We start from the raw sequence: 144,179 nt of genomic DNA, 5'->3' as shown, positions 1-144,179 counted from the left end.
TCCCGTTTCCTGTCAGCCTACTGTCTGTCCCTTCAAAAATCAATAAAAGGCGTAAGCCGCAAAAAATATCTTTAAAAAAAAAAAGAAGGCCCAGGCCGTAGCGTAACGGTCTGGGCACCGGACTGGTAATCCAGTCGCAGTGTGCCGCGGGTTCGACTCCCGGACCCGACACGGCCTTTACTGCATGTCATCCCCCCATCTCTCTCCCGTTTCCTGTCAGCCTACTGTCTGTCCCTTCAAAAAGTCAATAAAAGGCGTAAGCCGCAAAAAAAAAAAAAAAAAAACGTATTCAATAAAATAAAAAGTAGGCGAAGTATAGACGAACATTTCAGCTTTTAGAGCACTAGAATTATTGCATCCCTCTTCCCCATCTAGGAGTAATGCCAATCACGTGCTTTCTTCAAAATCCTACGTAAAAGAAACACTAACAGGAAATGATTTCAGGAAAAATAGGGTGGCAAACCATTAAGGGCGTGTTTCAGGTGAAGCACATAAAAAAACAAGGAACATTTAGCTGCCTTCCCCTGGTTACATTTAGAAAACAGGATCTCCATTAGAAAATTACCAAAGCCTGAACTTAAAAAAAAAAAAAAAAGGTTTCCATGTCCGAGTGTCCATTTAATCCCTGTTGTAGCAACATGCTGTACAATGTTTAACTGTTTTTATCTCCTAGAATGACATGCTCAAAATAGGGACGGCAGGTTTCACCCATTCTGACCTGAGATCAGATTCTAAAAATGTCTATTACATCCTGACAGTTTCATTATTAACCCATTCTGACCTGAGATCAGATTCTAAAAGTGTCTTCGATTTTTCAAAAATAGCAGACCTACAAGCTCGTATCGCGCCACTCGGTGGCGCGATATGAGCTTGTAGATCTGCTATTTTTCAATAGATAAAGCATAACATGATGCTAACACCAAAATGGGTGCCCGTTCAGAATGGGTTAAAGTGGTTCAGACGAGTACTGATGGTGGAGGGAGGGACGTGGAAGAGGATCTGATCTGCCATCATCTTCCACCCCAGCCTATAGATTAAATTAATGCAGGTGCAGAGGGGTTTCTTTCTTTGCAGTATAGTGAAATTATATAAAGAAATTCAAAATAAATGCCGGCACTGGCAGTCTATTCAATCTTCTTAGGTTTCACAGTCATGTATGGGCTATCTTGTTTGGTTGGGGTGTGTGTGTGTTAGGGGGGGGGGGGGGGGGGGGGTATTTCAATCACTTCTTAACGTCGTGGTCCATTGGGTCGCGGAGGGGGGCCACCTGATTAAAGGAAAACAAAGACAGAATAGAATAAGTACAACAGCGTTCAATGGTTGTAATTTCTTATCTCAGCATTCAAACTAGACAAAACTAGAAAAAGTGCCCTTCTGGGCACAGGTCTCCACCAGGAGGATAGGAGTGTGTGTGATGTTTGGCAAAATCTTTAGGAGTAATATAAACATGTTTTTTGCAACAAAAAGGAAAACAAATGCAATAAGAATAGACAACACAGCCATTTGACACAGTCCATTTGTATGTTTTTTGCAACAATGTTCATGTCATGAGGAAAACAAATGCAACTAGAGAGACTGTGTACCAATTTGCGCGATGTTTGGACAAAATCTGTAGGTGTACTGTGCAAAAACTTGTTTTGCACAAAGCGGCCTCCTGGTGGCGCTATAACAGACCGTTCTGGAAATTTTGGGGCAGAGGTTCATCGTTGGCATCCAGGGAGTGTGTGTGCAAAATTTGGCATCGACTGGGTTAACGGTGCCGGAGATTAGCTGCTCACGGACACACACACGGACGGACGGACGGACGGAGTGCAAAACATACTCTCCCCCCATGCCTTCGGCCTGGTGGAGACAACAATTTGGTGTCCAAAATGCGGAAGTGCAAACGAGCGCTCAATGTTAAAGCCCAGATGCACAGGGTTTCCTCGTGATAAATCCACGGGTCCGCCTGCAGTCCCCTCTCTTACCACTATAGGGCCGAGTGCTTCAACGCTGGAGAGCCTCCCTGGGGGCTTGGTGCGAATTCTCCATATTCAGACCACAGCCATCTTGGCCAGCAAGGTGATACTTCCCATGGAGAGCCCATTCATCCAAACAGAAAAGTCCTCTCTAATTATATTAAACAAGGTCAAAATCACCAACATTGCAGCTTGTAGGCTTGAATTATCCTCTTTCAATCTGTAAGGTTTTTGTTTAATAAAAATCCACCGTAGACATTTTATGAGCTACTTCAAGAAATTCCTTGCAGATGATTATTTTCCAAGTATCAAGAGTATGGAAGCGCTCGTTATCAGTAAAGCAACCTCCTGCTGCCTCCTGCATTATGTGCACATTCAAAACAGGTGGTACACATGGGCCGTTGAGTGATAGTCAACGAGCACTCCCAAACTCCAGCACTTCAAAAGAATCATCTGCAAGATATTTGACAGGAAGTAGCTCATAAAATGTCTACAGTGGATTCTTATGAAACAAACACTTTACAGATTGAAAGAGGACAATTCAAGCTTTCCCTACAGCTGCAATGTTGGTGATTTTGACGTTGTTTAATATAATTAGAGAGGACTTTTCTGTTTGGATGAATGGGCTGTCTATGGAAAGTGTCACCTTGCTGGCAAGATGGCTGTACTCTAAGCCTCTCTCCATGGGTCATGGACACTTTCCAGGTGGGCTCATTCGTTGCAATGTAAATATCATGGACTGTTAAATACTGGTTCATTTTTGGAAACAGACCTTCAAAATCTCTTCCAAATCCGTCAACAAGGCCTGCCGTATGCACTGGGAAAATATGTGCGTGACATTTCTTTCTTTAAACAATGGTTTATCATAATAGGAAAACTATTGGTGGAGGTTTGTCTAACCCATGTTATGCTTAGCTGTGATTGGACCGTAGCAGTTTGGGGAGGGGCTTAGCAAAGTTCTATTGCATAAGATGTAATCCTGGGCGCTACGCTCCCTCTGCCAACCTGGGGAGAGCCCCGAACTGAGCTCATGCTTCCTTCAATGCATGAAGAGTGAGCAGGCCGCTTCTTATCACCACAGGGTGAGTTTCTCCAGTAGGACGTAGCGCGTGGAAGGAACACGTTATTCCAACCAGTTCCCCTCCATCAGGCGCCCTGGCTGACCAGGGGGAGGCAGTATAGAGTATTAGAGACCAGGATTACTTCATGTTTTTTGCGAGGGTACCTACCCTTGGGGACACGGGGAGAGAACATGCAAACTCCACACAGAAGGTCACCAACCTCACCTAGGGTAAGTGCACTGCTGAGGCGGAGGAGAGAACACGCACCCCAGCGCCCACAGCGTCCCCGGTGGGAATCGAACACGAGACATTCTAGCTGTGGACACCGTGTCCCGGTGGCGCAGTTGGTAGCACCGTTGCCTCCACAGCCGTGTTGTGAAATTATCTCGGGGCCACACTCACCTGGATTAGCCAGCAGAGGAGCGTGGGGTCGAAGGCTCTTCAGAGAGGGCGGAGGGCCTCTGATGCCGTGAGGAGCCCGAGGGCCCGGGTGGTACGGCGGAACGTGGTGGGACGGGGGACCGCGTGGCCCCGGCGCCCCGTAGGGGTTGTGTGAAGGCGGAGGGCCACGGGGAGCAGAGGGGCCCCCCTGCTGGGCCGGGGGCCCGTGGGGGGGACCAGAGGCTCGGTGCAAGGACAGCAGTGGAGGTGGTTTTGTTTTAGGGTAGGAGCCTAGAGGGAGAGAGAGAGAGAAACAGACATCGCTTTTCAATAAACAACATTGCTGCGTGGATGATCTGTAGCTGCTAAACTGGTATCTGTTTGGGATGGGGCTATTGTAACCATTAAACACATTCCCTTCTGTTACACTAGGTGGGAGTGCCACTATAGGGAGCCAGTGCCAGTCAAATGCGCGAAATACCAAAGTAGAAGAAGAGATCCTGGGCAACAAAGGAAGCTTTCAGAAGGAATGGACATGGCCACGTGACTGGGCTGCGCCATGACACTTTCATGGATGTTTTCATAGGAGCCAAAACTCAGACCGGAAGTTCAATGAATATACATGGCAGTGAATGGAGCCGGCTGGACCAGCTCATAAACATTATTTCTGAATAATTGAGACCTGTCTTCATATAATCGATTCAGGAAAATAAAAGAAGACATATCACAGGTTGTTTTCTAATCACTTACTTTTCAACTTAGGTCAGTATTTAGAAGGAGTTTTCAGAATCGTCCCAGGCCAAAATGGGTTAATTGTTGACTGCATTTATTTTAAAGATAATTTTTTTATCAAAGGAAATGGGAAAGATTGTTGAACATTAATGCAGGGTGCAGGGTTTGTTTTCCAACCAAATTGTAACACGCTACACTCTATATTTTAAGTGTGATGTCTGTTAACCCATTCTGACCGGGCACCCATTTTGGTGTCGGCATCATGTTATGCTTTAGCTATTGAAAAATAGCAGATCTACAAGCTCATATCGCGCCACCGAGTGGCGCGATACGAGCTTGTAGGTCTGCTACTTTTGAAAGAAAATCGAAGAACGACTGACATTTATAGAATCTGATCTCAGGTCAGAATGGGTTAAGGTAAGTGGTTCCATTTATTCTAACTGACTGTCAATTTGTGAATTGTCATGCATGTGTGAATGCTGTATGGTGAAGCTCAACATGTCAGTCTTCTTTTATAAAGAAATTATTCCATAACATTTATCATAAACATGGAAGTGGGTTCCTCTATTTGAGGGGGGGAAAAAAAGAACAATGTATGATGTCTGACCTGACGAACCCAAGAGAGGAGTGGGCTGAGACGGGGAGTGATCCCCCAAAGCCTCGGCTAGCAAGCCCCCGGATCCACCTCCAGACTGGAGCTGACTCAGCTGAGGGGGCCCTGGCGGTGTGGGCAGGAGGGGAGGAGGCTTCCCCAGGCCTGGAGGTAACATGTTCCCCCTCGCCCCCTCAGCAGTGGAGGCTAAGGGGAAGGAGGGAGGAAGCAGAGCTGAGAGTCAGAAGGGGAGAGATTTAATCTGAAGTTTTTGATTGAATTTGATTGAATATTTTATTAGGCAACATGAATGCAAACGGCACAATGTACAGTCAGGCATTTTTGTCCAAAAAAGGATTTCACCGAACCAAGGCCTTGTTTCCATTCGGGTCCTATCCACTCACACATGACATGAATAATAAGTTAACACAGTAACAGTAAGTGATATAACAATAATAGTTTTAAGCAACATATACATTTCCTCTAAACATGAAATATACAGTATGCACAGGTTGGGGCCGAAGGTTAATCGGAAGGGGATTATTCGCACAAAGAGGCTGGGGCGATCACCTCCTCTTCCTTTGACCTGCTGACAGGTGAATTTTTAGGCCTGTCTTGAAGGAAGCCAGTGATTTGTTTGTTTTGAGCGATGGGGGGAGGGCATTCCACACCTGGGGAGCAGTGCTTTGGAAGGTGAATTTGCCCATATTTGTTTTATAAATGGGTGGCAGTGGCACCAGATCGTTGTTCACGCGAAAGCATCAGCAGAGGGATAAAAGAGGAAAACCTCAGTTAAGTGTTTATTTTGATTTATGCTCAGGCCCACGGTCAACTCAACATTTTAAATCACAAAATGCCAAATATCGTGTATGCAACATCCAATCATCCACAAATTGGAATTCTATGTTAGGGGAGGTTATGGAGCGCACCTCCATAAGCAGTGAAGAAGTGAATTCTATGTTAGGGGAGGTTATGGAGCGCACCTCCATAAGCAGTGAAGAAGTTAATTCTATGTTAGGGGAGGTTATGGAGCGCACCTCCATAAGCAGTGAAGAAGTGAATTCTATGTTAGGGGAGGTTATGGAGCGCACCTCCATAAGCAGTGAAGAAGTGAATTCTATGTTAGGGGAGGTTATGGAGCGCACCTCCATAAGCAGTGAAGAAGTTAATTCTATGTTAGGGGAGGTTATGGAGCGCACCTCCATAAGCAGTGAAGAAGTTAATTCTATGTTAGGGGAGGTTATGGAGCGCACCTCCATAAGCAGTGAAGAAGTGAATTCTATGTTAGGGGAGGTTATGGAGCGCACCTCCATAAGCAGTGAAGAAGTTAATTCTATGTTAGGGGAGGTTATAGAGCGCACCTCCATAAGCAGTGAAGAAGTTAATTCTATGTTAGGGGAGGTTATGGAGCGCACCTCCATAAGCAGTGAAGAAGTTCATTCTATGTTAGGGGAGGCTATACTGTAGTGTAGAGCAGTGTTTCCCAACCTGTGTGTCGCGGAGCTTTGGTGCTCCGTTTGATGTGTCCAAGTGCTCCGCGTAATTTGACCGAAATTAAGTTATAGTGTTACTTTCTGTCAAATCAGGCGGCACACTAACTCTCCCCCAAAAGCAATATTATAGCTACTGAGCTGCAGGATTCTTATTGTTGCGTCGTCGATAACAACAACACGGAACAATAGACTCTAACGACCCTCGGCCATTGAAATGTTAATGCTTAGATGCATGCAGAAGACGCTACATTTCGCTCCCTCTAGAAAGACTGGAGCGCGCAGAGCGCATATGCACGTAGACAGCAGACACATACAGTCCTAGGCTACATGTCCCGACCCAAACACGTAAAGTAAACGTGACGTTGTTGTGATTAAACATAATGTGCCACGAAAAATAGATGTCCAAAATAGCCGTCCATAGATGTCCAAACATGATCGCCTCATTCGGCCAACAAAATATATCTCCCTCCCTCCACAGTGACCACAGAAGCGCAGTGATGCCCGATTTATTCTTCGTCGTACACGTGTTATGCTTGCATGCTGAAAATGGCTGATCTACAAGCTCACAACGCGTTGCGGACTCAACGCGTTGTGAGCTTGTCGATCAGCTATTTTCAGCACGTGGAAATAAGCAGGCGGTGAGAACTGAGACCCTTCACAATAAAAGCATGCAGCTTTCACAAGTTGGCCCATAATAATGACAAGGAAAAGGATTAGGTGGAATTTCACATTGTATATGAGCAATTTTTTTTAAACTGAGGCACTGTCTCTGTCCTTTTCTTTCTCTTTTAAGTTATTTGATGAGTGCTGTCATGTGTGTTTTTAAAAGTATATTTACTTTGACTATATTTTTAATATATGTATATTTAATATATATATATGTATATGTATGTGTGTGTATATATATATATATATATACCCCCCCCCCCCCCCCCTAGGTGTTCCCCGAGACTTTTAGGCTATGAAAAGTGTTCCCTGGGACAAAAAAGGTTGGGAAACACTGGTGTAGAGCATGCATGTGAAAGCTACTTCTGACCGGCGGCATGGCATTGGTTCGACCTCCCGTTAGTTCGACCAGTACTAAGCCCATCTCCAACCCTAACCTAAAAATAACCGCAAGCACGTGAGCAGCGCATGTTCACCAACCTTAATGCACTGGGGCAGCCCCCCCCCCCCCCCCCTTCTGACCATAGGCTTGGAAAACCTTTAACTGTACACTGTAGAAACGATTTCCGCGGAGCACCCCTTCTGGGTGCAGTTAAAGTAGGTTTTCATCGGTTGGCCCTTAAAATGTGTGCATTTATGTATGCATGTATGCATTGCGCAAGACGAGAGAGAGAATGCTTGGGAGAAATAACGATGATCGTGGTGCCACCTTGTGCATGATCCTGTCGGGAACGCAGATAGTCGGCGATGGTTCCCAGCTCCTCTGGATACATGTGCACTCCTTCTGCCAGCAGCAGGAGGAGCTGGCGTGTTTCGGAGGGCACCACGTGGCGCTCGACCTTCTCGCGCTCCAGGAAGTCGTCCACCAGCTCCGAGGACCGCGCTGCAATGTCCGCGGGGTCACTGGGAGCGTTCTCCTTGACGCGGCCACGGCCGTACTCGGCCGTGACGAAATCCATGGCTTGGTCCTTGGGCATGTTGCGGTGGACTGGGAGCAGAGTGGTAATGTTAGGATGATGAATTGTTTGTGGTTCAAGGGGACAAATATAAAAGCGCACAAAATAACGTCACATTTGTGTCACATTGTATTATTTGGAGATGGCATTTCTTTTGCAGTGATGATGAACTGGTGTTTGCAAATTGATAATGGCATTGTAGAGTATTGCAATTGTAAAGTGTTTTCTTTCGTGACTGATGAACTGGTATTTGTAATAAAATATTTTGTGGGCATGGTATATGGTGTATTACTTTATTGTTATTTTTAAGTGGGATGTTGTGTGATGTAGTGCAAATTATTATTTTTCATGTTTTTGAGTGGTGCAACCACTCCAATAGACAGCTTTGTGTGTCCCTGGGTCCCTGGCTGGCTGTGTCAGAGCACGAAAATAGCATTTAGTTGGTTTTCACAACCAAGTGTCATTGTTGCGCAGCCTAACACACACACACACACACACACACACACTAACTGTATATATATGATGATTTTGGGTGTGACAGTATGGTCATTTCTCAACCATTTCGGACGTGGGGCAGCTCGCCGGAACCGGGCCAGCCCCCTGGGCGCGTTCCTGTGGGTCTGGAACTTACGGGGACCCCCACACAGAGTTTCACCACTCACGTCACACGGGTGTGATTTTTTTTTAAACTCATTTACTGCCAAGAATATTTCACCAAAAGCCGTCCATGTAATTTTACTCACCTTAGATAATGTCTTTGTACAGTAATGTCATGTCATGTTATGTCATGTAATGTTTATTTATATATGTACATTTGGATGAAAGTGTTGGTGAAAAACATTTTAAATGTATTGTTAAATTATTTAACGTTGACATTTATTAATTTATATTTTACGTTGTGTGTAACCACACCGAATTCAAGTGGTATATAAAGTGATGATAAACAAAGGATTATTCATATTAAAAACACCATGGGCATATTATTGAATCTTGGGCATAATTCATTGGGGAAATAATTTAGAGCGACTGATTAATTTCCACACGCAAAATAAATTGGTTTGGGAAATGAGCGCAATGCCATTAGAAAGCAGTTCATTAAGGCTATACAAGATTTTATCTGTTGAACGTAACTCCTCTTAAGTTAACAATATCTGATTTGACAGTGATACGCAAATGTGTGCATTTATTTTCTTTTTTTATTCAAAGGAAATGGGAAAGATTGTTGAACATTAATCATATATGTTGGTCCAGGTTTTGCGCCCACATCAGCGATTGTTCTCGTTTTCTTCTGATCCAAATCCACCCAAATTGTAGCACGCTACAATCTATTAAAAAGGCCAACTTTAGTTGTTTTTTTTCAACCAAGGTTCATGTTTTAGGTTGTTATTAGAGAAAGTAAAAGATGAGTAATTGTTTTTTCATTTGCTGCTTTCTTTCGTTTTAGCGATTTTAGCTATTTTTGACAGGGGGGTGGGGGCATTCGAACATGGTCCTAAATATGTATTTTGTTTTACAAATAAATATGGTGATTTATTTTTATATTATTTACTATAGTCCTACTAGACCCCAACAAATTATATCTGGCCACAAAAGATCACATGATCTATTGAATGTAACAAATTTGACATATTGAGTCGACGACACACAGTATGGCAACCCCCGCCTCTACCTTCACATTCAGTAGATCCTGTGATCTTTTGTGGCCAGATGCAATTTCCTGGAGTAGGACTATAGTAAATATTAATAAATTAATCGCCGTAAAACTTAGCAAAAAAGGACGTATTTAGCCCCATGTTCAAATGCCCCAGTCCGTCAAAAATATCTAAACTGTATGATTTGTAATCTGTGATTACTTCCTTCCAAATAGACCAAACTAAAATACATTAGTGTGAATAGAGAAAATGTGACCAGTATTTTTTTATTTGTAGTACGTCTGCTTTCAGTTTTTAAGAGCCAAGTCATAGAAGAATAGGGGTTTTTTGTTATTTGTGGGGGGGAGAGAGGGGACTTACTTTTGAGGGATTCTGAGAATATGATAACAGTGCAGGAGGACAGAGATACATTTGTCTGCTCGACCAGAATACAAAACGGGGAGCCGTCTGCTCGGACGTCCTGCAGGGCCCGCGTCAGGCCCGACTCCGCCTGAAGGTAGAGCATTTCCACAGACAGGCCGCGCTCCTGCAAACACAGCCCTAGCGATTTGGGGTAATCCCTTTGAGAGGAAGAAAAACACTTTGTTAAACTTACTTGGCATAGAACTTGGTGAGTAACTGGACCGTTTGTTGCATGTCTTTTGGTTTCGCCGTCGTCTTCGTGAACTCCCAAAGAACTCAAGAGATTTATATTGTGTGTGTGTGGTAGATTCTGTCATATATACAGTATGATGATGACACCAGCAGACCAGTCTGGTTTTCATATCAATTATGAGGGTTTAATGCTGCGAGATGTACTGTATTTAGACAGAACCTTTTCTGAAACAGGAATTCAATAGGTTTTGAAAATATTTTGTGTTGCCAGGAAAAATGACAAGCCTTAACACTTAGCCTGCTAGCATTTGTTGAAAAATTAGGATCTAGTTCACGCCAGCATTTTTGCCAGTTGAGCTCTTATTTTGAAAAGCCACATTTCCAGACTTCCGGAAGTGAGCTTAAGCTAGTAAGTTGAACAGGTCCAGGACGACTGTTGTTTACAAGATGGGTCGATGCCGGGGCTCCGGAGGAGGCCCCATCGTCGGCTCTTCAAAGAAACGTTGTTTTGACCAAAAATGCCATCTGGGACAAGGAATAGGAGACACAGGCGATTGAAAGAAAACAGATAGAATGGAGTATTATGGTGCCGATGATCCAAGACGGGCGACCCTGTGACAACAGCTAGCTACCCGATGCTAACGTAAGTAGCATTATGGCTTGATCGAATGCACTACGGCAATGGCGTTAAGCGTAGTATCGAGAAATAGGCTTCAATTGACCTAGATCTACGGCAATGGCACGGAATCTGTTCATTATCAGACAGGATATGCATTAATTTGTTCAACATTACGCTGTATGCATAATTTTGGAAGATTTGTGAAAACAATGGTTTACCTGGCTGAGGCATAAAGCACAGCATCTCTAGATATATAATTTAACATTATATTATACTGGCCATTACAGAGATGTGAAAATTCAGAGCAAGAACCTCATCCGAGGCCAACAAATCTTTGTGCAGTGTCTGTTTATTACATGATTCCCACTCTTTTTTTAATTAGCAATGTTCCAAAACTTCATGACAAGAGTTTAAACTTGTCTGGCCTGGGCCATGCAACTCAACTCAAAATGTTTTTCTCCACAACTTATCATTTTACACAACTTTTCAAGGCATCAAAGATGTTTCTTGTTTTTGTATTCAATTATCTAGTTTTCCAGCGGGTGGGAACTGGGAACCATGTTATTAGATCTAATTATCCTACATTACTGAAGAAAGGAGAAAAAAAGCATCACTGCTACAATTATTCATCCCAGTGTTGCTGTGGTGAAGTCATTGTCATTCCAATGTCATAACATAAGACTTTACTATGGCTCTCTCTTCCTTCTATGACAAATAATATTTGCATCTGAGTATGAACAGTAATGAAATGTAAGTTTAAAAATATTTCAATTATAGAATTTATTTATTTTTTTAAGATTTTTTGCGGCTTACGCCTTTTATTGATTTTTGAAGGGACAGACAGTAGGCTGACAGGAAACGGGAGAGAGATGGGGGGATGACATGCAGTAAAGGCCGTGTCGGGTCCGGGAGTCGAACCCGCGGCACACTGCGACTGGATTACCAGTCCGGTGCCCAGACCGTTACGCTACGGCCTGGGCCAATTATAGCACACTTGCAAGGAAAATTACATTTCCCTTTGTGTAACTAACTTGGCTTATATGAGTTTGTCATGACATTGGGAACCATTAGTCATCTTTGCAGTGCTTTATCATTGAGATAGTGAACCCTGGCCTAATAAAAATAAAGTTCAAATATTCTTACAGTAACAGTCAAGTTAAATAAAGGGGTCTTTAACTTGAGTAACCATACGTTTCTATTAAACAGTGACAACGTCAGTGAGGGAATGTTTTGATACAGTCCTGAACATTACCACACTAAAACATGAATAAACTAAACCGTACAGTTCCACATTCAACAATCTTATTCTTAACACATTTTTGAAGTCTTGTCGATTTTCACATCAGTCATAATGTGGAGGAAGGTTAGTGTAGAGGTAAGTGGGGGGAGTATGCATTTCCCCACTCCATAGTTAGATATACAAAATCTAGTTCACCCAGTCAATAACTTCATTGACAAAATGCTTATCAACTCTTAAATGTCACACACACACTGGGAGCTTTTATTTTGTATGATTAATTTGCATTTATTTTAACTGTCTTGAGTACAAACATACACACAGACAGAATGCAAATAATATGCCATTTTAAACCATTTTCGAAAACCTGTTAAATTTGATTTTCGGATAATTATTTATTACTCCTGGTGTGTTAGACCCTCTATTCTGACTGGACATAAGACACATTTTCTATCTATACAATAGGTATGTTGTAATGTTTATGAAAGGGTACACAATATTTATTGAATTGGGACGATAACGTTTATATGATTACTTTACTAGGGGTGCTCATATCAGGTTTGGGGTCCGATCCCAATCACTAATGTTTAGCCTCACAATCAGCAGTTACCGATCTTGGGCATTTATTTTCATTTTAAAACGGCACCTGTGTACTGTATGTGTGAAGGGGAGGGGCATGTTGCAAAACTGGGAAGCAATATTATACAACTACTATACGGTGCAATACTACTTAAACAGTGCAGCTCAGACGGATCCGATTTGGAGATCGGGCAAATTGCCACTCATGAACGAGTCATTTGAAGTGAAAATCAGCCCATTTAAATGTGTGGCCAATCAAGCAAACAGAACCTCTAAATTACAGCTTGTTTGTTAAATTATAGTTTGGTACAATGTCATTTCAGAGTTCAGGATTGTTTGATGTTTTCTTAAGTAACTGGGGCGACCGGATGAACTGTGAGGTTCCCAGTTCGTTCCCGGGCTACCCCGGAGTTAGTCGATACCTTGCATGGTTTCCTCCGCCATCGGTGTGTGAATGGAATGCACGCTTTGGATAAAAAGCACTATATGAATGCACCATGTACCATTTATTTACCATGATGTAACTGATATGGCAAGGTTGAGTTTCAGCCTTTCTCAAACTTAAGCTGCATTTGAAAGATCCTGCCTAACAAGTTGTCGTGACTGAAGATGCTGATTGCGTTACCATAGCTACCTCTTTGTATAATCTTGCGGCCAAGTGCAAAGAATGTGCTATGTTTCAGTTCGTATCAGTTCAGTGAGCCGTTATGGTAGGTTGTGTTCTGTATAGGTTTCTTAGTTGTTATGTTGGTTGTTCTTGATGTTGTGTTGTTGTTTGTTTTTAGAGGACCACAATGAAAATACAACTTAGAGCATTATTGTTTTTTTATCCTCTATGATATTGTGTGCTGATGTGCCCTTGCTTTTTATTAACTAGATAAATTAAATCAGTCAATCAGGTCATTGTGACAAAGAATGATATTCTTTGTCAAAGAAAAAAAACAAACATTTGCGGTCTTGGCAATTCATATTAAAAGTGATTGATGGAGAGATCCAACTACTGCATTAAATAAACATTACACTAGCAAGAAGAAAAACATGGAGGGAACATGAGTGTGCCATGTTATGCATTACGGTTGACTAGTACTAACTAGCATGTGGCAGACGTCAGTGGTGTGACCTATTGTTCATGTCAACAGGGAGGGCATATCATACCAGGACTATCTGAAAACAAAACTCGTTTGGAAACATAAAACCCTTGCCTAAAGTTCTGTATGTGAGCCGGTAATCTATGAGAACAATAGTTTCAAATTTCCCCAAGTTACCTAAAAAAAAAATGCCCCTGTTCATATAACCAATCTCTGATCCGTCCTAAGCCACAGTAAAAATACCAAACCAAACCAAGTACAAAATGTTCATGGCTGTTCCAAAGAAATGGAAAAATGTGGACCAAGCATCGCTCCATGTGGTGCAAAACTGGCAGCTGACAAACCAAAGTACTTACGTGCTCCCGCTGGAGACAGAAAGCACCACGCAGTCCGCTGGCTTCCTCTGCTCCTGCACCTGCCTGTAGAACTTCTGGTACAGGGACACGCGCTGTGATAACGACTTCATTTCAACCTCTGGAACAAAGCAGCACATTGGGGAGCACACATTAGTAAGTATACACTACACACAGCCCTGACATTTAAGCAACGTGCACATCGCCGCTGCCCAGACAGATTTTGGGTTTGCTTGAATAGCATAGCAAAACAGAAGCACCCCGGAGCTGTAGTGGAGATTTTAGATACATTGGCCCTCATTTATCAAAGTGGTGAAGCCCAAAAAAAACTGCCGTACGGCGAGATCACCACAAATATCGGCAAGATTATCTGTCCTAATGGTGGCATAAAGTGAGAACAGGCTAATGAATGTGAAATAACTGAACACTATCTTTGCCTAGAACTATTAGGGGAAATAAAACAGGTCAGTCTGTTCATAACCTCTCTTATACCAAGTGTAAGAGAAGGACCCTGTTGGTTCCTTCAATTTACCAGTGCTCCATAGAGAAGAACGGCAGTCAACTGAAATGATCAATAAAGCAGTCGACAGAAATGATCAATAAAGACACACAGCCTGGTGAGCGAAAGAAGCACTCTTACTCTGTTCCAAGACACAGAACAAAATTCACAGTACGTTAGATTTTTATTTTAAATGAGAGATCCGGGCTGATCAATTCCATGTGAGGTCAAAAGATGTTGGCATAATAAAGGCTGTGCCCTCTTTTTACACTTTGAGTGCAGCCCTGGATGTCCCATTTTTTACCTGTTGTGATTTGGTCTGATCCAGTAGCACCTTTTACAATTTTAACTTTACAGAGTTGTGCGTCTCCGGCAGTGTTGCATTGGTCATTGCACGCAGGCAGTACCGCGCCGTCCCTCCGAAGATTTTTCAGGAGCACGCACAAACACGCATCAATCACAAACCAGTCACTAATTTCACACTTCAAAAACGTTTACAAAGGCTGCAGTGTCACACCAGCATGCGGATCTATGGCATGTGACATATGTCTTTGAATAGCAATGAGCATAGATGCATATCAACAGCCCATTGTGTGACCCGTCACCTGTAATGTAGGTGTTAAGCGACGTGCGTGTGGCGTGTTTAAAATAGCGTGGTACCATAGATAAAAACAAACTGGTCTCCGGTGAGCACCTGGTTGTCTCATTCTCTATGCATTCGCAGTATGTTATTCTTGTTTTTGGACAGACCTGATATTGTGCTATTTATAGTACCCCCAAAAATTCCCAAACCAGATCTGGCACAGAGATTATGAAATACTATAAAGTTTGGCTGTTACTTGAACAAAGAAGTTTGTTGTGATAAAGTATAGCCCTAAGCCACAGTGAAATACCAAACAAAATGTTCATGGCTGTTCAAAAGTAATGGAAAAATGTGGATCTGTCACAGAGACATGCCAAGCCACAGAGATACTAAACAAGTGTTTGGCTGCCTGTTACTGATAAGTAACTGCCATGTACTCCCTGGCAACAGGTTCAATTGTACGTGGTGAACACCTTCATTCATTGTGTCCTTTAGAAATTAATGCCGAAACGACTGTTTGAACCACAGATTTTTTGTATGCTATTACAGTACAACTAATGCAAGATAATATCTTAGAAATACCAGAACAGGGCTGTCTTCATTCAAGGTCACTCTGTAGCTCGAATTCTAATACCCCTGAGAGGTTCTGCATTATTGACCATACCATCGCAGATTCGCATTGTCATTAGGGTTGGGTGACGATACGAATACATCGTCAATCGCGAATATACGAATCCAATCGCCGAATATTTTTATTAGGCGATTCTTCGGGACGATTTAGCCCAATTAACCTGTAAAGTGTGAGCAGCATGTGAATCAATTTGGGCCAGCAAGCGGCCGGGTGGAAATCCCCTCCTCCCGTTATAATGGTATGCTCCCACAGTCCGACTCCCCGCACTCAGCAGTCAGCAGCATCGGGGAACGGCACTAACGGCAGCCGTAAGAGCCGAGGGAGGCTGTAGCCTACATGTTGTTTAAGCTCCGGAGTCCAGACCCATGCAGTTTAATAATATACAGTCACAACAGAATGCACACTGCTGTCTCGTGTCTCATCACAATCCCAATGCGCCACCCGTGAAGTCGGGGGAAAAAAATAAAAAACAGGCTGGTAGTGTTAGTATAGATGAAGTTAGTTCAGTGTGTTGAAACAGTAGCTACACGCTAAGCTAAGCTAACGATCCCCGAGCCTATACTGTATAGGCTCGGGCAACGTTAGCTTAGCGCTTAGCTTAGAGTTAGCGCCCCTCTGAGCCTGTGCTCAAGACTTCTCCACTGTATAGGCTCGGGGATCATCAACGTGAACGAACCCCGACACCAGCGCTGCAAAAATGGACAGATCTACAAGCTCTCAACGCGTAGCGAACGGCACTGCAAAAACAGGCAGGACGCAATGCCTTGAGAGCCTGTGGATCAGCCCGGCCGCAGGAGCTTGTGGGCTCCGCTTCGAGCCTCCGACAGACCGGTGCGCGGAGGCAAGGGAGCAAGTTACCCTGGCTGCGCAGCAGAAACAGACTGATCTACAAGCTCTCAACGCCTAGCGAACGGAGCTGCAAAAACAGGCAGCTTAAGAGCTTGTAGATCTGAGCTGTTCTCACTTTACTTTTATGACACGAATACATCGTCAATCGCCGATTCTTGGTCAGACGATGGGCGGTTGAAAAAAATTGGCATATCGCCCAACCTTAATTGTCATGCATCCGATTTTGTACTGTACAATGAATGTACATGACGACACAGGTAGGCGACGGGCGTGTCCAAATGTATTGTTTGCTAATGTTTTTTGTAACAGACTCGATCTTGCCAGGATGTTTAACTGACATACAGCATTGTCTGAGGATTACGGTGCATTTAACAATGTACAGCCTGTAGCCCAACAACATGTTAAGGCATTACAGTATATTTTGGATTGAAAAGGATTCATTTCCCCAACCGTCCTTCCTCTTCGATGTCTCCCTTTTGACTGTCTAGACAGGCACGCCCCAAAGTTTATAGTGCAGCCACACCCGGCAACCTGCGAAAACTATAGAGTTCTCAACAGGCCCGAAACTTAAGGCCTACCGAGGCCCTCATCAAACCCTGCACACTCAAGACACTGCCCCCGCTGCCACCCTTAGATCTCCATATATGGAGCCGACCCGTTCTGACATTCCATATGTTGATCTGACCTTAGCCCTACAAATATAAAGTACTCACTTTTTATCCCACGGGTGTTAGTTAGCTGCTGCTCCAGCGATTAGAATTGCTGCATCCCGCGTTGTTTAATAAAAAGCATTTTTATCCGAGCGCCCCGGCTACTTTTTCCAAACGGGGTTCGTTTGGGAAATCCACAGTTGCACACCGGGAGCGCACTCGCCTATTAGTCTGTATTGGCAGGGCGGTCAGCGTACCTATATCGAACACACAGAGTGCCACCCTCCTCCCGACCGATAGGGGCGCGTAGTTGAAAGCCAATGGCAAAATAACAGCTCGGATAAAAATGCTTTTTATTAAACAACGCGGGATGCAGCAATTCTAATCGCTGGAGCAGCAACTAACTAACACCTGTGGGACAAATTGTGAGTACTTTATATTTGTAATCCGAATGTTTATATATACGGATTATTTGTAAATGTAGCGAGTGCAAAAAACAGGGTGCAGTTACGCCTTGACTCTCGTATGAATACGAGAGTCAAGAACCAGGGCTAATCTGACCTTAGCTCTGTTCCATAGCCTTAATCTGACCTCATCAAACCCTGTAGACTCAAGATATACTCCATATATGGCCAGTACAGAATTCATTCCATATGTTGATCTGACCCCCCATGCCAAAGCGCCAGCGCTTGCCCAGCAGTCTGCCGTCACCCAGGCGGATGCGTGCACGCGACCTCGGGGAGTCTTCCTGGTTAGTTTAACCTCAATTTCAATGAGGGTACTACTACTGTAAGCAAAATAAGCATAAGCATAATCCTTCAAAAGGCTGATTGGCTCAGTTGGACGGCAATAAATGAACCTAACCTTAATATGAAATTCAATCATCAGACTATCAATAGATTTTTTTTTTTTTTTTTAATAAACTCACCATTTTGTTGATGTTGGTAACCCTCATACTGCATGTTACCAGAATAGTCATGTTGTTGTGAGTCCACCTCTTCATAACTGAAATGGCAGAAAAATAACGGCATATTTAGATTTTCCATTGTGTTTCCTAGAAAGTGTGTTTGTGTGTGCGAGTCCAATCCCCATAATGATAAGGTTCCAGCTTCAAATAGCAGGTTTAAAGTGCTCATGCGGCCTGCATAGTCGCTTCTTTTGGGCTTGTTTTCCTAGACCTGCGTGAACTCTGAGCAGTGTCTCCCTCCTATTCTCTTTTGGGGAAGGATTTTAAAACGTTATTGTGTTGACACAAATGTGCCGTTACCCAAATCACAAGTAATACAATGTCACCTGTTATGAGCCATTTGATTGTGTGTAAACGCTTTGACCACATCCAAAAGCACATCCTTAAGCTAACTGGTCCTTGAGGAGGTTCCAGAATCCAGGTGGCCCCCCGCTAAATAGAGAGTTGGTAACCAAATGGACCCATCTTTAACTCTCGAGTGTAAATTGAGACCAAATGGGTCAAACCGTCAATGTTGTTTTATTTGACACTCTCAAGAGTTACATTATGGTTAGAAATCTGCATTGCTTAATTCACAAGGAGTCTACACAATTAGAGAATGTAGAATTGTTATTTTGATCAACGTTTGCCTGTAACATATGGTACCAAAATGGAATTGTGGACAAAATCTTATCCAACGACAACCAAAACTTATTCTCTAGTTTTGTGTCCGAGGGTATTGGTGGCCCGTGGCTTAAGAGCCGAATAAACAAGGGACCTTCACATGAAAAGGGTTGAAAACCACCATTGAATATGAAAAGGTACCTCTCTTGTGTGTTGTCTCGTTCCTCTGGTTTGGGGTAGGGAGCTGGTCTCCTGAACGCCCGGTGGGGCTGGGGGCCGCTGCACAAAAACAACACACATCACATCAGCGCTATTGTGTATAGCTTTTAGACCCTTTCCACACGATTCGTTGCCGAATGGTTAATACTTAATACACCACACCATGCAATTCAAAAATAAATATAGATATACACTGTGTTATTATATTCATCCACACGATGCTGCTGGACCGGTGGCTAACGTTAGCATTATGTCCACCATGCTAAAAACCCCCGGCCTTTCATTCAAGGAAAGCCCTCCGTTTTCTTTACCTTCCATTCGGGTTGGACGGAGGCCGCCTGCCGCCACCGGACGACTTTGCCCAAGACGCCATCAGACTTGTTGGTAAACCAACTTCAGAGGAAATCCACTCGTTCATTCAACAGAGAATTCCTGCTGGGGGTTTGCCTTCTGTGTTTTGAATCTCACTGTGTAGAAACTGTCTGCTTCAGTCAGTAACCAGCCCCTGCAGGCACTGTCCAAGCGGTGTTGCCAGATTCTGCGACAGGTCTACGAAAACAAGCTTAACAAAACATTGAAAAATCGTCTGAAGAAATGTAAAGCAGTGGTTCTCATGTCTGCTTCAGATCACCCCCGTACTCTTTTCATCCATGGCACCCCTGGGCTGAATTACATTGTCATTTACTGTAACCCTGATCCATGTCACGGACACACACACACACACACACACACACACACACACACACACACACACACACACACACACACACACACACACACACACACACACTTTGACTATGCAGCCACCTCTTTGTACCACAGCACCTCAAAGGCCCTTAAAACAAGGCTCCAGACCTCCCAAAACAAACTGGTCAGGCTCCTACTTGGCCTCACCCCCCGAACCCACCTCACCCCTGCCCACTTTGACAGGCTGGGATGGCTTAGGGTCGACGACAGAGTACAGCATCTTGCAATGGGTCTGGTCCACAAGATTCGATACACCACCAAGATACCCATGTACCTGTCTAAATACTTCCTTAATGTAAACGAAGTCCACACCCACAACACCAGAGGGAGTGCAACAAACCATGTACAACCCAGATTCGGCACAAACAAGGGACTAAATTCTTTTCGCTCCTATGCCACCAAAATGTGGAACGCCCTACCAACAGTCATTAAGACATGTGAATCCCTTGACTCCTTCAAAACCGCTCTCAAAGGGCACCTACGGATGGCTGCAATTCGAAACTGGCCTCTGTAAAATCTGAATCCCCCCCCCCCAATTTTACCTCACTGTATATTGTATCTTTTCCCTTTTTTGCTTGCCATATGATGAATTCCTGTTCTGTACTTTAGCTACATAGAAATGTCTATTTGTATGTCTCTAAATGTTTGTATGTCTTTAAATGTTTTGATGAATTGAACAATGTGGACCCTCTTGTAAACAAGTGTAATGCTTAATTGGGTCGTCCACTCACAGTTGACAGTCTTTGTATTGAGTTTGTGCTTAAAATGTACTGTAAATTCTACAAACTGTTAATAAATATTTCAATCAATCAATCAAAAACACACACACACACACACACACACACACACACACACACACACACACACACACACACACACACACACACACACACACACACACACACACACACACACACAAGGAGTGCAAAACATACTCTCTCCCCAAGCCTTCGGCCTGGTGGAGACAATGATTAATACAGCACCCAAATATACCCCTGAGTTATTTACACTGCCAGAATACAAAGGAGCATCTTTGAAGACCCGAGAATGGCCACATGAGGGCAGTATATCCACTGTTTGTCAGATGCCTGCATGTAGAAGTAAGATACAGAGGACTAGAATGTGTGGATGTTGGGATATGACCAGATAATGACTTTTACATTCGAGTGCTGCTGATATACTGGCATAAACCTTATTTACTTTCACCTTGGATAGTATCAAATACATATATATGAACATGTTAAATTGTCAATTGAGTTTCTAGTAGGCCTAGTATTTATAATATTTAGTATTACAAAATAACATGATAGTGGTAGCAATTATACAAAAAGAACAGCTTAATTTAAACAATGCAAAGACAATGAAACAATGATAATAAAATACAATTAAATAATAATTGTAAATGAATAGCCTATACAGCAGTGTCCTTTCTCTTCTTATCTCGGTACCCTCCTCGTAAAAATCGCAACTCGTATGGTTTTAGTGCCGATTCCAGAGCAGCGGATTGGTAACTGCTGGTATTATGATGAAATATATAGAGAGCATTATCATCACTTCTGCAGGCGTGGTTAAAGTACTGGCTAAACACATTTTGCAGGAACTCCCCTGAAGCACCTCAGGTTTCCTATGGTCAAGTTCAAGACAGAAGGCCTTGAACTTTAGTCTTCGACACAAAAGTCGAAAGGTTAACTACTCTATTCAATCTATCCAATACACAACAGGGGGTGTTACTGTGTATTGAACAGATTAGTTTACTAGTGTCAATATAGAGTGCTAGTGCTGTCATGTGGGCCACATTTACATAATGGTGTATCGGTTCATTATGTAAATCAGTAAGTAACAGTGGCCGACATGACAGTAGCTAAGTTAGAACTGTTGCTAAATGTCTTGAACGTGATCTGACACCGTGATGTCATGTAAACGATGAATTACAATACCCAAAATCTCGGCCGAGTCTCGTTCATTCCAGCATGGCGATGTTACCGTGAAATTGGTGACCTGCTGAAATAGGTCATATAACACATCATATAACGTCAGTGACAGTGTCCATTCCATACGCAAATCATTGCTGTTTGTTTATTAGCACTTGCCACTTATAGCAGTATAACCTAGCGGTATTTTTGTGTCAAAGACAAGAAGTCCACAAGATGATCACATATTTCGTCAGGTCACCAATTTCACCGTAGCACTAGCTGCCAGCCATGTCACACACACACACACACACACACACACACACACACACACACACACACACACACACACACACACACACACACACACACACACACACACACACACACACACACACACACACACACACACACACACACACACACACACACACGGCTAATGGAAATACATAATTTCATTGCGATCAAAAATAAACCAGCAATCGTACTTTCAAACTGACATTTAAACCAACCAATCAACGACCAGCGACAGCCCACAGCCGAACCAATTAGCGACCAGCGATAGGCCACGTCAGCCTGAGTCAGCCGAGCCGACAAATCAACAACGAGGGGTGGGCCACAGCTGAGCGTAGCACCGGCTTTCAGGCAGATGCACTGAGACTTTCACAGAACCAGTCGCATTTTCCACTTGCTTAACAGCAATCTGAAACTACCTGCTACCATCAGCTATACATCACCAACGGACCACCATTACACACACGACAACCACGAAAGGAACCAGTGTTTATTTTGCACCAGTGCTAATTTTCTTGCTTTCCTTCTTCAACAATCAACAGTGAGTTTTATTTTCGAATTACTACGTTGGGCTTGGGGTAAGGGCCGGCCGTTGCCGCCTGTCGGTATCGTTGCGTCGACTGTAGTTGTGTTTTTCAAATACATTTGTAAGCATTTGGGCTGTCGGTATCTCCTTGCATCGATAACGTCTGTAGTTGTGTCGGTATTGTCAACGTCTGTAGTTTTTTTTTTCAAATACGTTTGTAAGCATTTGGGTTTTGGTATCATCGTTGCCTCGATAACGTCTGAGATTTTCATAAACGTTTGAAAGGATTTAGGCTGTCGGTATCCGTTGTATCACAGAGGGCAATTGTTTTTTTGCACCGTCAGGTTCCCGTCTTAATTATTACCGTTGTACTGTGTTTAAAACTTAAGTTAGTTAGGCGGCCTACATTTAAAAGTTAACTCAAAATCTCAAATTGTGGCTCGGCCATTACATTTTGAATCAAACTAACATAGCTGCAGTCACAGACCTAAGCTAACCACTTGTAGCATAAATAATACTCATTGTTAGATCTGTTTTTTCTCTTTTTTTTACATTTCTCTTTCACTTTTTTTTTTACATTTCTCTTTCACAGGTATCAGCCTTATACAACTCTCAGCTCTCTCTCTCTCAGTACTCTCTGTCTCAGTACTCTCCCCCCACAGGCACAGCAGCACCCCTCTCTCTCTCTCCCTCCACAGGCAAAGCAGCACCTTTCTCTCCCTCTCTCTCCACAGGCAAAGCAGCACCCCTCTCTCTCTCTCCCTCCACAGGCAAAGCAGCACCCCCCTCTCTCTCTCCCTCCACAGGCAAAGCAGCACCCCCCTCTCTCTCTCTCTCTCTCCACAGAATGGAGCAGTATCGCATCAGGTTGATCAACGAGCCGGCTGTCTCTGGACGTGCAGGTAAGTTCAGGGCTCGTTTCAGAAGGCAGGTAGACGTCCGCGTGGACAACCTGGTGAATCGTGCCCTGACAGCTGACGACTTGGCCACCATCACAGAGTGTGTCCCTGAACTGTACCGCCAGTTCGACGAGGTAAGTGACGTTTCCTCACTAGTAGTAGTTGAGAAGCAGCTTCTCAGACCTCCGAAGGATGTCACACCCGTTGTTGAGGAGAGACCCTGTGCATGCTACTTTGACCAGCGTACTAATGAGTGGAGGCCGGTGCTTCCTTGGTATGACCGTCGTAGAAAGCAGTGGAGACCAGCTTTTATCCGTAAAGTCACCCGGTGTCTCTGTAAGCGCTATGTCCCCAGTACTAAGACGTGGGTGCTAGTCCGCCCTCCCACGCCACCAAAAGCCGTGGTGACTACCCAGAGCAACGTTCTCTTCCAGGAGTTCTCTGGTTCCCTGGTGACTCCGTCCCACCCTGACACCCTAACGCCCCCCTTCAGGTGTTGGAACGCCCGCTGTGGCAGCCGTTATGACCTCGTGGAGGTGAACGGTCAGCAGCTGGCCAGAGTCATCTCTGGCGTCTCCGCCACATGGGAGTTGGGTGGAAGGCCAGTCCAAAGGCAGTGGAGAGTGACTGTCTATAGGTCAGACGGACAGATGCAGCTGTCCGTGTTCTGTAGCTTCCCTGAAACGGTAAGGAGGCGTATAGTCTTTAGTGACGGGGTAGAAGTAACTGAAGAGGGGAAGACCGATGTCGATGGTATTGGTCGCATCGACAGAGGCCCTCCTCGAAGCAAGACGGGTCTAAGACTGTAACTCAGACAGACCTGGGGTGCGCTGGTCATTGTAGCAGCTGCATGCACAGGGTCTTTCCTTTCCTACGGGGGTGCATCAAGTTGATCAAGGAGCCGTCTATCTCTGGACATGCAGCTAAGTTGAGGGCCAGACATTTTTATTTCATACCTTACACTTATAGAATTGTGTGGATTAATACGGAATGCTTTTAGTAGTACTTCATGAGAGGATCGACCAGGTAAGTGACCTTTCCTAGACGACAAGCAGCTCTTAAGGACCTCTGGTACAGGTTGGTTTTGTGCCTTTTCAGCAGGAAGTGGATCTTGGAGGCATTCCATGTTCCTCCACGTGCTAGGCCTCAGAGAGAAACTTGACACTGTCTTAAAAAAACTAATAAATAAAACCCCCTCTCTCTCCACAGAGCAGCAGAATGGAGCAAAAAAAGTAATGTCTGTATGTTTGCTTGTCTGTTTTCTGCACTAACTATGTCTAGTTTGTCCACAGGTTTCTACTGACGGAGTCGTCACCAGTCAGTTGGCCTCGCGTCTGGTGGGCTGGCTTGAGGTGCCCTTCAACCCTGTGATGGTCACTGGCCTTTGGCGTCTTGCGGAGCCAGGCTCTAGGTTGCGTCTTGCGCCTGAGCGTTTAGAAACGTCTGTCTATGGGGCGTCTGGGTGTGGTAAGAGGTAAAGTACTCGCCCACCACTGCAGCATTAACTGCAGTGCCTCCAACTTGGCCTGGCGCTCCATCAAACACAATTGGCTGTGTTTACGGGTGGGAAATCTGGCGATGGATCAAGTGACCATCCCTTTTGCTGCACTGCAGAAGCTACTTGCAAGTGTGTATGGGAGGATGCACACAGTAGTTTATACCTCCCCAGCTGTGGGGGTGGTGGTGCCAGCCACAGGGACTCGAGGACACTTGGGGCAATTGGGAATTGGCGATGACTAAATTGGTCTCCTCCCATGGATTGACGCCTTGACGTGGCGGAGGAGCTTATGTATTTCTTACCCAGAGAGCATGTCATGGCAATTACATGCCGGACAGCTCAAACGGTAAGGGATCAACTAAGGACAATCCGTAGATAGAACAAACCTGTGTTACAGAAATCACCACAAGGGTATCCGAGACACCACCGTGGAGCATGCTAGGAGGTGTGGTGGCGTTGGGAGATCTCTACAACACACTGAGCAAGGACCCCAGGTAAATCACAACTGCGGCACTGTTAACCCATTCTGACGTGAGATCAGATTCTAACACACAGAAGAATGGTGGTTCTTTAACGCATTTTGACCTGAGATCAGATTCTAAAAATGTCTTAAATCCTGACTGTTTAAAAAAAATAGCAGACCTACAAGCTCGTAGCGCGCCACTGATCTGCTATTTTTCAATAGCTAAATCATAACATAATGCTAACACCAAAAGGGGTTCCCGCCCAAAATGGGTTGAAAGTGTAATTTTGGATATCAGCAGATGTACAAGCTCATATCTGCCATTTGTGAACATTTTTGACAAATCTTGAAGATTTGTGGTCTGCGGCCAAATGCATATCAATTTGAGAACTACTGATTTAGAAGAGATTTGTAGAATCGGGTGCTATTGGATTAATGAGAAGACGGTCACACTAAATTAGTAATGTCGAGATGGATTGGGAACTGATCAAAAAAGTTGTATAAAATGGGGGTCCGTGGCTGAATGCGCATCAAACTGGAAATTTAAAAGGTTGAGAATCACTGTTCTAAATTAAATGTCAGGACGAACTACTAGTATTGATTATGCACTGAATGATTTGACTTGAGGCATGACAATGTTGAAATGTATTGAGCCAGTATATGAACCACAACATCTGTGCAGGTGGATGAGGAGCAGTTCGCTACATCTGCAGTGGGAAGGAGGGAGCCAAGCTGATGTGTGGAGGAGGCGTGGCCATCCAGCCCACCGTGTTTGGAGATGTCCATGACGACATGACCATCGCTGGGGACGAGGATTCCACCATCTGGCGTGGAATCAGGACAGACATTTTTATTTCATACATTAGACATATAGAATAATACAGAATGCTTTTATTAGTACTTTCATGAGAGGATTACAGTTTGTGTAAAGTTTAAAGGACAACTTTTGTTTTTTTCAACCCAGGTTCATGTTTTAGGTTGTTATTAGAGAAACTAAAAGATGAGTTTTTTTTTCATTTGCTGCTTTCTTTCGTTTTAGGGATTTTAGCTGTTTTTGACAGGGGGGGCGGGGGCATTCGAGCATGGGGCTAAATATGTATTTTTTTACAACATTTTATAGCGATTTCTTTTTTAATTATTTACTATAGTCCTAATAAACCCCTGGAAATTTCATCTGGCCACAAAACATCACAAGATCTACTGAATGTGTCAAACTGACATTGAGCCTATGACACACAGTGTGGCTTCCCCCCAGTAGGCTACCTTCACATTCAGTAGATCCTGTGATTTATTTGTGGCCAGATGTAATTTCCTGGGGTTTATTAGGGCTATAGTAAATAATAAAAAAAATAAATCTCCATAATATTGTGTAAAGAAATACATATTTAGCACCATGCTCGAATGCCCCCGCCCCCCTGTACAAAACAGCTAAAATCCCTAAAACGAAAGAAAGCAGCAAATGGAAAAAAATAACACTCATCTTTTACTTTCTCTAACAACCTAAAACATGAACCTTGGTTGAAAAAAACTAAAGTTGTCCTTTAAGCACTTTAACTTCTATGAGAGAATTCGATTGTATTTCAACCCATTTTTTGTGGGAACCCCATTTGGTGTTTGTGCCACATTTTCACGATTTTTCAAAAATGGCAGATCTACAAGCTCATATTGCAGCAGATCTGCTATTTTTCAATAGCTAAAGTATAACCTAATTCTTAAAACACCAAAAGGGGTTCCCGTCCAAAATGGGTTCATGGGAAATCCTGTCAATTTCCTCAAGAGTGTGTACACACTACACTGAGGCACAGACACATAAGGGTCTATTCATTGGGTACCTAAACTAAATCATTTAAAAAAAAATCACACCTGTGTGAACTTGTGAAGTGAGGGTCGCTCTTATCATTATACATCAGCTCATGAACAACTGAATGTATGTGATTGGTTAGCTGATTTGCTAGTCTACAATACATATGATGTAAATTTTCCCTTCATTGGCAATGGCATTTAATGTTTGTTGCCACAAATTTGTTATATTTGAGGCACATGCGACTTAATTTATCCTTTCATTGAACTGAATATGTGATTGGTTAGCCGATTTGCTCGTCTACATATCGTTGCTGTTGGGAGGAAACCTCATAACGTTTTACACTATTAGGGTTTTGTTATTACATTCTATTGCGATCAATTCAGGTGCCAGTGGTGGAATGTAACTAGGCACATTTAATTTAATTTGTACTAACTGGGCACAATTTATTTCTACTTTACGGAGTATTTTACTTCTACTCCACAGCCACTACATCTCGGAGGCAAATTGTAACTGCTGTAATTTGTTTTGTATTTAATTTCAGTTATTGCTCATATATGCTTATTCAATGCATGTCAAAGTTGGGCCGGAAGTGCCATCGTTTTGGCTAATGTGGAACCCTTTATATGGCCGTCTGGTGTCGGGTAGACATGGGTGCACGCCTGTCACTTGACAAATGTTTTGTATGTATTTTCTTTAATTTATGTTTATGCCATGTTAGTCTAAGCATTTGTGTACCGTATTTTTGTGTTATCAGTTCAATGTTGGTTTCAATAAATCCAGCAGTATGCAGAACAACTGATTCATTTTTGGACTGAGGGAGTGATACAAATTATGATCTTAATTGTTTGAAAACTTTAGTTATAGCTACTTTGTAGATTTTGGTTATTAGCTCTGATCAGATCAGATCTTCAATCTCACTTGTAGCTCTAACATTTAAAAAAACTTAAATTTGAAAACCTGTGAAACGGGACCTTCTGCATAATGAGTACTTTTTACTTTCATGATAGAGAATGTGGGGGAGAAGTAATTGCTCACAGACACTTGGGGCCCATAGACCAGAGCCAAGGGGTGCACTGGAGACCTTCGGTTTCCCAGGCGGCCTCTTTACCCATTCACCATTTTGATCATTCCACATGTGGCAGTGTCAATTCTATTCACCCCTATACTGTAGTTAACTTGTTTCTCAAACCCATTAATGTTAAAAGTCCATAGACTTGGCTGCCACATGATGTAATGAAAGCCAAATGTCGGAGGGAATAGCACCCCTCAAAAACTAGGGTGCCAAAATAATTCTAATAGTGTGGATCAACATGGGAACAGTGTGGCCCCCAATGTGCATCTGAGACTTCATGTCGCCAGCCACTGATGGTGTCATCTATATGGACTATATCTCTGCTGTCAGGAAACTCCAATGTTCATTTTTCAGGAAATGTTAATTATACATTTTTCAGGAAATTAAGAACCTTCATTTTGAAAACAAAGCAATACTGCCTCATCAAAGTTGGTGTGACTTTATATATAGTCAATGAGGAGAGGTGGTGGAGTTAGTTGCTTTAGTAGACATTTTGAGGGTCCAATGGAGTTGTGGTTTTGTCCAAAGCACTTTTTACTACTTTCCAGTGGTTCAATATTGGTCCCCCATATTTTCAACATGTTTGGTGGAATAATGCAGAGAACGCAGAGACAAGGTAAGAATGTAGTTCATCAGTTTGGAGTCGCCCTGAAAGAGAATAGAACAATAGAATGGGAATGGGATCCAGAAAAATGTCATTTGTGAAGTGTGAAGGTTATGGTGGTTAAAAAAGGTTCACTGAAAAATTGCTCAAGTTGTAAAGGAGGTTTCCAGATCCAAGAACAACAGATCATACCAGGCATGATTCAGACCCTACATAGTGTTTGAAGTTAACATTGACAAAGGAATGAGTATTCTCCAGCTCTTTAGTAGGCCTAAACTAAAACAGAAATTATGTCCAACTCTGCTTGGGAGTGATATGCATGTATAGGCTAATAATACATTGTATGTATCTAAGACTAGGTGGCAACAATGTTCTATTTAAAGAGAAGGTATGGGGAATGGGGATTGTGTTGTTTTTAGTTGATGTAGCCTATACTTGGGGTCATGTTTCATGTCCATGTCCCTCAGCTGCAAACATATTCTATTTCTATGTTCTCACTAGAGCAGTGGTTTTCAACCAGTGGTCCAGGGACCACTTGAGGAGATAAAAAGTGTTTTCTCTTCATAGCCAAAATATTGCAATAGAATAATTAACTGTTCACTGTTGAAGTAATACTATAGGAATATAATATATCTAACTACATTGTTTCTATAAAATATGAATATGAAGTATGCAAAGGTACATTTTAGATTAATTGTAAGCAGTGTACACATTCAGCCCAGTTACTTCAAGTTCATGTCACAGTACCTGGATCGCTGTATGGCGTGCCATCCTGAGGATATGTGAGTAGTATATGTTAACTATTTTATGTCAGTCTTTGGACAAATAAATAACAGAGGTTGAATGATGAAGGTTAATATTGGGGGAAGAGGTCATACGTCATATTCTTGGCATCTGATGGCATCCGATATACAAGCTTGTGCATCAGATGTACATTCATATTGTTATATGGTTTGAGGTGTGTGTGTGCGGCCCCAGTGATAGGTGAGGTAGGAGTGGTCGGCCTGGTTGGAGGTGGGTGAGTGGTTGGCATGGGTGGCACAGGGTGGAGTTGACAGTGGTTGGTGAGTGGTGATTGGTTGTCTTCTGCTTGGTCAAACCTCAGTTGTTCCAACTCCATTTCTGATCGAGTTGATTAGCGGTATACTGTGGTTACTTTGCGCCAAAAACCGTCCCAGCCAACACGCCACTTTTGATGCGTATGAAAATAAAACAGCAAATTGTGCCTGATTTGCTGGGACCAGATTACATACATGACCATATTTCTTACGTCATCATTGAGAGCTAGTCATACATATACTATATATATAATCTGTAAAATAAAATAGCAAATTGTGCCTGATTTGCTGGGACCAGAGTACAGTTATTATAAGTAACATCCTGCAAATTGGTACACACTACAGTATCTCTAGTCATGTGATCTAGATGGATCTGTCCAATTTCATATTCCATTAATATTGCTGGCCCGCAAATAACCTACTGTACCTGACCAGAAAATTGGAGTATTATCCAGATTTTTTTTTAATGTTCTGAAACAAGCATCACAGAACAGAACAGTTTTTTAAAGCCAATTCCTACTGTCGATCGGATTATACTAAGATCTCCTAGTGCTCATTTAGTGTTCATTTTATTGTACCTGTATTTCCTTTATCTCAAAAACATTTTGTAACAAAAAGTTGCTACATAAATAAAGTTTATAAAAGTACTACTAACTACACAACAGGAGTGTTGGTTTAACTGTTGGTTGGTTTAAGAGAAAATAATTAGTTTTACATGCATGTTAACTGTCTGAGCATGGCAGAAAGCCATCTGGCTTCTTAGTTAGAGTGGGTGACAATATTATCACACGAAAAGTTGAAATTACCTACCTAGGAGGCAAATCTTTCCGGTGATAAAATGGCCATCATCAACGTAATCAAAAATGTCAACCAAAGAACAAGATTCCTGTGCGGGATCTCCTCACTGGTCAACAAAAACACCTTAAAGACCCTAGAGCCCTTGTAGGCTACAAGGTTTCTTCGACTATGCATGCACCTCTTGGTACCACAGCCAGGTTCTCACCACAGCACCTCAAAGGCCCTTAAAACAAGGCTACAGGGCCTGGTCCGTGGCTCAGCAGTCAAGGCACTTTGGCCGGTAGTCAGAGTCTGGCAGTGTGCCGTGGGTTCGACTCCCGATCCCGACGGCCTTTACTGCATGTCACCCCCCCATCTCTCTCCCCCATTTCCTGTCAGCCTACTGTCTGTCCCTCTATAAAAAATAAATAAATAAAGGCGAAAGCCGCAAAAAAACTGGCCAGGTTACTACTTGGCCTTACTCCCTGAACCCACCTCACCCCTGCCCATTTTGACAGGCTGGAATGGCTTAGGACGACAGAATACAGCATCTTGCAATGGGTCTGGATTACAAGATTCGCTACACCACGAAGATACCCAACCCATGTACCTGTCTAAATACTTCCTTAATGTCAACGAAGTCCACACTGACAACACCAGAGGGAGTTCAACAAATAGGAGCCACAGGCCCAAAATTGGACAGGATCTGTGATGTCATGCTGTACTTTTTATTTGTGTTTTTTCTATTCATTTGGTCATTAAGGTCCACAGAATGAGAGGCCCGCTGGAAACATTGCGAAAAAAGGTTATGGACATTTTTGTATACCACACCATAGACAACCAATATATGGCAACCCTTTTCATGTCAGGGTCCATTATTTATTTGGCATTTGAGTCATTAGATTTAGCCTCCCAGACCCAAAACATAGAATGTTTTGTTGTCATCAGATTTGATTTTGTCCACAATTACATGCTGAATTGATGTCGGTAGTGGTAGGCCTACCATAGGAGAGATAACAGTCGTTGATCAATATAACAATTATTCTTGTAAATTAAGTAGGCCTAATGCAGATCTAATAGTGGTCCGTTTGGTCAACTCTCCATAATTTAGCTCTGCAGGGACCACCTGGAACCCCCTCAAGGACCACTGGTTGAAAACCACTGGTATAGAAATATTAGTTTTACCATTGCTATACCTAGTTTGAGCCAATAGAGGTCTCTGCTAGACCATAGGTCTATCCATAGGTTAGACGTTTTGCATAATAACTTGACACTTTTGGTTTTGCTCAAGCCAGGACAACTAGACTGCACGGTCTGCACCAACACAATATCTCATTTTCTACCGACATGAAGTTTAGCTATTTAGTTTCTTATTTGATATTGGCCCCTTGTAATTAGAATCGCTGCAAGATACCCCATGGAGTGTTGGACACATTCAAGAGCATACGTTATTATTTGTATTTGCAATTAAGCAATTAACTAGTCTAGAGGAGGACTAAGTTTAGTAGTGAATCTAGTGATTCATTTGTGTGTGTGTGTCGCGAGCATGGACTCGTGCATTAGCACTGTGAGCGCGCCGTGGCGATGACGGTCGCCATTTTATTTTGAAAATCAAACAGAGCTGTGTAGGCAGAGCGACCCTTGTTTTTTCCTCAAGTTTAGTGAAGTGATCACGAAGGGATGAACATCTAAATCACCTTCTTGGAAGACATGGTGAGTCGTGTCCGCACACATCCAAGCAGAATGGACGATATAGTTCTTCCATTGTAATTCAGAAGCAGCTGTGCAGCAATGAGGCCGTTAGCCCACCGGGCAGTGGAGGGACACGTCTATGTGCTGGGAGGGAAATGTCATTTATTCCGTCGTATCGGCTAAGATGTTAGGATAATAAATATTTCTGCGAGTGTGTGGAGACTTGTTCTAGTTTTCTACGCACATGCCGAGCGATGAAACGCAGCTGTGCGTTGTGCGCAACCCGAAGGTCTCTCGACCTCTTAATGTTAGATGGTTGTAATATAGTTTTGACACACAGTCCCGTTAGCCGTTGTTGCATACAATAGTCGGGGCTCACGGAAGATGACTAACGTTAGCTGCTAAGTGCTAAGCTAGATGCTAAGCGCAATGCTCGCGGCCGTGGCCGAGGTTCATGGCCTCGTTTGTAACGTTACCGATGACCCGACCGACCGACTGACCAGTTGGCCAGCATATAACTATTTCCATCTACCACTAATTCAATGAAACGGGTGACTAGTGAGCGGTTTTCAACCGCACTGTATTTAACTGTCCTCGATAACAAGTGAACGACATGCTAACATTAATGTGCGACTGTGTGTTTGCTAGCGTTTTTGTCGGTGGCCAGCCAGCCCATGGAGATCTGGACGATGTGTGGTCACCCGTCATGTTATTGTGATTATTGTTATTATTATTTATCCCATAATAACAGAGATACTGTGTGGTTATAGTGACAGCTGTAAGTAACACATGTATGGTGTTGGCATTCAATTCAATTCAAGTGTTGACAACATGTTGTTTTGTTAGCATGTTCATGACCTCCTCGGCTAACGTTAACTCGCGCCGTGTTTATCCATTCATTCATTGTGAATTCCTCCCTGTCAAAGCGTTAGGTGGTTGAGATACGATGGGATACTGAACTCGTCTCTTATGCTGGACCTGTCTCTGTGTGTGATGTGTTCGGTGCAAACATGAATGACACGGCTCCATGTCGGGGGTCCGTTCCGCAATGTGCTCATATAGCTGTCGGTTTTTCAGCTCTAGCTCTGGCACCATTTAGCTGGCTCTTTGTCTAAGCTAACAAACAATCAGCATATTTGTTCTCCAATCGCTCCAACTATAACCAGCAAGAGCAGACGTGACTGTGATGGTGCTCATCGTTGGTGTTTCTCTGTGTGTAAACACTTAACAAAGTTAACACCGTCCGTTATTTGACAGATTTGTTGGTGGCTTTGCTTTTGCGTGTAAAGTGCCTTGTTGTCTTGTGGTACAGCCGAGGCCACTGGCACTGAAAAAGTACTTCTGATTTGACAATTATCTGAATGAGCTATTCTGTCTCTGTTAACTATGATGCTAGAACCATGTTCTACTGAAAACAGCGTATTAATTATACGCGAAAAAATGAATAAATAATGAATAGCCCGCTGGGTCGGGCAAGGCCTCAAAGCCTGTCACATTATCCACTATCCAATTAGATACTTTTTCTGTCACTTAATAATTGTCTAACGCTTGCACAGATTATAAAATGTATATATATTATACAATTAGGTTTAAGTAAATTGTCAAATTCACATTTTAAGCTTTTAATGTATTATTGTACTGTTATTACACATAACCCATTTCTGTTATGTAAGTTGGCCAGAGCCTGCTTTCATTTCAGTCCTCTATGTGAATTGAGTACACAGGATGACAATGGAAATAAGCCCTCAGGGCTTTTTGTGTTATGCTTTTTAGCACCATTGTATAATCATACCACTGTACTATTTACAAAGGGTTAATTATAATAAGTAGTTCATACCAGTTTGGGGGTTTGAAATACCCAATCCCTAACTCACTCTCCCCTTCTCTCTATCCCCCCAAGAGTATAGCAGAGTTTGGGTTGTGTGGTGTGTACATGTACATGTACATACATTGCATTTGTATTGCTGAACACCCCTGTCTCCTTTTTCTCTCTCTGCTCCCCTCTCTCTAGTCGTCCGTCCCCCCGTCTCTCCCTCCCTCTATCTGCCACTTGTATATAACGTGTCACCTGTGGCACACCTGTTATGTTTTGCCAGACCTGTGCTGTTTTGTTACAGCACGCAATATGTGCAGATGATGCTGTCCTCAAAATGTAACGACCCAATTAACTAAAATGATGTGATTCTCAGCCAATCACAGCGCCAAAATACAATATTTCAGTGCCATACATGGTAATATTTATGCGCCAATTCCGCCCTCAATTTATATATCATTTTTATGTTACAGATGCTGAACTTGATGGTGAACTGAGGGACTCTACCTGCACCAGGAGCCGCCGAGAGTTTACACTCATCTGGACTTTTATATTTTTTACACCTTTGGGGGGGGGGGGGCGAAAGTAACCTATCACTGAAGTGACCTAAAGGGGAATAATGGTGATTTTGCGCCGGGCACGGCCGCCTGCTTCCGCCCCAACCAGCAATGAATCTTGACTCGCTCTCGCTGGCTTTGTCTCAAATCAGCTACCTGGTGGACAATTTAACAAAGAAAAACTACAGAGCCAGCCAGCAGGAAATACAGCATGTGAGTTGCGATAATGACATATTATGGCCAAATCGATATGATCTTTTTTTGTATATGTTCAGTTCTTGGATGCCATGTGTGTGACATGTTGTACACACTGTGTTTTCAGATTGTGAATCGTCACGGTCCTGAGGCAGACAGGCATCTACTACGCTGTCTCTTCTCCCATGTGGATTTTAGTGGCGATGGTAAAAGCAGTGGCAAGGACTTTCATCAGGTAAGATTAGGAACAAAATCATTGAAGGCGATATGGAAAATGTATCACAATTATTTTTCATGTTGGTTTTATGGTTATTTTTCAAGTTCTGTATCACAATATCTCTGAAAAGGCATATCGTGGAGACATTGTATCGTCAATATTTATCACCATATCTCCCACCCCTACTTAGGAACAATTGTCTTGCAATCCGTATGTATTTTTCTTCCAATGGAGAGGTAATTGCAACTGAATAATGTAATGCCTGGGTTTCTAACCTGTCTCTCCCTTATGGGAGACCACACATCTGTCACTCACCACTGCCAGAGGAAATCAGCACGTGGGCTTATTATCTAAAGGCTGGGCAACTTCCCCCTACCTGACACCAGGCTCTAAATGTCTCTAATTAAGGATTGCAGCTTTAAATGTTGTTGGAAGATTATTAGATTATATTTTTGGGGATTCCCCCTAACTTCTCATAATGACAAATTATGTCGGTACAGTCATTTCGCATGCAATGACGATGATGTAAAAAAAGTGTACAGTATATGCCCGGTGACATGGAACGGCACATTTTAAGACATTAAATGTATTTGTTTTGCGAGCCCAATTTTGTGTTTGAAAATTGGCAAAAGTGTTAGTTTATGGATGATTGTCCCGATGTTTCTTTTTTGTAACTTACCATTTTTTATTTTGTTTTTTTCACTCCCTTACTCTACCCTATATTCTCATTTTTCATCTTGCCCAAGACACAGTTTCTGATCCAGGAGTGTGTGTCGCTGATCTCAAAGCCAAATTTTATCTCTACTCTCTGCTACGCCATCGACAACCCATTGCACTACCAGAAGGTAAGAGCCAGTGGAATATATAAAAAAAATATGTTTGTGCAATGAAATTCACTTTCACACCTCTCTTTGTAACAAGTAGGATAAACAAACCTTAATGTGCATTTGAATGTATGAATGACAATTCACACTTCTTGTATTGATAAAATAATTTATTTACATGAATCTCATCTTTCAGAGTTTAAAGCCGTCGGCACACTTATTTACTCAGTTGAGTAAAGTTCTTAAGCTCAGCAAGGTCCAAGAGGTAAGGCAGCTTTATTGTTATCATTTTGAAAGAGAAACATTCAACGATTAAGAACAATCTAATATATAGTAATTTTATTCCCCCCCACAGGTGATATTCGGCCTTGCTTTGCTGAATTCTTACAGCGGAGACCTGCGAGGTTTTGGTAAGTAATCAAAAGATGTTTGTTGGGTAATTTACCACAAATCAATTACCACAAAAATACAAATGCAGACCTGCTCAAGACACCAAATTTTGATAAAACGTCTGAAATGTTGTGTGTTCTGTTCTCTAGCGGCGCAATTTATAAAGCAGAAGCTCCCGGATCTACTGCGGTCGTACGTGGACGCAGATCTTGGAGGGAGCCAGGAAGGTGGCTTCCAGGACATTGCGATCGAGGTCCTGCACCTGCTCCTCTCCCATCTAATCTTTGGCCAGAAGGGAGCTAGCGGTGTGGGCCAAGAGCAGATCGACGCCTTCCTCAAGACACTGTGCAGAGGTACGCTTTAATATTGTGGGGACCATCTGGGGCAGACATATGGCGGTTGTCGCATTGTGGAGTAACTGAAACTGTGCTGAATATATGCTGTGCCAAGTTTGCTCATAGAATGTGCTCGTTGTGCTTCAGATTTTCCCCAGGAGCGCTGTCCTGTGGTGCTTGCACCACTTTTGTACCCTGAAAAACGGGACATTCTGATGGACAGGATCCTTCCAGACTCGGGAGAGTTAGCTAAAACCATGATGGAGAGTTCTCTTGCAGAGTTCATGCAAGAAGTTGGCTATGGCTTCTGTGCAAGGTGAATATTATTTTTCAATAACTAGCTTATTCTAGCATGTTCTCCCCGTGTCCCCTAGGGTAGCTACCCTCACAAAAAACATGCGGTAATCCTGGTCTCTAAACTGCCTCCCCTTGGCCAGCCGGGGCGCCTGATGGAGGGGAAAGGAACTGGTTGGAATAACGTGTTCCTTCCACGTGCTACGTCCGGCCGGGGAAACTCCCCCCTGTCCGGAGCAACTTGGACACTCATGCATGAAGGAAGCATGAGTTCAAGTCCGTTGCTCTCCCCAGGTTGGCGGAGGGTGTGTAGAGCCCAGGATCACATTAGATAATTGACACAGGGGTGAAAAATGGGTTACAAAATTGTGGGATAAAAATAAATAAATGGAGCTAATTCGTAGTGAATTCCTTGTATGATTGTCCTAGCCTCTGTTCAGTAGAGTACAACTGCTACATTTTAGCAATAAAGTAGCTGATTCATTTTGGGTGGTGTATCATTTTCACCCAATAACAATTCTGGTGTCAAATATAACCTTGGTATATCTGAAATAGTAGAGTCCGCGATTGGCTCTGAGAGGCCGCAATCTGATTCCACTAAAATCCCAGAAAGCTTGTCTGAGCTGAAGATACTGTTTGACTATGGTAACAACATGACTGTATCTTGAATACCAAATTCTGACAGAGCTGTGTGTGTGTTTGTCTTCTAGTCTCGATGAGTGCCGAAACATAATCCTCCAGTATGGGGTGAGAGAGGTGACCGCCAGCCAGGTGGCCAGGGTTCTGGGCATGATGGCCCGCACACACTCTGGACTGGCTGATGGCATCCCACTACAGGTGAGCTGCTACCACTGCAGTGAATTGTTAACCCTGGTGTCCCTATTGTGTGCATGTCATTATAAGTGAAACTCTTCAAGATGCCATGAGCTTGGCCCAGGCCGTAGCGTAACGGTCTGGGCACCGGACTGGTGTACCAGTCGCGGTGTGCCGCGGGTGCGACTCCCGGACCCGACACGGCCTTTACCGCATGTCATCCCCCCATCTCTCTCCCGTTTCCTGTCAGCCTACTTTCTATCCCTTAAAAAATCAATAAAGGCGTAAGCCGCAAAACAATATCTTAAAAAAAAAAAAAAAGATGCCATGAGCTTGCAGATCAGCTATTTTCACCAATTTAATCCAATCAGCACAGACGACTCATTTATCAGTGGTGGTCTAATTATTTAGTTTTATCACTTCCAATTTCCCTGTTAGTTAATTCCAATGAATGATTTCCAAAATGACTTTGGACCAACCCTCCCTTGAATAGTTGAATGCATTCTTGTATCTGAAAATAAAAGTCCACATTTGACTCAAATGCCACAGATTGTCTTCCATAAATGTGAGTTAAATCGTGGCAAATTGAATGTGTTTAAACGTTTCCGTCCATGTTCTTCCACAGTCCATCTCTGCTCCAGGAAGTGGTATCTGGAGTGATGGGAAGGACAAGATCGACAGCTCGCAGGCACACACCTGGAACGTTGAAGTTCTCATTGATGTGGTTAAAGAAGTGGTGAGTTGGTGCTTTCATTTTCATTGGAGATTTTAGATCGGTCTCTTCGCTAAACCCCACCCCAAAAGCAATTGTCCAATGCCAATCCAAATAGTTTAGCAACCGTTGCTAAGCTGGGCAAGCTTCCGTCACCTCATAGCTGTTGGATGTTATTTTGCATGTGTTGTTGAACACATACAGCTTACACGACTCACCCACCTAGGTGATGGCAATAATTACTAAGCCTAGTCTAATACTAAGTGCTAGTCTTACCTGTTCATTACATGAAAACAAACTCCAGGCGGTCGTTAAGTTGATTTAGTTGGATACTGTTTCTCCCTCTAACATTTCCTCCTACTTCTAGTTCATGTAAATAATGTCATGCATATTGTTCTAGTGCATAGCCTACTGCAGGCCTTGTTGATTAAATGTGTCTCAGAGCGAATCTTTCTGATGTCACTGTACTGAAATGCAGTACACTCTTATATGTAAATAAATAGATAACTTAATCAATGAACATGATAAACTGTATGTATACTATCACACGTTATGTAAAAAATAAATAAATCACTTGAGAGCCTTTTTTTGCAGTAATCGTAATCGTGAGACCGCCAGCCCCTGGAGGTGGAGTGTTCACTGCCCAGTACGTCGGACAACATTTTAACATTTCCCTCCCTGAATGATAAGGCTCCCTTTCCTTCTCTTCTTCCTATAGAACCCCAATCTGAACTTCAAGGAGGTGACTTACGAGTTGGACCACCCTGGTTTCATGATCCGCGACAGCAAGGGTCTAAAGATGGTGGTCTGCGGGATCCAGCGGGGGCTGGGCATGGAGGTCTTCCCTGTTGACCTCATTTATCGGCCATGGAAACATGCCGAAGGGCAGGTAAATAAATGACTCACTGGCACCACCTTTACATGTAGAAAGGCAGGTAAATGACTCACTGGCACCACCTTTACATGTAGAAAGCCTGGTTCTCTCCACCAGGCCGAAGGCATGGGGAGAGAGTATGTTTTGCAGTCCGCCCGCGTGTGTCCATCAGTCCGTTACCAGCTAATCTCCGGCACCATTGGACCGATCCACGCCAAATTTTGCACACACTAGATGCCAACGATGAACCTCTGCCCCAAAATTTCCTGAACGGCCTGTTCTAGCGCCACCAGGAGGCCGACTTCTAACTGACACGAAATGTGATTTATTCATTATGATCTGTTTGGAAAGTAGACCTCCTTCTTTTAGCTGCCTCCTTCCAATAAAAGCCCAGTATCAGAATCAGTTATATAAACCCGGATTAATAATTGAGGATTTACGGTAATACGTTTGTTTTTTCAGTTGCAGATATATTGTGATATATCGTTGATGAAATCTCTTGCAATATATCGACTAGGCATAAGAGACATCAAAGGCATAAGAACAAATGGCACCCTTTTCACATTGGCCTATTATAGCTCCACCAGGAGGCCACAACCTGACCTACCCTGATGGAGACCTGTGCCCCGAGGGGCACTTTTTCTAGTTTCTAGACTGCACTAGTCACTCTGGAAATGTGAATTAGACAAGCTCACAATGCGTGAACGTATGGTTGAATAAAACTGTGACTGTAGCTGTAGATGCCTATTTAAGGTGAAGTTTAGTTTCTTCATCGAAAATTATTTCTATAATCCAAAATTAATGTAATTTGATTTTCTTTTTTCTTTCTGTTTGCTTCTCCCAGCTGTCATTCATCCAGCACTCCCTGATGAGCCCAGAAGTGTTTTGTTTTGCGGACTACCCCTGCCATACGGTGGCCATCGATATACTCAAGGCCCCACCAGAAGACGACAACAGGGAGATTGCCACCTGGTACAGCTCGCATAGACCATAAACACACACACACACACGCAATTGTTACGGACTGTTCTGAAGCCTAGGGGGCAACCTGCCTGCAAAATGTATGGATAGCAACACCGCTCATAAAAGAGTATTTATTTTAATACTCAAAAACAAATAAATACAAAGTGGCTTAAGTGCATGACGGATAAACGGGACTAAACTAACACTCCTTCCAGAAGGGAGTAAAATGAAGTAAACGGAACGAAAATGCAAACTAACGAAATTAGGCAGACATGACGAAAATAACGGCGCGTAAATGACAGGTTGGAGGGAAGACCAACGCTAAGCGGTGTTTCCTCGTCGAAGCGCTGACAGAGATTGAGCGATGTCCAAGCCAGGCCCTCCTCAAGAATGCAACACATTAGGGACACATCACTCATCATCTGCAGGGACGACAGAAGCAACAAACGCTACCAGGCATAATAGTCGCCCTATACCCAGTACAGCTAAGCAAGCCTACTAATAAATATATATAGATGTACAGTATAGCATTAGCTCTATATATATTTATTACTACTAATCGAACATAATAAATACAGCCAACGGCTGTTGCACAATATAGCATTAGCTGTTTTTGACCCATTTAGACCCGAGGCCAGATTTTTACAAAATGTCGGTTTTCTGAAAAACCTGTTTCTATGACCGTAGTTCTCATATTTTATGTAAAACTAGAAGCAAAGATTTGAGTTAAAAACGTTCGCTCTGAAAGAATATCTATTCAAAGATTGGCAAAGATTTCACGATTTTTCTACAAGCTCGTGGCGTGGCAAAAGTGGAGCATTCGAGCTTAATTTCCCTCCATTCGCAGGAAGAGCCTGGACCTGGTGGAGAGCCTGCTGCGGCTGTCCGAGGTGGGGCAGTACGAGCAGGTGAAGCAGCTGTTCAGCTTTCCCATCAAGCATTGTCCGGACATGCTGGTGCTGGCGCTGCTGCAGATCTCCACCTCCTGGCACACGCTCCGCCACGAGCTCATCTCCACCCTCATGCCCATCTTCCTGGGCAACCACCCAAACTCTGCCATCATCCTGCACTATGCCTGGCACGGACAGGTGAGTGACGACGTTAACCCTGCTGCTGCTTTTATCAAAAGACACGTACACACAGGGACACACAGCTGCGTAACGGAGCGGAGGCACCGCTTAAAAAGAGAGAATGGAAGAAAAGAAAGGGATCCGATTCCGAGCACTCAAAATGTGGCGGAGAGGAAGTGACGATGATGTTTATTCCATAAAAGCCGATGTGTTTTGATCTCTCACTGTGTTCATCAGGGCAAGAACATCAGTTCTCGCTCAGATCTCTTTTCTTTTTCAAAATCTATATATTGCTGTTGATCCTAGAAGCACCATACATTTTTAATCTCCTGTGAACATCCGTTTGGCCTCTGTGTTTGTCTCCGCTATCTGATGTTTTTCCATGTGGTGTCTTGTTATTTTGCCGTTTTGTTTTTTGAGATCAATTGTATGTGCCTGTTTTTACTATTCTGTTGTATGTTGCTTGTCTTTGTTTTTATTCTCTTATCTGCATGTAAAGCACTTCGTGAGTTTTCTCTGTGAGAATTGCTATATAAATAAAATGTGCTTACTTTCTATAGTTGAGACAGTGTTTGAGCCCACAGGTTGTTTCTGACCTTGGCTTTTCAGCTCAGCATGGTTTTTTGTGTTGCCTCTCCGTCTCTAAAACGTAGCCGTTGTGTTTCTAGGGCCAGTCCCCATCCATTCGCCAGCTAATCATGCACTCAATGGCCGAGTGGTACATGAGAGGCGAGCAGTACGACCAGGCCAAGCTGTCGCGCATCTTGGACGTGGCCCAGGACTTGAAGGTACGTACTCAGGTACCTACTGATAAATCCTAGCAATACAGCATCTCAGTATGTTTTACTCAGTATGAAGGGAAAAACAAATTTTATGGGAGGGGGGGTAACTTTCAGTGAAATTTGCTGTTTTGGATCTAATGTCATGTAAGTGACTTGTGCTGATCTGACATAATGTATTTTATTTAGTTTGGGGGTTAGGAGCGTACTGAAAGAGTGATGCATGTGGTTCTACTGTCGGCATGCATCTGAAGAAGTGGAGCCAACAAGCCTCCCACGTCCAAATGCAAATAAAAAAAACTAAATTGACCAGATCTATACCAGGTCCATATGTTCACATAACCTCTAAAGACCTCAGACACCTGTTCCGTTCAAGAGTTTACTTTACATTTTTTAAGTTAGCACATATATATCCTATAGCACTGTTGGAAAACTGCAAGATAATTAAAAAAAATACATCACTCGTCACTCACTCAGAGTAACAGATGGTAACATTTGCTAGCTCATGTTACAACATTGTTACATTTCCAACAGTGTGAACTAACTATAAAGTCAGCTAACTTAAAAAAATTATGTTAATGCTTACTTTCAGAATGAGAGAGAATTACGTATATAATTGAAGCAGGGATCAAGTTGGAGCTGGTTGTGGCTGAAATTTAACTTTTTTTTAATGTGCTAATGAATAAAACCTAAATTGGAGGTCAAAATTGAGGTTAAAGGACAAGAACATACAGTATGTATCGGATCTGATTCAGTGATCCATTTTAACAGTGACACTAAAATTGTTGGTAAGGCTCAATCGATCACACGAACCGGTCGCAAACGTACCGTTTGTGGGGTCGAGATGCACGACTTGAGCGTTCCAAAGGGACTGCAGTGCTCAAGGCCTGCTGTCCTCTCGCACGTGTGTTTATAGCAGCCGCAACTGGCTGCGAGTCATGGGTGCGTTGCTGAAGAAACTGTACCAAGCACATAGTTCTACTGCCCTACAAAGCCAGAGTGCAGTAACTACGTTTTTGGACACGCCCACTTATTTGTGTATCCCAAAGGCCAAATTAGCCTTCATGATTTTTTGGGGGGGATAAACGATTACCTCAAGAACATATTGACAATTAGTGTAATATCACTTTATTTGCCGATATCTCATTTGGCTGAACAGTTTTAACCCATTTTGGGGCGGGAACCCCTTTTGGTGTTAGCATTATGTTATGCTTTAGCTATTGAAAAATCAAAGAACGACTGACATAGAAACATAGCTTTTTCAGAAAACTGTCAGGATGTAGAAGACATTTTTTAGAATCTGATCTCGGGTCAGAATGGGTTAAACCCATTAACGCCCCCCCCCCCCCCCCTCAATAGTTACTGCACGTTGGTTTTGTAGGGCAGTATACATTAGTTCATGTAATTGTGATATAACACAAATTGTTTGGGTTAATCCTGAAACTCTGGCGGGCAACTTGAATAATGGCAGCTTCGGTCTAAGTCATTGTTCTCTGTTTGTTCTCCAGTCCCTATCCATGCTGCTGAATGGTACTCCTTTTGCCTTTGTTATTGACCTTGCTGCACTTGCCTCTCGCCGTGAATACCTCAAACTTGACAAATGGCTGACTGACAAAATTAGAGAGCATGGGGTGAGTCTTTGACTATACGACAATGGTTTCTTTCCAGTAGTGTTATGAAAATATCCAGGGCCTATTTATGTGTACTATGGCGTTCTCAAGTATATTCTTTTAAAATACATTTTGTGGAAATTACTGTGTGTTAATTAGATTTTTCGAGTTCCATGAGAGCCGTCTTGTGTTTGCGTGTCAAACTGCAATATCTTTGTTCCAGGAGCCCTTTATCCAAGCCTGCGTGACGTTCCTAAAGAGGCGTTGCCCCTCCATCATGGGGGGCCTGGCCCCCGACAAGGACCAGCCTAAAAGCGCCCAGTTGCCCCCTGAGACGTTGGCCACAATGCTGGCCTGCTTGCAGTCTTGTGCGGGGTAAGAAAAAGACATCTAGTTTGATATGGTTGCTTTTGTTATTGTTGTTGGGTTTTTACTTGTAACTGTCGATTGAGTATAGAATATTATGGTCTCGTATATTAACCAAAATATACTAAACAAACACTCGAGAGTCTTGACGCAAACGATATCTGTTTTAATATGCCAAGAGGTCTCTGTCAGTGCATGAGATGTCCCATAGATTATTTCAACCCGACAGTCACAAAACCCGGGACGTCTGGGTTGACATTAAAGTATAATTTGGCTTCAACTGAGACGGCTGGTTTTTTTTTGTTTGTTCTAGGAGCGTTTCCCAAGAGTTATCGGAGACCATCCTGACCATGGTCGCAAACTGCAGCAACGTAATGAACAAAGCCCGACAGCCCCCACCAGGGGTGATGCCAAAGGGTCGCGCTCCCAGTACCAGCAGCCTGGACGCCATCTCTCCTGTACAGGTATCGCTTCGTTTCACCTCCTGGGTGGAGGGTACATACCTACCGTCTGGCTACTGCATATAAAACCTGGGTTGTTCCTGACCCCAAATCAAACACGAAAGCATTGTCTGAAATACGTGCCAAAGCAATTGACATCGGCAGCATAGGGGAGGCATCCATTGGTTAGAAATTTGCAGGGCAGAAGATATGCACGTGTGCTGCCAGTGATTTGAGATTACCGCTCATAAAGAATATATAGAAATCCGAACAAAACCTACACACTTGGTCGCCTGGCAACCTTTGGCCATTCATACGTTGGCGAAGAGCATGATCAAACTTTATCAATGAAAACCCTTAACCCATTCTGACCGGGCACCCATTTTGGTGTCGGCATCATGTCGTGCTTTAGCTATTTAAAAATAGCAGATCTACAAGCTCATATCGCGCCACCGAGTGGCACGATACGAGCTTGTAGGTCTGCTATTTTTGAAAAATCGAAGAACGACTGACATTTTTTAGAATCTGATCTCATGTCAGAATGGGTTAATCAGACCTGTGTGTGTCCGGCGGAAACCTCGTCTGAATCTGATCTCTGGTCAGAATGGGTTAAATGTTGTATACTCGCCAAATGGCAGTCAACCGTTGGATTTCAATTGACGAGTATACTCGTCAATGGCAGTGTTAAAAAAAAAAAAAAAGGAATGGCTTTGGACATGCAAGGTTTGCACCCGACAGCACTCGATTAGTTTTCCGTGTCTCCCTGCTGCAGATGGGCGACCCTCTGTCGGCCATGGGTTCTCTGAACCTAGGTGGCACGGCCACGTCTCACACCCAGAGCATGCAGGGCTTCCCCTCCTCCTTGAGCTCGGCCTTCAGCAACCCTCAGTCCCCTGCCAAGGCCTTCCCGCCGCTCTCCAACCCCAACCCCAGCACACCGTTTGGGGATCGCATCGGAAGCCTGTCGTCGCAGCTTCCCGGTATGGACTCTGGTACTTATGCTTTTTGTTCTTTTTTTCTCCTACCAAAATACACTCTGTTCAATATAGTGAAGTGTTCTCTTTTCAGGTTTGTTTCGACCCCAAACTTGAAGGGAACGGGAACAGTCAGACTTTGTTCTTTGTTCTGACAAACTGCAATAAAGCTTCACAGGTTCTATTGACATGCTATTGATGAACACGAAACAGGCTTTTATAGATCTTAAATGGCAATAATATTCATATTGCTTTTCCATGTTTTTTATCTTTAAAACCTAGTCTTGATTTATATTAGTTTATTTGGTGCCACTACAACTATTTGTTGCTTATTAAAAATAAAATAAAAAAGAATGTGTAGCAGCGGCTAGCACCGCTCAAAAAAACAAACACTCAAGTGAAATAAATAGTTTCTAATAAATATTCATTTCTATTATGAATTTTAACGTTTGAAGAAGTAATTTACGGTACTAAACGCCCTTTTGCTGTGATTTCAGGTCCTCTGGGTTCGGGCATCGGCTCTGGTATTGGTTCTAGTCTGGGGATGCCGGCAGTGAGCAGCGACCCGTTCGGCACGAGGAAGATGAGCACGCCGGGCCTGAACCCTCCCACCTTTCAGCAGAGTAAGATGGCGGCCTGTAAGTGGCGGCAGTGGTGTGACTGAGAGCCCCGCCCTGCGCTGCTCAACGCTGTATTTCCTCTCCCAATTATTATTTCTAGATCAATTTCTCAGTGCCAGGTTTTTGATACAGGACAAATCTTCTCAAAATGTGACAGACTTTCTGTCACTGACGACCTCTTGGACATCGATGAGGCTATCCGTCTTAAGAAATGCCTGACATTTTGTACTACATTTTGACGAGACAATGCACAGCATTTCTAACCTGTTTAAAATGGAGGAGGAAATACAGATCAGTCCTCCATTCTGTGTCTGCTTCTGAGGACAGCCCCACTTGAGTGTGCTTTTGCCATCAACAAGAACTCTGACTCGATCTGTTGGAATTCTTTTGATGTCTTTTATGTTGCTTTGAGGTTTTACCCATATCCTTTTTTTGTTTTGTTTTTTAACAGTTTTTCTGAATTCGTTAGTTAGCATGCTTTATTAGTGTTCAGAATGTTCCAGAGGACTAAGAGCTCCTTTCTCCCCCCTTAGCGGACCTCTCTCAGGTGTGGCCAGAGGCAAACCAGCACTTTAGTAAGGAGATAGACGATGAAGCTAACAGTTATTTCCAACGCATCTACAACCACCCACCACACCCCACCATGTCTGTGGATGAGGTAGGTACCCAGCTTTGAATTTGTACAACATGGCAGACATTATTGCCAGAAGCCTGATGGCCTTCGGAGCATAAACATTTGTGTTTAAAAAGTGATTAAACATGTTCTTCTGTGTATAATCGAAACATTTACACATTCACTAGCTTTCCCACTTTAACAGGCACACAAATCACGCATTGATGAATGTTCCAATTTTTCAGGACACTTTCATACTTTTAGTAAAATGTGCTCTGCAGAATCTGCACACACCAAATCAAAGCGTTTAGCTTCTAAACACGTGTGGAGGACAGTTCTTGCTCCGGACGCCGTTCTGACCAATTTTAACCCATTCTGACCTGAGATCAGATTAAAAAAATGTCTATTACATCCTGACAGTTTAATTATTAACCCATTCTGACCTGAGATCAGATTAAAAGAATGTCAGTCGTTCTTCGATTTTTCAAAAATAGCAGACCTACAAGCTCGTATCGCGCCACTCGGTGGCGCGATATGAGCTTGTAGATCTGCTATTTTTCAATATCTAAAGCATAATATGATGCCAACACCAAAATGGGTGCCCGGTCAGAATGGGTTAAAACCCGCTCAGTGCTCAATTAAAAATGCTCCCGCTCCGCTCCACGAGGGCGCAGAGTTGCGACGCTCATCGCTGTCACTCGCTTGATCCAATCCAATCAAACAAACGGCAGTCCGTAGTACTACTTCATCACTTTGTTCTTGGAGGTTTGATGCTCATGGAATCTTTATTGCAGATTGACCAACCAATTAACTTGACCCACGACTTCTCCTTTTTCCCCCTCTTCAACCCCTCTTTCCTCACGAAGGTGCTTGAGATGCTGCAGAGGTTCAAGGACTCGACCATCAAGCGAGAGCGGGAGGTGTTCAACTGCATGCTGCGCAACCTGTTTGAGGAGTACCGCTTCTTCCCCCAGTACCCGGACAAGGAGCTCCACATCACCGCCTGCCTGTTTGGAGGCATCATCGAGAAGGGCCTGGTCACGTACATGGCCCTGGGCCTGGCCCTCCGCTACGTCCTCGAAGCCTTACGGAAACCTTTCGGGTCCAAAATGTATTATTTTGGCATTGCTGCTCTAGATAGATTTAAGAACAGACTAAAGGACTATCCCCAGTACTGTCAACACTTGGCCTCCATCGGTCACTTCTTGCAATTTCCCCATCATTTACAAGAGGTAAACAGGTTTCCTTAATTTACGTCAGTTTTTATTATGTGCACATGTCACAAATAGCCTAATCTAGATGTTGCAGACTTGGTATTTAAAAATAAATAAATATGGTAATCTTGAATTGTCCAATAGGCATGCATGGCCAGTGTTGATGTGGTTATTGTCCACCCTGAGCTCTGTCCCAGCCTTTGGCACGGAGCAGGGAATCCTACTCCTAGATAAATAAATCTCTCGCTCTGCAATTCCCATATCCTGTGCGTGCAGTATATCGAGTACGGCCAGCAGTCACGGGACCCCCCGGTGAAGATGCAGGGCTCCATCACCACCCCCGGCAGCCTGGCGCTGGCCCAGGTCCAGGCCCAGTCCCAGCAGCCCGGCGTGCTGCCCAAGGCCCCGCAGCAAGGTCCCCCCAGCACCCTGGTCACCACCACTACCACGGCCCCCCCCACCGTCGCCAAGACCACCACCATCACCAGGCCCACGCCCACCACCTTCAAGAAAGATGTGCCGGTAAGTGATGTATACGATTATCAAGTATCTTTTTCTTTTTTAAATAATAAGAAATTAGTGTGAACTGAACTCTTTTGAGTGTTAAAATGTAACGCATGACTCTGGGTTACAAATTAACGCTAAGGATTTTTCTGCGTTACAATGTAGGCATTTAGAAATCACTCGTGTCCAGAGTGACTTACAACAGGGGTCGCGACCCACCGGGGGTTGCAAATTTATTTTGGGGGTCCCCAAATTATATATATATAAAAAAGAAAACGGCAGGGTAAATGGTCCACATAAATAGTGAAAGGGCTACAAAGTAAGTAGTTAGTCATCAGATAGCCTGGTAAACAAACATCAAACCTAACATCTGAAAAACATACTTGAGATCTGCATCTGTGGACAGCATAGTATATATCTGTAGAAACATCTTGTTTAAACAACATCTCACAAGTAACCAACATACATCTGCATGGCATTACTAACGGTGATGAAATTAAATGAGTGCTACAGTAGGTCGTGAGTTTTCAGAAAGATGGTCCTAAATGCCATTTTAACCTGCCCACAGTGCACAAGATGTTCGAGGCACAACCCCATGCATGGGCACTTAAAGGACAACTTTAGTTTTTTTTCAACCAAGGTTCATGTTTTAGTTTGTTATTAGATAAAGTAAAAGATGAGTGTTAATCTTTTTTTCAATTGCTGCTTTCTTTCGTTTTAGGGATTTTAGCTGTTTTTGACAGGGGGGCGGGGGCATTCGAGCATGGGTCTAAATATGTCTTTTTTAACACAATTTTATGGTGATTTCTTTTTTTATGGTTTACTATAGTCCTAATAAACGTCAGGAAATTACATCTGGCCACAGAAGATCACAGGATCTATTGAATGTGAAGGTAGCCTACTGGGGGAAGGCTTATACTGTATGTATACAGTAGGCTCAATATGTTTGTCACATTCAATAGATCCTGTGATCTTTTGTGGCCAGATGTAATTTCCTGGCGTTTATTAGGACTATAGTAAACCATAAAAAAATAAATCACCATAAAATTGTGTTAAAAAATACATATTTAGCCCCATGCTCGAATGCCCCCGCCCCCCTGTCAAAAACTGCTAAAATCCCTAAAACGAAAGAAAGCAGCAAATGAAAGAAAATTAACACTCACCTTTTAGTTTCTCTAATAACAACCTACAACATGAACCTTGGTTGAAAAAAACTAAAGTTGTCCTTTAAACTAGAAACTTGTCAAAATGATATTGGCTGCTGCGGCTGGTAGAGAAACCTCATTGTCCTGTGCTTGCAGCCCTCCATCAACACGACCAACATTGACACCCTGCTCGTGGCCACAGACCAGAACGAAAGGATCGTGGAGCCTCCGGAGAACGTCCAGGAGAAGATCGCCTTCATCTTCAACAATCTCTCTCAGTCCAACATGACACAGAAGGTGAAGGATCATGGGAGGAGATGTTTTATTGTTTTTTGTTGCTGCTTTCAATGTTTCGATCTCAGTGGATCTTTCCATCTCGGGGAAATTCCTGATGAAGATCTGCTGAGATTTGAAACGTTAAACGACAATAAAAGAAAAGTGGTGCCCGAGTATTAACATTCCTGGAGAAAGATGGCAAACGTGGGCTAACGTTAGCATTGGCGCTTTTGCTTCATGCATTTTAGCTAGCGAAAAACGGAAGTGCCTCATAGTAAGAGCTCCCTGTATCCGCCTGGCGCCCAAGCGTTAACATGACATCTTGATATTGATTTGAAGTCACCCAGCCTCATTACAAAAACACAACCTCTATTTTGCCAGGTTGAAGAACTAAAGGAAACTGTGAAGGATGAATTCATGCCCTGGGTATCTCAGTACCTGGTGATGAAGCGTGTCAGCATTGAGCCCAACTTTCACAGTCTCTACTCCAACTTCCTGGACACACTGAAGAACCCAGAGTTTGTCAAAGCGGTCCTTGCCGAGACGTACAGGAACATCAAGGTAAAACATTGCTGTCTTCATTTGGAAAAGTCTTCCGGGAAGGGTTTACGTGCCTGGGTAGAAAGATTGCTCTGACAAGAAGTGTCATTTGAAAGCCTCCCATCGCAAAACGAACCCTTTCTTCTCCTTTGCCTAATCTCTGGTTTAGGTTTTATTGACCTCAGACAAGGCAGCTGCCAATTTCTCTGATCGCTCCCTGCTGAAAAACCTGGGCCACTGGCTTGGCATGATCACGCTGGCCAAGAACAAACCTATCCTGTACACGGTAAGCAGCTTCACTACCTACTTACATACTAGGACTGAGCAATTAACCTAAAGTGTCCGATATTTAGTAGTACCAATAACCAAATTGTAAACGAGAATCAATATTTATTTTTTATATATTATTTATTGTATTTTGTATCAATAAATTGACATAAAAAATGTGAATAGATTTGTTTTATGCTGGACTAAATGGATTGAACCTCTTAACTCTGTATTGTACTTCGTTGTACAGTGGTGGTGTACAGGAATTGCACAGATTGTAGATCTGCTATTTTCACAATAGAAATGTTCATTAATCGTAATCAAGGCACACGTTTAAAATAATCGTGATGTTGATTTGGAGTCACATCGGCCAGCCCTAATACAGACTACTGATTTATGTTTGTGTACACACTTGGATAGATGATCCTTGAGTTGTAACTTTTCATCAATCTGTTGACCTTCCTTCAGGACCTGGAGGTGAAGTCTCTCCTGCTGGAGGCCTACCTGAAAGGCCAACAGGAGCTGCTGTATGTGGTTCCCTTTGTGGCCAAAGTCCTGGAGTCCAGTTTGCGTAGCATGGTGAATCTCAAATCTAACTACTCCCATGTCCATTCTTTTTTTTGTTTTGTTTTAAGGACATGCAAAGCATGAGTGTTGTATAGTTCTTAAAGGAGAATTCCATACTAAAAGGCTTTCTTACCTTTCTTTGTAGTTGTTACATCCCCACCAAAGAGGTCCAGGTGTTATTTTGTGCAAAAGCTCCTTATCGGCTATTTCCCCTACCATAAGCCCTAAATGAATTGCATTGAATTGAATGGGAATTGAATGGGGCTATGGGGTGTTGTGCTAATTCGCTTATTTCCATCGCTCAAAATTATAATTTCTTTGTATATATCCTCTCTTCATAATGTAAATAATATCCCAAACGGCACACTTTACTACTTCTTTCGATGGAAATAAGCGAACTAGCATAACACCCCATAGCCCCATTCAATTCCCATTCAATGCAATTCATTGAGGGCTTATGGTAGGGGAAATAGCCAATAAGGAGTTTTTGCACAAAAAAACACCTGGACCTCTTTGGTGGGGACGTAACAACTACAAAGAAAGGTAAGAAAGATAAGAAAGCATTCTAGCATGGAATTCTCCTTTAACTAAATCCCAATTCACATTATCTTGGTTGTTGTTTATTAATAGTCGTCAGTGTACTGTAATGGGATGTCTTTGTGCCCTGCGCGGTAGATCTTCAGGCCCCAGAACCCCTGGACCATGGCCATCATGAATGTTCTGGCTGAGTTGCATCAGGAGCACGACCTCAAGGTAAGGAAGTGCCAGCGTTGCTGCTGCTCTAATGCCTACTACTGGAAATTAATGTGTCCAAATGTGGCAGTAAACATCTTTTTTGTGCATTTCTGTAGAAGTAAGAAAGGAAAGAAGGGGTTGGGGGGAGGAGATCAAACAAAACAGACTAAATATGTACATATTTACGTGGTGCCTGAGATAAGACATGGACATTTGCAGATGTATGTTGTGCATACGTTTGAACATTAGTTAAGGTGCTAGAAAAAGCAGAAACGAAACACGTACATGGGATTAGGTGCAAAATGTCAGTGCGCAACAACTGCATAATCCACATGAAGTAGACTGACACACTATAGACTAAAATATATTTTATTCTGTCTATCTACAAATATAAAATATTTATCCTAATAATTGGGTGTCTTGTTTTCAACCCTGCTGATTAACCTCGTTTGTCCAATTCCCTACAGTTGAACTTGAAGTTTGAAATTGAAGTTCTGTGTAAGAACCTCTCTCTGGACATCAACGACCTGAAACCTGGCAACCTGCTGAAGGACAAGGACAAGCTGAAGAGCCTGGAGGAGCAGCTGTCCGCGCCAAAGAAAGAGGTGATGAAGCCTCCAGAAGAGATGCTGCCCATCGTTCCCACAGGTGAGTCTACAGGAGCCACTAATCTCCCAACGACAATGCCAATCGGCATCATATTTCCTGTGCAGCAGACAAAAGACCTCAATTCTCCTATTTGTTATTCCGTCAACAGCTTTTTAGTATTGGCAGAACAATTGTAATGGGATAACCGCTGTGCCCCAAATATGAACCGGATCTTGACGTTTACAGCAGAGTCCACAGAGAGAAAGGGACAAACAATTTGTCATTACTGCATCAGAGCATTTAACTCTACTTGTAACATAATGCAATTATTTAATCATGCAAGTATATCTGCCATGGTCTTTTGAAATGCAACTGAAATGTGAATCTACTGTATCTATCTCATAGCCATGACCCTTTTCCTCCTCTAGAAAGAACTAATGTTGACACACCGTTGTCGTTTTGTATCAACGTATGGGGTTAACGGGGAGGCTGGAAATTCAGCTGTGGCACGGTGGCTGTTATGGGAAATCCTGCTTTATGCTGTGATCTGTTATGTTGCGATGTCTGGCATAAATCCATGTATGTTCTTGCTAATTTCAGTTTTTATTACCTCTTACCTATTTTTGTCTGCCTGTGACCAACATGTCAAAAAGGAGTTTATGACATTTGCATTTTGCAGTGAACAATCTTGCTTCCAAGAGCAAGAAACTATTGATTTGTCACGCTTTGTCCTCTTGCACTAACCTGACTCCGCCGCAGATTGAGGCAATATTGAGTTCACAAGTTCCCTCCTGCCTTGATCTGGTCTCTCTCAAGCAGTAACGATGAACCCGAAGCAGCGGGACAAAAATATGATATCTCCATAATAACTTTGAGTTGTAGTCCTGTTGGGTTGTTTACATTTGCACTGTGGCACAGCTACAATACGTCACCAGTCTCGGGTTGACCCCGCCTCTAGCGGCCGGATATCGCTCCGATCAGCAGGTGTTCGGAGTGCATCGTCTCTGCCCGAGAGAGACCAGATGGGAGCAGGAGGAGGAACTCACTGCTGCCGCAATCTGCCGGAGTCGGGTTACTCTTGCACCACCATCAGTCCAAACTTAGACATGAAAAAACAGCAAGAGTTTTGTCCTTATTTGGCAGAAGTCTACACTGTAACAAGTGCATTCTTCAAATCAAACTTTATTTATAAAGCACATTTACAAAGACCAGAGGTCAACCAAAGTGCTGTACACTTTGTACACCTTCCTGCATCTGTACCGTAAGCATGCGTGTCCATTTTTTGCTTTCTTGCTTTGCTTATCCAGCCTCCCAGGCTAACCCCTTCCTAATCAAAAAAGCGTTTTCTAACCAACAGGAGAATTTCTTCCATTTGCAGTCGCCCCCTCCACCCCTGTTGCCACCACCACCACTGGGCCCACGACCACTGGGCCCCCCACCCCACAGTTCAGTTACCATGACATCAATGTGTACGCCCTGGCAGGCCTGGCCCCACACATCAATATCAACGTCAATGTAAGTGTGCATTTCATTGGCACTGTTAACTCATTCGCTTGTTTTGACCCGTCCAATGGGATCACCGAAAAAAAGTCCTTGCTGTCTTGTTTCCATTCAGGTCCTGGGTATTCAATTCATAATCATGACATTAAAAATAACAACAAAAATCAACTAAAGGTCTATCTGTCCCTCCAGATCCCCCTGCTACAAGCCCACCCTCAGTAATAAACTAAAGGTCTATCTGTCCCTCCAGAGCCCCCTGCTACAAGCCCACCCTCAGTAATAAACTAAAGGTGTATCTCTCCTCCAGATCCCCCTGCTACAAGCCCACCCTCAGTAATAAACTAAAGGTCTATCTGTCCCTCCAGATCCCCCTGCTACAAGCCCACCCTCAGTAATAAACTAAAGGTCTATCTGTCCCTCCAGATCCCCCTGCTACAAGCCCACCCTCAGTAATAAACTAAAGGTGTATCTCTCCTCCAGATCCCCCTGCTACAAGCCCACCCTCAGTAATAAACTAAAGGTGTATCTCTCCTCCAGATCCCCCTGCTACAAGCCCACCCTCAGTAATAAACTAAAGGTGTATCTGTCCCTCCAGATCCCCCTGCTACAAGCCCACCCTCAGTAATAAACTAAAGGCGTATCTCTCCTCCAGATACCCCTGCTACAAGCCCACCCTCAGTAATAAACTAAAGGCGTATCTCTCCTCCAGATCCCCCTGCTACAAGCCCACCCTCAGTAATAAACTAAAGGCGTATCTCTCCTCCAGATCCCCCTGCTACAAGCCCACCCTCAGTAATAAACTAAAGGCGTATCTCTCCTCCAGATCCCCCTGCTACAAGCCCACCCTCAGTAATAAACTAAAGGCGTATCTCTCCTCCAGATCCCCCTGCTACAAGCCCACCCTCAGTAATAAACTAAAGGCGTATCTCTCCTCCAGATCCCCCTGCTACAAGCCCACCCTCAGCTGAAGCAGTGCGTGCGTCAGTCCGTGGAGCGGGCCGTCCAGGAGCTGGTTCATCCCGTGGTGGATCGCTCCATCAAGATCGCCATGACGACCTGCGAGCAGATTGTCCGGAAGGACTTTGCGCTGGACTCGGAGGAGTCGCGCATGCGCGTGGCCGCGCACCACATGATGAGGAACCTGACCGCCGGCATGGCCATGATCACCTGCCGCGAGCCGCTGCTCATGAGCATCGCCACCAACCTCAAGAACAGCTTCGCCGCCGCGCTCAGGGTCAGTGTTGCAGATCTACAAGCAGATCTACAAGCTCTTATCGCGCCACCGAGTGGCGCGATACGAGCTTGTAGGTCTGCTATTTTTGAAAAATCGAAGAGCGACTGACATTTTTAGAATCTGATCTCAGGTCAAAATGGGTTAAATGTTTTAAACATGTCTTCTCATTCCCCAGGCACCGACGCCCCAACAGAGGGAGATGATGGAGGAGGCTGCGGCCAGGATCGCCCAGGACAACTGTGAGCTGGCCTGCTGCTTCATTCAGAAGACTGCCGTGGAGAAGGCTGGCCCAGAGATGGACAAGAGACTGGCCACGGTGAGAGGGGGCTGTAGGCCCACTAGTGGGAACAAGCTGCGCTGCGATTTATTCATATTAGTATATTTATTTACCAGGGACGATGCACATTAATCAACCTTTTCAATTTTCACATCCATGTAAATGAGCCAGAATCAATGAATGTCTATTGCCGATTCAAGGTCTTTTATATGTTAGACAGGTGTTTGTGACCGTTATAAATACAGGCTTTTAAACCAGTGTCTCCTGAAGCTAGAGGGGTATTTAGTGCAGCTTTTCACAGGGTTACTGATAGGGATGTCCGATATTGTTTTTTTTACCGATATCCCGATATTGCCCAACTCCTAATTTCCAATACCGATATCAACTGATGCCGATATATGCATGCTTTTTCCAGTGGTGGCAAAAGTACTCAAAATAATTACTTAAGTAAAAGTATAAATACATTGGGCTGAAGTGTATAATGTATGATTTGTAATAATAATAAAAGTAACTAGTCACTTTGAAGTTTTCAAATAAATGTAGTGTAGTAAAATACAATAGTTTCCTCTGAGATGTAGTGGAGTAGAAGTAAAATATTGGAAATGCTCAATTAAAGTGCAAATACCTCAGAATTGTACTTCACATCGACGTTGAGACCCTATTTGCCAGTGCAGAAGCATAATTGCCTTGATGCCTGAGATAACGAGGACCAGGTGCACACTGCACAGCTCTAATGTGAAAGTGACAGCAGCTTCAAGTTCATTTCTCTCCAAAAGCCCATATGGAATATTAAGGATGTAAATCGCAGCTTTTGATGTCACTGTTAGTAAGTAAAACAACATCAGGAAGAAGCAGGACTCGACCATCAGCATTCGAACTCTTATTATTTTATTGTATATATGTAATCACACTGGAGAGAGACTACTGTCTCCCTCCAGAGCTTCCCCCAGCACTTTCCACACACATATTTTATACTTTCAGCAGTGTACAGAGTTTCAGGAACACAGAGATGGTCATTCCTTAACCCATTCTGACCGGGCACCCATTTTGCTGTCGGCATCATGTTATGCTTTAGCTATTTCAAAAATAGCAGATCTACAAGCTCATATCGCGCCACCGAGTGGCGCGATACGAGCTTGTAGGTCTGCTATTTTTGAAAAATCGAAGAGCGACTGACATTTTTAGAATCTGATCTCAGGTCAGAATGGGTTAATCAGACCAGTGTGTGTCCATGTGGAAACCTCGTATGAATCTGATCTCAGGTCAGAATGGGTTAAATGGACTCTATTCTATAGTTAACTCACACATTGAAATACCATGAGTCGGCAGTCTCTAATGAGTTTGTCAGTGTAGAACAGGTGGTAATTAGAGTGTTAAGTATCATCTACTAGTAGGCTACATTCAATTAATCAATACCATAGTGTTTATATGCATTTTTGCCACCACAAGGATTACTGTGATTATGGTAGGCTCACATTTCATACCGCACACACACACCATACAGTAAGAACTCCTGTAACTGTTTTAAAACGAGAAAAAATTAAATATATTTGTTTACGGATATTTTCAGATATAAATCTTTTATGCATATAAAAGAACAGCTTAAAAAGGTATTGACTCTTGCAGCCGCAAACATTTCACTCGCGCACACATTTGACTACAGACACTGAATATTAAAAGTTAGTCTCTGAGCAAGCTGTTAAAAGTGGTGATATAACTATTGATGCAAAACGGCTTATTTTACTATACAGTAGGATGCCTTTCATAAATCTGCTGACATGTCATTTTGACCGTGTAATGCTTGCATGACAAGAGGTGTTAATTATTTTACAGTGGGTATCCCATTTTCATCACCCTAAAGTGCTCTTTGACAGTTTACCGAATGGTCATTTAATTAGCAGTTGTCTGGGAACAGGCATGTCCTCTGTGGTTGTGAGTTGCTTCATGTTCTGTTCTGTCTTCCAGGAGTTTGAGCTGAGGAAGCACGCGCGGCAGGAGGGCCGTCGCTACTGTGACCCTGTGGTGTTGACCTACCAGGCTGAACGTATGCCCGAGCAGATCAGACTCAAGGTGGGACCACCGTTCACCCACCGTGGGCTCAACGCACCACACCACACTTCTAGCTTCTAATAAACACAGGCCCCTTTTCCACCAGATTTGAACCGGTTTCCGTTCTTCTCTCTCTTTCTATGCCTCATTTTGAACCAAATTAATTGGTTCCCGATCCCTAAAAGTTAGTTTGGATCTGTTACCCTAAAAATACTTCTTCTTGCCCTCAAGTGGGAACCAAAGTGAGCGTGTCACTATTCAGGTTGGAAGATGCAGATGTGATGTAATCCATCTTAAACAAAGAACAGAACCAGTTCTAGACTCAAAAGTTATTTTGGTGAAAAAGGGGCGACAGTGACTAATGTGTAAACTAGAGCCATTGCTACTAAAGAACAGTGATTTTTTACTGTAAATATGGATTTAGTTTAGTCAGTCTTTTGAATGAAATTCTGTTGAGTTTTAGTCATCTGAAATGTTTTAGTGTTTGTATAGTTTTTAGTCGACCATATCAAATGTAGATTTAGTCGACTAAAATGTATTTTGGCCGGCCTTGATGGCGTAAGTAATGCCTGATTTTGGTTGCATGCTGAAAATGGCCGATATATGAGCTCACAAGTCACAATGCGTTGTGAGCTTGTAGATCTGCTATTTTCAGAGTGAAACCAAACATGTCTTTTAGTTCTACTGGATCTCTGCTCCACTGTTGAATTGACTGTAAAGTACATTAACCTTTTTGCCTGTTTATTGTAGGTGGGAGGAGTGGACCCTAAGCAACTGGCTGTGTATGAGGAGTTTGCCAGAAACGTTCCAGGTTTCCTGCCCAGCAATGATCTATCTCAACCCACAGGCTTCTTGGCTCAGCCCATGAAGGTGACTTTATATTATAACACACAATTGAATCTTCCCGTGGATTGTTGCGGTGCTATCCAAGTGGTTATTTACACGAAGTATTACAAAATTAGGCTGACTCATCTTCAATTTCATATGTTAAATTTCACAAAGGATTGCCAAATTAGTGGAAGTGTCTAACAACAATTGAGGTAAATTTGGTTAATAATAAAGCATAAAACATTAGAATGATAATAGAACATAAATACATTTTCTTAGATTTCTTCATGAAATTCATGAAAAAATCATTGCATTTTTTTAATTCTGTTAAAAAAAAAAAAAAAAAAAAAAAAAATAGTTTGAAACAGAAAAACAAAGGGACCCATAAAGTATTCGCCACCCACAAATGGATCCCGACTCCCACTGACCCAAACAGTGTCTCATACCATGTCTCCCGTCCTGTTCCCATGACCCTAACAGTGTCTCATACCATGTCTCCCGTCCTGTTCCCATGACCCTAACAGTGTCTCATACCATGTCTCCCGTCCTGTTCTCATGACCCTAACAGTGTCTCATACCATGTCTCCCGTCCTGTTCTCATGACCCTAACAGTGTCTCATACCATGTCTCCCGTCCTGTTCTCATGACCCTAACAGTGTCTCATACCATGTCTCCCGTCCTGTTCCCATGACCCAAACAGTGTCTTATACCATGTCTCCCGTCCTGTTCCCACTGACCCAAACAGTGTCTTATACCATGTCTCCTGTCCTGTTCCCATGACCCTAACAGTGTCTTATACCATGTCTCCTGTCCTGTTCCCATGACCCAAACAGTGTCTCATACCATGTCTCCCGTCCTGTTCCCATGACCCTAACAGTGTCTCATACCATGTCTCCCGTCCTGTTCCCATGACCCAAACAGTGTCTCATACCATGTCTCCCGTCCTGTTCCCATGACCCAAACAGTGTCTCATACCATGTCTCCCGTCCTGTTCCCATGACCCTAACAGTGTCTCATACCATGTCTCCTGTCCTGTTCTCATGACCCTAACAGTGTCTCATACCATGTCTCCTGTCCTGTTCTCATGACCCTAACAGTGTCTTATACCATGTCTCCCGTCCTGTTCCCATGACCCAAACAGTGTCTCATACCATGTCTCCCGTCCTGTTCCCATGACCCAAACAGTGTCTCATACCATGTCTCCTGTCCTGTTCTCATGACCCTAACAGTGTCTTATACCATGTCTCCCGTCCTGTTCCCATTACCCAAACAGTGTCTCATACCATGTCTCCTGTCCTGTTCTCATGACCCTAACAGTGTCTTATACCATGTCTCCCGTCCTGTTCCCATGACCCAAACAGTGTCTCATACCATGTCTCCCGTCCTGTTCCACAGCAACAAGCGTGGGCCACAGACGACGTGGCTCAGATCTACGACAAGTGCATGGCCGACCTGGAGCAGCACCTCCACGCCATCCCCCCGGCCCTGGCCATGAACCCCCAGACCCAGGCCCTGCGGACGCTGCTGGAGTCGGTGGCCTTGGCCCGGAACTCCAGGGACGGAATCGCTGCTTTGGGCCTGCTGCAAAAGGTAAGACCAATAGCCCCAGTGGATTCGAGTGTCATCAACCCATATTAACCAGTAGGTTACTTATGAGCCAGTAGTCTCTACTGGAGTGGAGACGTCGTCGGCCATTGTCCGATGTGGCATTGGTTGCGTTGTCCGACTATTACTAAACCTAAATCTAACCCTAACCCAAGTCTTAACCGGCCACGTAAGTCCACTAACCTCAGTCTTAACCGACCACGTAAGTCAGTTTCAAAATGTTTTTGCTTCGGCGGCAGTAATTTCACTTCTGTGTTTCCTAATCGCAATCCATTGCATTGCCTTGACGAGTAACCTAGTACTAGTGATTATGGGTTGATGGCATTCGAATGAATAGCTTACTCTTGCAATCTCGTGTAGACGGATTTACCGTTTTTGTTTTAAATGTTCTTAACCCATTCTGACCGGGCACCCATTTTGGTGTCGGCATCATGTTATGCTTTAGCTATTTAAAAATAGCAGATCTACAAGCTCATATCGCGCCACCGAGTGGCGCGATACGAGCTTGTAGGTCTGCTATTTTTGAAAAAATCAAAGAACGACTGACATTTTTAGAATCTGATCTCAGGTCAGAATGGGTCAATCAGACCAATGTGTGTCCAGCGGAAACCTCGTTATGAATCTGATCTCAGGTCAGAATGGGTTAAAGGAGTGATCCTTTTCCTTCGTTTCCTAGGCGGTGGAGGGTCTGTTGGACGCCACCAGCGGAGCAGACGCTGACCTCCTGCTGCGCTACAGAGAGTGTCATCTGCTGGTGCTGAAAGCCCTGCAGGACGGACGGGCCTACGGACCACAGTGGTGCAACAAGCAGATCACCAGGTGACCACCAACACTCGTATATATAACATTTTTCTAAGTGTTTCTATCCCATGATTTTTTTAACCCATTTTTCATGTGCCGTGATGAATTGTCTTAACCCGTTTGCCTGTCTCTGTCCAGGTGTCTGATCGAGTGTCGGGATGAGTACAAGTACAACGTGGAAGCAGTGGAGCTGCTGATCAGGAACCACCTGGTTAACATGCAGCAGTACGACCTGCACCTGGCACAGGTACACAATTTAGGCATTTAGCACTCTTAATCCAGAACGTTCTATTGTAAGACAGGTCAGACAGGACATGGGGGGAGAAATATGGTGGCCTAGGCTTAACCAGGCATTTCATTGGAAGTTGTTCAGTGGCATTTGAAGCACCCACTTCCGCACTTTCTTGATCTGGGCACCAAAGTTTGCACTTGGCCTGTAGATCGGCTATTTTCACTAGTTTGGATCCCGGGGAAACGTCTAATGTCTCTCTACTGACCTGAAAAGTTTGGGAACCACTGTACTAGAGTACAGTTGAATTTCAAGGACCCCCACTTTGGCATGCATTAGGTCACAGACCCCCATAACTCTGAGAGTGTACAAATGGAACCAAACGCATTCATTTGGTTCCGGGACCCTACAATGCTTTCCATTTGTACACTCTCAGCGTTAGGTGTTTCAGTGTTTTTAAGTTTGGTATGACAACGTGCAAACATTGCTCGTGCAACGTGCTCCATCTTGGTGTGCTAATAAGAGGTCTTTTTCAGCCTGCCTAAAATAAAAACGTACAGTCACAGCTGTTGCGTCTACTGTGAAATGTAATTTGAACTGTAGTAGGCTAAAGCTGTGTTCTCTCCGTCCTCCTCTTCCAGTCGATGGAGAACGGCTTACACTACATGGCCGTGGCGTTTGCCATGCAGCTGGTGAAGCTGCTGCTGGTGGATGAGCGCAGCGTCAGCCACATCACCGAGGCCGACCTCTTCCACACCATCGAGACGCTGATGAGGACCAGCGCTCACTCCAGGGCCAACGCTCCTGAAGGGTAAGAGACCGCTGACTTTGTCCCATTCAGACGTGGAACGCATCTGTGACACCTTTAGCTTTGAACCACTTTAACCATTATTTCAAACTTTAGCTGTTGAAAAATCGGGGGAAAATGTGCCGCAAATCTTTGAATACATATTCTTTCACAGCAAATGTTTTTTAGTCGTATCTTTTCTTCTGGGGGTGGGGGGAGGGGGGGGGGTCGTCCCTGGAACAACATATTTTCAGATAGGGGTCGGCGGCCAATTACATAATTCTTTGGGTTCCCTGACATGAAATGGTTTGAGAACCACTGAAACATAGGTTTTTCAGAAAACTCATGATTTAGAAGCCATTTGTAGAATCTGGTCTCAGGTCTAGACTAGACTAGACTTGACTAAAACTAGACTAACACTAAATAATTTCAGTTGACTAAAATGTGACTTAAGTTTTATTCAAAAGACAAAAGCAAAAGCAACATTTCTGTCAAAATCAACACTATATAAAGGCTCCTACATCTCAAACTGACTACAGAGTACGGTCGGGAGATCATTGGGTCAGACAGGTGTTTAAAGAAATCACTGTCCATGTTTGGGGGCTGGTCGTTCAGCTATTGTCGTTGATTAAATCGATCAGTTAAATGAACTGCTCCACTATTGTATTGCGCAGCCGTAGACTCATTTGCGCTCTTTTATTTGATCAGCTTTTTTTTCTCCTTGCCATGACGTTTCCTACCTGCGCTCCCCAGTCTTCCGCAGCTGATGGACGTCGTTCGCTCCAACTACGAGGCCATGATCGACCGCGCGCACGGCGGCCCCAACTTCATGATGCACTCGGGGATCTCGCAGGCGTCGGAGTACGACGACCCTCCAGGCCTCCGGGAGAAGGCGGAGTACCTGCTGAGAGAGTGGGTCAACCTCTACCACTCTGCTGCCGCTGGCAGGGACAGCACCAAGGCCTTCTCTGCCTTTGTAGGACAGGTACAAACACCTGAACTTGCTAGAGCCTGACCAGGGGCCAGAAATCTGAGTCTGATGCTGATCTCAATTTTGGAGAGCACCGATTATCGATTTTGTGCAAAGATTGTCTAAGATCAGTTATTTTTGAATTATTTGGAAGATTAAAAAAATAACATATGGATGGAAACGTTGAATGTGGTACAAATATTGCGACAAATTCCGACACATACCAATGCCGTCAAAAAAGTCAAATAATATATCGAAATATCAGTCAGAACGATTCATCGGTCGGGCTCTAGAACTTGCGTTACCATCCGATCTTCATCAGTCTGTCCTCTGCATTAACTCTGGCATTTACCATAAACATGAGCTCCCCTTTTTTGAATTCTTCTCACGTTCTCCAAGCACCACGACGACAAACCCTGATTATCATTCAGCGAACATGTCAAAGTGTCATTTCATTTCCAGTCCATAACTGTTGCTTCCTCCTCACCCCGTCCATCCGTCCCCAGATGCACCAGCAAGGCATCCTGAAAACGGACGACCTCATCACACGGTTCTTCCGGCTGTGCACGGAGATGTGCGTGGAGATCAGCTACCGCGCGCAGGCCGAGCAGCAGCACAACCCCGCCGCCAGCGCCGCCATCATCCGGGCCAAGTGCTACCACAACCTGGACGCCTTCGTCAGGCTCATCGCCCTGCTGGTCAAACACTCTGGAGAGGCCACCAACACGGTCACCAAGATCAACCTGCTCAACAAGGTACGACCCTGAGATATACTTTTATTATCCCCGAAGGGAAATTGAGGCATTGAGGTGGTTTTGTTGAGCTTGTTCAGCTCCCAGGCCCTGATGCCCCCTCCCCAGCATACCACTACATAGAACACTGGAACAGAATGCTGGCTACAACACACTAGATTTACACATGTTACATCATGTGTAACACTTGCGTCCCTATTCTTGGGTGAACATTTAGTGAAAATGGCAGCTCTACAAGCTCACACATTTTGTGTGTGTGTGTGTGTGTGTGTGTGTCCAGGTGCTGGGTATCGTCGTAGGTGTGTTAATCCAGGACCATGACGTGCGTCAGACAGAGTTCCAGCAGCTGCCGTACCATCGCATCTTCATCATGCTGCTGCTGGAGCTCAACGCCCCAGAACACGTCCTGGAGACCATCAACTTCCAGACACTCACCGCCTTCTGGTAGGAGAACTGACCGGACGACCCAGCATGGTCTCACGCCGTCTCTTCGCGTATTCACAGATGCTCTGTTTTGCTTGGCAGTGAAGATGTAATTTAGTCTGAACCTAAAAGGTCATCCATGTCCAAATTCTGAAGAATGTCGGCCTGTGTAAAGGGACAATTACGGATTATAACCATTTCCTTAATCCAGAGCACACTGCAGCACCTACCGTACACACTGGGTCCTACACTAAATCGCTTATTTCGCTTATTTCTTTCATAAGGACCGAATAGGATGTACAGTGTTTTGTCCCAAAGGTTCTCTTGTAAAAAGGTGAACAAGCCTATGACCCAGCGCGCATGCTCTGAGCTACGGTGCGTTCTAGATGTTCTTTTTCTCTTAAAAAAAAAAAAAAAAAACCCTGCTGGTCAGATTCTCCTTTAATGGTAAATCTAAAGGTTCCAGGGAGGTTGTCCTTGTTGAAGCCATTCTGACTGGATGTCCTGTCCTTTGCAGTAACACCTTCCACATCCTGCGGCCCACTAAAGCACCGGGCTTCGTCTACGCTTGGCTGGAGCTCATCTCACACCGCATCTTCATCGCCAGGATGCTGGCGCACACGCCGCAGCAGAAGGTAAGCAAGGATGCACTTCCACACACAGACACCTCAGCAGAAGGTAAACGAGGTGCACGTACACACACACACTCAGCAGAAGGTAAGCAGGGGGTAACAAGACAACTCACCCCGTTTCTGTTTTCCTCCCAGAACTTTCCCCAGTGAGGGGTGGGAGAGGCTGGACAGCAGACGGCTGGACTTTGAATTTCTCTAACTATAAACTTTCATGACAGCAAATATAATTTATGAAAAGCTACTACAGTGAAGTCTGTTCACAGAAGTTGTTGTAGGATATGTGGGGATTATATGACGAGGTACCATTTGAGTGGGCAAAACCTTACATATACTAAATTGTTTATAGGGTCAATATAATATAATATACAGTCGTTCCAAAAGTGCGGTCCAGGGATCCACAGGAGTCCTTGAGGCAGTTCCAGGGGGTTCCCAGCTAAATGATAGTTTGGAACCAAATCAGCCCTTATGGGTCTGTAACTCTGAGAGTGTACAAATTTGTACACTCGGAGTTAAATTAACATTGATTTTACCATACAAATTGGGGTCTCAGAGATAGAAATGCCATTAAATGGGGGTCCGTACCCTAGACTAATGCATATCAAACTGAGGGTCCTTGAAATTAAAATGGTTGAGGATCACTGCTAGAGCTGTAATAAAAATTATTTTATGGGGGTCCCTGGCACATCTTTTCAAATGGGAGTCTGCAGGCTTATAAGTGTCCATTTGGGGGTCCTTGACGTGAAAAGGTTTGGGAACCACTTCAATAGTATACGCACATCTGAACAGGAATGTAAATGGGTGCAGGATAAAATAACCTGTAAAATGTTTTTTTTTTTTTTCATTTGTTTTTTCACTTAATTTTTATTGAAGGAAGAACAGACAAGAAAAACAACAAACAACAGACTATACGAAAAGAAAAGAAAAGGACAAAAAGTAAAAGAAAAAAGGCTGCATTTTTTCATATTACAAAAAACATTCAATGAAATCCTATTGCAATATCGCTAGGCTGAGAGAAGAGATTCCAGTCAAATGTATTTTAACCCATTCTGACCGGGCACCCATTTTGGTGTCGGCATCATGTTATGCTTTAGCTATTGAAAAATAGCAGATCTACAAGCTCATATCGATACGAGCTTGTAGGTCTGCTATTTTTGAAAAATCGAAGAGCGACTGACATTTTTAGAATCTGATCTCAGGTCAGAATGGGTTCATCAGACCAGTGTGTGTCCGGCGGAAACCTCGTATGAATCTGATCTCAGGTCAGAATGGGTTAATACTATTGGTGGGATCGTGAGGCCAGTGCCAGGCAATTGCGTGAGAAAACACAGAACGGACCACTTCCGCCCGACCCGGAAGTGATAGCCCTCCATATTTGAGCCACACCCTCATTCTAGGCCGTGTCGATGCGCGATGGATTCACTTTCTTGAAACTACGAAAGTTTAGTTTTAGAAGGTCCCAAAGATCGTAGTTTGTCTCATTTTGAAGAGAAAAAGGACTATTAATGTACCCAAGCAAAGAATTCACGTATAAATGTTGTATTAAAACGTTTTATTTGGGAACAAGAACAGTGTGCTGATGTCCTATTATTTTTTTCTCGCACCTGCATACGTTGTCATACCTACAGATATTACAAATGGATAACGTGGTGTTTACTTTTGGTAGTTTATTAATATTAGCATTCGAATAACTTGCCCAAACTGGCCAAATTGTGCACTCCAGTTTGAAAGTAGGTAATTTTGCTCCAATTCCATACCTTATGTTTCTCTCTTCTCTTCTAGGGTTGGCCCATGTATGCTCAGCTACTCATCGATCTCTTTAAGTACCTGGCACCCTTCCTAAGGAATGTAGAACTCAACAAACCTATGCAAATCCTCTACAAGGTATTTCACTTATCCCACTGTTAATTTATTTAGCGTAGCTGTAATGAATATCCTTGTTAATTTATTTACCTCAGAGAACAGCATAGCTGAAATATGAATATCCTTGTTAATTTATTTACCTCAGAGGAACAGCATAGCTGAAATATGAATATCCTTGTCAATTTAACACATTGATTGCTAACTTTTGAAATTCTACTCAGGATTGCTTCTGCTAAGCGATTAACATTGGACTTTTTAACTTTTTAGGGGCCCACAGCGAGGGGCCTCTTATAGCACATCGCACATTGCATAAATCAAAAGGAAGCCAAACTAGTCCACTTCAATTTAAAAAAAAAAATATGATTCTACCATCTTCCATTCTGGAGATATTGACCTTTTTCTAAAACCTGCTTTTCACTGCACGCTGCTCTTTTGAAAAAACAGCAGAGATATGGAAGGTTGAAGTTGACAGACATTGACAGACAGATATAAAAATGAACACAAATAATATCATATACATACTACACACTGAATGAAAGCCCTGAATGTCTACTTTTAGGAGGAAAACAAATACACATGGTCCCATGTATAGTTTGTCAGTAATTGGCTGTTGAATGCAGCTTGCGCCCACCAGAGAGGATTTCAGAAAATGCATGGACCTGAAGAACCATTATTCACAAAATAAGGCCTATAGCGACATGTACATACTATATACCGTATGAAACAGAAGACTCTCTGCTTTCATAAGAAAAATACTTCTACTGTAATAATAATACAAATCACACCCCTGTGAAGTGAGCAGTGCAATGTTGCACAACATTGCACTGCTCACTTCACATGGGTGTGATTTTTATTATTATTACAGTAGAAGTATTTTTCTTATGAAAGCAGAGAGTCTTCTGTTTCATACGGTATATAGTATGTACATGTCGCTATAGGCCTTATTTTGTGAATAATGGTTCTTCAGGTCCATGCATTTTCTGAAATCCTCAGAGTATTTTAGACAAGACAAGGAACTGACAACTAAATATTCACAAAATAAGGCCTATACATACTATATACCGTATGAAACAGAAGACTCTCTGCTTTCATAAGAAAAATACTTCTACTGTAATAATAATGAAAATCACACCCCTGTGAAGTGAGCAGTGCAATGTTGCACTGCTCACTTCACAACATTGCACTGCTCACTTCACATGGGTGTGATTTTTATTATTATTACAGTATTAGTTTTTTTCTTATGAAAGCAGAGAGTCTTCTGTTTCATACGGTATATAGTATGTACATGTCGCTATATGCCTTATTTTGTGAATAATAGTTCTATAGGTCCATGCTTTCTCTAATCAGACCAGTGTGTGTCCAGTGGAAACCTCGTATGAATCTGATCTCAGGTCAGAATGGGCTAAAGTTCTCTCTGAAAAAGAGAATTTTATAAATGAAATGGATTCAATAGTCTAGTATTGACAAACAGTATATGGGATATGTGTATTTTATTTGTTTTCCTCCTAAAATTAGACATTTAGGGCTTTCATTCAGTGTGTAGTATGTATATGATAATTTATTTATGTTTATATCTGCCTGTCATGATAACGTCATGATGATGATGATTCTATGCACATATGTGATCATTGTCTCAGTAAACAAAATCAACAGATCGTTTGATAGCATAACAGTGACTTGAGAGGTTGACATGTCTGGACATGAACCACAGGAGCGACTCAACTCGCAGTGGGGGGGGGGGGTTCCACGACATGTCTGGACATGAACCACAGGAGCGATAAGCGTAGCCCGGCTGGCTGTGATTTCGACAAAATGACAGACAACACGATGGCTTCCGCAGCTTAGGATTGTATTAGTTATCCATTACAAACGGGTCGATTACGTCCCAGACGCCTTATCACTGCAATTGGCTGGCGAAGGCGCTATGGCGATTATGGTGATCAACTGCCGAGAATCTTTTTTCCGAGAATGAGAGTAGCATTGCAAACTGCAAAACGATCGATCGCAACTCGCAGTGTGGGGGGGGTTCCACGGTGTGATATCTGCTAGCCTAGTATACTGCTTCTTTGTCCAAACATGGCTGACGCGACGGCGAAAAAAAGACAGTTGGTCAGATGTATACTGCTTCTCCTATGGCGGTCCTTCGAGAATACGTCATTCGTTTCGCGTATACCTGTCCGTGTGCGTGAAATGGCGATCGACCGTTGGAGATTATTCTTGGTTTATATACGGGTTTATATTTCCGAGAATGAGGCGGCAGACCGGTGAGTTGTCGTTGGAAAGAATTAGAGAGGGCTGTGTCGAGTGGATCTGTGTGAATGAGTGGGGGGGGGGGGAGAAACTGTAATGCGATGGAGAGATGCCTCGGGAGAAACCATGTAGAAACAGGAGGGGAAGGGTAATCGAGTGTATTCACAAATTTCACACACACTAGAAAATGGGTAGCTCCATTTTAGATCCCCTGATCTGCGTTGGTCTATGCCGTGTGCAGGACGGCGATGCCGCCTCCCCAGTACGTCGTAATGGATACGGCATGCCTGGAATGTGGTTAGACCAGGCCTCTTTTCAGGAGGTGGGGGGCTTTAAACTCCCGGATCTCACAGCGGATCTTTCTGGAGATGATCAGTGTTACATTATGTGTTGTCCGGGCGTCAGAGAAGTTGATGTACAGTATACAGTAAAAACACCAATAAAACGCTTTAGAGCGTGATGCGCAGACGGCGCTCGAGATTAATAAAACGCTTTAGAGCGTTTTGCGCAATCGATGAGTTAAAAAGAAAAGGTTCCATTAACTGGAAAGAAGAAACAAAAAAATCTTCGCGATTTCTTTGAGAACTTCTGTCCAGTAATGAAATACCAATAATTCTATCAAATGTATAGACCCTCATCGTTGCACGGAAGAATAAAGAAATTAAGAAAAGTAAAGCTTAATTTATACTCTCCTGGACGGTGTCACTTGGATCTCCAAACCTCCGACGATGCGATCTCGACCCACCTTGCTTCTCCTCCTCCTCAGGGCACCCTGCGAGTCCTCCTGGTGCTGCTGCACGACTTCCCAGAGTTCCTGTGCGACTACCACTATGGTTTCTGCGACGTCATCCCGCCCAACTGCATCCAGCTCCGCAACCTCATCCTCAGTGCCTTCCCACGCAACATGAGGCTGCCCGACCCCTTCACGCCCAACCTGAAGGTAGACGGATATGCACACGTAGACCTGCTGTCGTCCATCGCTTGGGCCAAAACACCCTCAAGATGTCCGCTTTCTTCCCACTTCCATGTCTTTGCACCTGACCCACCCCCATCACTGACAACATGCACACAGACCTTGCCATGCTTTCTCCAGCTGATGGTGTTAGTTGTAATGAACAAAAGGAAAACTGGCAGAAAAATGACTTGACCCATTTTGACCTGAGATTAGATTCTAAAATAGTCTTCTAAATCATGAGTTTTCTGAAAAAGCTATGTTTCTATGTCAGTCGTTCTTCGACTTTTCAAAAATAGCAGACCTACAAGCTCGTAGCGCGCCACTCAGTGGCGTGCTATGAGCTTGTAGATCTGCTATTTTTCAATAGCTAAAGCATAACATAATGCCAACACCAAAAGGGGTTAAATGTGTTATTATAAAATAACAATACATTCTATTTTTCTGCCACTTTTCCTTTGGCTTTAAGACCACCACACCTGCAGTTCAGCCCAGAACAAATCATTTATAGCCGCAATCATTTCTGTCGTCGCATACCAGGCAGATATGTATGGTACATGCACATCTGTGTTCCATTTGTAAAAGAAGACATGGGTATGGGTCTGATGTGGTGGCTTTCTTGTCGTCTTCAGGTGGACATGCTGAGTGAGATCAACATCGCTCCCCGTATCCTCACCAACTTCACCGGAGTCATGCCCTCGCAGTTCAAGAAGGACCTGGACTCCTATCTGAAGACGCGCTCGCCAGTCACCTTCCTCTCCGAGCTGCGCAGCAACCTGCAGGTAAAGCAGGTGACTTGCTCATCCTGCTGCCGGAAGTATCTATGCAGAATAACATTGGGTTTCTTGAAATCATCTCGTATAACCCATTCTGACCTGAGATCAGATTCATACGAGGTTTCCGCCGGACACACACTGGTCTGATGAACCCATTCTGACCCGAGATCAGATTCTAAAAATGTCAGTTGCTCTTCGATTTTTCAAAAATAGCAGACCTACAAGCTCGTATCGCGCCACTCGGTGGCGCGATATGAGCTTGTAGATCTGCTATTTTTAAATAGCTAAAGCATAACATGATGCTGACACCAAAAAGGGTGCCCGGTCAGAATGGGTTAAGCATTGTGGTAAACAAACTGTCTCTGCGATATTGGAGGGGTGTCTGTATCGTTCTCGATAGTCTTATTTGATCCGTGTTCATTTTGTTGACTAAGACTAAGGTTTTTCATAAGACTAAATAGGACTAAGACTAAAGGGTATGTTATTCAAAAGACTAAGACTAAATCTTTTCTGGCTAAATTAACATTGCGTTTAAGACTAAAAGACTATGGTTTTTCAGAAGCCTAAATATAACTACGGCTAAATGGTGTGTTGTTCAAAAATGTTTAGGGTTCAAAATCAAATTCTGATCAAATTAACACTGTATTTGATAGTCTGTTGATTCTTCATATCCATATGAGTAACACCTCCGGGATCATTTGTTTGTTTTTGGAACACAGTTCTTATTTGACGTGATGTAAGAAAAGTCTGGTGCTTCATAGACAAAGGGGGGTCGGATAGTTTTGCCTTTGTGAAAAGCACCTATAGCCTCTAGAATTGCACCGGTTGCTAAATGCTCAAGAAAGAAATGCTCCTCAAATGGTAAATAAAACAAAATCACTGAATGTATTGAGAACTCTGGATAGTTTGGAGAGCACTCCACATAACCAGTAGGAAAGTGTTGTGCTACAGTACATGAGGCAGAAAGTAGTTTAGATTTAAAGTGACAATCCAGGACTTATTTTAACCCATTCTGACCGGGCACCCATTTTGGTGTTGGCATCATGTTATGCTTTAGCTATTGAAAAATAGCAGATCTACAAGCTCATATCGCGCCACCGAGTGGCGCGATACGAGCTTGTAGGTCTGCTATTTTTTGAAAAATCAAAGAACGACTGACATTTTTAGAATCTGATCTCAGGTCAGAATGGGTTAATCAGACCAGTGTGTGTCCAGTGGAAACCTCGTGTGAATCTGATCTCAGGTCAGAATGGGTTAATGAAGCAAGAACTTTAATTTTTAACCTGTATGGAAGTATGGAATCGTGAAACAATGACTACATCTGCACTGTTTGGAGGTGGTCCTCCTACTTTCCTACAGTGCTTGAAGCAGACAGTGTTGGGCCCTAGATGATGCACCATCTTCCGCGTACTTTGTAGCCAAGGACATGACAAATTAAATAAAAGTCGCCGGCCGAGTAAACGGCGAGGAAGAACATAACATGATGTAAAAATCCACGTGGTGTCCCATCATCACACACATGGTCCTGCGTGAAGGTTGACTGGTCCTTGTGCACCCTTAGGTTTCCCAGGACCCAGGGAACCGCTACAACATCCAGCTCATCAACGCTCTGGTGCTGTACGTGGGGACGCAGGCCATCGCTCACATCCACAACAAGGGCAGCACTCCCTCCATGAGCACCATCACACACTCTGCTCACATGGACATCTTCCAGAACCTAGCTGTGGACCTGGACACGGAGGGTAGGACGCGTTTCACTGATGGATCATCTTATGTCTATAAAGGCACCTCGGTGTCTCCGTACGTCTGTCTGTGTGTAATCCACGTAACTCGAGAACTGTTCGCCCCCCCCCCCCCCCCCCCCCACCGACTTCAAATTCGTCACACGCGTTCCACACCACCACAGGGGGTGTCGGGTCGCCCCGAAAAGGCCCCTGCCCAGGGTCCATATATAGATCTGGCCTGTTCTGACGTCATTCTGACGTCTACTCTGCATAGACTCCATATTTGGGCATGCCTGACAAAGAACTCCATATATGGGCATAAAAGGGACACAGACTGGGTGGGGCATGCATTTCCAACTTGCATCGTTCCAAGTAGGCCAGTGCCGCTGTAGAGGCCCCACGGGCACCGCTCTCTAGTTGGTTATACTTCAACACAATATAACGGAACAAGTCTTGACATTCTGATTGGTTGGCTTGCTTTGTATTTCTCCAGGGCGTTACCTGTTCCTGAACGCAATAGCCAATCAGCTGCGCTACCCCAACAGCCACACCCACTACTTCAGCTGCACCATGCTTTACCTGTTTGCAGAGGCGAACACTGAGGCTATTCAGGAGCAGATCACCAGGTGAGACAGAGCTTTTATTCAGTTACACTTTGTCATGTAAGTACTATATATATGATGTCTGTGTAATCGCAAATTGTGTGTTTGATATATTAAACTATTTGCGATTGAACCGCTTTGAGCCTGTAGACGTAGTTTTGTTTAATGTTTGTACCTACAAGTTCCATCGGCAATGGTGGTAAACTAAAGCCTCCCTCTAGGAAAGCGAGCTGTTGCAGTCCCACTCATGGGTGGAGCAGTTAGGGGTTAAATGTCCAGCCGGGGCTGGACATTGTGGTCATTCTGTGTGTGTGTGTGTCCATATCTTTTGCTCTGGCAATGTAAACGTATGTATTCTCATGCCAATGAAGCCCATTGAATTGAATGGCGTGTCTGTGTCTCCAGGGTTCTGTTGGAGAGGCTGATAGTGAACAGGCCACACCCATGGGGACTCCTCATCACCTTCATCGAGTTGATCAAGAATCCTGCCTTCAAGTTCTGGAGCCATGATTTTGTGCACTGTGCCCCCGAGATTGAAAAGTAGGTTCTGCACAACTTCTGCGACTTTCCCTCCAGTTCTTTCATTCATACTTCACGGTTCCTGGGCGGGAACCCCTTTTGGTGTTTTAAGCATTATGTTATACTTTAGCTATCGTGGACCCCCATTTTTAGATGGGGGGGGGGGGGGGGGTCCACAGCCAAATACAGATAATTCTGGGGATTCTTGACACTAAGAATCGGCCTCGGGTCTAAATGGATTAATACGAAATGCGTGTGAGACATCATCATGCACTCTCATTGATCTTCTTGTTTTGGGAGTTTTTCAGTGCAGTAATAGAACCTATGCATGTTCCTCTCCCTCCCAGGCTGTTCCAGTCTGTAGCCCAGTGCTGCATGGGACAGAAGCAGGCCCAGCAGGTGATGGAAGGTACTGGTGCCAGCTAGTCTGGGCACCGGGCAGCTAGCAGATAGCGTGTGGCCTACATGGGAGAGATGCAGGGGCTGACCCACCCCACACATGGCTCCCCTCCCCCCCCCCCCCCCCCAACCCAACCCTACACTCGTACTGCTGGCACTGGACAAACTGGCAATGGCGCTCATTCTAAATGTGGACACAAGGACTACTGCTCATGGATCTAAGTTTGATTTTTGTTTTGTTTTTTCCCCCCACTTGGGGCTGAATACAGAGACGAAGAGAGGGTTTTGGACTTGCTGTTTAATATAATTTTTGATGCTTTGCTGTAAATATTGGGAAAAAAGGGAGGGGAGAGCTAGACTAGATAAGTGGAAAGAACGTGTTCCATAAAAATGTAACATGACATGTAAAGACAGATTTACATGTAAACATATTTTCACTCACTACCAAAGTCCCTCGTTTGCCTCCCTCCCTCACAAGATCTATTTTTTTTCCTCAGACCTTATTTTTGGGGGGGCATTCAGAAGCTAAATGGTGTAGGATTTAAGAATAAATCTGCCTGCTTTTTTGTTTTTTTTCCCCCCCTTCTCTCCAAGTGGGTAGAAAGCTGGGGGAATGATCCACTCCTTGTGTGTATGGGGGGGGTGCGGTGTGCGCGCGCGGTTGTCGGAGACAGTTGTCGACGGTGGGTGGGTGCGCCTGTTTGAAACTGGCTCAGAAGGCCTCTCTCCCTGGCACTTGTACAATATGTGGAAAAAGTTGAAGATGGTGAAGTTGTATGTTCAAAGTTTGTACAAAGATCCAAATTGCAGAACAACAAAAAAGGAGGACCAATACAGCCCTTTTTGTAAGGATTTTGAATGTTTTGTAAATGTATTGGTCCGTGTGTTGTATTTTGTAGTCCTTTGTAGTTGCCTTTAGTTCTTGCTACTTAACTGCAGTATGCATACATACATAACACATTAAACAATTGAACTGCATCTGTCTTTTCTTGTTTATTAGGGACAATAAAACACAATTACTTGATGCTGATGCTTGTGTAAAAAGATAAAAAAACTGACAATTCATCTTAAATGAATTTCCACCCTTAGAAGGAACCTGTAAAATGTATTTTGTTTGAAGTCGCATCAATTTCAATAGTCTCATTCAGCAGCTCAGTGTACCATAGTTGTATTTATTTTTTGAAGTAAGCTAGTCTAGAGATTGTATTCTGTGCCACATAGAAACACAAGGGGCAGCTTTATTTAGTCGATACACCAAAGAATTGTTCTGGATTTGATTCAATTCTAACCCATACAGACATAGTGCCCTAAACGTATTTGCCATTTTTCACTATTTTGAAAAACATTCAACTAGCCGATCTACATGGACAGCTTGTAGATCGGCTATTTGAACTATTCTAAAAGGTTTTTCAAAAGTGCCTTACCTTTTGTCCCTATCTCATGTCATCAGGTGATAATTAAGTAAAAATATCCTATCAACAAACCACATTGTGAGCTTGCAAATAATATGCTATTTGCTGAACGTTCACACCAGAATAGGAATGCTGAAAATAGTGAGGGGCGCTCTTATTGTACATGAGCATGGCGCAACATGTCGATTTGCTCAGACACACAATGTAAATTCTCCTTTCATTGTCAATGGCATTTAATGTTTGTTGGCACTAAAACGCGATATGCTCAGACATATGACGTAGATTCTCCTTTCATTGTCAGTGGCAAATGTGACGAGTTATGACAAAAAGCTGTATATACTGTAGGAGCGCCCCTCAAAAATACATGGATGTTCAGTCAACGAGCAGGCAAAAAGATGTCTGTGGTCTTCTCTGCTGTCTGTGAGCCTGGATTCAGATGTCTGTGGTCTTCTCTGCTGTGTGTGCCTGGATTCAGATGCCTGGTCTTCTCTGCGGTCTGTGTGCCTGGATTCAGATGCTGGTGGTGAGCTCCATCAGTTTGTACAGGATGCTCTTCTGGCCGTAGCGCACCTGCAGCGCCCTCTGCTGCCGGCTGTTGAGTTGTGCGAGCGAGGCCTTGTCCTCAATCAGTGCTTGGTCACCGTCTACGAGCCGTCCCTCCTCTCGCTTCCCCTCTCCGTAAGACTCCAGAGTGAGGCGGGCCGCTTCGTGGATCAGCCTCCGCCATGGAGCCTTTAGGCTGGGGAGACCATCGCTGGAGAAAGCCTGGGAGATCTTATCCTCGTCGTCATCGTCCTCTTCCTCCTCCCATCCCTCATTCTCTCTGAAATCACAGAACTCCTCCTTTGACATGCAAAGCACCTGTGATTGGAGAGAGGAACACAAGGGAGCTGTAGTGCAATTATACTTGGGCCTCTAAGTGCCAATCTTTACATTCCAGTAAAATATAATGCATAACGTGATCAGTGTGCAGTATAAGTTATAGCTTGGCATGGCCAGAAATGTAATTGAGGAGTGCCAGACAAATCTGCCCAGGGCATTTATTTTTTTCCTGTGGCAGATTTGTGTGGTTTACAGTTTATATAAGTTACGGAATGCACACAGCCACTGTTCTAGTTGTTACCCTAAGCGTGGTATGAAGCTCTGTCTCCGTGAGACAGCCCTGTCTGCTGAATATGTAGGCCTTGGTCTCTCCCATCATCTCACACAGCGTCTTCCACTTCTCTTCCAGCAGCTGCTGGTCCCGGTCAGACTGAACGCCTGGGAACATACAGAGAGACAGAAGAGGGGTTGAGGAACATACAGAGAGACAGAAGAGGGGTTGAGGAACATACAGAGAGACAGAAGAGGGGTTGAGGGGTGGTACGAAAGGCAGAAGACAATGGCAAAGCTTAAAGGGACACTTCACCCTTTTTGCAAAACAATATATGTTAATGACGTTTAGAAGCTTTAGAACACTTTCCTGGGGGTCTTTATGTGTGTAATATGTGGTTTTAGATATTTTAGATTGTAGCAGTGAGCCTGTTGTCTCTGATGTCATGGACACTGGGCTCACTTCCTTCCTGGACTACATGTTGTCTCAGTAAGACAGCTCTCCCCCTATCCACAAGGAGGAGCAGTGCACCAAAGAATTATGGGAATTGTAGTCCAGGAAGGTAGTGAGACCAGTGTCCATGACATCAGAGACAACAGGCTCACTGCTACAATCAAGAATATCTAAAACCACATATTACACACATAAATACCCCCAGGAAAGTGATCTAAAGCTTCTAAACGTCATTAACATATATTGTTTTGCAAAAAGGGTGAAGTGTCCCTTTAAACTGAGAATACATTCTGGTGCTGTAAATGGTGATATTTCTTTAGTACAGACCAGTGTGGTGAGTACTGACTCACCACACTGGTGTCGTGTGTGTGTGTGTGTGTGTGTGTACATTTGCTAGACAGTTGATATTGTGGCGCTGGCGCATCACCTTGAGTGACAACTTCGTAGAGGCGGGCTGTGGGGATGTCCGCTGTGTCGTTGGTGTTGGTGGGATACGGCTCAGTGAAGCCGTACATGTGAAGTAGCTGCCAGTTGGCCATCTGTCCAAAGGTGTTGAATACCTCCTCCCCTTTACGGATGGGACGCACACAAACCATCTTCAACCTGTCCTGAACAAGACGGAGAGAATCAACGAGGCACAGTGAGAAGGGAATGATCAAAATCAAGCGAGTTAGACAAACACAACGGGGGAGGTAGATATACTACACAATAAAATGAGTGTTAATTCAAACTGTTTAGACAGTGCGGCACTAAAGGGCTATATCTTGCTGCCCCTTATCCCTAAACGTATTTGCCATTTTTTACTATTTTATTATTATTATTATTTTATATAAAGCAGGGATATAAGGGAGAAGGATAGGGCCCTAAGAGTAAAGCAGTCTGATGCTACTCACTGGTGTGTACTCTAGGTTGGCGTTGTGGTTGGCCACGTGGTTGAGCATGTCAGCCATGGGGACCATCATCGGTGGGTTGGGGGCCCTCTCCTCTTCCTCCTCCTCCTCCTCTTCATCATCATCCTCTTCCAGGGGCTCTTGGAAGCTGCAGAGAAGGGACAAGGTCAGTGAGAATGAGTCAAAGTGCGTGTGCGTGCGTGTTTATATGCATGCATCCATGTCTTCTCTCACCTGTAGGCCATCACAAAGGCCACCAGCCGCGTGTAGAGCTCCAGGGTGTGCGTGTGGGGGTTCCACAGGTCTGGGTGTCTGAGGATGAAGGGCAGGACCACGTCGGCGTATTCCTTCTGGATGTTGGCCAGGTCTTTGTCCACAGCCTCTGGAACACCCGTACCCCTCAGCAGCCTGTCCCTCTCCTCTTTGGGCCTGAGCAGGAAAAGGTGTGAGGTGTTACGAATCAAAAGAATATTGGGGGGTAGGATAGCAGCAAAGTAACCTTTTTTTTTGGGGTCAACATAACATAACCTTAAGGATATTTGTAATCATTTTTTTGTAACACATTCTGTTGTGTAATTTCAATATTTACAAATGGATGCAAGCTTCAATTGGGGGGGGGTTCTTGGGACGCTCACCAGAACATAGGCTGGTCCACGGTGCTGAAGTCAGTCCAGAGGGAGAGGTAGGGAGCCCAGTGGGACTGTGGTGAGCGGTACTCATACAGCAGGGCCAGCAGCAGGGGAACCCAGCCCGAGGAGTTCTCTAGACGGGCCTTTTCTGGGACACAGAACAGGACAAACACAGCAGAGAACTCAGAACTAGGGATGGAGCTCGTTCATCTTTATTGATAATGAGCGCCTTATCGATCCTGCTTATTGATCACTAGTTCACTACTGAGCTTTTTGAATTATTTTGTGGAACGACGTGAGGCGAAAAAATTCTGAACAGAATCTGTATCTTTTTTTTATTGTCCAGTTACTTGTGACAGAGTTTGTGGCTGACCACCATCTAAAAATAAATGAAGATTGGCAGGCATCAATACATTTTTCGATTCGATTCGATTTATTTCTTGATCGCCTCTTGTCTTGCTTGTTTAGACATGACATCATGGGCCGCTATGCTTGATAACAGGCTCGACCAAGCCCAAAGCGCATTGATACCCGGGTCTCCATAAATGACTGTGTTATCGAGTTTGTAATGGGCTCGGGTTTCGAGCTCCATCCCTACACCAGTAGGACTTACAGGATGGGATTTGGACCAAATCCAAATTTGGTGCAAAAAGTGCCAAAACATGAAGCATAGGACAATGACAATTTACAAGAAAATCAACAATTGGCAGTATCTATTGTCCTTGCAGTGCAGAAACGTTCAGTAGTAAAGCACGCACGTACGTACGTACGTACGTACGCACATACACACACTCCTCTTGGCTCATTACCTTGATCAAGTAGAGCAGAGACCTTGCTGGTTCCGTGGTGGAGGAGAGCAGACCTGGGGATGGTGAACAGAACCTCCCCCTCTTCTATGTCCGCCTTGGCCAGCATGCCATACTCTGCCACGGTCCCTTGTTTACTCACGTACACCTGAGGCGTGAGACGAGAGATGACGATTTAAAACACATGCAGCTAGAATGGTGTGCTGGTAAGAGTCCAAAGCTCCACCAGGAGGCTTGCCCTATGATCTGCTTTATATAGAACACTGGTTCTCAACTCAACCAGTGGTCCAGGTGGTCCCCAGCTAAATGATGGAGTTTGTAAGCTTTAACTATTGAGAGTGAAATGGGTCCATGAGTTTCATTTGGTTTCATTTTACACTTTGGTTTCATTTTACACTTCATTTTACACTTAATTATTGTTAAATCTGCATTAGTTAATTTACAAGAAGAAAATGTAGAATAATTGTTATTCGGATCAACGTTTGCCTGTTGTCTCTATGGTACCAACATCAATAAAGCATGGAATTGTGGACAAAATCGTATCCAACGACAACAACATATTCTCAGTTTTGCATTTGAGAGGCTAAATCGCATCAAATGGTGGTATAATAATAATAATAAATCACGGGCACGGCACTCCAGGCATCTTTAATGTGTCACCTGGCAGACAGCTCTGTATACAATAAGAGCACACAGCCTAGCAGTTTACAGATGTAGACTGATCGACTGACTAAAGGTTGACAGAAAGAAATGTGAAATTATACATGCAACTGAAACATGTACCTTACTGCTGAGTGTCAGACCGACTCTGTCACACCAAATTAGGAAGTTCTGTACTGGCTCCAACCCTGAACTGTCATCTACCTACAGTCAGAACACACACACACACACACACACACACACACACACACACACACACACACAGGGTTATTTGTGTGTAGAGGAATTGTCTCCTACTCAGACAGCAAGCTACCATGGCCAGCTAGACAGCTAGAACTATAATAACAATAACACGTTCACTTCAAAACATGCACACGTAAAGTCAAAGATTTGGGTCTTTCTTACATGGGGGTAAAACAGAATAAACTCTAACCTTTAATCTTTTAGATTCTGTTGCCATTTTGTGAGTCCAAGAGATGAACACTATAGCCAGGCGCCAGCCCTTACTTATACTAACTCAAACTAACAGAGTTATGGAACTCAAGTGTCGTTATGCCAAATAAACTAATGTTACAGTAAAACATGTGGGTTTTATTTTACACACTTCTATGCTACACGAGAAGAGAAAGAGAGGCAAGTCTCTGGTCTCTACGCATGCGCCCCGCTGCCTTGTTTTCTGAATTTGGAATGATATCGCCACCTACTGCACCGGAGTGTATAGTACAGTCTAGACTCCATATTATGGTCTACTAGAGTAGACAGACCCTCCTCTCTCAATTAAATGTAATTTGATTCAAATGGGCTTTATTGGCATGGGAAACATTTAGCCTGCACTGCCAAAGCAAGTGTGAGATAAAACAAAAATAAGCTAATACAATTATAGATGCTGGAATTGCAACATTGTAGTAAAAATGTAATACAATTTAAATATAATTAAATTAAAAATCGACAGCATTTTTCCCATCTCTCTCTCTCTCTCTCTGAGACTCTTTCCCTTCCAAGGTCTTTTGTTACATTTTTCAAATACAATAAAGGAAAAGAGAAGAAGAGATGAGAGCATTTTTAATCCTTTATTTTTTGTGAGAGGATACAATACAGGTAATACAAGTGCCTACTATAACTAGACCAAACCAGTATAAATAAGAATAAAAATAAAGAATTGAGCTGCTATAGCTGGCCCTAGATATCTTTACGTTTATTCTGGTTGACTTGTTCAAAGAAAGGGATAAAGTCTAGCCTGTTATATTAAACTGCAATGGCACTGTCTCTGTGATTTTAATAACACAAAAGCACATATCCAGGGGTCATCAACATGTTTGTAGGCCTACACGGACAATCATTTCTACACGGTCTACAGTCTGCACGGACAATCGTGTTCAAATGGAACCAAACGGAGGGTCCGTTTGGTTCCATTTGAACACGATTGCTTGTTGTTCCATTTGAACACTCAGTGTTGCAGACCTGTTATTCAGGGGCAGGGCTATCTATTTATGTGTTTTTGGTATTATTATTGTCCACTCATTTTGTATGTCCGTGGCAAAACAATTACGTTGACAAATATGTCCACCACAAGCCAACATGACGATGACCCCTGCACAAATCACATGGACCAGCATATTCATTTTGGGATTAAATACTGTTCAGCTACTGTAAATAAATACACAGTACAGTGGATGAAAGGTTTTCCTCGCCACACCTTTACCTTTGTCCTACTGCATTATCAGCCAGTCAAGGACACTGTATGTAAGCTGCTATCAGTGATAGGCTATAAATAAATCATACATCATCATGAATCATCTCATACTGCATGGCCATGCAATCAGAATGCCTGTTGCCTAAATGTATGTCATAATTTCTCCTTTCATTGTCAATGGCAAATATGAGACGTGTGAGGACAAGATGACATCAATTTTCCCTTCGTTGTCAATGGTATTTAATGTTTGTGTTGCGGACATTTTGTGGGGACAAAAGCTGTGTATAGGAGGGGCTAGCGCCCCTCAAAAATATCCCTTAACTGTGCATAATTCAATTCAAAGGGCTTTATTGGCATGAGAAAACATACGTTTACATTGCCTTAATGCAAAAAGTGGTACAAAATAATACAATACAATCACAATCACAGAGGAGGGCTTGTACAGTACAGTACAGTACAGTACAGTACAGTACAGTACAGTACAGTACAGTACAGTACAGTACAGTACAGTACAGTACAGTACAGTACAGTACAGTACAGTACAGTACCACTCAGTTCAGATGGGTCTGATTTTATACATTTGAAAACTCGAAAATGTTCCTTTGGTACTTTAAAGGACAACTTTAGTTTTTTTCAACCAAGGTTCATGTTTTAGGTTGTTATTAGAGAAAGTAAAAGATGAGTGTTATTTTTTTTTTTCATTTGCTGCTTTCTTTCATTTTAGGGATTTTAGCTGTATTTGACAGGGGGGCGGGGGCATTCGAGCATGGGGCTAAATATGTTTGTTTTTTTTTTACATTTTATAGCGATTTTTTTTTAATTATTTACTATAGTCCTAATAAACCCCAGGAAATTTCATCTGGGCACAAAAGATCACGAGTTCTACTGAATGTGTCAAACTGACATATTGAGCCTATGACACACAGTGTGGCTTCCCCCCAGTAGGCTACCTTCACATTCTGTAGATCCTGTGATTTTTTTGTGGCCAGATGTAATTTCCTGGGGTTTATTAGGACTATAGTAAATAATAATAAAATAAATCGCCATAATATTTTGTAAAAGAATACATATTTAGCCCCATGCTCGAATGCCCCCGCCCCCCTATCAAAAACAGCTAAAATCCCTAAAATGAAAGAAAGCAGCAAATGGAAAAAAAATAACACTCATCTTTTAATTTCTTTAATAACAACCTAAAACATGAACCTTGGTTGAAAAAAACTAAAGTTGTCCTTTAAGTACACACAGTAGTATACAGTACATTTTTAAGCCAGTACGTTTGTGCTTTTACTCAAATAAATTCTGTTAGTGCATTTCTATAGTGCAGTATTGACACTTTACTTTTACTTAAAGGGCCAATTTCTTTCTACTCTGTCCGCTGTCTCATATAGAAGCTCCCTAGACCTCCCGGCTCTCTCTGGGACGGACGACCACGTGGTAGGGTTTAGGGGCCTGCGTCAGGCCAAAGATGGGAGTGAAGTCTGGCGTCCCGCCGTCCTCCGGCCAGACGAACTGAAACTTCCTCAGGAGGGTCACCAAGATCAGGAAGAGCTCCATGCGAGCCAAGGCCTCTCCCAGACACATGCGGGGACCTGGAGCAGGATGGGAGGCAACAACGACGTATTTGATCGAGAACAATGATTGCAGAAAAGGTCATCCTAGTGTTGTACATTGTCGGGTCATTGTTTGTGTCACATGGTGTATGTTTGTGACGTTTTCTCTGTTAATTTGTATTAAAGGTATATTCAGTGATTTCACTCAAAAAACCTTAGGTTTCGTTTTTGGCTGTGGGATCCAGCCTTTCGTCCAATCATGATAGAGAGTCAAAAACTAAACCTAATGTTTTTTGACCCCCAGGGGTTAACTGGGGACAGGGAGGAACTCCTTATATGGCCAGCACACTCTATAGTAGGGAGGATTATCACAACAAAACAAAAAGATAAGTGATATTTGAATTAAGTGAAATCACTGAATATACCTTTAAATACCACACCACCAGATCGTGACACTATATCTCCCCAAAGGACAAAAAAAAGCCTGCAAATGCAAATTCTTACCGGCAGAGAATGGCATGAACGCTTCGAGTTTCACCAGCTCTCCCTGGTCATTGAGGAAGTTTTCAGGATTGAATTCGTATGGGAATTTCCACTCTCCCACCTCGTACAGCACTGACGACAGGTTAGGGATGACCAAGGTTCCCTGGGAGGAGAGAGAGAGAGAGAGAGAGAGAGAGAGAGAGGGAGAGAGAGAGGGAGAGAGGTACAGAGACATGTATCAGGGGTGACAGACAAACTTCTTTAGTGTGAGCCGTTCCTGTACTCACTGTACGTATTGTGCCGTGCAGTATTGCAGCAGTGGAAAGTATAACCATGAAGTACATTTACTCAAGTACTGTACTTAAGTAAAATGTTTGAGGTATTTGTACTTAGATCTGCTGTTTTCAAAAGATATTTATAGCCTACATATGAAAACTTGAAATGGGACATTCTGCATAATGAGTACCTATACCCCCCCCACCCCATTTCCCCTCACTGTATATGTATCTTTTCCCTTTTTGCTTCCTATATGATGAATTCCTGTTCTGTTCTTTAGCTACATAGAAGTGTCTATTTGTATGTCTCTAAATGTTTTGATGAATTGAACAATGTGGACCCTGTTGTAAACAAGTGTAATGCTTAATTGGGTCGTCCACTCACAGTTAACAGTCTTTGTATTGAGTTTGTGCTTAAAATGTACTGTAAATTCTACAAACTGTTAATAAATATTTCAATCAATCAATCAATCACTTTTGGTACATTTGGACATTTACTTGTAACGGTGCTTTTCTATATTGCAGTATTGATACTTATATAATGTAAAATAATGTAAACCACTGGCTGTATACCTTGGGTATGTTGTATCCCATGAGTGTTGTGTCCTTAGTGGTGGAGTGGTAGACACTGAGAGGCAGAGTGCTGGAGAAACGCTGGGCCTCCTGGATCACTGCCTATAAGGAAAATCATCAAATAATTACAGAATCAGAATGCGTTATGTTCACAGAATGAGGAACCTGCATTAGATAACCCAATTGGAAACAGGACATTTTTTGTGTCATCCTTTCAGACCAAATGCAACTCATCAAGATGAGCTATTGGAATTGGAAATTCCGAAATACAATAATGTCAAAAACATCTTGGTAGGCTATAGGCTCAATTAGAATGCATGTTATTTGGTAATAGGCAATATTTTATAATACTATCCTTTTTATAGTCATTTAATTTCCCTCTGGTACACTCTGAGCCAACAGTGATTGTCAAATTGAATTTGGGCAATCATCGTTGTACATATAATATATATTATGATCTGTACCTGCATGTAGGGCATCTTGTGTCTGTCGTCAAAAGTGACGTGGTCCTTGTCCTCCAATGCCAGCTCTATCTCCTGATAACAACGCTCTGCAGGACAACATGGTTACAACTGTGTTCATGTGCTGTACAGCAGGGGTTCCCAAACTTGTTCCTGTCAAGGACCCCCAAATTGACAATAATTAGCCCACGGACCCCCATTTGTAAAGTCATGCTCCCCATGGCAACCCCAGCCTAGGCCTGATTAGGGGAATTCCATACACCTGCTAAATCCCCCACACCTGTATCTTGATTAGAGCAGTCTCCTCACTCACACTCCAGCCACTGACACAGACAGTCATTCCACACAGACACGATCTCCACCAGGACTTTTCTTCCTTTCTACTGTCCAATAATTCTACAGTCCTTCCAATGTGTGTGCGTAGATGCACATATGTAAGTCTCCTTTATGCTTTGAGTTAGATGTTTACAGACAGGTGAATTTATACTTTAGTTGTATTAGGAGGAATGTTTGTGAGCCATGTTAATTCCTATAGCCTCCATTAGCCAATGCTGTGTGCATTATCAACCAATGCGGTGTGCATTTAATGTCAGTTGGTAGTTCTTTAATCCAAACTGTGATTTGTTTATGATGATTGTATATCCATATTGAATTATATTCCTGTCTTGTATTTTGTACTTTTGATTGATGTTGATATTATTATCTTCTGTTTTTAGACCACACATCCAATGTTATGCCCATGTACCCTGTGTTACTACCAGTAAAGCACGCTGTGATTTCAAGTCCTGTGTCCGTGTTCTGATCGACACCCCATACTGGTGGAATTATCCAAACCACCCACCACGTCGTATACTCCACTACACATGGTTTCCTTTTTCCAAAGTAGCCATAAGGGTAGACGGAGAGACTGGGACTCACCTTGGACTTCAGCGTGTGTCATGAGGTATAGCACAGAGAAGCGGAGGGTGTTGGAAGTGGTATCTGTCCCAGCAAACAACAGGTCCAGCAACATGACCACCATCTGATCTTCATCAAACACACTGCCCCCGTCAGACATCTAGTAGTGGTGGGAAAAGTACTAGATTTATTTCATCATGACTTTTCACAAAAACACAAAACAAATAGAGGGCCCTATCATAGTGGGGCAAAATCTGTGGAAAAATGTGGGTATTATTTTAAAGATATTCCTGAGAGAAAACAATTGATCTGGAAACTTCTCCTTAGGTCCACCCATTACTGGGACATGGTTTCAGAATGGTTCAGTGGAGAAGAAATAATAATAATGTAGCCCATTGTGGGTGTATGGGATTTTTCTCTATCACTATCACAAAACCGTAAACTCGAGTGAAATTCACCCAGACGCCTGCCTGTAGAAAAAACCAGGCATGTGGGCAGGGAAACAAACCTATACTTTCTATGATGTCACTGAGCATCATGAAGGTACTGAAAGACCCACCCACCTCAGACATCAGCAACGTTCCAATTACAATTGTGTGTGAAAATCACCTGTGTTTATTGTTCTGGGGTTAATTAAAAGTATCAATACTACAATGTAGAAGTACTATTAAGTACCTTACTAAGTACTAGTAAGGTATAGTGGGTAATGTATGTTTAGTAATAATAATAAAAATCTACAAAGGAACTAGTAACTAAAGTTTTCAAATGAATGTAGTGGAGTAAAAGTACAATATTACTTAGAAGGTACAAATACCTCAAAAATGGACTTAAGTACAGTACTTAAGTAAATGTTCCACCACTGATATAGTGGCACACAGGACAGGAAACATTCAATCGTGGCAAATGAGTGGTGAAAGCACTGAGGTGGTGGAAAGTAAGAAAGGACAATTAAAGCACACACAAACGCACAGAGCCTTACCCTCTTCTCCATCTGGTCGAGGTAACTGTCTATGACGTCCCGTGGCTGGTTGGGCGTCCGTGAGGCTCTGTGCTGCTCTATGATGTCTCTGACGTGATGTTTGATGGAGGTGTAGGCTTTCAGCGGGTTCTGGAAGGGCAGCGGCAGGGCCCTCAACAAGGGCATCGTGTCATAGATCTATGAAAATGAGGAGAAGAAGAAATTTACTTTTGAGTTATAATTAGATTTACCCCTATGTGTTTAAAATATCTAATTGTGTTATATTTATTTATGTGAGTTTCAAAGTCCGGTATTTAAAGCTATGTTTCTGTATAAAGAATACCTGACAGACTGCTAAGTCAAAGTAAAAAAAATAAAAAAAATTAAATTAAATTATTGACCATAAATAGTATGTGTAATAACGCCCACCATTCCCCAGGGGCCTTTATGAATCATAAACGTAACGCCCACCATCCCCCAGGGGTCTTTATGAATCATAAATGTAACACCCACCATTCCCCAGGGGCCTTTATGAATCATAAATGTAACACCCAGGGGTCTTTATGAATCATAAATGTAACACCCAGGGGTCTTTATGAATCATAAATGTAACACCCAGGGGCCTTTATGAATCATAAATGTAACACCCAGGGGCCTTTATGAATCATAAATGTAACACCCAGGGGCCTTTATGAATCATAAATGTAACACCCACCATTCCCCAGGGGCCTTTATGAATTATTAATCATAAATGTAACACCCACCATTCCCCAGGGGCCGTTTTGAATCATAAATGTAACACCCACCATTCCCCAGGGGCCTTTATGAATCATAAATGTAACACCCACCATCCCCCAGGGGCCGTTTTGAATCATAAATGTAACACCCAGGGGCCGTTTTGAATCATCTCTCCATAAATGTAACACCCACCATTCCCCAGGGGCCGTTTTGAATCATCTCTCCATAAATGTAACACCCACCATTCCCCAGGGGCCTTTATGAATCATAAATGTAACACCCACCATTCCCCAGGGGCCTTTATGAATCATAAATGTAACACCCACCATTCCCCAGGGGCCGTTTTGAATCATAAATGTAACACCCAGGGGCCGTTTTGAATCATAAATGTAACACCCAGGGGCCGTTTTGAATCATAAATGTAACACCCACCATTCCCCAGGGGCCTTTATGAATCATAAATGTAACACCCACCATTCCCCAGGGGCCTTTATGAATCATAAATGTAACACCCACCATTTCCCAGGGGCCTTTATGAATCATAAATGTAACACCCACCATTCCCCAGGGGCCTTTATGAATCATAAATGTAACACCCACCATTCCCCAGGGGCCTTTATGAATCATAAATGTAACACCCACCATCCCCCAGTAGCCGTTGGCAATCTTGGAGTTGTCGGACATCATCTTTATCATGGCCTGGAAGAACTCGTGGTCGTACTCGTAACGTGCCCCGAACATAATGGAGCAGATGATGTCACAAGAAGCATTGTGGAACAACGATTGTGGGTCTATTGACTGCCCTGTGCACAGAAAGAGAAGCACTTAAACCATATAGCGTTTAGTATTCAGATGAAAATAGCCAATCTACAAGCTTTTAGATCAGCGATTTTTGAGGGGCGCTAGCTTTCAGAATTACGTCTATTGTTTTGTTTAGTAACAAAGGGGAAAAGGAACAAGATATGCATATCCCCACAGTTTTATAAAAAGGTGGTGAACCCAAACATTTGATCAAATGAAGAAAAATTGAATGTCCGCACACGATATATGTCTGATCCCCGTCTTTATTTCAACCTAACCAGTAAGACGCCCTGAGGGCGAGAAGTGCACGCATCCGCCTGGGTGACAGCAGATGGCAGACTGCCGTGTGAGCGCTGGCGCTTTGGCATGGGGGGTCAGATCAACATATGGAATACATTTTGTACTGGCCATATATGGAGCGTGTCTTGAGTGCACAGGGTTTGATGTGGTCAGATCAACATGTGAAATGTCAGAACAGGAAGGACGGGTGGGGGAGGACCTGTTCTGACATGCCGGAACCGGTCAGCTCCATATATGGAAATCTAAGGGTTTGAGGTCAAATGTAGAGTTGATGGCCGGCTCGTAGATCTAGGTGATGATCCAGTCTTCTCCATGTATGGTTATCCAGGGTTAGATGAGGTCAGTGTCGTGATCTTCATATGTGGAGATGGCCATATATGGTGGCATGACGTGTCACGAGGCGTGATAGTAGTTATGGTCCAAGGGCCAAGAGTCTCTAGTCTACGTGATATATGGAGATGTGAGGTCATGAGGCGTGACCATATGGAGATGTGATGTCACGAGACTTGACAATATATGGATTTGTGGGTGAGGGACGGACGGGAGATGCAGGTTTTCACTGGTGCGGTCTACGGTCGCAACAAACGTTTCATCCCTCCAGGCTTTCTCAAGTTCTTTAGAAAGCCAGAAGGGGCGGACCGTTGTTTGTTAGGTTTAAATAAAGACAGGGAGCAGACATATAGAGCATTTTTTAACGAACATAGAATGCTAGCCAAGTCTATGGACTTTTAATGTTTGTTTAGAGCAAACATTACCAGGCGCCCGCTCAAACTCTATAGGCCTATACTCAACATAACTGTCTTTATATAATTGGTCCTCACTAATGTTCATGATAAAATACATGTGTCTCATAGGGAGTTCAGTGGGCAGTTCAGAAACCCGTCCACCAGTGACATCATCGTTAGGCAGATTTCTTAACAGAAATATTTAGATTTTTATTATCGTGAGAACGATGGGTTCCACTATCGCATTGCAACCTTTCAGAGCCTGCAGTCACTGCATGGTGGACGGGTTTCTGAACTGCCCACAGCCCTCCTATGAGACACAGAACGAGTAGAAACAAATGGTGGCATTTTATCATGAACATTAGTGAGAACCGATTATGTGGCCATTTAACAACTATAGGCCACTGGATAGAAATAGTCTGACCCATGTTAGTCTCCAGCACAGCAGCGACGTGTTGTGTTTCTCCCAGAATCCTCTGCTCCATGGACTGTTTCCCCAAGCCAAAGTTTCTCAGGGTCGTCAGAGCAAAGCGCCGGTGCTCCCTCCAGCCAGGGCCGTAGTCTGCCATGATCACTCCTACACAAGTCAAAACAAAAGTTTAATTCACATTAGATGTTTACTGTGCATAATAACGATAGACAATTCTGTATTATTAGATTAGATTCAATTTATTGTCACTGCACATAGTATACAAATACTCATTGTCAAAGTATTTGTATACTATGTGCAGTGACAATAAATTGAATCTAATCTAATCTAATTATTAGTAGCTGTAGTGCTAGTAGTAGATGATGGTTGACATCAGGATATTATAGGCAACAACATGGGTGGATGGACCAATGGACCATGAACCTTTGCCCTGTGTGAGGTGGCTGAGCAGCACTTCGTTTGGACGTCCGGCAAAGTCTGCTGCCTTGGTAACCAGGGCTTCTCTCATGGCCTTGGTTCCGTTCAGAATGACCGCTGGCCGGCCACCAAAGAACAGGCTGAACACCTTGCCATAGCGGACACTGAGCTAGTGACGAACAACAGAGACTTCTCAGTTAGTTTAGTTAACCAGCCAAGTGATATAAGCTAGATAAGCTTAAAGCCAAACAATATAAGAATGCTATATTTGATTAGGTCTGGATATATTACATTCCCTGAAATGAATTGTATTTCAAACTATTTTCATAACGTTCACTGTCATCTTTTTACCTTGTCCAGATCTGCAATGGGGTTCTCCAAATTAAGGTGAAGCAAGTTCCCAAAGAAAGGCAGGGCCATGGGCCCAGGAGGAAAGTCTTTAGCCCTGTGAGTCCGAACGAGAAAGAGGAGCAGGCAGATTGCCAGCCAGATGAGAATCAACCATCCAAACATGATGTTTATTTACCTTTGCTTTACTGCCTTCTACAACTCACACATCTCACTGTCTGGTGTTATGGGTGTTATACAAGACACACAACTCAAACTGCACATTGAAGGTGGCCATGTGACCACTGAAGCGGTGTCATTGGTTGGTTGGTTGACCAGCGGGGGTTGGCTGTTCCTGTTCCTCGGTTCACGTGGGTTGAGCCTCAACGTCCTCTTTTGTTTCCTTTCTGCTTTCTCTGAACTCCCCCCAGCCCCCCCCCCCCCCCCCCCATGGGTGCCTGAAGTGTTGCCTAGCTAGCAGTGGTGGAAAAAGTACTCAAAGGTTTTACTTGAGTAAAAGTATCAATACTGCAATGTAGAAACACTCTCTGTTACACAAGTAAAAGTCTGGTATTCAAAATTTACTCCAGTAAAAGTATAAAAGTACTTAAAGTACCAAAAGAAAATGTACTCAACTCAGAGTCATCATTATGCAGACTGTCCCATTTCACAACTTTCTAAATGTATAATTTGAAAATGGCCAATTGCAAGCCTGTAGATGTGTAGATGGTCTATTTTCGAATGTCCGAAATGTATAGGCCTATAGGGCTGAAGTGGTTAATGCATGTTTTGTAATAATAATAGAAAACTACAAAGTAAAAAGCACAATATTTTCCTAGTAGTAAGAAAAGTACAAATACCTCAAAATTGTACTTGTACTTGCACTTAAAGTTACTTTCCACCACTGCCGTAAACACATGTGAAAACAGTTTAGTAAATGATTAGTGGTCATCATATAACACACTATCAAAAACATCAAACACTAAGTTGTTATGGATGACAACTCCAGTCATCGTATCATAATCGGAATTACCTTTAATTCTCTGGTGATTGTGTTGTTATTCCTTCCTTTCACCTCCTTCATTACTTGGCCTGTCTTAAATGTTTTTGCCCATGGATTGGAATTGATTGATTGATGAATGTATTAACAGATTGTAGAATTACAGTACATTTCAAGCACAACTCACAACAAAACTAGCTGTTAACTGTGGACGACACCATAAAGCATTACACTTGTTTACAATAGGGCCCACCATGTTCAATTCATCATACAACTAGTTGTGATCGTCAAAACAAGCAACAGCAATTATTTAGAAGTTAATTAATAGTTTTTGGCTGCACCCAAGTGGACTAAAGCAAATAAGCCATAGTCACTGTCTTTGGCAGCAGAATGGGAACCGAAAGGTTTGTCATTGGCCTGTGAGCACTGAGCAGCGCTGTTCTGTCATTGGCCCGTGGGCAGCGCTGTTCTGTCATTGGCCCGTGGGCAGCGCTGTTCTGTCATTGGCCCGTGGGCAGCGCTGTTCTGTCATTGGCCTGTGGGCAGCTAGCGCTGTTCTGTCATTGGCCCGGGCAGCGCTGTTCTGTCATTGGCCTGTTGGGCAGCGCTGTTCTGTCATTGGCCTGTAGGCAGCTAGCGCTGTTCTGTCATTGGCCTGTGGGCAGCGCTGTTGCCCTATCATATAACTCTATAGACTTTTGTGTAATTTTCAGTGAGACATGTTCTGTTTGTCTTTGTAGGTTATTGTTCAGGTGAAGTCTCACATCCTCACATGCTTTCTCCTGATCTACTGACCTACAGTATACTATTCAGTGGACAATGTCAGGTTGAAATGTTATATGTTCACCACTAGTGGGCAGGTTGCATCAACCTTGTATTACACCTTGCATTCATTCATTTAGCTCAGTGCAGTATATTAATCGGAATGGTATGATTTACTATTACATAAAACAAAACAAGCTGAACAGATCTGCATAGAGTACTGACATGAGATACAAAGTTAAATGGCAAAAGGAGCCACGTTAACTCATAATGGTTCTTTTATGATTCATGTTAAACCAAAGAAAACTAAAACTAGCCTACTTATTCTGGACCGTCCATTTAATTTGTTTTTTTGTTTGTTAGTTTTAGTCATAGTCTTTGGAATAACATTTCATTAACTTTTTGTCATATTTTAGTCACCTATAGTTTTCTCCTCCAGTCATTCCAGTTCTCCACATCTGAGACATATGTTAATGTGGGACGTCCCCGTGAACGGTTCCTGTGTGTTGGTTCCCAAACTTCCCACAGCACTAACTTCCTGACTGGCAGTGTCCTGCTAGTCTCATTCTCCTGCCTGCTATTTTCTGACTCACCCTTGGCATTCCATCATTCTTGTTTGTAACATGTGTACTCTTGCTGATGTTAAGTACCGCACACAGCATTCTGGTGTAGCACCCATCTAGAGACTTCTGCAGGGTTGGCTTCAGCGTCCAGCATTCACTGCCGTATAGGAGAACAGACAGCTGAGTCTGATTTGACAGGGGAGGTTGGAGTTCCATTATGCTTGCCAGGCCCTCCAAGTGCCTTCCTCACTTTAAGATCTTGCACCGTTGAGTTGACCCATGAGCCCATGAGTATACATAGTAGAGCAGTGCCTTCTGTTGTTGTCAGAGGTGGATGTTCCGAAGGGATGTTATAGTTGATAACTTCAGTTTGGCACATGCTGCCTCCTCTCTGGTCAGGAGCTCCTGAGCTTGTGGTCGGAGAGCAGGCGGCAGCATGATGTCATCCGTGTAGTCCAAGTTTAGTTTAGTTGACTAAAACATCATACGATTTTAGTCGAGCTTCTATGTTGATCACTGCTATCACTTGATGACATCACATTGATACTATGTGATGTCATATCGCTGTGATTTCATTAAGTTCCAAATACACTTGTTTTTCGTTCCAACCTCTAAATGTGCCACCAAACCATCAAAACAGAATGACCTTAGAATGACCTTAGTCCGACTCCTACTACTGTACTCTTGACTAAAATAATCTAATTGTTTTCTTCCCATTTACAGTCAATGTTATAGACACCACATTACCAGGTTTAGGACTTAATTACCGTAGCACTTGCCCTAGCCTCGACGACCTTGCAAGCTTATGCCAAGGGCTAAAATATGTCATTATGTAGACAGATGCCAGGTCATTATTAATGAGTGAGTGGCATCCTATAATGTATAGTTTCAATGTACGGATATCCTACTATTAGACTGAGGTTCTTAGTTTACTTATGATCCTAGATAGCTATGCATTTGGTGTATTACCTGTTAATGTTGTTCTTGTTTATTGTAAGTCTCTCTGGATTAAGAGCATCTGTTAATGCCTACATTGTTTATTTGGGTTCCCATAATGTCTGCAATGCACTTACTGACACAGTAGCAAAAAAGGATTTTGTTTGGAGGTTAGTGTTCCTGTTCCCATGAAGGAATGGTGTGGGTGCACACTTTTCCTGGGAATGGCCTTGAAGCAACAGCAAAATATCCTGCACACCTGTGTGTGTGTGTGTGTGTGTGTGTGTGTGTGTGTGTGTGTGTGTGTGTGTGTGTGTGTGTGTGTGTGTGTGTGTGTGTGTGTGTGTGCGCGCGTGTGCGTGTGCGTGCGCGTGCGTGCGTTGTGTGTGTTTTGTGCACACTAATAATGAGGGGAGAGGTCTATCTCTTACAGATAAAAACTAGATTAATGCTGCCACCTTACTTTGAAGGAAGGGCATTGCTTTGATCATGTGTTGAGCCCTGTGTGTGTGTGTGTGTGTGTGTGTGTGTGTGTGTGTGTGTGTGTGTGTGTGTGTGTGTGTGTGGGGGGGGGGCATTAATTTTCTTTCACTCAATGTCGTGCAATTCCAATTTCGAGACCTATTCTGTCCACCATGGCTTGCCAACTCGGATGGCACGTTTTTGCACACGTGTCTGTGTGCAGATAATCTCTGACACCGCAGGACATATCAGCATCCAAGTTTGCATGCACACTCCACCCTACATTTGATAAAACTGCCTTATTGTGATACTGACTGAAACAATTCCTCTTTGTCATAGATCTTCTCTTAGCCGCTTCAGGACTTCACACCTCAAAATGCTACACTGCTCGTACTACTCTTTATTTCCAACTTTTATACAAGTCAATTACGTATTGTAGGCCTATTTGTATTCTCATGTCTTTGTCTAAAATGTGTATGTGTATGTAATAGGCCTATATTATTTTATCTGTGTATAGCCACCACTAAAATGAGATGCTGCATCTCAAGGGGATATCCTGTCCACACTTTCCCTGGGCTGTGTGTGCTCCAGTTCCTGTCGATTTGATCCAATGAAAGCCAATGAAACTGGTCAGATGACCAATGTTATCCAATGAAATCAACAGGAACTGGAGCACACACAGCCCAGGAAAAGTGTGGATAGGACCCAAATGCAGGCAGGTCAGTTCAAATAAGTATTTAATAACTACAAAATAATTATAACAAAGCCACAAGGAAGAACTAAAGAACTGATGTCGACGAGACAAACAACAATTCACAAAGTACTAGCAAGGAAATACTGGGAACAGGGGGTATATAAATACACAAGGACACAGGTGAATTCAACTGATAATCAACCATGGGCGGAGCTTGGGGGGGTGCAGGGGTTGCATTGCACCCCCTGGTGGCCGGGGGTGAAATTGCTTCTTTCTTTTAAAGTTAAAGCGCAAATACAAATAACATGCATTTTAAAATTGCTTTTAATATTTAATATTCATATGGTCTATGTCCCTCAAAGTTATTTCTAATGGTTTGAGCCTCAATCACCACTCTGATATAACCAGGCCTTATTTCTAATGGTTTGAGCCTCAATCACCACTCTGATATAACCAGGCCTTGTCAATTCTTTCTGGACTTTGAAAGCAGTTTTAGCTGCAGTACCACAATGTCCTGAGGTGGTGGGGGTGCTGATATGCAGATTATTTAATATTTGAGTCATTATAATACTGATGCTAGATAAAACCAGGCTTGTTTCCATTCCATGCCAGCTTGGAAAATCAACAATGGTGGACATTGTAAACAAAGTGGAAATGCAAATTTGAATTATACAAAGTAGGGTGACATTGATGACATCACGATGAGGCCAAAATCAGTTGAGCTGTTCCTGAGAGCAATTTACATTAAAACACCCATATGATATGAAAGCCTGATTGTTCAAATTTGGTTATTTGTGGGGATAGAAAACACATATGGGAGCCCCAAAAACACAAAATAAATTGAAAAAGTAGAATTGTATGTTATAGGTCCTTAAAAAAAAAAAAAAAATCAAGATTATTTTTATTTTAATCAAATTATAATAATTGTGAGAAACAAATCTGAATTCTATTATGTTTTGTTTTACAATACATTCATTTTATAGTAGTCATCATGTCACATTATTTTATCGCCCCGCCTGCCCCAGCAGAGCAGTCACAACCACCGTGTCCGGGCAGTTTGGACACAACAAACCCCCCATCAGTGGAGGTGGTGGATGGTGGTCTTGGGGAAAAACACAGCTGTCTTACAGCAATTCCCCACAACGTTAATAGGAAAAAAACAAACGTTAATTTTCCACCTTCTATTACGAGAAGCATGCGTGGATGGAATATTCCGTTTTAAAGGATGCAGTGTTTTGTTTTGCCTGCCGACACTTCCAGAATGACAGCAACATGGACTAATTTCGTAATACCGGCGTGAGTGCCTGGAGTAGACTGGGCTCGAAACTGGACAAACATGCGATATCCGATGCCCATAAGAGTTGCATGATTAAATGGGATCACTTTAAAAAGAGTGCATCTTCACTCTTCAGGCTCTGACTATTGAGCTAAACTTTCAGAAAGTCACAAAGCTACTGTAGAGAAGAACAGGTTGTATCTGTCCAAAGTTGTTGATATTATTAGGCTATTTTCTAAACTTGGATTGCCTTTCCGTGGACACAGGGAGGGGATAGATTCAGAAACACGGGGCAATTTTCTTGAGATTCTTCTCTAAATATGATACTGGATTTGAAAGCATGCAGTCAAATAATTTTAATTCAACATCCCCAAATTTCCAGAACGAAATAATTGATATCTGTGCAAACTTGGTTTATGCAGATATTGCAGAATCCCTACAGGGGGTCATGCCTATGTTCCTCAGCCCTATGTTCCCTCAGCCCTAGTATGTTTTCCCATTTAAAAACAGACCCTATGTTCCCTCAGCCCTATGTTCCCTCAATCCGATAAGTGCAAGTGTAATAAATGTAATAGTGTAATAAGTATATTAGTGTAATAGTGTAATAAGTATAATAGTGTAATAGTGTAATAAGTATAATAGTGTAATAGTGTAATAAGAGTAATACAGACAGCATTTTTTTTTCCAATGAAATTTCCATCTCGTCTTTTTTTCTCCTCATCTTTTTTCTCGTCTCGTCTTATTTTTCTCGTCTCGTTTCGTCTCGTCTTTTTTCTCTCATCTCGTCTTTTATTTCTCATCGCATTTTTTTTCTCGTCTCACCACGCATCAAGGAAGCAGGCACGACTGCAATTCATCTTAATGTATTTTGTTTTTCGTTCCAACCTCTAAATGTGCCACCAAACCATCAAAACAGAATGACCTTAGAATGACCTTAGTCCGACTCCTACTACTGTACTCTTGACTAAAATAATCTAATTGTTTTCTTCCCATTTACAGTCAATGTTATAGACACCACATTACCAGGTTTAGGACTTAATTACCGTAGCACTTGCCCTAGCCTCGACGACCTTGCAAGCTTATGCCAAGGGCTAAAATATGTCATTATGTAGACAGATGCCAGGTCATTATTAATGAGTGAGTGGCATCCTATAATGTATAGTTTCAATGTACGGATATCCTACTATTAGACTGAGGTTCTTAGTTTACTTATGATCCTAGATAGCTATGCATTTGGTGTATTACCTGTTAATGTTGTTCTTGTTTATTGTAAGTCTCTCTGGATTAAGAGCATCTGTTAATGCCTACATTGTTTATTTGGGTTCCCATAATGTCTGCAATGCACTTACTGACACAGTAGCAAAAAAGGATTTTGTTTGGAGGTTAGTGTTCCTGTTCCCATGAAGGAATGGTGTGGGTGCACACTTTTCCTGGGAATGGCCTTGAAGCAACAGCAAAATATCCTGCACACCTGTGTGTGTGTGTGTGTGTGTGTGTGTGTGTGTGTGTGTGTGTGTGTGTGTGTGTGTGTGTGTGTGTGTGTGTGTGTGTGCGCGCGTGTGCGTGTGCGTGCGCGTGCGTGCGTTGTGTGTGTTTTGTGCACACTAATAATGAGGGGAGAGGTCTATCTCTTACAGATAAAAACTAGATTAATGCTGCCACCTTACTTTGAAGGAAGGGCATTGCTTTGATCATGTGTTGAGCCCTGTGTGTGTGTGTGTGTGTGTGTGTGTGTGTGTGTGTGTGTGTGTGTGTGTGTGTGTGTGGGGGGGGGGCACCTCAAAATGCTACACTGCTCGTACTACTCTTTATTTCCAACTTTTATACAAGTCAATTACGTATTGTAGGCCTATTTGTATTCTCATGTCTTTGTCTAAAATGTGTATGTGTATGTAATAGGCCTATATTATTTTATCTGTGTATAGCCACCACTAAAATGAGATGCTGCATCTCAAGGGGATATCCTGTCCACACTTTCCCTGGGCTGTGTGTGCTCCAGTTCCTGTCGATTTGATCCAATGAAAGCCAATGAAACTGGTCAGATGACCAATGTTATCCAATGAAATCAACAGGAACTGGAGCACACACAGCCCAGGAAAAGTGTGGATAGGACCCAAATGCAGGCAGGTCAGTTCAAATAAGTATTTAATAACTACAAAATAATTATAACAAAGCCACAAGGAAGAACTAAAGAACTGATGTCGACGAGACAAACAACAATTCACAAAGTACTAGCAAGGAAATACTGGGAACAGGGGGTATATAAATACACAAGGACACAGGTGAATTCAACTGATAATCAACCATGGGCGGAGCTTGGGGGGGTGCAGGGGTTGCATTGCACCCCCTGGTGGCCGGGGGTGAAATTGCTTCTTTCTTTTAAAGTTAAAGCGCAAATACAAATAACATGCATTTTAAAATTGCTTTTAATATTTAATATTCATATGGTCTATGTCCCTCAAAGTTATTTCTAATGGTTTGAGCCTCAATCACCACTCTGATATAACCAGGCCTTATTTCTAATGGTTTGAGCCTCAATCACCACTCTGATATAACCAGGCCTTGTCAATTCTTTCTGGACTTTGAAAGCAGTTTTAGCTGCAGTACCACAATGTCCTGAGGTGGTGGGGGTGCTGATATGCAGATTATTTAATATTTGAGTCATTATAATACTGATGCTAGATAAAACCAGGCTTGTTTCCATTCCATGCCAGCTTGGAAAATCAACAATGGTGGACATTGTAAACAAAGTGGAAATGCAAATTTGAATTATACAAAGTAGGGTGACATTGATGACATCACGATGAGGCCAAAATCAGTTGAGCTGTTCCTGAGAGCAATTTACATTAAAACACCCATATGATATGAAAGCCTGATTGTTCAAATTTGGTTATTTGTGGGGATAGAAAACACATATGGGAGCCCCAAAAACACAAAATAAATTGAAAAAGTAGAATTGTATGTTATAGGTCCTTAAAAAAAAAAAAAAAATCAAGATTATTTTTATTTTAATCAAATTATAATAATTGTGAGAAACAAATCTGAATTCTATTATGTTTTGTTTTACAATACATTCATTTTATAGTAGTCATCATGTCACATTATTTTATCGCCCCGCCTGCCCCAGCAGAGCAGTCACAACCACCGTGTCCGGGCAGTTTGGACACAACAAACCCCCCATCAGTGGAGGTGGTGGATGGTGGTCTTGGGGAAAAACACAGCTGTCTTACAGCAATTCCCCACAACGTTAATAGGAAAAAAACAAACGTTAATTTTCCACCTTCTATTACGAGAAGCATGCGTGGATGGAATATTCCGTTTTAAAGGATGCAGTGTTTTGTTTTGCCTGCCGACACTTCCAGAATGACAGCAACATGGACTAATTTCGTAATACCGGCGTGAGTGCCTGGAGTAGACTGGGCTCGAAACTGGACAAACATGCGATATCCGATGCCCATAAGAGTTGCATGATTAAATGGGATCACTTTAAAAAGAGTGCATCTTCACTCTTCAGGCTCTGACTATTGAGCTAAACTTTCAGAAAGTCACAAAGCTACTGTAGAGAAGAACAGGTTGTATCTGTCCAAAGTTGTTGATATTATTAGGCTATTTTCTAAACTTGGATTGCCTTTCCGTGGACACAGGGAGGGGATAGATTCAGAAACACGGGGCAATTTTCTTGAGATTCTTCTCTAAATATGATACTGGATTTGAAAGCATGCAGTCAAATAATTTTAATTCAACATCCCCAAATTTCCAGAACGAAATAATTGATATCTGTGCAAACTTGGTTTATGCAGATATTGCAGAATCCCTACAGGGGGTCATGCCTATGTTCCTCAGCCCTATGTTCCCTCAGCCCTAGTATGTTTTCCCATTTAAAAACAGACCCTATGTTCCCTCAGCCCTATGTTCCCTCAATCCGATAAGTGCAAGTGTAATAAATGTAATAGTGTAATAAGTATATTAGTGTAATAGTGTAATAAGTATAATAGTGTAATAGTGTAATAAGTATAATAGTGTAATAGTGTAATAAGAGTAATACAGACAGCATTTTTTTTTCCAATGAAATTTCCATCTCGTCTTTTTTTCTCCTCATCTTTTTTCTCGTCTCGTCTTATTTTTCTCGTCTCGTTTCGTCTCGTCTTTTTTCTCTCATCTCGTCTTTTATTTCTCATCGCATTTTTTTTCTCGTCTCACCACGCATCAAGGAAGCAGGCACGACTGCAATTCATCTTAATGTATTTTATCGGGTGCACGGTCTGGAAAGAACCTGTTAAACAAGAGAATACCAGCACTCACGGAACTGTCCTTAAAGGAACTTTATTGTTTCGATTTCCCAGAGTATAATTTTTCAGTTCCTTGTTCCTTGTATATATATATATTTTTTTTACCTTCCTTGTCTGGTTAAATGTGGTAATGTGTAAAAAGGCTGAGTCAGACTTGTTGTCTGCGCACACCTGACAAAAGATATGAAATATTCAGACTGTACATGACCAAGACATCTCCCTTCAGGAACGGTATGGGTATTGGTGACATGGGGTACCAGAGCTAAAGGAAACCCATATTACTAAAGTATGGCTTTCCCGGTGTATTGTGCAGGAGGCCATCCAGCTGGCTTATGCCAGTACAGGGTTTCAGCCTCCTGAAGGCCTTAGGACCCAGGATGCTGCCATACCCGGCGTAGAGCAGGGTATGCTCTGCTGTGGGCCTCTGCTGGTAGAATCTAAAGCAGCAGCATCAAATATTTGCGAGAAAAACAAAATAGGTCAAAATGGGCATATTGTTTTACAGCCCAATAAATCGTCTTCCATTGGCCTTCATTGAGTTGATTGATTGACAGCTGACATGACAAGCCTCTGTTACGGGTCTCAGGGCTGCTGAGTACCTCATTAATAAAACTGAACCTGAATAAAGACGGAGCAATGAGTGTTGCTTTTCTTTCCACAATGTAACTGAGGGGAACCGGAAGCTGCGCTCCTTATATTGGGACCCCAGAGAACCTGGGCTAGAACAAACGTTCCGTCCTCACTGCATGTTACACTTTGCTAGTGCAATTAATTCACAGTATTAATTGTAAACCTTCATGAAACGAAATTATTAAATAATTAAACAGACTCTTAAAACACATTAAGTTGGGTCACACTCTCCTGGTGCTGAAATACCTTTGTTGATTTACTCAACATTGGGGCTAATATTTGTCAGCCCCAGAGCCTATAGTTCAATCACATTGGAAGTGGCTCGGGAGGCATCCTTTGGTTAGACATAAGGTTGGTGTGGGGTGCCTTAAGACGACTGGATTAAGGTTGGTGAGGGGTGCGTTAAGGGTTAGGTTAGGTTTAGGTGTGCTGTCCCGTGGGAGGTTAGGTTAGGGTGAGGGTTTGAGATGGTTAACATCGGTAGACAACTTGACTGCGTGTGCGTGCGTTTATCTTGATTTGTGAGTTCTCTTGGCACAGTAGGCTACGTAGGTGTGTACGTGGGTGTGTATAACAAAACCATGATGCTTTTATGCAACGATTGGTATGAAAGGATGATTGATGTAGGGATTGTCGGGGATTAATGTGGTTGACAGGCACTGTAGGAGGAGAAGATGAGTTCAGATATGTACCAGTGGCACTGTGCTATTTTGTTTAAAGCTGCATTACACCTCAAGCAGACTGTAATTATGAAACCTTTTAATTAATTGTCTGGTTTGGGTGTTATTTTGTTCATAAAGTGCATGCTATTCTTGTGTGATCCTCAACACAGGATTTGATATATCCAGACTAACATTATTAGTATTGCCTTCACCACCAATAACCATGATAGTACAGCAGCTATCTGCACCCGGGGGCATCACTATGCCAGCTTGTGCATGTGATCGACATTTACATTAATGTTTTATTTTTGCCACGGACATGCAAAACAAGTGATCAATGATTTTACCAGAACACAAATGTATAGCCTATAGTACTAATAGACTCTTTACGTGTCATATATTGTCTACTCTATTCCACTGCGCTACACATTTTAAAATAAGTCACTTATTTTTGGGGAAAAGCTACAACACATTACGGCATGTTGTGACCTTGTAGATCAGCAATTGTCCTTTCTTCTTAGCATATAATGACATGCCCAAAATTGGGATGTCAGGGTTAAAGTAGTTAGATATATAGTTACCCAACTAACTTACCCAGCAAGACTGGGAAGTTATCCACTGTATACTGGCAGGTGGCCGTCCTGAGACAGGCATTATATGTGGCATAATGCATGGTCCAAGTATATTCCATGTTTGGGATTTCAATAAATGGGTCTTATACAGTAAGTACAGTTGTAGTCCGAGAAAGGGACCCTTAGCTGCAAAGGTGAATGGTGAATTATTGCAGATGGCCTTTCAGAGGACAGTGTTACTTGGGTACATGAGGAGACAGGAAGTTCTACAGGCTAAACTAGTTTTGTGTTTGTCAACGTAGCTTAAATAGTTGGTGTCAGTTCATTAAGGTGTGTACTCTAGGTTGATGAGACAACTATGCAATGGAAACATACCTGAGATTCAAAACAGATAATTAAGTACATGATGAGTGATTCATGAAGGCCATGCATGTCAGGATTTAAAAGGAATGTTTCACTGTTCACTGTTTCACTGTGTTGTTGTGGAGCATTTGCTATAACAAAGTAGATAGACTAGACCCCATGCAGTAGTGTCATTGCTGTAACTTGGTATCTGTAATGTGTTCTGTTGCTGCAGGGTGAACTACTGTATGGGTAGCATTATAGTATAATTGATGCCTTCCAGCCCCCCCCCCCCCCCCCCCCCCTGTCTGTTTTGGAATGAGGGAACAGGGCTGAGGGAATATAGGCCTGAGGGAACATAGGGCTGAGGGAACATGGGTACAGTCCCCATTACAGGATACTGGTTTCTTCAGTATTATGGCAGACGAGGCCAGGTCCTCTAAAACGGAAAACAATTGTCAATTTGTTTAAGATACGTTGAGCAGCTTGAAATCAAGGAGCGTTTTCTGTGTTTTATTGATTGCTCAGCATCTCGTGGTGCAGCTGCTATAGTGGACGCTATAAACACAGGACTGGAGATGGGTGGTTTAAAAAACATCCCAATTGATGCTCAGAGTTATGATGGTGCCTCCGTAATGTCGGGTCACATTTCAGGCGTGCAGCAAAAAAAATGAAACCCTGTGCTGTGTGTGTGTGTGTGTGTGTGTTTGATTGATTGATTGAAATATTTATTAACAGTTTGTAGAATTTACAGTACATTTTAAGCACAAACTCAATACAAAGACTGTTAACTGTGAGTGGACGACCCAATTAAGCATTACACTTGTTTACAACAGGGTCCACATTGTTCAATTCATCAAAATGTGTGTGTGTGTGTGTGTGTGTGTGTGTGTGTGTGTGTGTGTGTGTGTGTGTGTGTGTGTGTGTGTGTGTGTGTGCACACACAGCACTACGGGGTTTCATTAGTACAGAAGGTAGTAGTGTGCTGCTGTACTACCTAAATAACTATTTTTTAGGGGTTAGAGCATTGTAAAAACGCTAAAATAATAAAATAAAGGTTTAAAAAATCGCTGGTCGCTCGCCAAGCTGTCGCACCCCCTGGCGTCTAGTTCAAGCTCTGCCTATGTAATCAACACAACAGGACACAGGTGCAGCAAACTAATAACCACAGGTGAGACAAGACAGGTAAGGTAAGAGGAAACACTAAATACAAAAACAAATGAGACCTTTGTCAAATAATCGGTTCAGGAATATAAATTAAGACATATCACAGGGTGTTTTCTAATCACTTACTTTTAAATGTGCACAGAGTGCACGTAGTATATAATTTTATCTGAGGATCTAAACAGCAGCAGGTATTGTTGGAGATAGCCTCTTGATGACAACAAAACAAATAGTGCAGTGAGACAATTTAGAAAACCCTCATGGAGCGCTATCTCTGCGCGTCCTTTAATTGGTGAAGTTTAAGAACGGACAAAGGTGTTAAGGTTTAACATGTATTTAATCAAATTGCATAAAGATAAAATATTACAGATTGAATAATAGAATGAGTTTACAGAGCTCTGGTCGTCCAAAATGCTCTCCCTCTCAGCAATACAAAATCACAGAGTGGCAGTTCATGTAGTCTGGCATACTCGTTCTATCTATCCCTCGCCCATATACGTTTTAACAATGCACAGGAAGTTTCTCGGAGACTTCTGCTTTTCCTTGGGGTGATATATTGGTCATATTGCCATTTTCAACCTAAAGAGGAAAGAAGACAACACAACCTTTAGAATTATGGGAACTATTGGGTTAACATGTAACAGTCATCGCTTGAACACTTGAGTTGCTATGGATGTATGTTCGTTTCTCAGTACTTCCTGGCCTGGTGCGACAGCATGGGGCTTTCTGCCCTGTGAGACGATAACTACTATACATTGTCACAGTATGTACAACATGTCTGGGTATCATATTGGCCTTGATTGAATGAACTGCTTCATGTGGTATTCTGTTGGGAAGACAAACTACAACTAATGATGTGGTTGTTATTTTCCAGAAGTGATTACTTTACAAAAGGTCTCAGTCATTCATAAATAATGTTTGTTCATGAGCTGGTCACTGAGCTCTCATTGGCTCCAGTGCATTCTGCCAAACTTCCGGGTAGTTTGGCTCCCATGAAAGTGTCATGGCGCAGCCGGGTCACGTGACCATTGCCTTTCCTTCTCAATTCCCGCTCGGGACGCTGTGGGCGGCGTACTCTCCTCCACGTCATCAGTGCGGGGCGGGGTTGGCGAAAAGGCCTTTCTGTGTGGAGTTTGCATGTTCTCCCCGTGTCCCCTAGGGTAGGTACCCTCTCAAAAAACATGCAGTAATCCTGGTCTCTAAACTGCCTCCCCCTGGCCAGCCGGGGCACCTGATGGAGGGGAAAGGAACTGGTTGGAATAACGTGTTCCTTCCACGCGCTACGTCCAACCAGGGAAACTCCCCCCTGTCAGGTGTAAAGGAGCAACTTGGACACTCAGGCATGAAGGAAGCATGAGTTCAAGTCCGTTGCTCTCCCCATGTTGGCGGAGAGTATGTAGAGCCCAGGATCACATTAGATAGTTGACACAGGGGTGAAAAATGGGTTACAAAAACTTGGGATAAAATTATAAAAAAAAATAAAACACCTATCTAGATTCGCTACAACTACAAATCTGTAATCTCTGAAGTTTGATAGATTAAACTGCATTAACAGTTAACGGGGGGGAGAACAGGGAGTCACACAGTTTGATGTCTGGTCACTTTGGTGATAATTAAGGCATTCCACATTTTGGTGGCATACTAGTAGAATGAATTAAACACAGCTACTTTGCAACAATTGAGGTTGTAGAGATCGGCTATTTTCACTATTTCTTAAATATGTGTTCTAATTTTGGTTGATTTTAAAAAAAGATATTTGAAGAGTGCTGCCAGCTTGATATTGGACAAGAAATGTAAGTCAGTCTAGCTGCAGAAACGCACTCTCACTCACACACACACGCGCACGCGCACAGTCGCACACGCACACGCACACACACTCTCTCTCTCTATCTCTCCATCTCTCCATCTCTCTCTTTCTCTCTCTGTTGTTTTGCTGAATAAATAAATAAATAAAATCCTGCCTGATGTTATTATTAGCCGGTGTGACTATGTCTATGTCTGGCATTCTAACCTCTAATACCTCTAATACCACTCATACCAAGGCTGCACGTGCCTGCTCCTTTCACAATGAGAGGGTTTAGTAATCACAATAGAAAGTCTGGCATTTCTACTATGTGTTTACGCGGTGTGCAGCAGAGTTTTCCATGGCAGTGAGAATTCCGCACGTGGGCTACTGTATGTACACATGCAGCCAGTTGGGCTGGACCCCTTTCAAAGGGAGGGGGGCGGGGGGGGGGAGTGGGGGGGGATTGTTATGTCATCAGAATGGAATGCTTGGGTCATGTTTGGGTTCTGTCCTGGTGGTGTTTTCAGTTGAGCTCTAGACCGGTTGAAGGAGTCATCAAGACACTTAGCTCAAAGGGGCCCCGAGGATGTACAGTTTTTTTTACGGCTATAGGACGTGTTTTACTTATAGGCAGTGGTGGATCAAGTAACTAAGTACACTTACTTAAGTACCATCCCTGTCATACCTTTATGTATGTAACCAGGTAGACCTGTTACTATGGCAGCATCAGCCAGGTGCTCCTTGTTTCAAATTAAGGGTGGGGTTTATTGGCAGACAGGTTTAAAAGGGCTGGGCTGCTTTCATTCAGGGGATCCCCTAGCTTGCTGTAAGGTTGGCATATCTGAGGAGGACAAGAGTTTGAAGGCATGGCTTTCCTAAATGTATCAGCATACTGGCTGCCTGGTGAATTAGTACTGTTGTGGCTCTTTGTTGGTTCCAAACATTTCAACCTTATAGCCAACAAACCCACTGATGCACCTAGGGATTATGGATGTACGCAGATATAAGAAGTAGATTGTCCACAGGTTCAATGTCATTGTAGTTTGTATTTACTTTCCTTTAAAGTGCAGTGATGGTACATTACAAGCATTTGTCTCTTCTGTGTTGTCTGTCTGTCTATCTGTCTGTCTATCTGGTAAAACTGGTTTGTCCACCAGGTGCATGCCGCTCCCCAATCACCCAGGCCTACATATGCTCTCTCAATCAATCAATTAGGCCTGGGGAGGCTTGCCCTTGGTGTCCAAACAGTGACACAACCCATCAAACCAATGCCCAATAATGCCAAATAATAACTACAACAAGTGTGATAATAATAACAATAAATAGACATACAAATCAGTGCGGATGGCTGGTATAAATGTATCAGCATACTGGCTGCCTGGTGAATTAGTATGTAGAAATTAGAGCTGGGACTCGATTAAAAAAAAGAATCTAATTAATCAGAGGCTTTGCGATTAATTAATCTAGATTAATCGCATTTTAATCTCATATCATTATTTGACCCGAGAACAGTGAGAAAGAAATTTTTTCAAATGGATTTTGGTATACTAGTGAATCAATGAATAGTGAATACATAAGTTTAAGCAATAAAACATTGTTTTTCTAGTAATAGGGGTAATAATTCTTTATTGAATAATTGCACACAACTGTGCTGTAATCCACGCTACCATCGGATAGCCTTTTAAATCCTATTTCCAATCCACGGGGACAAGCTAAGTGATCTCAGCGGCTTCCCCCAGTCTGGTGAACTGTCTGCGGTTTCTGGTGGTGTTATTGTCTGAAGAGGACACGGACACTTGGTGCGCAGGTCCGTCTGAAAACTGTCCAGTGACAACGTTCCGCGGTGAAAAAAATAGTGCGATTAAAATGCGTTAATTTTTTTAATGCATTAATTTTTCTGTAGTTAATTAATCGCAATTAATCGCAATTAGTCCCGGCCCTAGTAGAAATGTATCAGCATACTGGCTGCCTGGTGAATTAGTACAGTATAAATGTATCAGCATACTGGCTGCCTGGTGAATTAGTACAGTATAAATGTATCAGCATACTGGCTGCCTGGTGAATTAGTATGTAGAAAATGTATCAGCATACTGGTTGCCTGGTGAATTAGTATGTAGAAATGCCCTTATTCCATGCTGCTGTGCTCCTCCTCCGGTACGCCAGCCAAGTGTATGGTACAGTATAGTATGTCTTGGTTGTTTATATGATGTTGACTTTTAATATGAGTATTTTAAAAGAATAACTACTTTGTGTACAAAACGAAAAGAGAATAAAATGCCTTTGAAATCCCAATTATGTCTTATTTCCATGCTCAACCTTGGTCACACGAACCTGTGCTTTCTATTGTTAAAGAGGACCTTCGCTCTAGAAAAAGGTGGCGTAGTATAGTAGGCATTAAGTATATATTATTATTATTCCCTCAAAAGTCACCCCTGCTACATACTTTACAATAAATAATCACACATCTCATTCAAAACATACATAGTGGGGCCTGGGCCGTGGCTCAGCGGTCCAGGCACCTTGGCCCGGTAGCCCAAGTCTGGCAGTGTGCTGCGGGTTCGACTCCCGATCCCGATGGCCTTCACTGCATGTCACCCCCCCCACCTCCCTCCCCATTTCCACTTTCAGCATAAACAACTCATGCTGTGCTTGGAAATGCCAAAGAATGCGACTTTTTTTTTTTTTTTTTTAAGATATTTTTTTTGTGGCTTACGCCTTTTATTGATTTTTGAAGGGACAGACAGTAGGCTGACAGGAAACGGGAGAGAGATGGGGGGATGACATGCAGTAAAGGCCGTGTCGGGTCCGGGAGTCGAACCCGCGGCACACTGCGACTGGATTACCAGTCCGGTGCCCAGACCGTTACGCTACGGCCTGGGCCAAGAATGCGACTTATTATTATTTTTTTTTAAAGATATTTTTTTTGCGGCTTACGCCTTTTATTGATTTTTTAAGGGACAGACAGTAGGCTGACAGGAAACGGGAGAGAGATAGGGGGATGACATGCGGTAAAGGCCGTGTCGGGTCCGGGAGTCGAACCCGCGGCACACCGCGACTGGATCACCAGTCCGGTGCCCAGACCGTTACGCTACGGCCTGGGCCAGAATGCGACTTATTGAGGCGTGATTTAATGTCTTGTCTTATGTGCCCAAAGCTTAATTGAGAGCTGCTAATGCAAAAGTAAACTTTTTTGTATTTTGTACTTTACTTGATCATTTCCAATACTTTTACTTTTACTCCACTAAATTTCCGAGGCAAATACTCCACTACAAGGATTTGAAACCTTTAGTTACTAGATACGTTGTAGATTTTCATTACTATTACAAAAAAACATACATTACTTGAAAAGCTGTGAAATGGACATTCTGCATTATATGGCTACTTTCTACTTTTTGTACTTTAAGGACATTTTGATAGCGGTACTTTTGTACTTTTGTACTCAAGTAAAAATGTAATTGCAGACTTTTACTTGTAACAGAGCTAGTATATCTCTATATTGCAGTATTGCTAAACTTTTACTTTAACCCATTCAGGACGGGAACCTTTTTTGGTGTTTTAATTAAGCATTATGTTATACATTAGCTATTGAAAAATAGCAGATCTTCAAGCTTGGAGATCTGCTATTTTTGAAAAATCGTGAAAATGTGGCGCAAATCTTTTAATATATATTCTTTCAGAGTGAACGTTTTAAACTCAAATCTTTGCTTCTGCGAGGGGGGGGGGGGGGGGGGGGGGGGAACTGGAACTACATGTTTTCAGAATACAGTTTATTTTGGGGGTTTCTCCGAAAACTGTAGAAGAACTTTAGAAGTCATTTGTTTTAGATCACCTCCCAGATCACCTCCCAGTGGGCTGTGGCGTTCCACAAGGAAGCATACTAGGGCCTTACTGTTCCTAATAATATTAGGAACAGTAAAGGCCCTATAGTAGGCCACAAGTTGCAGTCACAAGCTGATGTCATGTCATTTACATATATTATATGTAAATGACATGACATCAGCTTGTGACTGCAACTTGTTCCTGTTCGCAGATGACTCGGACAGGAACTAACTGCAGGTTGAAAAGGCCCTCAGCTCTGAACTCGGTAGAATCTGCACTTCTATTTGTACGTCTCTAAATGTTTTGATGAATTGAACAAGGTGGACCCTCTTGCAAACAAGTGTAATTCTTAATTGGGTCGTCCACTCACAGTTAACAGTTTTTGTATTGAGTTTGTGCTTGAAATGTAGTACTGTAATTCTGCAAACTGTTAATACATATTTCAATCAATCAATCAGGTCTAAATGTGAATGTTTTTTCCACCACTGCTAGCTCAGAGAGGCACCCTGAGGATGTTACTTGTAGGTAGAGGATCTGTGACTCACGACTAAACTGCCAATTATTACAACCTTCACAGGATGTTCAGTACATCTTGTACAAGTAATGATGCCATTCTGTGAGAGCGTTATCTAATAGTCCAATAAACAGGCTGTACACTTAAAATCATGGATTCACAGGAAAAAGTACTCAATATTTAGTACTTGCGAAAATTATCAATACTGAAATGTAGAAGTACTCTGTTATAAGTAAAAGTCTAGCCTAGTAGTTGTATTGTATTGTAGACTTTATATAGCAGTATAGACTGTATTGTTTTTCTCTTGTGTGCTCATATGAGAATAATCTTGAATCTCTTTAACCACTAGACCAGGGATGGGCAACTTTGACGATGGAGAGGGCCACTATATTTCCACACTCACTCCCTAGGGCCATATATTACTGTCGTAGCAAAAATAGCCGATCTACAAGCTCAAAACGCGTCACGCTGCGACACATTTTGAGCTTGTAGATCGGCTATTTTTGCTATATTCGAATTGGAATCCTGAAAATTTACATTTTAATGTAATTTCAAATGCCTTTAATTATACGTGTGTTGAGCATTGAGCTACTAATTTAGACGTGATTAAAGCAGTGATTAAAGCAGGTCATGTTTGCATGTTGTGGAATTGTAAACAGCTGGAACCAATATTATATCAGTATTCTGATATTAACCTGAGGGCCACATTAAGTGAAGGTGGGGGCCGCATGTGGCCCCCGGGCCACCAGTTGCCCACCCCTGCACTAGACCATAGCATCCTTATTATGTGAAATGTTATGCAAACATTCATCAAAAATAGATGAAAATAGGTGAAAATATCTCGGTGAAGAGATTTGAGAAGAATTGAGAGTAGGCTATAGACCTCATGCACACAGCGGCCATCTTGCCAGCAAGGTGGTAATTAGGTGATATATTTCCCATTGACAGCCGGCCCATTCATCCAAACAGAAAAGGCCTATATCTGATTGTATTAAACAATGTCAAACTCGTATTTGTTTCATAAAAATTCCCCGTAGACATGTTATGAGCTATACTTCCTGTCAAGAAATTCCTTGCAGATGATTATTTGTGTCAGAATAAGTGTCAGAGTTTGGACTGCTACCTCCTGCATTACGTGCAAATTCAAAACAGGTGGTACGCATGAGCCATTGAGTGATCTTCAACGAGCACTTCCAAACTCGAACAGGAAAGAATTCACCTGCAAGGATTTTCTTGACAGTCAGGAAGTAGCTCATAACTCATTTTTATGAAACAAACACTTTGTAGATAGAGGATAATTAAAGCTTTTAGTACAGCTGCAATGTTGGTGAGTTTGACGTTGTTTAATACAATCAGATAGGACTTTTCTATCTGGATGAATGGGCTGTCAATGGGAAATTGCACCTATAGTTACCACCTTGCTGGCAAGATGGAGATGGCTGTGGTGTGCACATAAGGCACCCTCAGGGACCAGGCCAGCTACGGCCCGTGGGGTGGCCTGGTCAGTGAACCAGTACAGTATATATAGGGTTTGGGTTGGTTAATAAATAGATACATAAACCAATCAAATGAGACAAGGAATTTATAGACAGAGAGACAGGGAATTTATATTGGTCAAGGATCGACCTTTCACCTCTGTCCCTCCCCCTTTCTTTGTCCACATTCCAATCCACCCGCATGGCACTCACTCACTCACTCACTCATTCTCTCTCTCTCTCTCTCTCTCTTTCTCTCGCACGCATTCATGCACGCACGAACGAACGTACGCATGCACAGTGAACAAATCTCCAACATTCACTTATCACTTTCTTTTGTTTTCTTTCTGCTTTCTTCACCCTGGTTTCTATATATTTCCCACAACCCATCACATACATTGGTTGTGTTCAAACTTGAAACTCAAGCCACTTCTTTTCTTGTCAATTGAAACCATAACCATAATGCATGTTTTATGAGGTTGATCATTGTCTCATCAGATTGTATCATGGGAATGGAAATTCAGGTGGGAATGGGTCTTTACTGTGAATCTGTCCACGGTTAATCTTGCAAACCGCTGGACATCACTTATTATGTCCACCAATTTTCTATCGCACGCTAAAGAAGTAATAAGTCCCTGTATTTCTATTTTGTGAAATCTTTTAATACAGTACACAAAAGTCATAAAACCACTCCTAGTTCATAACTAACTGAGTTGTGCCCATTGCTCAGTGCATGGTTCTCAAACATGTCAGGGACCCCCAAATTGATACATAATTTGACCGGCGGGCCCCCGTTTTTAAAGGATTTGAAATGGCACCGCTTCTGTATAATTAGTACGTTCTACTTTCGGTACTTTAAAGACATTTTGATGCCAATACTTTAATTTGTACTTTACTCAAGTACATTTTGAGTTTGAGTTTACATTTGAGTACTTTTTCCAGCACTGCTTTTGGCTCGCCCCTCTGTACTGTATACCACTCACACTGATTACTGCACCAACTCTCTCTCTCTGACACTGAAAGTTTACTCCATGCCTGAGATGAATGAATGCACCACCAAGCGTTTGTCTGTGATCAAACATACTCTCTGTACTTTCCATTGTGCAAGTCAAACCATTATTCAACAATACAGTTTGAGTTGATACATTTGAATTGTGAAGAAATTAAATAGAAGGAAGTATAAATATAGCTTTGAATGTAACCTCGGTTCAACGTTCTTGCCAACCGCCTTCTGGATTACAGTGCAATATACATTTCCTTTGTCTTAAAAAAACCCGATTTTGATTATGCATAATTATGGTGTATTTACATGGGAAATGTATTTGTGTTTTGCTATATAGCCGACTCCTGTAGACCTACCTCCTGTAGACCTACCTCCAGGGGGAGAAACGGACATACAGTAGAACCTAATGTCACAGTTTGAAGGGAACGGATAGTGAAGATATGAGGAAGAAAACCAAACGGTGGTGAAGACTGGATGGCAAGGAAACGGGAACTGCCCATAGATCCGAAGTCCCGTTAGTTCCGAACAACATGCATTAAGGTTTAACCACGATGGTGGAAGTCGCATGACAAGCAAACACATGAAACGTGACACATGTCACGGGGCAACCCGTGCCCTATATACAAAGACACAAACTGCGTTCTATAACATGCAAAGACTCTTTTAAAATGGTGTGGTGGAATTGAAATGATCACGGATTGGTTAGTTGTCTTTCCTGCACTGCTGGTGGCATTTCCCTTGATGAGGAAGTGACCAAGTGCTATGCAGGAGAGGGGTGTTTCTCCTTATGCGTTGAGTATAATTGTCATTGAGCTTTCATTCTGATTTATACTTGTTTAATTGTAACACATTATTGAGAAGGTTTAGGTTACTGTTTTTTCAAGGTGGTTGATGGAAGTATTTATATTAGTGAAGTATTTGAGAAGAAATGTGCTGATTGAGTCTGTGTCCAGTGGTAGGACCCACTCCTATTTAAAGGAGGCTGCAGGGACAGGCTAGTTAGTTAGAAGTGGGCAATGACACAAATAACAGCCCTGAGGGAGAGCTACAGGGCCTTGTGTAATCAGGGTACAGCCTGAAGAGAGTTTATTTCCTTTTTCAGTAGTAGTATTATTATTATTGTTATTTTCCTGGTTTCACACTGTTGAATCGGTACTGGACTTTGGAAGAGGAGTTTGGGGAAAATAAAAGCCCTTAACTACCATTTCTGACTGTTCTTGGAGCCTTGGCCGTTCGGGCAACTGCACACTAGATTCAACTTGATGTTCAAAGATGGATGGAACAAGATGGTATATAGGGAAACTTATAGCAAATTTTGTTCTCCATTCTCCACCATCATCGTTTGGTTTCGCTTCCTCCTGGGCTGGGAGTCCTTGAAGGTATGAGGAAGGACTCCCAGGAGGAAGCGAAGATTGTCAGGTGATAACGTCATGCTGTGGTAGAAACCCAGCTTGTTCAGTTCAGTTCCTTAGAAGGAAACTGGTAAACTGGTAAAGGTGAGCGAATAATGAAGGTATGAGGAAGGACTCCCAGGAGGAAGCAAAACCATGATGGTGGAGACTGGATGACAACAAAACCAAGTATGCTCTCTCTCTCCATGTTGTTCCATCCATCTCTGAGCAGCAAGTTTAATATCTAGTTTTAGTTTTATGTGTTTCCTTGTCATGTGAGTTCCACCATTGTGGTTAAAGAGAGGAGATAATGTAACAAGATAAAGTTTTGGAAAATGTTGTTTCTTTGCCCTCCAGTCTTCACCATCGTTTGGTTTTCTTCCTCATATCTTCACTATCCGTTCCCTTCAAACTGACATAAGGCTATGTACTACTCAGACTATGTCTGTTTCTCTTTCCCCCCCAGTTATTTAACAGCAGTTGTAGAATTTAGTTTTATTTTATGGAGGTAGGTCTACAGGACAACAGCTCAATGGCAAAACACGAATGCACCATGATATGCATAATTCAAAGCACTTAACCACTTTTCAACCTATCTTCATATAATTGGTTCTTACTAATGTTCATGATAAAATGCCACTATTTTGTTCTACTCGTTCTGTGTCTCATAGGAGGGCTGTGGGCAGTTCAGTCTAGAAACCCGTCCACCAGTGACATCATTGTTAGGCAGATTTCTTTGAAAAAAAACATTTCGATTTTTATTATCTTGAGAAGGATGGCTTCCATTTTCGCATTGCAACTGCTTGGATTCACCATCGATGACGTCACTGGTGGACAGGTTTCTGAACTGCCCACATCCCTCCTAGGAGACACAGACTGAGTAAAAGAAATGGTGGCATTATATCAAGATCATTAGTGAGGACCAATTATATGAAGATAGGTTGAAAAGTGGTGAAGTGGTCCTTTAAGACAAGGGAAATGTAATTGCACTGTAATCCAGAAGGCAGTTGGCAAGAATATTGTTGAATAAAGGTTTGACTTGCACAATGGAAAGTAATACATGGAGTATATTTGATTACAGACAAAAGCTTGGTGCAGTGGTCATCATGCTGCAAAATTTCCATTTTTGCCAAATGAGTGGACAATACAAAAAGAGCCGAATGACCATAAAAGGTCTGTCAAGTCCATTTGGTTCCAGAGTTAGGGGGGTCCTTGCAAATAAAATGTTTGAGAACCACTAACTTGTTGGCCATCCAAATTTGACGACCTCATCACGGAGGATGGCGGCTATGGACGTTTTCTTTGTGCAAAACAAAATGTTTGCAATGGATTCAGAATCATGAAAACCCCTAGTCTGACCCGTCAGACACAAAGCAGAATTAAAATTTGGAAAATTCATCCGCATATCTAGGTTGTTAATGGTACCCCAACTTTAATGACCACATTTGTTTTATTTGGGCGTTCATGCTCTGCATTGTAGGTTGATCAATTCATGCTGTTGTAGAAACCTTGCATGACCCCCTGGCATTCTGCCAAGTACGTTGCATGCATAGGCCTACTGGCCGTAGGCTATACAACATTTAGCCCCCATATGGAACCTTTCCCTCTGCTATGTAGCTCTGATAGCGGAGGGAGAGGTTCCATATGGGGCTATACAATGAGAGCACATATGCCACTATGGAATAAAAGGCATATTATTATTACGGCCTAGTAAGTGGTGGTTTGGTGAGTGACCTACATTTCCAAATTTTATAATTAGAATAAAACTATATGCTGGAGGTACAAATTACATGATATGTACTGTTCTGCCAAAAAGAGGTGGGACTGCTCTGTTCTGTCAAGCTGTAACAAAGCATGTTGGCAAGAATGGATGCAGTCTATTGCTGACAAATGACATTGCCTGATGTGACCTTGTTGGCTCTAGAGTAGCTCTGCTGCTCCGTCAGCCAAAGTCTGACTCATTCCTTGGGCTCACTGCAGTGTACGACTCCACCCACCTCATTCAAAAGCAGTCGCAATTTAGCCTAATCTAACTACTTGAACCCCAAGGTGAAGCCCAGAGTTCAAATGAGGGGAACATTGGTCACTTGTGAACAGATTGTAGATCTGCCATTTCTGGCAAAGAGATTTGCAGACCAAGTACAGTTGTAACTCAGGTCCCTTTCACTAATAATAGTGTTAACGTTGTTAAACTTTGTTGCACTAATGGTGGCACTAACAAACTTTAAACTTTAAACGAGCAACACTATCGTGGAATGAAATATACTGTTAATTAGGCCTTAGACTGTTCTAAATTCAAATTAAAATGCTGTAGGATAGGGCAAATAAAAATAAACTGTGCAGTTAGGTTAGGCTATAAACTGCTTATTCCAGGGATACAAAAATTATAGTCTTCTTTGTAAAACAGTAATTTTGAGCCAAGAGACCTTCTTGGTGCCAACAGGAATTCAACATTGTATGACACATTAAAATCATATTGTAATTTTGGATTATTTAGGGGTAAAAAGTGAGCACCAACCATCTGTTTTTTTTTTGTTTGTTTGTACTTTATTTGTGCAAAGCAGAAAAGCATTTACAGTTAGTCTTTCATTTTATATAGTGGCACTAATCGCACAATGCACCTGCAAAGCACTTCCCCCTTTACCATTTTTGTTACATAAAGGATGTAGTTCAGTACAGTAAGTAGTTTATAGTTTATATTCATAGTAAATGTGCATACAGTAAGCTGCATAGATAGCAATGGTTATCATTCTAAATCACATCATGAGTGTTGGTATTCACAGTATTGATTATAGGACATCCGATACCGACAAAATAATATTCTGTCATCAGTAATGTGCAGAATTATTAGGGGGGGGGAGGGTACATGTTATTTGCTGATCTTCCGTTTTAAAATGTAGCTATAGTATCAATGTCTGGACAGAGGCAAGAAGAGCGTCTGTTTATTCTCCATTAGGATAACTTATTTTTTGATTGATTGTAGTTCTATCAGTCTCAAGTTAAAGTTAAACCCTCCATGCTAGAGGAGCTTAAATGACAATAAGTGGCATACAGTATATACACAAATATACATGGGTTATGGAATGTACAGCAGTTATAAAGTCACGCATGTCCATTATTTCACTGTATGTAGAATTCACAAAAGAATAAAAACATTCCGCAAATGACAAGAGGAACGTCTCCTTAAGAAAAGTACACATTCTAGGAGGCCGATGAAGAAAATATGTCTGTCAGTACTTTGAAAGTCTCGTTTACGCTCTTTTACAGCACAAAACAACGTATATTCAACAGAAACATTTTTTTAAAACCTTTAATGTTAAAAGTACATTATTTTATATTTCTTGTCAAGCAATATATCACCCCTCAAGAACAAAATAGGCTTTACTTGTCTTTGAGAAAAGTGCCATCACCATGGTGGAAAGACAAAACCAATGGCTGCCAAAACGTTGCTAGGCAAATCAGTATTATGTTGAATGGAATGTACCAGTTCCAACGACGAGTAACAATCTGATCCATTCGTTTGTGGAAGTGCTCAATACCCTATTTTAAGTCAGATCTGAGCCCAATATCCAGTGCCAATACAGATAATACAAACATAGACGCATCCCTATCGTCATAATATCAATATCAAAATAAAAATCAAAACTTTCTACAATAAAATATACTACACGGAATATAATGATGAAATGTGCAATAAAAATACACATGTATATAAAATATCTCAAATAATCACAGTTCTGGTGATTAATTATTTGGAGAGAAAAAAACAATGACTAAAACTTTAAACATTAAAATCGTCAAGTACTCTACATCGTTTCCAGTCCTCGGAAAACAAAGGTGCCACAATAAACATTCAAACACCTAGACGTAAATGTAGTGATCCGGTTCCATTTCACAGTTCTCCAATTTCTTCCACCTTATAACACTGTATATAGAACCCAGAACCCATATGATTAACGAGAGGTCTAAGGTCATGCCTGCCGTACACTAAACGACTAAAGACATTTAGTCATGTTGCAGTTGAAGGCTAATTTTGGAGCGTTTCCATCCAACTGTCGATAACTATACCTTCTAGAAGTTATAACGCCTAATACGCCATCATAACACAATGCTTTACGGGCCGTACGCAATGTATTACCATAGTACTAGTACGACAGTACCTCCTTAAAGTACGTTAGGCATAAAATACTGTAGCAGAAGACATACCCATACTGTAAGCACAATATAACCTCTGTGCAAGTCAATCACTGTCCCATGGATGTGCAACACTGCTTGATTGTAAACCATACAGTTGAAGAATGAATGTGTAAAACATGACACAAATGTAACTGGTATTGTGTGAAAGTGTATAAAGCCTCTAAATGGCCATATAGCCAATTGTCAAGGCCTATATGTAAATTCTGCCCCTAGAAGGACAGCTTATTTTGGCCTTAATTTAACTGTTTTGTTACTTTGTAGCTTTTCAGCAAACCAAGTTATGTGGCAAATGATTTCAATAATATATCTACTACGGATCATTTGTCACTCCCACCTGAAAAGGTGTATAATTCGCAGGGTTAGAATTTGAATCCAATCGGTACCAGTATACATTTTCTAAAATAAAATAAAAAATCCCTTTAAAGCAACAGACCATATTTGCCTGCATATCAATCGATCATTCTGTGCATTAACAGTCAGCAGTACAGAATGTGTGAATTAACCAAGCTTAGTCGTCTCCGACGTCTTTGGGTCAGCTGAGAGTTGGTGAGACAGTGCCCTTCCCCAAGTCAACACAAATATCCATTATCCATAGATAATGCCTCTATTGTTCACTGCAGTCCATTACATAGGAGTGAACGTCGAGTCAGAGCAGTAAACTGTGAGGGAACGTAGGTCTGAAACACAGAGTGCATCATATGCCGAAGGCCCTCCTTTACAAGTCAAGTGTCTTGCCTTTTCAATAAGTAATGCTCCCAATCTGTCACAGTGATAACTCAGTTGAGCGCTATGCTTTGCATCTTTCTTTGTGGATCATTGACAGAACGATAACTAAGGCAGCTTCATAGACGACACAAAATACCGTATCTTTGACATAAGCAAAAAAGAAAAGAAAAAACTTCCATTGTCACAGCAAGGAACATCTTTCATAGTCCGAGGGTTTACGACGTGCAATGGTTAACATCGCCTTGTATGGGGGAGGAGGGGGGAAAAAGCTATATGAAGTTGGTTAACCAGCTTTAGATAATATGCGTGACCTCAAATCACAGGTGGGACGTATAGTTTTAGTTGGATGATCAGATTGCGTTGCCAAAGCTTGTCTGTTGCATAATCCACTGAAGTGATGTGTTCCATACTGATGACTGCTGATCATGTCAGACACACAACACATCTCTGTCAACGCATGCCTTTTTAAAAACCAACTCGGGTCACAGAATATCCGTCAGCACATGCCTGTCAATAAGCCCCTTGGGTCACAGAACATTCACAGCAGAGTTGAGGACATCTCCGGTAAAACGGGTCGTTTAAGGGAGATCGCAGCAAATAAGAACAAGAACATAAAATATTTGGAGTAGCTGGTCAGCTGGGAGGAGAAATTATGTGGCATGGACCACTTGGCAATTCAACTCAATTTGTTAGGAAAAAGGATTTTTCTTTCTTTTAAAAGCACACCAAATTGTTCAAATACTCGAAACTATTCGAAATGGAAACAACCACGGCAAACTCAAATGAGTAACTTGAGTTTGTAACTTAAGTTTTGAAATGACAAAAAGGTGGACACACTGACCCAACATGTTGGAAGTCACGATTGCACCGCATTCAGTGACAGCCAGCCAGTGAGTTAGCTTTTCAAAAGTGGGTCCGGGTTAACGGCACCTCGACGGAACTATATTCATATGAAACTACGGATAGCAGCAAGATGCTTCTGTAAGCTTAGGCTATTTGCCAAGAAAGGTTAGTTTTTCAGTTCTTTCACATTTCCATATGAGAATAATATAGAGTTATACATTGATGCAATGTTAACATTTTCAAATGGGAATCTGCCGATAACGGAAACCCACTCCAGGTGGAATAACTAATCTCTAATGTTAGCGATATGGTCTCAACAACGCAGAGGCATAGAGCAGTCCTGGCCAATAATGGGGGTTAGCGTAAGATGATGACTTTTTTTTTGGCCCTCTGGGAGTTGCGTACTTTAATCTTCAAGTAGCAATGCATTATGGGAAGTACTTTAACACCTAACCAGACGGTCAAAGTTTGGCTTTTTTGGTCCATGCGACACCAAATAGTAGCCAGCGAGTCAGCAAGCTCTCCTGCGGCGGAGAGTCTCGCTAAATCATGGATGACACGGACTCCGATTGGCTGAAAGCACTTCAATCTATATCTCTTCATCTTGCTGAGAGGCTCTATGCGTTGTCAATCATCTTCCTCCGTTAGACGCCCCAGAGTTTCTTCTGCTGAAAGTAGGCATCAAACCGGGCCAGGGCGTACTCCTAAAATACATTTCAATATTCATGTAAATATATGTAAAACAGATTTGCATATAAAATACAGAAAAAGCTTTTATAAGCCATCTAAAAAACAATCAAGTCAACAACAAGAAAGAGCAAAAACCTCCGAGACCCACCATGTATCCAAATTCAATGGTGGAGATCCTGGCTTGGATGATGGACCACAAACCCCAAAAGAAGTGGGATGCCAAAGAGAACCTACAGACGGACGGACATTAATTTTGTATTATCTATAGAACATAGAATCATTTAATCACACGGCATCACTGCAATACTTTAGTATCCTGTTGACCTCACCTGTTGACCTCAATGTAAATCTCTTCCTTCAGCTTCACCTTGTCTTCCTCACTCAGATTGTTAAAGCTTCCATCTGTCTCCCTCAGGTAATTATCAAGGAAATGCATCTGTCGGTAGAAACCACAAGTAAAAGGTCATGCTGGGTTCTTTGTTAGATGAGTAGAGAACTATTATAAATGCACCAAGTCTCTGTGCAGAGACGAAGAGTTCTTATAACAGGGGCCCGCCCGCCCCCCAGGCCCCCAGCGGTGGTGGTGGTTTCATTGTGAACAAGTGAACACAAGCAGGATAAAGTACTGTATGCATCTTTTATACCCTACCTGGCAGGTTAAAACAAAAGCCACCATATTAGCATTTGAATGCCTGAACTGCGTGAAGGGACAGGCAACGTCCAGCACCCCCGGACAGTTAGGAGTCAGGACAAGGGAGACATGGGGGCTCGAGCCCCGCAGCCCCCACAGAGATGACGTCACTGTCTCTGTGTGTGTGTGTATGTCTGTAATCCACATAACTCGACCGACTTCAAATTCGACACACACGTTCCGCACCCCCACAGGAGGTGCAGTGCCCGGTGTCGAGTCGGTCGGACCCACGGTTGTCCAGAACCGCCACAAAAAGTCTCTAGTGTATAATAATCTTATTATAAAAGGGCCGGTCGCTTGGTCGCTGTCTATTTCGCTCGGTCGCTGTCTATTTGTATACTTCCTTAGCATAGAGCAAGACAGCTGCTCGCTTCGAGCGCCTCCTCACAACGCACGGACAGCCTCACCGAACCTAGCGCAGCGCAGCCCTGTCCTGTCCTCCAACCTCAATCTGCCCCGCATTACACACGCCAAACATTCTAACAATGTTAATTAAATTAATTTGCGTCAAAAACAACTCATCTCCACGCAAATCACGTGTCACCAGTGTCACCAGTGAAATGCATGTTGGGACGGACACAGATTAATACTGGGACAGTTTTCGGCGCAACATTCCCCTTGCATTCTCCAATGCACCTCCCCTTTTTCACACCGCCCCCAGGCAGGCATCAGACCCACACAGGGAAAATGACCCATACTACAGCTACTCTTGCATCAGTCGACATAACTTCCTCTTTGGGGAAGCATCGCGGACAAAGCAGGGCCAAATACAGGCAGATGCAATGACCAACGCTGGCTCAATAGCTCAGGAACGACACATTCCTAAATCACACAAAACATCTCATTCTCAGATAAAGAACAAACTACAACTTGCTTTGAAGCCCAAAAAGCCAACCTCTGCGTTCACCGTTTAATAGCTTATATCTCCATGGGCAGCAGACGGTTAGGGTGTCTACAAAGTGCAACACCGAAAGTGAATATATTCAGTAACTTCCATTTATAGGCAGAATATCCCCACCAAATTAACATCACACATCAATGGCATACTTATGATTGTACTACAGCATTTACTTGCACAAGAAACGTTTAATTAGCCTACTTTTGCGCCCAACCCAACTTCCCTGTAAACATCTGTAAACAATTCCCCCCCCCCTATCAGTAATGTCATCTATTACATCGCATTACCCACACTGAACATCATTTGCTGTTCGTATATTCAGAACGGGTAAGGACTAGTAATATATAACACCGTAAACCACAGAAGTGGTAAGAAGCAGAAGCAGACTTTTCCTCCATACAGACCTGTTGGGCCTTTGAAGGGTAGTTCTGGGTGTTCACTTTGAAGAAGGGGAACTTGTCGTTGGTGTAGTCATACACCCATTCACAGAAATGGTTGCCGATGTCAAACCCCCTGCAAAGTAGTAGGAAAGTTAGACAGGCAGGTAGACGGACATGGGGAGAAGAGAAGGAGAGTGGGACAGAGACATAAGAGATATTTGGACGATATCAGTGGATAAATTACAACCAAGCAAAGGGAGCAGCAACAACCACATCAGCTCTGTCTGATGGAGCAGAATGTTCCCGGGCTGTTTCATAACTATGTGACATAAGGGGAAACAATGATAAGATCATCAAGACAGATATGGTATAAGATTACATAAAAGCTACCTACCCTATACCCTACATAATCATATGGACAGTACATACTGTACTACTATATATACTGTACCATCTGTACTGTAGATACTTGCCTACACATGTGTCACATGCAAGTGCAAAGTGTAAAGAGTAAAAAAAGACCATTATCAGGTATTATGCATGTATTGTACGAACTCAACTCATAACAAGTTGAATATCAAAGCTATGCACACATTGAGATTTAATTCTGACTTGATCGACGATCAAACTATCTAGTATCTTGAGAAAACTAAACATCACTTGATCCTTTTCTTGTGACCACAAGAGAACAAAATTAAGTCGTGAATGGTCGTTATCACAAGACAATCAAGAAAAAAGGGTGTATACAACATGGCATTTTAGGCCTTCTATACTTTTATTTGTAATCGTTTGTCATCTTGTTTTCATAGCTGCCTACCACCCCACTGTGTCCTCAAGTGAAGGATATCTACAAAGCATACCACAGGGCTGCCATGACAACCAGAAACCAGACACAATTCTCTCTCCCTCTCCCTCTCTGCAGGAGCTTGCATGTGTACTTGCATGTAGTGTACACTGCATGACTGTAATCCATCAAACCAATTAAAGCCTTTAATTTATGCAAGGACAGGACAAGTGTTTGCGGCGGGGAATGGTGACAAATTACAGTTAAAATCAATACTGACGCGAGGCTAACAGAAACCGCATGATCCAACATGTAAGGCTTAAAACTTCAAAATAGCAAACAAATAAAATGCGTCTACTTTTTGTGAACTATAGCCGTGTGGAGGACTGTAGTAAAAAAAGGCATGAGGGCTTCTGTTTAGTGGGCTGTCACGATTACAAATTTAAACTGACGATTATACATTGGAACGTTACAATTTGTATTTCTGTTTTGCCTTTTAGGCTTCGTAATCACAAATTGTACAGGGCAGATATGACAAATAGCTTAAATATACAAAGAAATCACGGACACAGATCTTTTGAGATATTCTTTTCTTTCTAAGAAATCTTTACAAAATAGCAGAAATAGTTGATCTACAAACCTACTTGTTGTAAGCTAGTAGATCCTCTATATTTCGACCTGGAAACCATTTTGAAGATTATGCAAGAATAACTGCGATTATCTCAAAAGCGACTAGGCGATTTTATAATAATTGTGACGGGGCTAATAATAGGCTCTGGCTCCCATTGTCCGTGTGGGTGGGCGGTGCTACATGATGTGTACATGTGTGTTAACAGTACACACGTGCAGGAGTTTAAAGCAGCCATGGACTGAGAACAAGGGCGGGGGGATGGGTGAGTTTGTGTGTGCATGTGAAGGAAACAGAGAGGCATATGAGAGAGAGAGAGAGAGAGAGAGAGAAATGCTTTGGCGGAATCACTGAAGTGGGAACCAAGGCCAGTCTGCACTATGCCATTTCCCATAAACTGAGCCAGTCAGGAATTCCTGAGAGTGCGTGCACACACACACACACGCACACACACACACACACACACACACACACACACACACACACACGGCAAGTGCAAAGCAGCACACAGACACCACACCACTCCAACCCTGAAATCTTCCAGCGAAGAGTACAAAGAACGCAGAAGGCTGCACTGTACTGTCTTGTCTGGTCTGGTCTGCCGTGTCCCCCCCCCCCCCCCCCCCCCCCCCCGCCCAGACAGACAGACAGGAGGGCATTGATAAGACGGGTCCGACTCCATCGTGTCCTATGCATTCTCCGTGGCCTTCCCTCCAAACGACGGTCGGTTACATTATAAAGACTCATCAGAGCGGAGTGCTTGTGAAATATGGATGGAAGTCACGCTGCCCGGATAAAGAAGCTGGCTCTGTGCCTTTCATCTCCCCGTCTTGCTTTTTCTTACCGTCTCACTCTGGATTCACTCTCTCTTTCCCTCTCACTTACTGTTAGGCTCACCACCCCCCCCCCCCCCCCCCACCGACTGCAGAGGTAGCATTAAATGGGAACTGGCTGTCTTCCAATGGCACACTCTGCTGTGAAGGGCATATGAGGCGAGGAGATGGAAGCGAGGGAGGGTGACGCAGCACAGTGCTAGACTGTGCTGCGTCCGATGGGCCAGACTGATAGAACGGTCTGGTCCATAACTCCATATAAATATATATATATATACATTATATCCACTGGCTGGTCTTAAAGTTGTGACGCATTGTTGTGAGCTTGTACTAAGACATCTGGCATCGGTCAGGCTCTAGTACTGTATGTTACAACCTCTATACTATAGTGTAAGAGTTTGAGTGAGGACAACCATGTTAGAACATGTTTATAGTGTATATAAACTCAGTCTTGGTGACTGCAGTGCTACCAGGCTCACTGGGGGGGGGGGGGGGGGGGGGAGAGCTGTAGCCTGTAGCCATTCACTTCCATTGGCCAGACCAAGGAATCGGTTCAAACTTTGCCTTTCATGGGCATTCTGAGCTCACACCTTGTAAAGGCCTCTACATATCCGTTTTGTTCCTTGCATGGGGGAGTCAAACGGGTTATTTTAGACATGCAGACTCCTTGCGTTTCTTGCGATGTTTAATGTGCAATCTACTGCTGCCCACTAGATGGCAGTTGGTGTATTTTATTACATGGATGCAATGCGTTAAAAATGTTTAGATTGTATAAACTGTACTGACTTCACGTGCCACTTTGTTATGAGTTGAGATGTAGTTATAACTGTATATAATGAGTTTTACACTATATCATCAATCGAAGTAGGCTATATATACCACTGCCGATCTACAAGCTCACACTACGACCAAGTTTTGCGTCTTTTGCTAGTGCTGTAATCAATTAATCATTGCGTTCACACGGGCATATTACAGTCTACCATTCATTGTCAAAGGAAGTCGCTAGTGGATGATCATCAGCAACGGAAAACACATAGGATAGGCCCAAAAACATATTAAAGCAATGGGGGCGGCCCATTCTTTGGGGCGGCCCATTGCCCACTGGACATAACGTCAGTCCAGGCCTGATAATCACTGACGAGTTTGCAAAGCAGTGCTTCGAACGCTGATGTCATGTTGTCCTGTTTAACTTCCAATGTGATATATCCATGCTGACCGTGTTTACGTTTACAACTCTCTGCAGCCTCCAGGTGGGCAGGGTGTCCTCGACGCAAGGTACACAACGGAAGCAATTTGGTTGCGTTGGCTTGGGATCAGATCTCAACCCGACGGAGCGAGACGCAAGACGTAACCGACGCAACGCAAGGGAGGAATTTCTCTCCTTATGTATTCTAGCGTCGATCACGTTCGACTCGGTCAAGCACTTAAGGCAGAGGAAATGCATTTGGTACTCTACTAGTTTCATTTCAGATATCCGCCTTGCTGTTGGGCAGAAACGTGTACTGTATCTCTACAACAGTGTATTCAAAATGGTATACTTTGTCATATGACACACAGCATCGCGTGAAAGTAACCTTGAATAGCCAAGCTCACAAAATGTCACAATGATACAGCATGTTGCAGCAACTGTGTATATGCCTCTTGCTAACTCACCTGTAATTGTAGCTGCTATATTCAAAGTCAATGAGCATCAGCTTCTGCTCGTCTGAGCCCTGGCGTCGGTTCAGCAGCAGGATGTTGCCTAATAACCACCAGCATTATTATTATTTGCAATGACCATTATTTTCAATTCAATACTTGGGAGAAAAACCTTTACATTAGTAGGGTGTCTCATCTTAAGCATGCAACATAGCCTCTACAAATACCAGGATTACTTGCCTTAGCCCAGTGTTTCCCGTTACAATTCAATGACCCCCAAATTAAATTGTATGTTAAACTGTGCCAAGGACCCCATACAGGATTTTAACGGTTAAAATCATTCAAATATATTCACATTGTATCCGCTATTTTCCAATTTATAGGATTAAAACACAGATTTTAATGCTGCATTACTTGTTTTGCTGGGGACACCCTGGAACCCACTCAGGAACGTCTGAGGGTCCCCACTTTGAGAAACACTGTCTTAATCCATACCTTCTTGACAGTCGTTGTGGCAGAAGACTACAGGTGAATGGGTGGACTCCAGGAGACACCTGTGTGGATCACAATTACAACTCAGTGTTTTGGCATGTTTATATTAGTCTCTCTCTGGCAGCAGAAAGACAAGATTATCTTATGACAGAATACTGGACAACTCACCCGGTGCTTGCCCGTTTTCCCTCCCTTTGTAATATGCTATTGGCTGTTTGTATTCTTGTTGGAAAAATATAAAAAGATACTTCTGTGGAAAGGCTATATTATTTTATATTTATTATTGACCCTATAAACAATTTAGTATTATTTAGTATATGTAAGGTTTTGCCCACTCAAATGGTACCTAGTCAGATAATCCCCACATAGCCTACAACAACTTCTGTGAACAGACTTCACTGTAGTAGCTTTTCATAAATTATATTTGCACTTTTTTTCTGGGAGGAAAACAGAAACGGGGTGAGTTGTCTTGTTACCATCTGACACGCATACAAAATGCCCGTAGCTGGGAAGGACATTATTATTATTAGGAATAACCCACTTTCCAAGATCAGAATGATCTTGGGACTGTGCACAGGCCTGTAGAATACAATACAGTCCTTCTGTACACATGCACATGGACTCTTACTTGAGCATATCCATCTCGTGAGGCAGGTTATAGCTGAGCAGGCGATTGAAACGACGTAGGTGTGACTCCCGGGTGAAGACCAGCCTCATGACTTGGTTCAGGTACCTGGTGGAGGATTGTTGAGGTTGATGATATTAATAATAATCACAATAATAATATTTCTTTCTTGTCTTATAATAACAGTCATTATCATCGCTATATGGCGCAATAACAGGCCAATGTGAAAAGGGTGGGATATATTCCTCAGCCTAGTAGGAAAGCCAATTGGGATGGAATATGAAATATCGGACCGATCCGTCGTGAACACATGACTATAGACTAGAGATAGTGTGTAACGATTTGCGGGATTTGTGGACAATAAGTCCATAAAAAAATGTGTTTTTCAAAGGTCGGCCTCCTGGTGGCGCCATTCTGGAAATGTTGGGGCAGAGGTTCATCGTTGGCATCCAGGGAGTGTGTGTGCAAAATTTGGCATCACGGAGATTAGCTGGTAACAGACTGATGGTGCAAAACATACTAGGCCTGCTGGAGACAATAATAGAGGCATTCACAACACAACCCTGACCATGTTATCTGTTGTTATGTGACACAGTCTCGTCAGGTTATGATGACACATCATCTGGAAGTACTATCACCGTTCAAAGGTCATGACAAATCATGACATGCAACGTTATTCACAAGGTCAAAACAGAACCGTCCGTCCGTCCGTCCCCCCACACACACAATGTACTCTGTTGTTGTTTTACATTTCTGTCTAATACACTATTCACTCACTCAATCAGTTCTGGGGCTTTAAAAATATCTTGCCAACAGACAATCATAATGGTAATATATATGATGGTAATAATCAGCAATGACCATTGAGACATCTTCGTTGTGTTTTTTTTTTGGGTGGGAAAATAACCCTGCACTCCACACTGACACAGTGAGTGACCAGACCACTACCATCCCCCACACCCATCAGTATTTCATCTCCCTGCTATGTCAGATGAGTAACCCTGGCTCTGCTTCCTGTATGACTGGAGGGACAACTGGAGGCAGGATGGATGTGGAAGTTCCTCTCCTGTAGGGAGGATGTCAGAGTGGTGGTCTACCACCAGCCATGTTCTCATTGACTGTAATCAGTCCCAATAAAATGTTACATGCTAACATTCCCGGCAACTGGAATAGTTTTATGATATGAGCCGAGATAGAACAGTGGGAGGGAGCCTGGTGGTCAGGGTGTCTTGTCCTGTGTCAGTCACCTCTACAAAAACCACCCTATCAACATCTCACCAGGCTCAGCCATTGTGATCAGGTGACGGACTGACTGTAACCTTGAACAAACAGAGGTTTTGTAAACAGACACAGAGACACATGACACTCTTGTGTTGCTTAACCTGACTTAGCCTAAACACTTAAAGGCTGGTATAGGACCCGACAGGGTACTTTTCCGTGTGTTTCTGTTGCACAATGCAAATATTACACAACAAAGGGACTTAAAGCTACCTTCTTTGACTTTCCTGTCCTACACCGGATTCGAACCCGGGTCTCCCACACAAGTGATGAGGTTTTCTTTTTTTCCTTTTTTTAACCACTGATCTAATAGCCCACCTGCTTGCTACAGATTGGACAAAATTGGACAATTATTGTAATTACTATAAAAAGTGACATAGTACAGCAGGTGCATCTTTAGCACAAAGTAAACCTCAAAATGAATGTCGGTCGGTGGGGTAATCCCCCATCACACACACCATGCTCCTTTTTGACTGTCACGTCTTGAATGTGGTCCAGTGAACTCTATTATTAACATGGAGAACTGTTATCATACGTCTTAAATAAGCAACACTCAGTCAGCTCAAGAATTCCACTGGCCTATACAGTATACACCTTCTGCACACCAGGACAGGATGACAGTCAGTAATATGACTCCATCACTGACCAGTGGTGAATTTATAAACTGGCAGTTCCATAACACCGTTTCCCCCCCACAATGATGGTGATAGGGATTTTAGAAGGCCAATGTTATCTTCGCCATTGCTACCTATCGGATATTTACAATGGAAGTTTTGCATTCGGTTTTGGATAGATTAAATACATTTTCTGCATGAATAATTCAAACCCCCTACGGGAACACAAGCATTGGAACAATGGCGAGGGAACGCATTGTAAACGCCACCATCTCAGCTTTACGACTACAAACTGTAGCACTCTTTTAGCATTGCGTATACATTTATATTTATATTTATAGGCAGCTGTGTATTTTTGTGAGTGTTCCAAATGTAATCTAATATCCGTTGGCGTCCCCAATGTCTGGCACCTCCTGACCTAGATACAGGTACAAGAGGTGCAAACTATCTCCTCTGTGAAGTGCAAATGACTTACTTGTCCATGGTTCCAAACAGCCATTTGGGCTCCTTGTTGAAGGGCATCCTCATGCCGTGGAACTTTGCCATCTTCTCTGCAACCTCGGATGAGATGCTAGGGTCGCTGAGCTCACAGGTGTCCAGTTTACGGCTCTGTAGTTTTAATAGAACATAATGGTTTTATTCATTCAGCAACTGATGATACCATGTACAGACTGAGACAGCTTCAAATTAATCATTCGCCTGCATAGTGCATTATACATACTATCACTTGCTAATCAGATCAAAAGCAAACCTATATTTAGTTGACCCTTGGATGGCACTTTTATTCACCATCATCATGGTGGCATAGGGGGCGCTCGGGTTCATAATATGGTATGGTTACCATTGTCCAAGTCCAATTTATGAATCTTAAACTCAACTTTTACTTGAAATTTACCAATATTTGAAGTATTATTTTGAGTACTGGATAGTGCTGCACGATTAATCAGAGAAAAGAAAAGATTGCAGTCTAGATTCCCATGCGATCTCATTTCTAAATTTGAACAAGAATCGTGCAGCACTAGTTGGCTGTCCAATTCATTTTAGTTACTCTTACTTCCGTACAAGAGAGAGACTTAAAGAGAGGTTTATGTCAAGCACTTTGATGTTGTCTGTTTAAAGTCGTTGGCTCCCGGTGCCACATTTTGAATATAGTAAATGTAAATGGTGCATTTATATAGCGCCTTTATCCAAGGTGCTTTACATAGATTGTGCATTAATTCACACACACACACACACACACACACACACACACACGGCGAGGAAACCAGCTCATCGGGAGCAATTCGGGTTTCAGTGTCTTTGCTCAAGGACACTTCGACAACTCTGGGGGAGCCCGGGTTCGAACTGGGAACCTTGCGGTTGGCAACAAGCCACTCTACCCCTGAGCCACCGTCGCCATAATGTTCAGCAACTACAGACTGAAGACAATAAATATTTTCATGGTAAAAAAAAAAAAGTGTGAGAATCATGATCTCAATTCTTGTGATGGGAAACAAAAAAATCTAGATTCACATTTGATCCAGAATTGTGCAGCCCTACCGAGTTGGGTACTTTGTCCAGCACTGGTTAAAATGGATTTGATCTGGTTTAATCCAAAGAACCAGAGAGGTTTCCTATGCTTTGGTCACAGGTTAAGGGCAATAGTGTGTAGATAATGTCCATGTCAGCCGAGTGGAAAACCCATTGCGTAACAGTTTACCGACTAGTGGCTGGAGAGCAGATGTTTTATGGTTTATTAATTATCTTGTCAATCATACATCATTGAACAGAACACCAACATAACCATAATGCCGTGTAAGACATGGGAGGTGGTGCCACGGAAGCACACACAATGCTGACTTACAGGGACATACTGCTCTAGTCGACCGGGGGGAAAGATGCCATAGAGTTTGGGTCCCAACTCTCTCTCTGCTAGAATTGCAAACATCACACTCTCCAGGACCATGGCCTCTGCCCCCTAGAATGACATGAAAGCACAAAGCAACAAAACATTACAAATAAATGCCACGGACGGTACAATATGTACGACTGTTGTCCATCACCGTCCGCCACCAGTCACCAGAACAGTGTGAGAAATTAGATGGAAAAAGCATCAATGGTTCCCAACCATTTATAGACCAAGGCCCACTTGAGAATCATGTCATTTTTTAACAAACACACTTTTAGTTGGGAACGACATGAAGCCTCAGTGGACGTCTTCAGAGAACAGAAGGAAGCTGGTGAAGGAATGAGAGGTGTTGTAGTTAGTTAGGGCTATAGCTTGGTACACTGTGGTGCGATCCATGAGGAGAGGACGACAGCACATGGATTGTGTCCGTTGGTGACAGTGAATCCACCAGTCATCACTCTATAGCTGCCGAGGCAGAGTGGACAGCCTGGCCTTTCACTTCAGGAGGAACGTACACGCGCATGCATGTTAGTCAGAGATTAGAGAGAGACACAACACAATACAGTGACACACACACACACACACACACACACACACACACACACACACACACACACACTCACACACACAGAGGAGTGCTCATCTCTGGCCAGTGTTACTGTGGAGAATGAAACCTCCCACCAACAGATAAAACATGTGCCTCTAGAGCCAGAGAGAGGGAGTTTACTCAGGCGGTGTACCAGATCCCATGCTGCTGCCTTGGTTCCATTCTGTTCTACTGGAAAGACAGATAGGCCTGCCCTGCATGGCTCAATACCAAATGGAGGTCATTAGCAGAGTGTTCTGGGAGTTCAAGGAGTTCAGCAATCAGCAGGTGCTGGACCCCTTTCTAGCACTGGTTCTCATTTGGGGTCCCGCAGCCGTCCCTGGAGGGGATTTCCGGGGGTCCGCAGCAAAATGAGGAACAGTTTAATAAACACTAAAAAATCTTCTCTTATGGGAATAAGAAGGAATATTTTCAAATGCATATCAATATGGGGGTCCTTCATGTGAAAACATTTGAGAACCACTGCTAGAGCACAGCAGCAACAGCCATACCTACTTTCTGTACTTATACGGGTAATGTTGACATTGAGATGCACAGGACGGATTAGAAGACAAAAGCAACATGGATATATAGTATCGTCTGTTACCAATGTTCAGATGATTAATCGGTGCATCCTTAATGGAGGCAACAGACAGACATTTTACTAACAACACCATTTGGAAAACTAAAGAAGATGGTGTGGCTATGTCGTATATCTTGCAGCATAAGTAACTAAAATACCCCAGTTACCTGTCCCCTACCGATGCGTTTTTACCGCGAGGGGGTTATCCGATAGTCCAATAAACAGGCTGTACACATAAATCATGGAATCACAAGATCTGGCATTTTAATGATTGCCCGGGATACTTATCCCAAATTGAATGGTCATGTGATATGCATATGAACAGCAAAGACATATATATGAAAGCACATACGACCTGTTACATCACGAATCAGATTCGATCATATCAGTCCGTTGATCGGGGCGCCCCTTGAAGCGCAGGCCAGAGAGGTTGTCTGTCCTGGAGAATTCTGACGTGTCTCTCCTTTTTCAGACACTATATAGGAATCTTTCTGACACTCTGTGACCTTGCTTGAGCACAGCTAGGGTGCACACTCTTATGAGTAATGGTAACTGCTTAATCCATTCTGACCTGAGATCAGATTCACACGAGGTTTCCGCCGGACACACACTGGTCTGATGAACCCATTCTGACCTGAGATCAGATTCTAAAAATATCAGTTGTTCTTCGATTTTTCAAAAAATAGCAGACCTACAAGCTCGTATCGCGCCACTCGGTGGCGCGATATGAGCTTGTAGATCTGCTATTTTTTCAATAGATAAAGCATAACATGATGCTGACACCAAAATGGGTGCCCGGTCAGAATGGGTTAAAGGGTCTACTTTACCCCATCACTACCAAAAATAAACAAATTCATAATGGCGTCAAATTGCTGCAGACCAGAACTATTATTTTGTTTGGTCCATTATAGCATGAGCTCAACTATGTTCTTTTGAGTCATTTGATGGGCCATCACTTACATCCAATGTAAGAACCTCAAATTCCTGCTCACCATTTCTGGGATATATACATTTCAGATTTTCTGTGTCCGACTATGCTAGCCAGCAATCAATTTGCATTTCAATGCGTCCTGAAGAGAACTCTCGAGGAGAGTGTGTGTTATCACAATACCTTGTCTAAATCACCATGTTACGGTGACTTATAGTGTTCTGTATATGCTTGCATATAATTACCGTTATTGTTGAGACTGTGTTCAGGGTTTGAATACCAGCATGTGCTAATGACATTATTATAACACTTACATTCAGAATGTTGGTGTCATGTTACAACCTAAATAGCAGAGATCCGGTTAGTGATATAGGATCAATCCAATTAATACAGAGTCTGTGATACTGTTGGTAGGGGATCTCCGTTACTGTAAATTAATAAAGTTGACAGTGACACGTTGCACTAGTAGTCTTAACTATGCTCTTTCGAGTAATTTGATGCAAGAACTTGGTAAGTAAAACCTCAAATTCCTGCTCACTCATCATTGCTGGGTGTTTGACTACCGGTATGCTAGCCAGCAACAATCACTTTCCATGTATATGTCCTGAAGTGAACTCTCCTCCACTAAATCGTTGTGGAATGTTACAGTGACTTATATATAGTATACCGTGCTGTATGCATACAGTATAAACAATTGCTGAGACTGTGTTCAGGGTTGAATGCTGGGCTCTTTGGCTGTGAGCCAAGGAATGCACTCATTGCAGGAAATGAGCGCGATGGAAACAATAGTGGTTGATTTGTGGCAGTAGATGCTACACGTTATTTGGAAACATGTGCTAGAAGCGGGTTTCTGAAGACTGAAATACACACAGCCAACAGAGACTCAGAGCCACACACCTACCTATCTCTAATATAATGACAATCCACTGGTTCTTAAAACGTTTTAACCCCGTAACACTATGAGAATCTATGATTTACAGTCTAGTAAGGGTCCATTTGGTTCCTAAATATCAGAAGATTAGCTGGGAACCCCTCGGGTCCTATTTTGAGAACCACTAATATAATGTAGTGATGCAAATAGCATGCATCCTAGAGGCATATTCATACTAGTCCAGTTTTCGGTGAAGAGGTGACCACCGTGGTTAGTAAAAACAGAGAGATGTGTTGTGTGAGCGGTGACCACCGCAGCCCGACGTCATGTTGTGGTTTTCGGTGGTCACCTCTTCACCGAAAACTGGATAGGCCTTCAGACTCACTAAATTGGGGGGTTCTGGGATGAAAGTCTCAGTACTGTGTAACGTAGTTGAAGTAGGACTCATAAAATGTCCCTGGGACACATCTAAAAGACCACCACTTGTTCCCGGGACCCATTACATTGAAAACCTATTTATCATCACTGAAATGCACTATATATTTTTTTTATATATTTCATATTATGCAATTAAAGACACTATTAATTACTATAGGGATATTTTCATTATAATATCTATTTATTGCTAGCTAGGATTTCAATTCTAACACACAATGCAAGGTACACCGTAAAATGCAGTCATCGGACGCTCACAGTGTAAAGTTTACACTGTGAGCAGATTAACAGATTTGATCTTTTGACCATGTGCAGGGTCTGCTACGTGTTTGGACTGTGATCTTCCTATTGCCCCACCCATGTTACGCAATGCCGTATAGTACCAGCAGAGTGCTGACCACCATGGGCTTTTTCCGGCACGTTAGGCCACCGTACAACAAAGTATAAATCAAGCATGAGCCTGCGGCACATACGTGAGTAGTAACTTTCTTGGAAGGTGCCACACAAGTCATTCATTAGGTCTGTGACTAGTAGTGTACATGGTCTCTGTTACGGTGTTTACACTACCACACAAACGGCCAGCACGTGCTGATGACACTTACGTTCAGAATGTTGGTGTCATGTCCGGTGACCTAAATACCAAAGATCCACTTGCTGATATAGGATCATCCCAATTACCGTCTGTGATTCTGTTGGTAGGGGATCTGTTTCTGTTACGGTAAACGAATCGTGTTGACACGCGTCATAGTAGTAGCCTAGTGTGACGTCAGGCTACCGAGCATTCGGGGGTGTACCAATAGTAGTGGCATTAACCTACAGCCAGACTACAGGGCAATGATAACAATCATTGACTAGTGCTTTCATGTATTGCGAGAATTTTAATTAGCCTACTCCCTGATGAACTACAGGGCTGCATACTACCGTACCAACATGACTTTATTTATAGGTTCAGTTTCATTGGGACAATGTTCTTTGAGTGTGCAAGAAAAATAAAAACTAAAATTTTCGCTTGGTCCCATGCAGAAAGTGTCTCAGTCTAACGTTTTATTTTAGGCATTAGATCTAACGCAGTTACGATATGAGTCAGTTGTAAGTTATATGACAACTAGAGAGTGCCCTTAAGGCGTTAATGTTCAAAGCTACTGTATCTAAGCTGTGACAGCTAGTGTCCAGGGGGCGTGACGTAATTTACCCCATTATTGACTTTGTGATAACACAATCCATTTCATTTCCCGTGGCCCGGCCGTTTGATATGATAGAGACTGTTTGGTGGTCTCTTTGAGTTGGCTCACTCTCTCCGCCAAGTGTTCTACCGATTCAAAAGTTAATGATCAATTATTTTGTTGCCGTTCTGTTCCACCACAACTCACAAGCTGAGGAATTGCAACATGTGTACAACGTTTCCTTCCTTTTACGCCATTTACAGGAAACAGAAGCTTCCGCTGTTAGCATTCTATTTGAGGTTTCACTTCTAGAAGAAGAATTGAAGAATCTACTCAAATAACAACCTCCCTGGGTTAGGGTCTGGATTAAAAGCATATCCCAGATAACACAAATCGGTTATCCGTTAGTGGTCTCAGACCATCATTACTCCCCTGTTTTTTCAATGGATTTTGGTACTGAGCTACTGTACTGACCTTGAATTGGTGCAGCTGGGCTAGCAGGGCTAACAGAGGGAACCTTGAAACGTATCAATTCAGTAAATCCATGGCTGGTCAAGGATTTCGGACACATCTGAACCTAACAGAAGGGATACTTTTGTTGCACTCATCCATCAATACTGTAGGATAGCTACAGTATGCAGCACTCTATGACCGGTGCCATGGCATACATATAGTGAAGTGAACAACAAATGCTAATATTTGTTACAAAAACAACACCTGGAAGAGATCTTATATTATACACAATCAAAAAGTATAAAAACTGACCCACATTGAGGGTCCGTTTACACTACCAACTACTGCTAACAACTAACAACTACCAAACGCATAAGTCTCTGCTCTTTTAAGAGACAATTACTGCAATTTTTATTAACAAGCTTGGGCAACACGCCCTAGTCATGTTATTATTTGATATTTTATTATTAGAATATTTTTTATTTTTTCATTATTATTATTATTTACAATCCTTAGGTTTACCAATATCATTCATATCTTAATTTCTGTTATTTAAGCTCAACTGTAGCTTCTACATGGGAAGGCCACTCGATAAGCCCCTTTGGGTTTTTTTGGCACTTTCAGCACATCATGCATGTAACGAATCTTGTTTCCTATTTGAAATATTTGCTTTCTGTATTTTTTATTTTACAAATAAACTAAACTAAACTAACTGTAATGTAATGTCCATCACTTCTCTCTACTGTAACATTCAAATACATCAATGACAGTGCATTAACATAATCTTTAAATAGAACTATGGTGTCAGTGAACAGATGGTCAGACTAACTTTATAAATTCCCAGATTAGATCCTAATAAGCTTTTCGCCCGACAATAATACGAGGAGGACCTGAGAAGATGTTACTCATATTCTGTATCAGATTTACAATATGCTCCTCACTACGGTCTAAGGCAGCGTTTCCAAATATAACATGGCCACGAGTCATGACTCACAACCCAGTAAGTATTTTAACCTTTCTACAAAAATCAGTTTTGTGTTCTTCAAAAATCAGCGTGCTGCCGTGTTTTCAAATAGGGCCCGAGTTAATTTATTTATTTCTGTACGTTTGGGTCCAGGCTGGAGATTAGAAACACCACATTTGTCTTTTGGGTCTCGAGCTAAAGAGGTCTGGGAACCTCTGGTCTGTGAGGGTCAGAGATAGATGCAAGGGGGGAAAGTTGTCCTCAAGTTCAATGCTCGTTTAATTAAAATGCTTGTAGTGCACCGAGAGAGACAACAATGGCTAACTGCTGAGTGATGACCTCACCACCTCAATCACATGATGAGGGATGGTGGTGAGTCATGCGTGGAGGTTGGGGGTTACGGTGACACGACACACAGGAAGCATAAAGGCATTTCTAGGTCACTGGACTCTCGGCTGAGCTGATGCCTCAGCTGTGTGTGCAGTACAAACATAGTGTGTTAATTAAAGTCGTAAAGTGTAAAAGTGGACCCCGCAATTAATGGGTCCATTTTTACACTCTCAGAATGTAATTAACAGGCTTTTTTTTATTGTGACTGTACCCAACTGCCCTACATCCGTGACCAAAGCTCGTCTGAACGATCATCAAAATGTACTGAGACAAAGATTGAACATTTCCAAAAATCTGAGAGTAGGTGACCGAGATTTTCTCATGTTGGACCATTAATTTACAGTAGGTTTAATTACACAGTAACAGAAACACAGTACTTTAGCTGCATCAGCTAACTATAGCAATTACTAATTACCTATGCCAATTCAATTACTTAATGCCTCCAGTGACTTGTACCAGAGCTTGAAAAGTGAACTGTGTGACTAGACTGGGGATTATCATCATTCCACAGATTCTTCCTACAAGATGACCACTGTCTGACCATACTTGGCAAGACCAAGACCAACTTGGCCAGACCATAAAAGCGATAATCACATACAGTACCCATATGGGTAGAGAGTCTAGAGACAAACTGAAATATATCATCCTTGTCCAAAGGATAATCACATACAGAACCCATAATCCCATATAGGTAGAGACAGAGATATCAAAATAAGCGGTTACTTGTCAGGAAATGGAAAAAAAGCACCCGTGCCCCAGAGTGGATTCAATAGTTAGTCACATGCTCTTGTTAATACTTTTCATTGGTTAGATATTTATAAATCTGGCATACCTACTTTTGGTCTTAATGTTATGAGCAAAAGGTTTTAGAAAGAGACCTATAAAATAGGTCATTCATATGAGAGTTTCCAGTTCCACAAGGTTTCTGTGCAACAGCGACCATATTTGCCCAATAACCATACCCATATGGACAGAGAGGAGGAGGATATACATTCAACACGTCATGAGCAACATGTGAATTCCTAAGGGCAAAAAAAGAAAGAACATTGAGGGGGCCTAGACACGTGTGGCGGGTCATGCTAGGTTAACAGAAACATCTGGGTGAAAACTGGCGACACCCCAGGCAGAGAAACGCATCGTTGCACCAGCATGGTTACTTACTTTGAAGTGATTTTCTTTGTTTGACTGTCGGGAATCTCCTTTATTACAGGACATCTATCAACAAAAGAAAGAGGAAAGAACTATCCATGAGTAAATGCAAATCTCTGAAGGTGATGTACTGTAAAAGCCTAACCGTGCATATTACAGTACAGTGTGACACCCCCCCCCCCCCCCGCCACCAAAGCCGTTACAGTACTGTAAAAGCCTAACAGTGCATTATTACAGTACAGTACGATCCCCCACCAAAGGCGTTACAACAGTACACTGGATGCACCTGCCAGACAGAGATACGAGTCGGATAAAGTGAGGAAAGTTATACGGATAAAAACTACGTCCGAGGAGAAACAATAAAATGTTTTACATCCTCAGTGGCACATGCCTCATTTATATTTTGTTGTATCGTTGCTTGCTCGCTGAAAATAACAGATTTCAACTGCAAAACATGATGCATTACATCAACTCAGTCGTATAATGAAGTATAATTTTGCCATTAGACCACATGGTCTGTTGGCCCAAACTATTTCAAACTGCATCGGTGAGATAATGATAATGTGTGGAATGAAGGTTTTTATACTGAGCGCCACTGTAACAATGCTACTGGCTTGCATTCTCTAGCAGCTAAAATGGATAGGCCTAATCCACGTTAGCAGGTGGACTCCTGTATGTTTTATTTAGTGGATCCTTTGTTCATCTAAAAAGCACTTCACATAACTTCATTGCCAGGAAACGGTCTTTGCTGCGTTTTCCGTTTGTTTTATAGTTAGTGATCGAGAACGGATTCCCTTTAATGAAAACATCTCTATATTCCTTAATGATATTAGCTTTTTGATGAGACATCAATAATTCCTGGGACGCTGTGCAGGCTTGAAAGAAATGGCCACAGTTACCTTGGTGAAGGACACAGTGCCATCAGGTCTCTTTCAGACAGCCCTAGCAATAAAAGCTAACTACTCATTAGCAGCTATACTGACTTCAGTTAATACTTAATGTAGTAGGACACCATCAGATCTGGGGTTAATAGGGTTTCAGTTCAAAATGTGTGGTTGCAAATGACAATTTTGAACACCAAGAAAGACACAGACAAGGCAAGGCCAAGAATAACACGTTCACGTCTTTGTTTTGGTGCTTGGGGGGGGGGGGTTTCTTTTATCATGACCTAATGTTAGGGTAAACACTAACTGTAAACAATGCCTCCAACTACACTACATTGCATAATTCGAGACATTGACCAATTAGAATCGATTGTTTTCGTAAATCTGGTAGGAATTTGTCTCAGTCTAATATTTATCTGTGAGAGGAGTCTGCTCCCAGCCTCCCACCCCCTCTGATAGTGACTGAATTATCTTGTCAGTGAAGTGGTTCCATTATGAATGGTTCAGAATGCACCTGCACTAGCGAGGCGCATGAACTCTGTAACTCAAACGCCACGTCATGTAGTGAGATAAAATTGCCTCTATCACAGCAAAGTTAGCTAATATTGAGTGAGGCCGGCCTGCCAAAATAAGTACATTGTCTCTTCTTCACACATGTGAAGCAACAACACAGCATTATCTTTCAAAAGCAGAACAAGCATGTTGTTATTGCTGTCCTGGCGTTCTCCGCTCTTAGTGAGCCGAAACGCTACAGTCTTACGCAGACTTCTGTCCACCAGGTTGGAATGTTTGGCTGATGACAGACTTGCCTTTCAAGAACACAGCCTAGGCCTTATTTATTTTATTTCTTTAAAGGAAAAGACAAACGGGAGAGGTGTTGTAGTAGTGATTTTTTACGTTTCCCTCCATCCATACTGTATCTTCCCAGCAGGACGGCTGGTTTACGCTATTATACAGTATGTTTGTCAGGTCTTTAACCACTTGAACCCCAGCATCCCTATTCTAGGGGGAAGGGGGGGGGGGGGACATTCGCCAGAAATAGCAGATCTACAAGCTCACAACGTGTCCCATTGCGACACGTTGTGAGCTTGTAGATCAGCTATTTTTGGCAAAGACATTCGGTGCAGAGTGATAAAAAAGATCCTAAAAGCACATGTATCAACTCAAATCCGTGTCACTAGTAGGAAGAGACAGAGGGGTTTAAGCGGTTAAAGGAGGCTGAGACTTCAGCGATCTCATACTGTACCGTGTCTGTTTGGTGGGTTCACCTGGGAACAAGTTTGCTCAAGGCACGCTCCTTTGGGGTGCCTACGGCAAAGAACACATGCATGTACAGCCATGGGGGTACATCACTGCACTCAACAATGGCGAACACACATACACACACACACACACACACACACACACACACACACACACACACACACACACACACAATCAAATCACCCCTCCGCCCGCCCACACACACACACACACACACACACACACACACACACACAGACACAGACACAGACACAGACACAGACAGACACACACACACACACACACACACACACACACACAAAACCCTGTAGGGGTGGAGTCTTCACATCACTTTCTCTGGTAAGAGATCCAACAAGCAGGTAAACATTGCAGTGAACTTTGACCTCAGTTCAATGACTCAATATAAGATAATGGCTTACAGATGATCAATACACTCTTGTGTTCTAGCTACAGAATAGTTGTTGTTCGTCGTTGGCACTTCATCATGACCCATACCATACCAGTTATGTTTTCTTCTTGAACAAACAACTGATTTTTGCTTTTTTTTTAAGAGAAAAAAAAAAGAGAATAAAATTCAAAAATAGTTTCAACTCGGCTAAAGTCATGGCATGATGGCAAGCAATTTCCTCATGTTAGATGGCAAAACAGATGATGATATTATTAGTGTATGACGAAGACGCAGTCCATGTCTTGAAAAGGTCTAGTTGGAAGGGGAGAAAGGCCTGGTAAAATACACACCTGTAATATCGCCCCATAGAGGCGGAGGAGGACATTCCTTGGTTCATCTTCAACATTGTTCACGTTGTCGGGGAGAGCACAGAGGAAGAGTTTGTTGCTCAGACCACCCCTGGTGGAGGAAGAGAACCCAGGGAAGAACAACCAAAATGTCAGGATACTGCATCATTATTCATTAGGGAGGAGATGCAATATTCAACTTTAATCGGGTGGGGCATTTTGATCGGGAATGGGATGCTAGATTTACATAATTATGCTATCATTTTGTCCCACTGTCCGGGCGAATGAGTCTCATCAGTATGCTTTAAAAGAAATGCCATTCATTTAGATTTTGTTCATGAGTAGCCTGCCCTGAAACACTTGCCACACCTCTAAAATTCTAGACCAGTTTTCGGGAAAAAGCTCATCTTGTGAGATCGGATTATTTACTCACATCCATAATGCCAGACCTAAATCTGAAATGTATTCAAATGGCATAATTCTGACAATTCTATTTATAGCCTTATAATCTCTATGCTAGTACATTCCTACAACTCGACTGTTTAAAATGGTCGAGGATAGAGAGCATCATGACATTACAGTTATCGTCGATTATTAGCCTGCCTGATTCGTGCACATTTTAATCTTGTAGGCCAATTTGTGTAGTGTCTAAATGTAAATAAATGCAACTTAAAAGGATAACAATACATCCGACGTTACCTTATGATGGTGATTTGAAACTCGTCCTCGGAAAGCGTTTTCCAAGCCCCGTGGAGAAATTCCTTGCACCACAGATAAGCCTTGTGCTTGGTCTCCTGGTCGGGCTGGTCGGGACGGATGATGTCCTTGCAGTCATCCTCCGCAGTGTCGGGCTGGACCTCCAGAGCGTTCTCGGTCACCAGGAGACCCAGGGACATGGACGGGGAGGAAGATACCCCATTGATGAATTTCGTCTTCATTTTTCTATCAAATCGGTTTAAAACAAATCAGCTTGCTCTTGGGGGGGAAATGGCAATATGTTTTCTTTGTTTCGCTGTGGGTTTGTATGATTGGTGAATGGATGTCTTCGACAGCGGTTCTAACGAGTCTGGTGTTTTTTATTAAGTGAGAATGCGTAGTTTTCTAGTATTCAGAGATGCTGAGTGATCACGGGTGTTGCTGCAGGGCTGAGGGTTGCTCTCTCAATGGCACAGTGGCATCGAATGAATTAACGGGAACATCGACACAGCTTTTCACACACAACGCGATTCACTGGCTGGGAGGGAGAAGTTTGTATTCACACGTCCGCATGCTTTCTCTCACCCCATTCGTCGGCGCAGGGACCGACCGGCTCTTGTCTCCATTGGTTGGGGCAGGCGCAGCTCCTAAAGCCAGGGTTGCCATGTCAGCTTATTATAAGCGACTTCGTGCTACCTTTTCTATAAAGTTGCTGGTACTGTACGCAGTGGAGGTAGGCTTGATTGATTGATTGATTGATTGATTGATTGATTGATTGATTGATTGATTGATTGATTGATTGATTGGCATTTTTTATTCACAGTTCACACTAGTTATTCACTCTGTTTAATATTTTGGTGTCAGCGTGTTAGCACAGGAAAGGAAATATAATGTGGTGGGCCATATTGTAAACACGTGTAATGCTTTATGCCATGGTGTTGTCCACAGTTAACAGTTTTGTTTGTGCTTGAAATGTACTGTAATTCTCCAATCTGTTAATAAATTCATCAATCAATCAATCAATCAAATGCATTATCATTTAAGTGTGTCTGAATAATCCCGTGGGGGATGGGCTGCGAAAGGCAGCCAGACACGGAAATAAAACCATTCATTCATTCATTCATTCATTCAGTTTGTAGAATGCTATTCTTGGTTTTAGTTGCGGTTTGCATTTTTTGCCTTGTTTCTAAAGTGTAGTTTCTTCTTTTGTCTTCCCCGGTCCCCCCTAATGTCGTCAAGTCAAGGAAGGAATTAAGAAAGAACCTATTTAAAAGAGAAATATATTTCTCTTTTAAAAGAGAAATATATTTCTCTTTTAAATAGCCGATGCTTAAAGTCCTCCTCTTATTTTGTGCTTGTTTTCATAGAACTGGTTGCTTATTTCTCTCACACAGTCTGGCATAACTGCTTAAAGCTTGTACGAGCGGTGTAGCTCAGACAAAAAGAGTGGATCTATAAACTCACAACGCGTCGCTTCGTGGCACGCTTTTAGTTTATAGATCATCAGATCTCTTTGGTCCGCTACACCTCCGTACTACGGAGTATATCTTTTCATTCCCAGGCAGGCATGTATCCCACACCCAAAACAAAGCTGTAGCCCCGCCCCCAAATCTTTCCTAAATTCCTACAAGTCATTCATTCCATTGAATCTATTCTAAAGCTTATCTTGTCTATCTAGTCCATATTATCCGATCCATTATGGATATGTCACTGCACAATCAAAGCATTTCAAACTGTTCTACTATTAAAACCTGCATTTCCCGCCAGTGTGTGTGTGTGTGTGTGTGTGTGTGTGTACGGTGTGTAGTGTGTGTGTGTGTGTGTGTGTGTGTGTGTGTGTGTGTGTGTGTGTGTGTGTAACATAACTGCACCCATAATGTTAATTGTGTCCTTGTGCATTTTCCTTTGAGTGGACATAAATAAATTCTTAAAATGTGTTTGTGTGTGTGCGAGTGTGTGTGTGCATGCGTGTTACTCCATATATGGTCATACATAGGCTACATCACGCCTTGTGACACGTCAGTCATCATGCCACGATATATGGCCGTCTCCATATGAAGATCACGACACTGACCTCATCAAACCCTGGATAGCCTTACATAGAGAAGACTGGATCATCACCTAGATCTGTATGGAGCCGGCCAGCAACTCTACAGCTGACCTCAAACATCAGACCCTTAGATCTCCATATAT

At 42.7% G+C, this 144,179-nt stretch overlaps 5 protein-coding genes across 12 annotated transcripts; 1 reads left to right on the top strand and 4 right to left on the bottom strand.

The window, feature by feature from the left end:
• Positions 1-969: 969 nt before the first annotated feature.
• LOC310857042 (uncharacterized protein) lies at positions 970-19,484 on the bottom strand. The gene is made up of 9 exons (XM_083762638.1): positions 19,274-19,484; positions 18,945-19,022; positions 18,102-18,178; positions 13,965-14,082; positions 9,852-10,051; positions 7,593-7,871; positions 4,740-4,931; positions 3,422-3,691; positions 970-1,267 (listed from the first exon to the last, which is right to left on the bottom strand). The coding sequence occupies exons 1-9, from the start codon at positions 19,378-19,380 to the stop codon at positions 1,230-1,232; spliced, it is 1,359 nt and encodes a 452-aa protein (XP_083618764.1). The 5' UTR covers positions 19,381-19,484; the 3' UTR covers positions 970-1,229.
• Positions 19,485-32,162: 12,678 nt separating this feature from the next.
• On the top strand, positions 32,163-74,748 carry LOC310857597 (CCR4-NOT transcription complex subunit 1). Of its 6 annotated transcripts, none has more exons than XM_083763326.1 (48): positions 32,163-32,327; positions 34,593-34,889; positions 34,999-35,106; positions 35,835-35,933; positions 36,109-36,177; positions 36,268-36,322; positions 36,452-36,655; positions 36,785-36,953; positions 37,642-37,768; positions 38,370-38,480; positions 39,175-39,345; positions 40,175-40,302; positions 41,141-41,381; positions 42,032-42,151; positions 43,651-43,773; positions 43,976-44,127; positions 44,432-44,582; positions 45,331-45,538; positions 46,030-46,170; positions 46,686-46,810; positions 47,632-47,997; positions 48,256-48,501; positions 49,785-49,925; positions 50,286-50,465; positions 50,614-50,730; positions 51,180-51,290; positions 51,954-52,031; positions 52,481-52,661; positions 53,959-54,116; positions 55,039-55,335; positions 55,511-55,651; positions 57,578-57,682; positions 58,412-58,531; positions 59,885-60,079; positions 60,771-60,913; positions 61,034-61,142; positions 61,766-61,935; positions 62,665-62,896; positions 63,388-63,636; positions 63,914-64,077; positions 64,574-64,691; positions 66,468-66,569; positions 69,565-69,738; positions 70,383-70,541; positions 72,088-72,268; positions 72,744-72,876; positions 73,258-73,392; positions 73,719-74,748. In XM_083763326.1, the coding sequence occupies exons 2-48, from the start codon at positions 34,788-34,790 to the stop codon at positions 73,795-73,797; spliced, it is 7,188 nt and encodes a 2,395-aa protein (XP_083619452.1). In that variant the 5' UTR covers positions 32,163-32,327; positions 34,593-34,787; the 3' UTR covers positions 73,798-74,748. The 6 variants fall into 6 exon arrangements, with proteins under 6 accessions (XP_083619452.1, XP_083619451.1, XP_083619453.1 ...); XM_083763325.1 differs by having other exon boundaries at positions 42,032-42,163; positions 45,331-45,550; XM_083763327.1 differs by having other exon boundaries at positions 32,164-32,327; positions 42,032-42,163; positions 46,030-46,155.
• Positions 74,749-75,273: 525 nt separating this feature from the next.
• setd6 (SET domain containing 6, protein lysine methyltransferase) lies at positions 75,274-80,344 on the bottom strand. 2 transcript variants are annotated; one of them, XM_083763066.1, is made up of 9 exons: positions 80,147-80,344; positions 79,837-79,917; positions 79,057-79,201; positions 78,254-78,395; positions 77,853-78,047; positions 77,622-77,766; positions 77,156-77,336; positions 76,306-76,442; positions 75,274-76,043 (listed from the first exon to the last, which is right to left on the bottom strand). In XM_083763066.1, exons 1-9 carry the CDS (start codon positions 80,171-80,173, stop codon positions 75,693-75,695), a joined length of 1,404 nt encoding a protein of 467 aa, XP_083619192.1. In that variant the 5' UTR covers positions 80,174-80,344; the 3' UTR covers positions 75,274-75,692. The 2 variants fall into 2 exon arrangements, with proteins under 2 accessions (XP_083619192.1, XP_083619193.1); XM_083763067.1 differs by lacking the exon at positions 80,147-80,344 and having other exon boundaries at positions 79,842-79,917.
• A 2,349-nt stretch (positions 80,345-82,693) lies between these two features.
• On the bottom strand, positions 82,694-90,560 carry LOC310857415 (cytochrome P450 2F3-like). The gene is made up of 10 exons (XM_083763072.1): positions 90,366-90,560; positions 90,021-90,183; positions 89,592-89,744; positions 87,984-88,144; positions 86,625-86,801; positions 85,667-85,805; positions 84,752-84,837; positions 84,288-84,389; positions 83,461-83,602; positions 82,694-82,995 (listed from the first exon to the last, which is right to left on the bottom strand). The coding sequence occupies exons 1-10, from the start codon at positions 90,525-90,527 to the stop codon at positions 82,802-82,804; spliced, it is 1,479 nt and encodes a 492-aa protein (XP_083619198.1). The 5' UTR covers positions 90,528-90,560; the 3' UTR covers positions 82,694-82,801.
• A 28,694-nt stretch (positions 90,561-119,254) lies between these two features.
• On the bottom strand, positions 119,255-142,454 carry chka (choline kinase alpha). 2 transcript variants are annotated; one of them, XM_083763782.1, is made up of 12 exons: positions 141,990-142,454; positions 141,294-141,402; positions 138,421-138,474; positions 130,842-130,955; positions 129,474-129,607; positions 127,110-127,214; positions 126,485-126,543; positions 126,005-126,092; positions 122,131-122,239; positions 120,467-120,573; positions 120,286-120,367; positions 119,255-120,151 (listed from the first exon to the last, which is right to left on the bottom strand). In XM_083763782.1, the coding sequence occupies exons 1-12, from the start codon at positions 142,226-142,228 to the stop codon at positions 120,092-120,094; spliced, it is 1,260 nt and encodes a 419-aa protein (XP_083619908.1). In that variant the 5' UTR covers positions 142,229-142,454; the 3' UTR covers positions 119,255-120,091. The 2 variants fall into 2 exon arrangements, with proteins under 2 accessions (XP_083619908.1, XP_083619909.1); XM_083763783.1 differs by lacking the exon at positions 138,421-138,474.
• Positions 142,455-144,179: the final 1,725 nt, after the last annotated feature.

The sequence above is a fragment of the Protomyctophum parallelum genome (assembly GCF_964188405.1).
Source record: "Protomyctophum parallelum genome assembly, chromosome: 4".
NCBI classification, from domain to species: Eukaryota; Metazoa; Chordata; class Actinopteri; order Myctophiformes; family Myctophidae; genus Protomyctophum; species Protomyctophum parallelum.
The sequence above is the reverse complement of the archived record's forward strand: the minus strand, read 5'-3'. Positions and strand labels throughout refer to the sequence as shown.

Excerpts from the sequence above, each read along its gene's own strand:
- setd6 (XM_083763066.1), bottom strand. The coding sequence starts at position 80,173 with ATGGCAACAGAATCTAAAAGATTAAAG. Across the intron at positions 79,202-79,836 it reads GTCTGACACTCAGCAGTAAG|GTGTACGTGAGTAAACAAGG; the intron begins GTACATGTTTCA and ends CTCACGCCTCAG. Across the intron at positions 77,337-77,621 it reads CCAACCTAGAGTACACACCA|GACAGGTTGAAGATGGTTTG; the intron begins GTGAGTAGCATC and ends CGTCTTGTTCAG.
- LOC310857042 (XM_083762638.1), bottom strand. The coding sequence starts at position 19,380 with ATGAACGAGTGGATTTCCTCTGAAGTTGGTTTACCAACAAGTCTGATG. Across the intron at positions 14,083-18,101 it reads TTACCAACATCAACAAAATG|AGGTTGAAATGAAGTCGTTA; the intron begins GTGAGTTTATTA and ends GCTTTGTTCCAG. Across the intron at positions 3,692-4,739 it reads TCCTCTCTTGGGTTCGTCAG|GCTCCTACCCTAAAACAAAA; the intron begins GTCAGACATCAT and ends CTCTCCCTCTAG.
- chka (XM_083763782.1), bottom strand. The coding sequence starts at position 142,228 with ATGAAGACGAAATTCATCAATGGGGTATCTTCCTCCCCGTCCATGTCC. Across the intron at positions 126,093-126,484 it reads CCACAACGACTGTCAAGAAG|GCAACATCCTGCTGCTGAAC; the intron begins GTATGGATTAAG and ends GGTGGTTATTAG. Across the intron at positions 120,152-120,285 it reads CCATTGAATTTGGATACATG|GAGTACGCCCTGGCCCGGTT; the intron begins GTGGGTCTCGGA and ends AATGTATTTTAG.
- LOC310857597 (XM_083763325.1), top strand. The coding sequence starts at position 34,788 with ATGAATCTTGACTCGCTCTCGCTGGCTTTGTCTCAAATCAGCTACCTG. Across the intron at positions 46,811-47,631 it reads CCACCATGTCTGTGGATGAG|GTGCTTGAGATGCTGCAGAG; the intron begins GTAGGTACCCAG and ends TTCCTCACGAAG. Across the intron at positions 50,731-51,179 it reads ACAAACCTATCCTGTACACG|GACCTGGAGGTGAAGTCTCT; the intron begins GTAAGCAGCTTC and ends ACCTTCCTTCAG.
- LOC310857415 (XM_083763072.1), bottom strand. The coding sequence starts at position 90,527 with ATGTTTGGATGGTTGATTCTCATCTGGCTGGCAATCTGCCTGCTCCTC. Across the intron at positions 89,745-90,020 it reads CCACCTCACACAGGGCAAAG|GAGTGATCATGGCAGACTAC; the intron begins GTTCATGGTCCA and ends TGACTTGTGTAG. Across the intron at positions 83,603-84,287 it reads TGGGATACAACATACCCAAG|GGAACCTTGGTCATCCCTAA; the intron begins GTATACAGCCAG and ends CTCTCCTCCCAG.